We start from the raw sequence: 144179 nt of genomic DNA, 5'->3' as shown, positions 1-144179 counted from the left end.
TGACATATGTTCTAAAGTTTTCATCCTCTTCTCATCAAATTCTAAAAGATGCATCAATCTGATTTGGACCTTGTCAGCATCCTCAACATACCCTCTCATGAATCTCAACACTGGAATCTTGAGATTGAGTAGGAATACTAGTTCCTAGCCATATACTAATAGTTACATGGATGTTCCCAAAGCATTCCTTACCCTGACTTTGTTTGTTCATAATGCATATTTAAATTGGGTATGCCAATCTTTTGGATTTTCTATGAGCAAGTGTTTTATGATGGTAATCAATTTTTTGTTAGTAGACTCTATGATATCCTCCTAATAATAAAATTTAATTATAATAGTCAGATTATAATATAACAAATTTATTAAGAGACTATGATAATTATATTCTAGTATTGATGATACCTTATGTTATTAAGACATGGTAATGATTATTCAATATATATATATATATATATATATATATATATATATATATATATATATATATATATATAAGTTTGATATGAAATAAACAATATTGAATAACATTATCATATTTCATAAACTTAAATATAGCTTACATCAACTTAAATTACCATTATAATATTAATATAGAAATTAATTCAATTAAACTAAGGTTCATGTCCTTCCATAAAGGGGCAATAGCAAGTTCAGGACCATACATATAACAAGAATGGTTAAGATATTGAAAAAGGAGGGGGAGGAGATGGGAACCAAGTTGGTTATTTACATAGGGAAGCTAATCAAGCATACATGAATTACAAACATCCAAGTCATCCCATGGAATAGAAGAGAAACAAAGCAAGTACTTTTGTTTATATTAAAGAAGCAATCCGCAATCAGAACACGGATGTGAGAAAATGCTCAAACCATCGAATAAGGTTTCCAATCAGAAATAAATAAAATATGTGTGTGTGTTCATCATTACAATTATCAAGAGAGAATATTCAAAAAATAACAAACTCATCTAATAAACCCAGACAGTGTGACAAGAAACAGTGCAGAGGGATAGAAGACAAGCGTAGAGATGTCAAATAGGAGGGCCTAAACCAAAGCAATAGATTGGAATAAAGAACAAAAGTAGAACAAGAAACTCAATCCATCATATGTAGATACAAAGACAAGGAGTATATAGCATAATTACCACATCGAATGAAACAAAAAGGAGATAGTCAGTTGGTCACCTTGTCAAATAGATGTATGAGTTACTAACATATTATAGTCATATCTTACATTGAAAGAGGATAGTAAATACAATCGCAATCAAAAACTCACTTCATGGTTATAGAGGATGAGATATAGTTATCCATTATGAAGGGCCAAACACCTGTGAATCAAATGGAACAACATGTTTGGTCAAGTACGGAGGGAGTAATAAATAGAGATGTGAACATTCATACATGGACATAAAGTTTTCATACTTTTTCATAAAGTAGAGAACAAAGGAGTAACTTGGTTGCTATAAAGTATTGTCTTCCATTCAATTCATACATTTTAAGATTACATCTAATATAGAGACATGACTACGATGATGGAATATAAGGGAAGATGATATTCTATATTAGCATTCCATAATGTAACAAACACTGAAAAAGGTGTAGGATTAACTATAAGGGAACTCATCATAAAGAATATTTTATGCAAGTAATTGTGGAGAAAAGTTTCATATTAATTTGAATCATATAAATTTTAAGGGGGACATCTCAGTCGTAAAAGTAAGAAACATAATTTTATTGCAGAACTATATCATGGGACTGCTGATAGAGATAGGTAGAGGATAAAGTAATTGTGAATATATTGTAGTATAAAGAAAACTAGAGGTATATCCAATTTATTATTTATAAATCATAAATTAATATAATAGAGAAATAATCAATCAAAATTGATAATCATACATATGATGAGAAATTGATAGTTCTTATAGAGATCAAAGGCTTGGTAGAGGGCATTTGGTTGAATGTTGAGATTCTTGAAGGATGACTCAAAGTCTAGAGGTCATTCTTAATAGAATGTCAAATTTCTAAGTCAGAGTCCAAAAAGAGATTTGTAGAGAATCTCTTAGAGATAATACATATATTATAGTGGTCAAACATATGCATATGTTAGAGATAAGAGACTTGGTTAGAGTTGGGATCTCTACCAAGTAATGTACCAAAGATTCCAAAGAGGCCTAAGGAAGACACTTTTTCTATGATAATTACCTAATTGAGATGTAGTTCTCACTAGAGGGTTAGGTAGTTTGAGAAGGGTCTCTTTTGAAGGATTAGGAGGGTTAGTAAGGGATAGTTTTTAGATATATATTTAGCTAGTTTAATATTTATAACATGTTTTTTTGGAATTTAAATATATATTTTCCATGTTGTACTAATGGTTTGTTACAAGTTTAATCTTTTATTAGTCAATTCAAAAATGGGGGAATTATAGACTCGGCCACTATTCCCTTGGGGATAATAATTGGATGATAATTTGATTATGACTTGATTGTCCAATGCCCATTGAGTAAGGAAAATCAATGTAAAGGATAACCCATTATCACACACCAAGAAGAATGGCATTCCAAACCTAGTCACAATATGCTCTTCGAGGAATTTAGTGTCCACTTTTGTTGTAGAATTTCTAAAAGTTTCAGCTTCAGCCCACCGGGTGTAATAATCTATAGTTGTTAGGATGACCATATTTCCTATTGATGATGGTGGGTTTAAAATACAATAAAATCTATCCCCCACCTAGCAGAGGGGTGTACCTTAAATACTAGTTACAATGGCATAGTTGGGTTTCCTTCTCTGTTGGCATTTGTTTGGAAGATGTGATAGGAATGTACAAGTTCAATTGTATCTTTGAAAATTGTAGGCCAAAAATATCCTAATCTCAAAATGTGATGGGTCTTAGCCTCCACTAATCCATGTCCAGTACCATACTTGACATGATATTGTTCTAGTACTTCTCTTTCTTCTTTTCATCCTAAACATTTCAAATAAATACCTACATAGTTTTTCTTTTAGAGTTTTCTATCTTAAAGTATGTAGGATTTACATTTCATTTTTTGTCCTCTGCATTGGGAACTATTCATCCATTGAGGATATTGATTTTGCAAGAGGTAGTATATAATATCTTCCTACTAGACATATGTGATTATTCCTTCATTAGTGTCTACTTGAGACACTATAATTTGTTCTTCATTATTAGCTATCATCTTGGTTAGTTCTTGTCCTCTCACTAGCTCCATTGGTTGAATTTCAAAATCAAACTCATATAATATAGCCATCCATTTCTCTCTTCTTTCCCCTAACTCATTTTACATCAGCAATGATTTGACTGCAGGATCCAACACAATAGCATATATTTTACTCTTGAGTATGTAGTGGCAAAAATTCTTGATTGCCTTTATCAGGGAAAATGATTATTTGTCAAGATTGGGATAGTTTAATTTGGCATTCTTCAGTGGGAAACTCATAAATGCAATAGGTCTCTCATCTTATTTATCCTTCTTTTGTGTGAAGATAACTACACATGAGTTTTTTGAAGAAAAAATATATATATTTCAAAAGGAAAATCGTAATTAGGACTTACGAGTATTGGGGTGGTGAAAATGGCTACTCTAATATCTTCAAAATATTTCTTGACTTCAAGAACTCAATCAATTTTTGCTCCTTTCTTTAGTAAATCACTGAGGGGGCAAACTAACTCAGCAAACTCGCTAACAATATTACATACAAAATTAATCTTCTCAAAGAAAGATTTAAGCTCTTTGCGATTATGGGGAGGCGATAACTTCATAATTGCTTCTATAATTTTAGGATCAATTGAAATACCTACTTTAGAAATGATGTGACCTACTAGTTTTCCTTTGGTAACTCTAAATGAATATTTCTTAGGGTTAAGAGATATATCATATTTCTAGAATCAGTTGAAAACTTGTTTCAAATCAGCGATATGAGTACTCCTCTCTTTTGAAAAAATTATTAGGGAATCCATATAGATAACTATATGTTTATTTATCAATCCCTTGAATGCCTTGTCCATTTCTCTTTGAAATGTAGCTCCTGTGTTGATTAATCCAAAGGGCATCCTTCTACATGTAAATGTTCCCCATTTTGTTATGAATGTGGTCTTTAATGTATCTTCCTCGTCTACCATTACTTCGTTATATCCTGATTATCGATCTAGAAAAGACATCATCTTAGACCCATTTACAATATGTAATACTTTGTCTAATGAAGGCAAAGGGTAATTATATTTTTGGGATGCCTGATTCAAATTTTGAAAGTCTACACAAACGAAAATCTCTCCAATCTTTTTCCACACTAGTACCAAGTTGGCAACCCATGTATAATGTTAGATAGTAATGATAATCTTGGCATCAAGCAACTTTTGGACCTCTTTCATTATCAATGGTTCAATGATGGGGTTTACTAGTCTCTATCTTTGATGAAAAGGCTTAGCGCTAGGTTTCAATGGAATATCAAGAATGATGATGTCAAGATCATATGTCTTGAGCTCTTCATAACTCCATGCGATGACATCTTTGTACTTTGTGAGTAGTTGGAGAGTACTTTCTCATTCCTAGGAATTACATGCCTTCCCAATTCTCACCAACTTAGGGTCATCTTTTGTGCCTAGATTATAAGATTCACATTCTTCGATTCCCTTTTCTTTAATGGTTCTCTTTCTACATGCTAACTTGTCTTGGTCAAAGATATGTTCTAGCTCCACCAACCCCTTAGGAATAGTATTAGTTTTCAAATTTATGATCTCATCTTCATCTTCTAGTTTATCTTCTTTGGGCTTGTCATCGGGAGTGTCATCAATTTCTTATCCTTTGAGAAAACCATTGCACATAATGAACTCTAAAATATGTTGATCATCTTGGAAGACTTGGAAGTTAGTAATGTTATTTGGAATAGATGGGGCAACCACAAGTTCAACTAAAAATCTTTTCAATTTCATTCTTTCAATGGGTTTTAATGCTCTAGCTAAAATTGCAAGGATGATAGCTACTAGATTTCTTCTTCTTGGAATAGATCTTATGTTTAGGGATTTAAAATCTTCCATCAAGTCCTAAACTCTATTTCAATAAGCAAGTAGTCTTATGTCATTGCAAGAATAGATCAATTTGACTTGTCGAATCACCAATGTAGTCTCCAACTATGAGAGCTTTGACATCCTTTTCTAATGTGAAGAGAAGTGTGTGGATCAAGGCTTCATATTCTACAATATTGTTAGTACACTTGAATTGTAAATGATATGCAACATAAAAAGACCTACCTTTGGGATTAATTATTTCAATACCTTCTTTGACTCCTAATTTTCATTTAGAACCATCAAACTTGAGTGTCCATATTGGTTATTCTTTTGGTTTCCTTGACTTGTGTTTATTTTTTGAAGCTTTTCTTTCACTTCAAATTTGAACAATTGTTTCTTTGAAACCCATTGCATTCTTTCATGTGTTGGGCTTGATGAGTTACTACTATTTACCTTTGATATAGGGACTATCTTCTTCTTTTTTCATCTTTGATTTCCCCAATTAGTTCTATGATTTTATCAATTTATGGTTTAGGTTGAATGACCACTGAGGTCCACCCTTGACCTTTATAAAGTGTCTCCTTCTAAGAACTTTAATCATCCCAGATGGAGGAGAAGATAAAGCTCTCCCATTTGAAGAGGTGACACTATATGTCACATTTAGATCTTATTTAATCTCCTCTTCATTATTCATGACTTCAAATGTGCACGTAGGACTTGAATTACCTTTGGGTATTTCACTTGTGGCTTGACCATTTTTCGAGTGAGTTATCTAAGTTAATACCTAATAAATTGCTTCTTGACAATCTAAGAATCCAAACTCTGAATGGCCCACCTTATGCAACCTCCAAAATCTTGGAAGGAGAAAGATATCTAGATCTACCTCTTCCTCTAAACACTACAAATTGCAACCATTCTAGTGAAATGAGTCACAATTTTTTCTCGTGGGGTAGGATTTAGTGATTCTACATCATGGTTATCTGACTTTTCAATCGATGTTATGTCAAGAGTCATTACCTAATAAGAGCCTAAGTTTGATTGAAGAAATGCTACTTCATTTAGAGAATTGCATTATGTGATCATTGTCTTTAGTTTTGGTTTACTATCTGTTTTAATTTGGTTATTCAATCCCTTCTAAGGATTAAGAACCATCCCCTTAGGCATCAGGTTCATTCTCTACTTAGTAATAGGTTGTATGTTTCTAAAATTTCCACCAAATGTATGTCTATGATATCTTGGATTTGGGGGTCTGTAATCAATTATATGCAAACATCTCTCAACACTTTTTTCAAGTTGAATCACTATTTGATTCATGGATTGTGGGGTGACTCCTAGCTTTTGAGCTATCGAAAGTGGCATGACATTGCAAGAAGCTCCTAAATCTATGAGACAATTGTGAAGATTTCTTCCAAAGATTCTGATAATGAGCAAGAAATGGGGCCCTTCAACCTTATCTTTATATATGGTAGGAATAGCTTCAAAGGTGTTTACCTATGGTGATATTGTCTTCTAAGGGCCTACACCTAGCATTGTCTTTGTATGATCAAGAGTTTTCAATAGTGCTTCTCTTTGACTGGGAGAACTTTGTAGTAATATCATAAATGCAAATATTGGAGCTGGTCCTCTTTAACTCTTCAATGACACTATACATTTTAGTTGACTAGGTGCGATTCTTTTGTATTGTAGGTATATTTCCTTGGTTTTGAATTTGTTGTCCAAAAAAGGGTGGTCTTGCAAGTGCTAGATTATTATTCATTCTTGGATCTAGAGGTGTTGGTTCTAATCCAAGGGGAATTCCATCAGTCATGGGTTCCCTTTAATTTTGTAAATTGTAAGTATTTTGGTTGTCATTCCAAAAAGTGAACATCTCTATTGGCTTAGGGTCTAATTCTTGATTGAATGGAAAGACAAATTCCTCATTAATGATTAGCAATCAGAGCTACAATTTTTGCCTTGACTAAGAATCTAAGAATTTTTGTGGCTAAGCTTCAAAGTTCTAGCCATGGGAAAGTGATTTTGCAAGTGGAGGATGATAATGATATGGAGGATATCTCTAAAGAACCAAACAAGAAGACTAGAGTGAGTACAAAGAAGATGAATGAATGTGCTAACAAGTAAATTGAAGATATCAATAATGTTGCATATAGGACAATACTTCTTGAGCTTGAAGATATGAAGCTCCTCAAGAATATGGCCCAAGTCTCTATTGTAGTGATTGTCTTTTTTCTATTTTATTTTGATTTTTGGTTGTTGTCTTTGTTCTAGTTATTTTCCATATGCTAGATTTTTTTGTCTAGTTTCCATCCTATTGGTCTTTCTATTTCTAGTTTTGTCTATGGGAGCTCCATTTCTATATCTCTTTTTTCTTTAATGTAAAGGGTTGTGGGGTTCACTTCAAAACTTGTTTTTCACATAATAAAAAAACTCACTCCTTGAGATGAGTGTTGATTGGATATTTCAAACTCCACTATTTGAGTGGGATGATGGAAAATATCTTGAAATTAATCAAGAATATCAACTCTTAATCTTGGAGTACAGTACTTTTTAGTTTGGTGTTGTTATAGCCACGAGTCGTTTACCTTCGCTCATTTGGAAGATGGACATAATGTTGATTATAAATAAACCTTGGATAGGAACTAGGTTACTAGTATGACCGAAAAATACATAAGGAGAGAAGATAGTGAAAATAAGTATCAATTAATTCATTCTTCTGCTCATACAACTAGGACTTAACCACATTTATCGAGTGTCTATGATAAACTCTATCCTCATAAGTGTTAAGCACGATGATGACACTTGGCAGGAGTCTATTTAGTATGGGAAGGTTGTGCTTGTTATGGTTGACGGTATGAATTTTTCACACAAAGATGTGCATTGTATGACTTGTGGTAAAGAGAGATGATTATGGAATCCTAGTGCAAATTTAGGACTCCTGGAGGAGTCGATTAGTACATCACATTGTGGTTGCATCATATGGAATGCATTTTTTTTTTCAACTAGCCTAGATCTACAAGGTACTTTTTATTTTGATTGATGCATAGGTGTGGGATGGGTGATTAGTTTGGTACACTATCCTTCAGGAAATAGGAATCCATATCCAACATTATTGCTAGTTTTATTCTTTAGTACTATCAATGATTTGTAATTCTTGTTAGAAGGGCAATGTTGTGGCAGTTGGACATTTGGATATTCCACCTAATATGAGTATGGATCGTGGGGATATTACAAGCAACTAGGAAGGTTGATGTCCTTTTTTTCTTTTGGGACCTAGGAGGAAAATTCACATGGTCAATATTGTTTTAGGGAGTTGGTTGGTATAATGTTGAGCTCCCACTTTTATTTGACCTTAGTAGTGATTGTGATTTTAATTGGAGTGAGGTTCTCAGTTGGACTATGAATATTGCCTCTATGATAGTAACACATGGCAGGTTGATTCATTAGATTGTGCATATGGAGTGATCTAGGACCTTCATGTTAGTATGATTGGTGCAATGTTGTTATAGAGAATTGATGAGCTGCTTCATGATTATAGACATGTTGTTTGTATTCGAGTAGCACATTAGCTTAGTGGAGCAACTTCCTTGAGATTGATATAAGATCCCAGTATTTTGGTCACAATGTGCCAATACAAATTGCTTAAGAGCAAGAAACCATTGGTAAGGGAGGACTAGAATGTTCCATTTTTCTAGGCATTTTTTTTTAATATTTCATTAGCCCTTTTCACCAGGTCTCATTAACTAACAAGGACATTACAGGTATTAGCATGAGATTTGGTCGAAACACTTTTAGATTCAAGCCAATTGGAGATGATACAACTGGGGGTTTACGCTCCTTACTATTTATGATAAGTCAACAAGGGTTCCTCTTTCTACCCTTTTTGTGTAGAACTTGGCAGTTTCTCACTAAAATACTTCCAACAAGCTATTACATATTGTTATTTGAGCCTGATTGATTATCTATTTTAATGTTTGAAGATTAAATTATTTTAATAAAAAAAATTTTAAATTAAAATGAGAAAAATAATAAGTTACTTTATCTTTATAAGGCTATATTATTATCTTAAGTGAAAAATGATAATTATTATAAAAAAATGAAAAGACAAGCAAATGAATATGAAGAATCACCCAGTTGTGCTTAAAAGAAGAGGAAGCTCATTTTCAACATGCTTAGATTTGTGATTTGGTTTCAAATATTGCTTGGTGAGATTTGGGAATATTCAACTTCTATTCAGGATCTTGAGGATAAAAACCTTCAAATTCTACTTGGTAATTCATATGCAAACCCAATTCAACTCTAAGCCAGATTTGAGATGGAATTCACAATGCACCAACAAGTTCTTTCTTAGTATTTCCAATCCTACTTTGTTACTATTTTTTAGATTGGATTTTGGTGTTATGAAGTTATTATATTGTTGGCTAACATTACTAAGGATATTCATATGAACAATTTGCTAATTAATTTTTTTGGCTTTACTGCATAAATTTCTTGTTTATATCTCTGAATTATTTTTCAAGAAAATTGGGGAAAATACTGATGGGATGTTACAATTTCAATCAATCACAAAAAAAATTATCAGATGAGATAAGAAAACTAAAAGAATCGATTATCTAAATGGTTAGTTAAAGTTTTCAAGCAAAACCTAAAGTGTTATGGGTGCCACCAAGTCCACGATTAAAAATTATATTATTTTTTAAAATTGTGCCAACAACATGCACATGCTACAAGATGGTTTGGAGACCTCAAGTAATTAAACTCAAGAAAAACCTAGTTTGAAGACTTGAAAAAGAAAGAGAATGGGCAAGCCTAGTGTGCAAACTGATCAAGTTATGGATTTTGTTGATAAGCATCTCAAATTTCTCAAAGGTGAATAGGGGAAAATTGTAACCCTAGATCCCTTACTATTTTACGCCCAGTTATATAGAAATTTTCTTGACTTTGTTTTAGTCTTCTTCATCATCTCAACTAGCCTCTTCTTACTTGTCTTCTATTATGATTGTTCTATCACTAAAGGGACCAGATCCTTCCAAATCCCCTCTTTTTTACTCTATTAAAAAAATGAAGCTAATTCTTGTGTGGAATGTGTACTTATGTCATGCCCAAAAGTAGGACAAAAACACACCACAAAATGTGCACAAGGATCTGGCACTGCAAGGATAAGTACGCTCGTAAGGGATCTCTTGAGCTCATGGAAGCTCTCTCACACTTTTATGTCCACTCATACTTCTTCCCCTTTCTCTGAAGGGATGTGATAGGGTGTACCAATCTAGAGAATCTTGCAATGCAGTGTCTATAATATCTTGCTAACCCCATGAAACTCCTCACCTCAGTGACACTAATGGGTGTTGGCCAATCCATAATGGCCCAAATCTTTGATCGATCTACTAAGATCCCATAGCCCAATATAACATGTCCCAAATAGAGTATCTTAGGTCTGCAGAACGCACACTTTGACAAGTTGCCAAATAATTGGTTCTCTCTCAACCTCAGCAAACTCTATCCTGGGTGCTCCACATGCTCCTCATCACAAGAATATATCAAAATGTCATCTAGGAACAGGACCACAAACTTATCTAAGAAGGTATGAAATAGTCCATTCATGAGACTCATAAATACGGTTGGAGCATTCATGAGGTCAAATGGTACCATAGTGAACTCGTAATGACCATACCTCATATGAAATGAAGTCTTGTGGATATCACTCTCCAAAATCCTCAACTGATGATGTCCTAACTTTAGATCCATCTTGGAGAATACTTGGGCACCCTATAACTGATCAAAGAGATCATCAATCTTGGGAAGTGGGTATTGGTTCTTAATGGCTACTTTTCTCAACTCTTGATAATCAATGCACAACCTAAGTGATCCATCCTTCTTCATGAAGATCACTAGTGCACCCCAATGTGACACACTAGGCCGAATGTGCCCTTTCTCCAAGATTTCCTCCAACTGGGCCTTGGGCTCACTAAGCTCATAGGTGGTCATCCTATATGGTGATCTCGATATTGGCTCAGCTCCTAGTACAAGGTTTATGTGGAAATCCACTACTCTAGGTGGAGGCATACCAGGGAACTCTAGAGGGAAAACATCTGCAAACTCTTATAGGATAGAAAAATCATCGAAGGATGGCTCTCCCTTAGTATCGTCCTCTCTATCACTAATGGTGATAGCAAAAGGTTTACATCCTTTTCGCATGCACTACCTAAGCTGCATAGCATAAATCATACGAAGAGATACGAGTCTCTACACCTTAGAGATTACCCTAGGAGTCCCACACTCATCCACCTTTCCTCCATATCATGTGCTTCCCTAAGCATCCCTTGTGTGTCCCAAGGGGAATGTACAAGATGGAGACCTTGGAGCACACACCATCTTCTTGGGTTGTGCTAGGTGTACTAGGAGACCCACTTGCCAGGTGAGATGTCAACCTAGGCTAGTGCAGGTTAAGATAGTTAATTGAGATTAGTACTATTTAGCATATTATAATTAAAGTTTAGTATGTTGTAAATGAAGTGTAGTTAGTAATTAGTTTATTTAATTTTGAGTTAGTGGAATTTTTAGTAGCATGTATTAAGTGGGTTGCATAGTAATTTTATATTTTAGCAAATGGGATAGTTAATCAGTAACGTTATGTGATGAGTTGTTAGGCACTTTGCATTAAGGTGATCATAGTAGTTAGGATAGTTGTTTAAGTAATTAGAATATGTTAGTATTGTTATTTTCGTTTCTCTGTTTTTTAGTTTGGTCTTGATAAATTATTTTCAATAGGGGCTTAAGGTAGGATATGATTTTTAGATTATATTATGGTAATGTTTATTTTGCCTAGGTTGAATAATTAAAATATTTAATTATAAGTTGAAGTTGGATAAGGCATATTAATTTAAGTTATGTTTTTAAAGGCACTATTGAAAAAGATCTCATGACATGTCTTACTAATCTATGCATTAATATTAATAAAATCTTTAAAAAAAGAATTTTGCTAGACTTTTTTTTTTTGCCAATTTAGGCTTAAAATTTAATGTTGTATAAATCTTTTGCACAATTGATCACTTTTATCCATAGATAAACCTTTTGATTTATGATCCTTATTGAATTATTATAATCTTATGAATATGCCTTCTCGCATATATCTATTTGGATATAATTGGAAACAATGTTTTTCAAACAAATATATAAACTACTTTAATAAGTAGTATATAGAAATAATAATAAATCCCCTTTCTTTATGTGATATATAGCTATTTCATTCTCTAAATTTTTAACTTGACAACATATTAGTAGAGTTGTAATCTAGTTTACAAGCATCTTAATGTTATGAAAAAGAAAGAGAAAGAGAACCCTTATGTGATCAATATTTAGATGAGAATTTGAATTTTGTAAGCATTACCTTGTAAGACTATGCATTATTTTAATTGTAGTATATGTTAGTTTTCCCTCAACGTTAAAATCAAATAATTTTGTATGTCTTGCTTGAATCTTAAATCATGCAATTATTATAAACCACAACTACGAATGTTTATTTTAATAGAAAAAAAATTAAAATAGCTTTTTTAATTATTTTTGGTTTATGACTATATTTTAGTTGTTCCATTCTTTTACAATATTATTTGATGACATCTAGGAAATCTATTTGTAAAAGAGTGTTTGGTAGTTTTTGATACCATGACTCTAATTAAATATTCATATGACTAAATTGTTATATGTGTATATATTGAAATTTATTATTTTAACTTTTAATAAAATTACATTATTTAAGTGGAAATAAGAAATCATGATTTTTTTAATCATTAAAAAAATTATGATATTTGATTAGAACTCATGCAATTAAATTGATTTACATTAAAATGATCCAAGTTTGTTAAAGGACTTATCACTTGGTAGATGAGTAGGTAGTTAATGCATTTTAAATTCTTGCCTTAATTGGAGAAAAACATAAAAATAAACAAAGAATGATTTCATATTATTTTTAAAATTGGATTAATACTTGAATAGACTATTGGCAAAAATGTCCAGTAGTCCCATCGGGATTCATGACAAAGGCTTAATGCCTCATGAATACTATAAGTTGAGTGATTGTATCATACACTAACATATCAATCTTTTGGTGAAACGGTAACTCCTCTCTAACAAGTGGCATTAGATATTGGTCACAAGCTCAAATCCTCGAGCCCTCTGGTAACCCTAAGGAGGAGATTGTTGGCAAAAATGTTCAATGCTCCCCTTAGGATTTGTGACAAGGGCTTAATCATCTCTTATGCACTATAAGTTGAGTGGTTGTCTCAGGCACTAACAACTCAATCTTTTGGCCTATGAGACACTAATAGATTGGTCTTTTGGCCTGTCAGGCACTAACAGATCTGTCTTTTGGTGCAAAGACAACTCTGATCTAACACATACCTCATATTCTGAACCTGTCCAATGTATTATTTTAGCTACAATTATAGCTAGTAGAGCTTTTCACATTGTGCACAAATTTTGAGGTTCATACACAATTGTAGTTGCATTCGCCAATAGCATCAATAACCTTCAAAGTATGATTCATATGGTATCATACAATTTTAAGAAAATGAAAATGGAAAAAATAAACAATTTCTTCACCAAATTCAATTTAAGTGGGAAAAAATTGTTTGGTTTGAAGACCAATCCTAAATAATAGTCTAGTAAGGAAGTTTAAATTCAATTTCAATAATACCCACCATTTTAGATTTTGTTGTTAAAACCTACTAGTGTCTTTTATGAACATGTTAGTTCTTAGTGCTATTTGAAATGCAATACGTGATATATAGAGTGATTGATTTTATTAGATAGTAATGATTACTTACAATGATTATATTTCATGTGGTCTTGGTTAATGATTAGAGTTATTTTTATCAAGTTATACTGCATTCTTTCAAATGATGTTTACTATTATATTCATGATGAGGAGATTCATATGTTAGAATATTTTGTTATTTAAACTCTTAACTTACTAGGTTTACTTACCCCATACTTGCATGTGTATGGAGTGCATGTATGTTCCATATTTTTTATTGATTTGCTTGATATGGTTGAGGGAAGGAGTTGTATTCACCCACGAGTTTGGATCTACACGATGTACCACTCCATGTCATTGTTTGTTTAGTTAAATATATATTAGTACATGCTCGTTCTTTATATAGGTTTGCAAGTATTGGGTATTGACATCCATGAATTGTCAAGATGAATGTGTCTTGTCGCAATATCTCAATGATAAGAGGGGAGTTTATGTTTAGATCTAAATCCCACTGAACCTAATGTTTTTCCTGAGAAGGAGGACATTTATCTAACTGACTATCCATCCAAACTCATGAGTCTATCCTTGTGTATGTTGTTTGATTTTGGCTTGGTCTTTCTTATGTTGCATTTATGTGGATTGGGTGATGTGTTTTAATTAGTAAATGATTTAACTGTGGAAAATTATTAAAATTTAATTTAATTTAATTATAATGTTATAATATATAGTGATATTTACTAAATTAGAAAATAATTAAATATGTTCATTTCAAAAAAGACTTGAATTGGAGTACTTGATTCTATTAAGGTGTGCACTCTACAACTAGGGCATAAAATACAAGGAGTCCTTCACTATAATAGAAGGCTCCTCTTATTTAATGCAATCTATAGACCTTAATTGTTCCTTTATGGGCACCCTTCCAACAAACAATGGTATTGTTAATCAGAAGGATAAGGCTCAAAGTCCGAAGGAGAAAAGCTTCAGAGACATCGTGGATGGAACGAATCCAACACCAAATGGTGTGTGCTCCTACTAGCATCCCCAAAGAGACTCCATCCAATCCTCAGCCTCAGGGGAGGGAGGTAAGATTTATTGCACCAACTCTATTGTTATCAAATCAAATGCTTCCATGGCCATGTCTATTGACTCCGAGAAAAGAAGACTTAGAAATAATGTAATATTTTTAGTTGATCAAGATGTAAATAATATCCCTTCTAGAAAATACATGAATGACTAGACTCAAAATGTGTGGAATAAGAAATTTGGTTTTCAAATTTCATACTTTAGGCTAACACAAAAAGGGATGTTTCTTGTTTTTGTTTGCAACCCTAAACACCAAGAAGTAGTAGTTTCAAAGTAGTATTGGAGAATTGGGGCTAGTAATTTTAATGCCCTACCTTGGACACCAGGTGCAGTCCTTGAAGGAGTGGTGACCCTTTTATGCCTAAGATGGGTCATCATGGGGAAAATTACCCTACTCTTATGGAACTTCATTCCTCAAGCCATGGCACCAATTAGGAATCTTTTTAGGATTGATCACACCTTGAGTCTTCTTCCTCATATGGATGCTTGCATCCTCATTGCAATTAATCTAGGAGTAGACATTCCTAGAGAATTAGTCGGTTTAACATTTTTTTTTTGCAAGAAGGAAGGACATAGGAGGTTTAATTTCCCTCTTGTAAATCTAAGATTAACCCAAAGATGTTTAAATAGAACCCTAATGTTGATAAGTCAAACCTCTTTGCTCATCCCTTTATAACCTCTAACTAGCAATTAGAAGCAGAGTTTGATGCCTTGCAAGACCAATTTGTGGATAACAATAAGCATGGGGAATATGTACACAGCCCTTAACCCTTGATAATTTGTGGCCTACAAGATATCAATATTGTAAATTTTGGCCTTGACACCCCTCGTCCTAAGCCAAAACACAAAACTCTTAATGTCCAACAACTTTCCCTACAAAATATTAGGAGTTTATCCTCCTCCTCCAAGATGAGGACGAAGTTTGTCTTGTGTGGTATTCTTAGGCTAGAGGGAGAATCTCCATGTGCAGTGAGTGAGGAGAGGAATGGGAAAGGTGTTAAAACCTCTCCACTAGAAGTTTCTCTAGAGTGTGGTGCAAAGGAAATTGGTGGGTCAAACATCAGACCCCCTCAAGATAATGCTAACAACCTAGTATAGTTGTAGGACACATATAAGGGATTGGATAGATTGTCAGATTATGAGCTGACTGTGATCCCTGCTAAACAAAATAAAACTTGTCTGGAGGTACTCCCATTGGTGGAGTGAAATGCCTCCCTTAATATCCCCTTCCCACCCATTGAATCTAATATAGAAAATCCATTTGCAAGCTGGTACAAAGAGGATGAAAGGATGATCATTGATGAAACTCATCGTGGAGAAGGTGAGAATTTTATTTTTCAAAGCTTAGAAAATGAAAAGGAGACCCAAGAAGGGTAGCCTCTCAAATATTGGGGAGGACAAACCGGAAGAGGGTGATAACTTGATAAGGTTCCTAGGAAAAGAGGGAGACCCCCTGACCCTACAAACTTACCTAAGAAAAGTAAGAAACTAAAAAATAGCTTCCTAGTTCTTTTTAGAATTTTAAGTCTTCAGATGACAACCCAAAAGAACTTTTTGAATAATGGAGATTAATTTAGCATCCTAGAATGTGGTGGGACTTGTGTTCCCAAGTAGAAAATATATAATTAAAAGGTTCCTATTGACAAATAAGAAAATATATATTCTTATGTCGTAAGAGCTGAATTCTACTAGAATTAGGTTAGGCATTACCTCAAATGCATCTGGAGAAATGCAAAAGCATTCACTGCATCACATGAGAAAGGGAAGGGAGGAGTAGCCATCCTTGTGGGGTCAAATTGGAATAGTACAGTAGTAGAGTGGGGATCTTCACCCTGAAACAAGGTTGTGCAGATTAAATTCCAATAAAATGAGAAAGAATTTGGGTTATGTAACATCTATGACCCAAATGATTATGAGGAAATAATTGAGCTATGTAATTGGTTGAGTGAGCCTCTCAACATACTATGTATCATGGGAGGAGGCTTTCATATGGTTGTAGTGGCTTGTGACAAGTTACGGCAAAATAGATTTGAGTAGAATGGCAACGGAAACTTTTACTGACATAGAATGACCAACAGATTGAAATTCAGTGAGCCGATGGAGGGAATTAAGGATAAGCATCAGGGGATTTGGTATATTTGGTCCAATTATCAGAAGAATGAAAGAAGGATCTACTGTACAGACTTGACCAGATTTATGCCAACAAAGATCATTTTAGATTTGAAATGGGACCTCGTGGATTTCTAATCACAATGACCCCCTATTCTATGTCAAATCACCACCCATTCTTTCTTGTATCACTTCAATTGGTAAGGTGGAGAAAGCTAAAGGGCATCGTGATAGTTTTTGTCTTAACACCTCCCTTTTAGATGATGAGGATATATTAGTTGTAATTAATATCATTAGGTGGTATAGTAACCAAACATAGGATAATAAATTTGTAATTGAGTCTTGGAAATAGAAAGTGCAATCATGGGAAGCTCTATTTCAAATAATAGGGAAAAAAATTGTGGATAGAAGAAAATTAGATCTAGAATTGCAAAATGAACTCTTTCTAGTTGAGAAGGAGGTGCAAACCAATCCAATAGTAACCCAAATATTGAGAAGGTTTCCCTAACCAAGGATTCTTTGAGAAAAGTACAACATCACAAGATCCAAGTAGCAAGGACTAGAGCTAGATTAAATTGGATTAGTATGGGAGATAGGGGCTCTAAATTTTTCTTTGATATGCTCAAATTTAAGGAAGCTAGGATAAGGATTGACTCGATCAGAGTAGATGATATAATCCAAGCCTTTGCAAAAATTTATGAAGGTTTATTCACCTCAGAAGACCTAGGAAACAATATGCAAGTTGCCAGGGGTAAGGCTGCTAGTTTGATTTCCAAGAAGCTTAGCAAAGCTACTGTCCTAGAGCTAGATAAGGCTATCTCAAAAGAAGAAATTATAAGAGCTATTCAAAGCATTAATAGTGACAAAGAGCCTAGTCTTTATTGACTACCCATTAAATTCTATAAGCATAATAGCAGTTGGATTGTTAAGGAACTCCTAAAAATATATAAAGGGGCCATCTCAAGAGGATCTCAAGGAGCAAACATGAATGTCAGAGTGATCAAGTTGATTCCAAAAGAACAGGATAGAAGGAAGATTAAAAACTAGAGGCCTATAACCCTCCTCAATGTGTCTTACAAATTCCTAGCAAAAATCCTAGCTTGCAAGCTAGAGGACATACTCCCAAAGATTATTAGCAAAACCCAAACTAGATTTGTTAAGGGGAGGTATATAGTGAAGAATTTGATAACATGATGGGAGGCACTATATTGGTCTAAAGAGTCCAACCAACAAGCCAATATACTACTACTAGACTATGAGAAATCTTATGATAGGATTGAGTGGGGATATATAAGAATGATGATGAACCAACTTGGCTTTTTGGGGTTTCTTTTATAACTTGGTTCAAACACTATTGAGAGATGTGAATGCCATTGTGGAAATCAATGGATCCAGAACCCTTAGGCAAGGTTGCCCATTAGCACCTGTCCTATTTTTTTGATCGTGGTTGATGCTCTTGGCTACATTCTTAAGGATAATACCCTATCTCCAAGAGTGAAAGGAAACTCTCCCAAATGGAGAAGGTAGTCTCCAATGTCTAATTTGTTGATCATACAAAAATCAATCTTATATTGGATCAAGAGAATATTCAAAGCCTAATGAAGAAATTATAATAGTTTTGTACAGTCTCAAGAAGTAAGGTCTCAGCACCAAATCCAATTATGGTAGGTTGGCAAGACAACCACTCAATGTGGTACAATCAGCATGGGTTTACCTGGGGAGGACCTAACCACATTGTTAAATACTTAGGTATCGCATTCTTAGTATGCCCAAATCTAGGTGAGATGTGGAATTGGATAAAGAATAAATTTGACAACAAATTTAACAAGTGGAATGTTAGATATTTATCCCTAGCTAGGAAGGTTCAGGTATGCTAGAAGATATTGTACTCATACACTATATACTATGCATTGGCTTGGATGTTCAATCAAAGTCAGACTAATTACTTTCAAAAACTAATACGAGGTTTTTATTGGTCAGATGGAAAAGGAGGCAAGAAACCACATGCAATCAAATGGCAATGGTGCACTATGGATAAAGCAATAAGAGGCTTGGGAGTAAAATACCGAAGGCTACAAGAAATCTCCCTTGCAACTAAGTGGATAGCCAAAGCCACAGAAGGCAGTGAATTGTGGAAAGTATTGATCGAAAATATTATATCAAGAGGGCATCTAGTTAAAGCTACTTATTGAAAAATCTATACATTGTTGATCTTCTATCAAGGAACTTCTCAATCAGAGTTAAGGGACCTAACATTTTCAAATCAATATGGAAATGTTGGGAACCCATGAAGGCATACATCAAGGACACTAGAGTATTTAGTAGAGGTAATAAAATATTTGGAGAATTGTCTATATGGTGGAACTTAAAACATGGAGGTTTCACTAATGCAAACTTGCTCAACAAAGAAATGAGACTCCTTAGGGATCAACACATTTAAAGATATTCTTGAGGGAGGAGCCATAATTAGTTGTGATATCTTGTCCTCTGGATTCAATATGCCTGCTACTCTAAAAAGAGCATATGATATGATCTTCCTAGGACTACTTATGATGTAGATAACAAAGTCTCGGCCTTGTCTTGGAGAGATGGTACTCCCTTCCCTAGCACTAAAACAAGAATTGTGTATAACTTCTATCCTCTAGACAATCATCTGTGAACATCTTAATCATTCTCGAAAATGCACTTGTGATCCCAAAGAAAGGGAAACCATTTTCCTTGACCTGTGGCATAAACTAGTAGAACCAAAAAAGTAGTGTTTCTTTTTTAGATTCCTATTGCATAAATTATGAATTGGTAAACCAAACGGAAATTAACATATGTTCTTGTTATAGGATGCCTAAAATCTTGTTCCACATTTTTTCAGTGCATTTTCGCAAAGGAAGTTTGGGAACTATTTGGTTTCAACCTTGGGTAGAATCTTGATATTGTTAATGTCGTTGAAGGGAAAATCTTGAGCATAAACAAATAATCGTAATATATTTTGGTCTGTTATTTCAATTGAAATTCAATGACTGGTATTGAAAAATGGAATCATAACATGTTTTCTAGCATTTCTAGAAATCTTATTGAGTCTCTTAGGAGACTCGTATACTCTCATATACTCTAATATATCAATGTAGGTCATATTAGTAATCAAAGTAGAGAGGAAAAAATTCAAAGAACTGCTGCGCGATGGAGTTGTTGTGATGTTAAAGAGGGAAGTCAAGTTTGGGTACATTACAAAAGTTGATCCCCACATGCCATCCACATTTGAGCAGGCTACGGAAGCCACTGGAAGACATGCAAAATGACAAAAGGCCTCATTTGGTTGTAGTCCCAGTAGCGATCATACCACCTGTGCTTGTCACAGTGGTTAATCCGGGACCCCAAGAATAGTCTGCAAATATTTCCAAGGATGTTCTAGATTAGAATATGGTGTTGTCTAGCAACTATATAATGTTTCATGTCTTTTTTATTATTTGTAGTTAAAGAGCTAAAGAGCTCTAGTATGTAAATTTGATCAAAACTAAAAAACTTGTAAAAGATTCTATTTTAGCTCTTATAATTGCAAAGAGTAATATTGTTTATCCTTTATATTCAATATGAAAAAAAAATTGAATTAAAAAGTCTAAATATGAGAGTTGAAAAAGTACTCAATTCTTTGTTGTAATTTCTGGGCAGATTGTGTTACAATTTTTTGCATCAACGTTTCGAATCACACTCTATGATCCATCATGAGGATGAGAGCTAAAGGAATAATGTGGTAAGATTGCAGACCTAGTGTGGATAAAAGGGGGAAGGAAAGGGGGGTGAGTGCACAACAATCGAGAAGAGTCGAGAAGAGTTTGAGGTTCAACAATAAGGTAAATAAGGGGAAGGAGAACAAGTAGAGGGAGAAAATATATTAAAATGATATATCTAAATATGAGAAGACATAAGCAAGAAATAAGTAATAAGAAATGATATATTAAAAAGTACTCAATTATTAAAGAAAGTGATGTTTTATCCATAATTATTTAATTAATAATAATAAATTTAGAGTTGCACATAAATAGTGAGTTATAAATATTATTATCAATTAAAATAATAATTATGTTAATTAAAAATATTTTGCATAAATAATTAAAGTGAAAAAAGAAAATAAAGTAATATTTAATTAATAAAGTGCTTTAAGTGTGTGTCAAATAATTGATAAGTTAAATTATTTATTATTTAATTAAGTTCAATTGCTTTTTATAAAATTAAAAAGATTAGAAAACCCTAGGGAGGGTTAAGTTTTTTTTATTAGAGATTTTTGGGTCATTTGAATGCACACATATTTTGGAGAGAAAATTGATGGATCAAAAAGCTTAGGAGTATTTTGGATCATAGGAATTAGTTAGATTGTTCAAGAATTCAACTATTGGTAATGAGGTAAAGTTTAAGAAACTATTGTAGAATGTTATTTGAAATGACTATCAACCTTATGTCTACCAAATTGCTTGAAAATAGATTTTTAAATATTGTTGAATTGATTTGTGAAACCATGAATGAAGATGCGCAATATATTGAGAAAGAAATTTAATGGTGAATTTTGTATTACCTTGAGAATCTAAGATAATAACTTTAATTCCATGCTTCTATTAAAAAAGACATTGTTAAATTTAACAAACGTGGTAAACTTTGCTTCAAAAGTTTAGAGATACATGTTAAATGTATTTGAAATACTAAGTTGTTAAAGAGAATCTTGCAAATAAAATTTAACAAATGAAAAATGGCACCTCGAAAAAATTCTACCATTAGAGTCCAAAAAAATTTATGAATTTTTCAAATAAAGATATATATTCTTCCCTTTTTTTTTTATTAATTTAGTTGTTAAAATCTATTAGAAAACAAAAATAAGGTTGGAAAATATGTTTCTTAAAATTAATTTTCCAATAAGATTGTGCTAGAAAAAAAATTGTGTGAACAAATATATTCATATATGTGAAAATAATATTTGTATGTTTCTTTTTAAGTAAAAAATAAAATATATTTTCTAGAATTATTTATTTAAAAAATTCAATTAATTAATTATTAATTCTTAAAATTAAAAAATAATAGTTATTTATTAATTTGAAAAATCAAATAAATAAATATTACTTATTTTTCTTATAAGTGAGTTTTAATATTAATGCTTTTATTTATAACAGTAGGTCTAGCTAAACTATTGTTTGGATATTATATTATTATAAGTTTATCATAAGTTTACATATATAATTATAATTTAGCTATATTTTTAGAAAAGTTATAGTAGAGTTCACTATATAATCATTTAGTTATTATTATTTGATAATATAAATAAATTTATAAATAATTTAATTATAATTACAATTTAAGTTTGAGTCCTTTATAATTAAATTATGAAATGAAAGAAAATCAAATATTAATGTTGGACTTAAATAGAAATCAAATTAATATATTCTAAAAATGAAATTGATATCAATATTTGATCTAGCAATTAATATATTTATGTTATTAGTTTTGTGATCTATGATGTATTGATCATTTAAATTAATGACATGATAATATTAAATGGCATGTTATATACACAGAGATTTATCTTTTCAATATCTTTTCATTCTAATTAACTATATTGACATGGAAATTTATATGCACATATCTCTAGTCAAATTAGATGTTAGTAAACACTTATATGTTATATACATCTCAAATTAATTTTGTGTTTTGTATTTTGGATGTATTTATTGTTTTGATTAAGTAAAAACAGGTTTTGAAAGGCCCTGAAACCTTGTACAAAGAGACAAGAAAGATATAACAATGAAAGATCTTAATACAAATGTGGAACACTGTCCGGCAAGCTAGAGGGACATACCATAGTTCCCAACAAGAGGGCTACAATACTAGCCAACAAAAAACAAAGGACCATCAAGATTTACATTTTGGTCCAGTCTTTTGGGAAAGTAAAGGCATATCAAATGAAAGTTTGGAGGATTTGACTTTTTTTCTTTTAATTGATGTTTATCCATCCTCCACCTTTTCAGTAGCCATCTGCCAATCCAGAGAAAAACCTAAAGAACCAAGGCAAACCACAAAAGTATCCATAGGGGGGAGAGGGGTAGCACCACTGCTAACCCCCAAAACCCTTGCAGAAGAAACATGGACCTCAATACCCATAACAACAAGATAAAAGACAATTGAATTAGTCCGAGTATTTATTCTTCTATTTGGTACTTGTTCATATAAAAATTATACCAGCTTTAGAAGTGGTACACTAGAGGCTTTGGATTTTGTTGTCTATGTGAGGTGTACTTTCAATATTTTTTCAATGTTGACTTGGTCATGATTATTCTACCCAACCAAATTTCTTTGGCTCTTTATTTTGTGAACTCTTTCAAAGAATGTTTTATGATGTTATGATTTGAGGACCAACATGTATTTATGAGATTTTGATTTCAAGACCAATATGAGTTCCAATTATAGGCAAGAGCCTTGAACACAACGATAACTTGTGAGCCTCTCATGTGGGAGGTCTTGGGTTCAAATTCGCTTAACACATAAAAATAATTAATTATAATAAATAACAATAATTAATCTAGACTTCGACCATTTACCGATCAAATAAAAAATATGAGTTCCAGTTATCATTCTATGGAATTAAATTTGATTATCATCCATTTTATAATTTTTTGATATCTATTATGATATGTGAATTTAGGAGAGGTTGTATTGGTACATCCAAAGAAGTGGCTTACAATACAGATCTTAGGCCCAAGTAGTAAATGCTAGGGTAACCTATTATAAATTTGGTAATAAGTGATAATATAGTAATTATAATTTGGAAAGAATTGTTAGAAGAAAATAAATTAAATTAAATAGTGATATTGTCTCACTCATGCTTTCAATGTTTGTACAAGCTATGGATGGGAGTCGAAGATACCCAATGAGAGGTATGACTAGTATTTGTCTTCTTCATGAGAGGGTATTCTAGTTTTGCATGGGTCACATTGAGGGCCTATGGTCTAGAGTGACCAATCAAAAGTAACTTAGTGCTTGAGGATCTGGGGTCTAGTGAGAGACTAGTATCGGATAACTCGGAGAATTTGACAATGTGATGACGCTCCTAAATATGTAGCCTAAGTCTCCTCCATAGATTTTGCATTTGCCTCTAGTAAGCATTCCTTATTGTTAGGTGTTATTTATTATCAGTCGTTGGTACTTATTAATGAATGACATTTATCTATTTGTTACTATTCCTTTGGTGATTGGTATTTGATTTGGAAGTTGATATTCTTGCAGTAGTTGTTCTTCAATGGTTTTGGTACTTGATTTGGAGTTGGTATCTATTTGTTAACTTTAGTGTGTAGTTTTGGTTTTAGTTTGTTGTTGTTTTGACATTTGTTATTTTTTCTTAAGCTATATGATAGTACATGTGAGATAGTGGGAGCTTTCAAGACCCCTTGTCTAGAAATGGTTTTGAGATTTGATATTTGTTTGTGGATCATACGTCATCTCCCCAGCACGGTGTGAATGGGTCTGATTAAGTTACCACGAGGTCAAGATGTAATGATTATCTTAATATTATGGTCCCCCATAGATTTGCACCAGTGTTAGATGATCCATTGTTGTAGTACCATTTTCATTCTTATCTCTTAGAGACATTCTCTACATTCAGTTGATGTATCTATGTTTTCATGTGTCATGTATTGATATCTTGGGGTACTTATGAGATGATCTATTGTAAATAACTTATTGTTACATACCTTGTGACATGTCAAATGGACGTATATTTAGATGTACTTCATTGTATCAATTGTACTCATGTATTCATCATGAGATTATCTTGTAGATATTTCATTATAGTTGTGGACATTACGCTTTAGATTAAATCTAATTAATAATATTTATTCAAATGTAATTCAATGTGAAGGAACTCTTGAGAATTGGAAACTATAATTGCATTGCTTATGTGTATAAGATGTGTGTTATATTGCTTCCGCATTGTTATGATGTTGCATAAAGTTTTAAAGTAAAAAAAAAAATGTTTCCTAACATAATAAGTTAATTTCTCTTGGGTTCCCTAGTGGGACATTATAATTTCATTTCATGTTTCAGAGTTTCCACTTTACAGTAACATGCAACAATTTGAGAGTAGAGTCCAACACAATCCTAAGCATGCCATGTCCCATTTTCTTATTGAGACATTCACAAAAGTTAAAAATTTGGAGCTACAAGAATAATAAGGTTATTAACAAGTCAAAAATGTCCATAATTTTACAAATATAAACATAAAAAGAATTTTTATATTAATAAACAAAAGCTCACTATACATAATGAGTTATTTATTCTAAATGTTTTTGGATTTGATTATGTGGTTTCTTACATCAACGTTTCAAATCACACTCAATGATATGTCGCCAAGATGAATGATGACATTTTATCATCCATCGTGTTCTCTATCATTCATGTTAATGATGGAGCACAGAGTTTGATCTGAAACGTCGATGCAAAAAACTACACAATCAAATCCAAAAACATTCAAAATAAAATTATGGATTGTGGAAATTTACTTTATATGATGAGTTCTTATTACGATGTTAATAAAAAAAGAAAAATATTAAAATTATGCTATAATTAGAAGCCAAAAAAAAGCTAATTAAGATGCCAAAAAAATGCTATAATTAAGAGGCCATAACAATCACCATGAAGGGAAAGTTTTCGATGGTCAAGTTGTGGTATTATTCAATTAGTCACCCATATTCAAGTCCTCACTGGGCTGCTGCACTGACGGGCTTTAAGCTCTCACTAGACCATTAGGTGCCATATTAATAATTTTCTCCAGCTAGTACCCAATTATGTCAAGAATTTAAATAACTTTTGTTTTCTTTTTGTTAAAAGAGAGAACTGTTTACAAATGCGAGAATATAGGAAAATCTAATTGTTAAACAAAGAAAAAACATTGTAATCATCAAGATATAATCACATGCTAAAAAGCTCAATGGATGAATAGGAACTAGCTCTAAAGCATGGATCAATAAATGTGAGAATAGCTAGTGATACCCAAAACCATATCTCCACTTACAAGCTACTAGATTTTAAATGCAAATAAAAGTGATGACAATCCCAATTCTAAGTGATAAATCCATCATTAAAGAAAACATATTATACTAAAGACATGCCAAGCATAGTGACAAAGGACAGGATGGTAAATTGGTAAATTTGCCTCCATCATAAAATTGCAGAGCAAAAAGAAATATTAATTAAGAAAAAAAATATATACACCTATTTATTTTCAAAAACATATATGTATTTTTTATTTAAGAAGCATACAAGAAAGATTAAAGACATGGCCAAAAGGACAAGTTTCAAAATTGACAACTTAGCAAAGACACAACTTTGCCTATAGAGGATTCTAAAATTAAAATAAAATAAAAATCCAAATATAATGATTACGTTAACCTTATACATGACAAACATACAAAGTTGATTAGATCACCAAGGCTAAAAGGAAAATAGTATACATTATTCTGATTTGCATCACAATAATAAATATCTCTATGAAATTATAAGTATGCTCATCACAAGTATAGCACACATAGAGAATGTACAACACACATGTTTTTTAAGAAGACTTTATTGGCTATTATTCGTATAGAATGATTTTCGTTGTTGCAAATCTTGCAACAATATTGTTCATATCCTTCCCATGCATGCAAAATCAACAACTTCCAACTAGGGAGTCCACAACTATTTGCACCTCTTTATGTTGGCATGTTGTTCTTGATTAAATTAATTTTTCACATGGTCTTTTGTATGGGTGGCTTCCTTTTTTAGCTAGTATATCGATCAACATACAATCCAAGAGTTTCATAAACCAACAACTTTTTTCGGAACAAGTGTGAGTTCAAAATCACACTTCTGGTTTCGACACTAGTTCTAGAACTCAAGGTAAAGTCCAACATCAAGATTGGAACATTGATTAGAAAACAATCTAGGGGTTTCAAAATCTAATAGCTCTTCTAGAACAAGTCCGAGGTCAAAACACACATAGGACCCCAACACTAGTTCCAAAACTGGAGGTGAGTCTGACATCAAGAATGGAACAAGGATCTTAAAATGCAGTGTAAAAACTCAAAGAGAAAAATCTGATCTATTGGGGTGTTTCGAGTTTGACAAGTAGTTCAAGAACCTTTGTCGAAACCTAACACTCAAAATGGAACAACAAAAAGAAATGAATAAAGTGTGATACCAAGTAAAAAGATAATTCTTGAACTAGTGTCAAAACCTTACAGCAATTCTTGAACTAGTGTCAAAGCCCAACTACAATTCTTGAACTAGCATTGATACCAACCAACTACTCTTGAACTTCCTCTATAAAGCTCAAAAGGAAGTGAATCTTAATTTTTGGTATTCTATTCTAATAAATATTATTCACTCTTCATTTTAAATTCTATATTGTGGGAAATGGGGGAGGGCGAGTGGGTCTAGTGACCCTTGGGTTCTCATGAAAGTTGTATAAAATGGTTTTCAAAGGGAGAAGAACAACTTTTTGGATTGCATTCTTCTTTGTTGAATTTGTTATCCTTGAAATAGGTTCCCAGTACTGTACTTTATACACTAGGTATTGTACTTTGAATCCATTATTCAATTTAGTAGTATCAAAGCCAAGTTAGCTCTTATCTGCACCATGGCACGCAGTCAACTTACCAATGGTTTGGGTGGAAAACAAGGGATCCTTTGAATTACCTACCTTCAAGATGCACACAATCGCAAATGGTGAGACAATAGACTTATGGATTGGAAAAATTATTTAAAACATTGATTGGAAGAAGTGTTCAACAACTAATGCAAAGAAATGATGGAGCAAGTTTCTCAAATGCTTAAAAATCAAGTCACAAACAAGCACCACAAACTCAACATTTGGCAAACACACCCCATTCAAAGTGCAAGTGAATTATGATAATCCATCATTTCAAGGGAAAATTGACGCAAATGTTGTTGATTATTGGTTATCCAAGTTAGAATGGTAATTTCTCTATTAAACATTTCTCAAATGGAGAAAAAATTACCTTTGCCCTCGTCAAAGCTGAAAATCGTTTTAAACTGGCATGGAAAGTTAAATTGACATCCAAGGAAGATGATATAGACTTGATGGCAAACCTACATGTGGAGAATTCATGGAGCACATAAAAGAGGACTACTACCCTAAGGATACCTATGAACAAAAATATATGTGATGAAAATTGCTCCCCCAGAAGACAAACCAATCAGTTCAGGAGAATACCAACAAATATAATGTTCGCTTAGCAAAAGTTGGCATCGAAAACCCATAGAAATATCGAGTTTTGAAATATCGGAGTGGACTTCATTGACATATCCACATGGACTTCCCAAAAAAAGAAACATTATCTAGTGCTTTCAAGTATCCTTCAAACATTGAGGAAAAAATCAATAAGAAAAGGAAAGAGGGATAATTTTATGAGCAACAAATTAAAATATAAAAGTAGTAAATCTGCAAGGAAACAAATAGTCAAAGAGTCATTTTCCAATTCACCAACAAATGAGATATGGGGTGTGAAGAAGACACATGATACAAGGATGTGCGAAGGTCATAAAAGTGCCTCCCACAACACTTAAGATTGCATAACTACTAAAAATCTAATGATGGAGACATGTGAAGATGTTGTTAAGCCTCAAATAACAAATTCTTGCAAATGAAAAGACAATGAACACATCGTTAAGGCTGAATCATATGCCATTGCAAAAAAATTGCCCCGCAAGGATGAGGTGAGATTGTTCCATTCACAGATGTGGGTTGAAGAGAAGGCTTTGCACTTTATAGTTGATTGTGGTAGCCAAAAGAATTATATTTTTGCTGAGATTGTGACAAGATTGAATTTGAAGACAACACTCCCACAACCCTACTCTATGCAATGGGTAAGCCAAGGGCGAGATATTCAAGTGAATATTTAACGATGAGCTAATTTGTGATGTCGCTCCTTGATGTTTGTGATGTCTTCTTAGGGTAGCCATATAGGTATCATTGTCACGTTGTCTATATGAATCTAGGCCACACAGTGTGACAATCAAACTTGGTGAACAAAAGCATCTGATACCAAAGATAAGTCCTCCACAATCTACATCTCTAATTAGTACAAAGCAATGTAGAAGATTGATTGTCCACATTGGAAGATGTGTTGATGATGATTCGTCTGGAGGAAGAAAAAACAATTGTGTAACTCACGTGCCACAGTGACCACAACAAAAAAACAAAAAATCAATGGATCAAATTTTGACAAAACATCAAAATGTATTTGAGTTGCCAACTGGGGCACACCATCATACTACTAAGTCAAGCGTTCTTTAGACATAATATCAAGCACACCTTTGCTTAATGAGCCAATGTATAGGAGTTCAACACTAGAAAATGATGAAATCAACAAACAGATACAAGAATAAATTCAGGAAGGACATATTCATCCAAGTGCATCACCATGTTGAAGTTCAATTGTTCTTGCCAAAAAAGAGGATGGAACATGGAGACTTACTAATGGGCATTGAACAAAATCACTGAAAAATAGGTATGCTATTCCTTGGATAGATGATCTTTTGGACCAGCTTAGAAGGGCCAACTGTTTCACCAAAATTGACTTGAAACCTAGGTAACATCAAGTACCAAAAGATCCAACAGATGTGTGGAAGACTGTTTTTTAATCTAAGGAAGGATTGTTTGAATGGTTGGCGATGCCTTTTGGCCTAATGAATGCTAATGAAATATTTACTCAAGTCATTCGCTGATTCTTTTGTAGTTGTAATATGTACAACAGTACATCTGGATGACATACAAATCATTAACGAAACTTGGGAGGAGCATCTGCAACATGTGGAACTCCGAACAATCAAGAGCATGGACTCATGCAAACAACGAAAAGTGCTTATTTGGTGTGCAGGGTATTAAATATTTGGGATACATTACTGACAATGAGTTTTTTCCTGTCACTCCTGAGAAGATATAAGTGATTAAAGCCTTCTCCAAGAAACCTCACAGAGCTACGTAGCTCCCTAGAGCTGGCAATTTTTTACTAGACTTTTATTTGAGTTTTCACATTTGGCTTGGTCTTTAAATCAGTCACTGCGAGGAGCCCGAGTAAAATTCAAGTGGACAAGCACTCCACAAGAAGCATTAGAGGAATTAAAACAAGGTTATGCTCTGCGCCAGTTTTATCTCTTCCAAACTTACAAGTCTTTTGAAATACAAACTAATGCATCAGAATATGCTCTTGGAGCAGTCCGTACAAGAGTGAAAAAATTTGTGATATTCCTCTTATGTAAATTCTTAGGAATCAGGGAATGTCAACTCACAAAATCACTTGCAAGAAATTTCTTTCCAAACCAGATCCAAAAAATCATTTGCAAACTATTGACGAAAATTGACATATGAGGATGATAGATTATGATCTATTTTATAAATGATCATCTTTTGGATATAGAATTAATGCCACTTATAATATGATGACTTCATCAGTATAAGGTATACCATTTGTGAATGATTATCTTGATACTCTTAGTCATTGTATGTTACTCAAGAAATTCAGATCTGCAATAAAGTGGATGATAATTGCACTTTGGAGTTAAAATTCTGCTATTTCTGATATACCAATGTGAAGCATGCTACAGATCTCCTTCTGAACGCTTGTACATGTTTCTCATATATCAATAGAGGATATTCTGGAAGTCATCTCAGTACTGTTTACGGCTGTTGCTATTGATACTCCCTAGAGCTTTTGAGATTTGAAAAAGTAAAATATATCTAATCCAAATTGATTAAGTAAAGAGGTGATCCCATTCTTGGCTCTGTTGAGACTCCTAGAGAGCTCCAGCTATGGTGTGTATATGTAAGAACCAATCCGGATGTCTCCCTGATTAATAATAGCTATTAGGTATTCTATAACTTGCTGTTTCTGGTCTGTAGCAATTGTATTTGTGTGTGAATGCCTAAGAGGCTTCTGCTTAGTTTGATGATTGATCAATCCAAGTATGGATATGAATTAAGAAATAGAAAATGCTCCCCCAGCAGATCCAAGTAGGATTAACAAGAAATAAGCTTTTCAATGATCATTATACTCCGTTATGTCTGATACCAGCAGTGCTGTGGTCTTTAAACTTGAGGTTAGAACCATACCTTGTCTTCGGCATAGATGCCTCTTTCTTGATTCTTCTATGTTTGATGATTTCCAATGATGTGAGATTGAGTGCCATTTTATATCCTTCAAATGGACAAGTTATATTCAAAAGACATGTTGCATGCCTTTTCATTAATGTTAATCATATCTTTTCCACTTACATAGAAAATTGCTGGTTTGCATTAATATAATGTGTGTAAAAAAATTTCATGGCTCCCACTTCCACTTCTCCTGCTCCTAATTCCGCTACCACTCTTGCCTGCACTGCTCTTGCCGGGATTCAATCTTCCATTTCTCCGGCCCCATTTTCTCTGGCAGATAATGGGAATGATGTTCGCTCTCCGGCTGCGACGGTGGATGCTCTCCATCCCTCTACTACGGCTAGGGTTGCTGCGGCTGCTGCTCCTATGGCTCCAGCTGTTGAGGCTCACCGTTCCCCTACGGCTCAGTTTCGCATTGCTGTGGGGAGATCTGCTATCTCTTATGCTGATGTGGCTGCCTTTGAGGCAGTATTGGGGGTCCTGCTGTGATGTCGGGGCTCTGTTCGACTATGCCTGTCTCTATAAGTAACCCGCTTGTGCTTCATCTAGATTCAGAAATTGTTGATGAGATTTCCACATATGTGGAGGACTACTCTTTTTCAGCTGCTATTTTTCACTTTAGGGGATTTTGGCCCTCTCTGTCAGATCTGGATGCTTGGATTTCCAAATATTGGGAACCTATCATTTCGGATTTAATTCAGATTTACCTTGTGGCAAGGGGCTTTTTTATTATGAAATTTGCAAATTCTGAAGATAGAAATTCCATCCTATGTTGTGGTTTCTCTTAGGAAGAGAGGTTCCCCCTGATGGCCAAACCTTGGTATACGGATTTTGACTCAATGTCTGAATCCTTTAATAAGATTCCTCTTTGGGTAAGGTTGCTGAATCTTCCCCTTCACTTTTGGCTAGATTCAGTCCTAGAGACTGTGAGGGAGGCCATTGGGGACTTCTTGTTGGTTGATTCAGCATCTTCCAATGTGTATAGGACAACATATGCTTGCATTCTTGTGGAGATTGATGTCTCCAAGGGGCTCCCTAAAATGATTAAGTTGGCCTCTCCTAATGGTTCTTGAATTCAGCTTCTTGATTATGAGGGTATTCCCTTTAGATGCAGGAAATGCCATAAGACCAGCCATCTCACTGCGCGATGCTCCCCTGATAAGGTAAGATCGAAGAAATCACCATCTTGGTGGTTGGGGGTTTCGAATTATCACTACACAGTTCAAAAGGCATCCACAGTTGTCGATGGGTTGGATAGCTCTTCTCAAAATGATCTTTCTTTGGTAGAGGATTATGTTGCTGTCTCTGATGATTCAAAATGCTGTCCCTATGGCTGTGACCAAGAATGTTGCAATTGTCCCTTCATCTTCTATTGAAACTGTTGATTCGAATGTTGTCCCTCTAGCTGCTCTGTTTCAGAACAGTGCTGCTGTCCCTTCTTATGCTGCTGTCCAGAACACGGGTGTTGGTGTTGTTTCAGCTATTTTATCTCCTGCAGCGAGGATGTTGAGGGTTGGTTGTGGGGTTGAATGCCCTGATTGGCAAAAGGCTACTGGCAAGGTGGAGGATGGATGGACATTAGTAAAAAGAAAAAAAGTCAAGTCCTCCAAACCTTCGTTTGATATGTCTTTACGCTCTCAAAAGACGGGACCGAAATGTAAATCTTGATGGTCGGTATTGTATAAGGTTTCGGGTCCTTTCAAAACCTGTTGCTCGCCTGCTCTTTTTGAGGCTGTCCCTTTTTGTATGGCTCTCCTGGCCTTCTTTGGCCCGTTGTTTCTTTGTTGTTTCTTTTGGTTCAAGACTTAATGTCTTTTTCTTTTGTAAACCAATGGGTTTCAGGCACCTGTTAAGACCTGTTTTACTTAATCAAAAACCTTGTGCTTCTAAATAACCACTTGGTAAGTCTTCTAAGTTGCTAATATCGACAACCTTTAATTATGTTAAATGGTAATAATAATATCAATTGTGTATCACTCAGTCAGTTTCCCAAATATGCTTCTTAATATCATAATCGCTGTCATATGGCAATATCAAAATTCAACGTCTTTTGCTAAGGTTTAGATTTTAACCTTATTGCACATCTGAAGTATTACTTCCCAGTGAGAGATTGATAGATTCCTCAGCAATATCCGTATGCTTGGGTCTGTCAGTGGCTTGAGCATATTGTTATCTTTTGGGAGTGCTCAAGATTTTATAGGCAGCTGACGCAGTGCAAGGCAGGAGAATCCCCAAAGGAGATGTCCTAGCCCCCAGCGATACAACCACACAGCGGAAATACAACAGCAAGAACTAACAATGCAAGATTTGCTACCAAATCAAAACTCTTTATTTATATAAAATACTGTTACATGCAATGTGTCGGGCTGTAAGGCCTTCCCAGTTACGGCCAGATACAAAGCAGGTAATAGTAATAGTTCTGCAAGATCCAAATCAAACCCTAGCTAGTCCAGATCCACACTCTGGTAGAAACCCCCTAAGGAAGATCTCAAATTGTGCTCGCAAGCCCAACAAGCAATCTCCTTGTTTTCCAAGCCGCAGCTACTAGCCCTTCTCAAACTCAAATCCAAGATCCAAGTATAGATTGCCTCACATTCGGCGCTCTGTCCATACATTCACATCTCCATCACAATCCTGCTGTAAACTGCCTCACATTTGACGCTCTGTCCACAAACTCAGGAAAACTCGCTCCTCAACTACTCTCCACTCCTCCACGATGGATGAATAATGCCTAAAGACTTTCCCACAACTCCTACTTATACCAATCTAAGCCACAGGTCGGCCCAGAACACAAATTAAATACAAATACATAAATTAAATGCCAAAGTCGGCCTCCTACAATAATTAAATTCCCAAAATCGATGTCTTAGTAAAATTGCAATATCTCCTAGCTCCGAATGAATTAGAACTCGAGCTTCGAACCGTAGTTAGATATCTAGGCCATCTTCCATCCCTGAAATTTTCAAGCTCTAACTCATTACAAAAAATTAATTACACAACTTGCAACAGGGACCAAATTTCCAGACCCTAAACCCTAAACTCTAAACCTTTGAGCCTCCTCCCATGAACTCCAAAGTAGTCACTGAGCAAAACCAAGATGCTCCTGCATCAGCAGCCCCCATGCCTTATATTGCAATTCAGTAATATATCAATAAACATGTAATTGCAGAATTGTTGACATGGAGAACTCATACATGTGTGGAAGGTTGTTGAATCCATTGAGTTGACAATTGTTATATGCTCATACAATTCTCCAGAATTGCTATTGGCTCTATTCTCATCACTCATGTCTATTAATGTTTGAAATATTAATCATGCCATATCTGGACACTGGAAAATTGAAACTTCCTCATAATTCATTATTGCTCGATATCATCTTCCTTCAATGCTTGGTGTCTATATTTGTCTTTTGATATATCATTATTTATTATTTATTATTCATTTACTGTTTATTTTATTATTATTATTGCTTGTTATTTTTATTATAAATTATTATTATTTATTAAAATCCATACTGAAGAAGGGGACATCACACTTTTTCTCCTACAGTTCATAGGTATACACCTATGACAGAGAGTTATATGCCATTGTTCAAGCGTGTAAGCAATGGAGACATTGTATTTTGGGCAAGAAAACTGTCATTCACACATATCACAAGCCTCTTCAATTTTTGCAAACACAGGGAAAATTGCAAAATGGTAGAGATCAAATATGGTCATCCTATCTTCAACAAATTCATCTTAACATCCACCATAAAAAAAGGAAGCACTAACAAAGTAACAGATCGTTTAAGCAGGCCTCCAATCACAGCTATTAGTATGGTGCTAGAATCATGTGGTCACCAAACAGAAAATTGGGCTCATTTATATGGTAATGATAATAAATTTTCTGATATTTACAACCAAATTGTGGAAGGGAAACATGTTAATCTTTTCTATTTGCAAGATGGAATGCTCTGCCACCTTGGCCAGTTTTGTGTGCCTGATGCAGAATGCAAGAAGTTGATATGGGAAGCTCATTACAGCAAGGTTGCAGGTCACTTTGGAATGGGTAAGACTACTGCTATACTTCAAATATATTTTTATTGGCCAACGATGAAGCATGATGTAATTTCATATATTCATGCTTGTACAGCATGTGCTATTGCAGAACCTGTGTATCATAAGTTAGGTTTATATTTACCTCTTCCTGTTCCAGATAAACCATGGCAATTAGTTTCTATGGATTTTATGTCTAGTCTTCCTACCAACAGACAAAGGCATGATGTGCGTATGTTGTGGTGGATAGATTTTCAAAACAATGGCAATAATGGTGGCCTGCAAAAGAGGAATTTCTGCAGAAGACACTGCAAAGTTGTCCTTTGAGCATGTTTGGATTTGTTTTGGTCTCCCACAGCATTATTTCAAATAGAAATATCAGATTTCTCAGCAAGTTCTGGTCTTTGTCATGGGCCAACATGGACACAAAATTGGCAAAGTCTACTGTATTCCATCCTCAAACAAATGGCCAGATTGAGATAGTCAAGACTCAATAGGATGATCTTCCATATTCTAAAAATGTGTCTTTCAAAACATACCCACACATGAGATGAAAGGCTTCCTTACATTCAACATAGCTACAATGGGGCAATTCACAGTTCGATAGGCCACCGCCCATTTGAAGTTTGCCTTGGTTACCAACCATTGGCACCTGGGAATGTCGCTATACCAATCATTCAAACTGATTTGATACCATGTGTGGATGAGGAGAAAGACAAAGTAATGAGATTTATTGATAAAATTCATCACCTATAGCAACAGGTTCATGAAATCTCAGAACACACCAATAAGAAATATAAGGAGAGGCAAGATGATCATCAGACTCCTCACCATTTTCAAGTTGGGGATAAGGTGTGGTTTCACATTTAGAAGGAGAGATTGCAAGAGCCCCACAGGAAGTTCCGTCCGCTTCGTTATGGTCCACATAAGATCACAAACAAGTTGGTGAAAATGCATTTGAATTCAACTTGTCCCCATTTCTGGGTATTCATCCAGTCTTCAATGTAGAACTGCTAAGGCCTTATTTCTCTCCATTATTAGATATTGCACATTTTGCTAAGCACATTAGTAATACATAATTGAATGTTGTTGCTCCACTAAAAAGTGATCAGATCACGGAAGATACTGTGAAGAGCTTGAAGAAGAAGAAATTCATTTTATCAAGTGGTTCAGGTTGGACAACTAAGCTCATCAAGGTAAGTGGCTGGCTGCAGAGTGTGGATGCAACGGGGCTCATTGTCTCTCAAGGGGGGAGAAGTGATCAGAAAACAATAAAGAAGTTTCAATACCTGACAGCATGTTTGGAACAAGTCTGAGTTCAAAATCACAGTTTGGAATCCAATGCTAGTTCCAAAACTGGAGGCAGAGTCCAACATCAAGAATAGAAAATTGATCAGAAAATACACGGAACCCGACAGCTCTTTCAGAATACAAGTTCAAAATCACACTTTGGATACCAACACTAGTTTCCAAACTGGAGAGGAGTCCAACATCAAGAATGGAAGAAAGATCTTAAAACTCATTGTCAGAACCCAATGAGAGATTCTGAACTCTCTATTGGGACGTTTCGGATTCAACAAGCAGTTCAAGAACCTTTGTTGGAACCCACTCGAAATGGAACAATGGAAAGAAAAGAAAAGAATAAGTGCGATGTGGAGTAAAACGCTAGTTCTTGAACAATTGTCGGAGCTTGACAGAAGTCCTTGAACTCATGTTGGAGACAGAAACTCTTGAACTTCCTCTATAAAGCTTAAAGGGAAGTGAATCCTGGTTTTTGGTTTTACTTTTATATTGTAATAAATATTATCGACTGTTCGTCTCAAATTCTATAAGGGATTCTGATGACCCTTGAGGTCTCATGAATATTGTATAAACTGAATTTTTAAGGGAATGAAATTACTATTTTGGATTGAGTACTTCTTTGCTGAATTTGTTTTCTCAAAACAGTTTCACAATACTGCAGGTTATATACCAGGTATTGTACTCCGAATCCATAATTCAGATCATAATACATATATAGTCTATGAATGTTAGTTTATGTAGGCTCTCCGCAATTTAGTATGCGAGAGTAATTGTGCCTTAGGTCTAGTTGGTGCTCTAATCTCTTTGGGTTATAGTGCATGTATGTCTCCGTCTGTCTTTCACAGGCTTTGATCTTTGTATAGTCTTTACCTTGTGTGTATTGCCAGGTATGCAGCCCTGTAGTAGAATCTCATGTTATAATCTTTTTTTTGAAATTCCAACAATTAACACAGGTGAGTAAAGGAATATATTAGATGAAAGCATACAACATTTAAAGATTAAACCCCAAATAGAAGGAGCTTTATAGAGGGAAAATACTTTTTTCTCACTAGCATATATGAATGAGTATAAATAGCATTAGTGTGATGAATAACAGTTTGCTATCCTAAGCAATTAGAACTCCCAAGACTATTTTTATCCATTTTCTACTCAGACAAAAATGTACAAGTCTTATTGTAGATTAGCTCCAGTATATGATAGAGGTTTAAAATACAACAAAATCCAGTTTGACTGCTAGTTTCAATTCAATATATAAATTAGAAGACAAATAACATAGGGAAAGCAATATTGAAACCTGTAGGATCTCTGCTTTCACTTTGTTAGAGAGAACAGAAATGATCTTTTTGATTTCAAATACAGATGCTTTAGAAGTCTCCACCATCATAATCTTGAGAATAGTGTCTATCATGATGTAACAGAAAACTATGATGGTGTCTAAATTTTCCAAAATGAAACACTTATTACAAGACATTATCTAAGAAAAAGAGGTTTCAAGAATAGGAAAGTGGGAAGGTTGAAATGAATCCATTAACTTAATTATTGCATGGCACCTTATCTTATCACCATATATAACAACAATAGCTAACAGTAATACATCAAAATAAAGCTGGGAAACCTGGCATAACAAATGTCAATGTAGAGCAACATTTTCTTCAATCCAAATAAAACAATGTCACAATCTTACGCTGATTCTTAGCCTCTTCACATGTCTCAAGAAGAAGCCTACTGTCATGAAAAGCAAAGCATATTACTTGCTGGACATGTGAAATAATATCCATGTTACACAACCTGTCAAAGCAATGCCCATTAAGTAACATATTAAACCTACCAAGAAGGTGCAAATGCCTAGCAAAAATTACAGAAAAATCCTTAGAAATTAAAAAGTCCGCTAACTGCAAATTAAAACCCAGAATGTGCCAGAGATATATCGTATAGCACATAAAGACTACCTATTCATTTTATCAATGATGCATAGCACAAAATGTTTGCCACCCAATGAAAGCTATTAAGAAAACTTGAATGCTAACCTGCTTGCTTCAATCAAGGGCAAATGATCGTTATAAGGCTTTTCGAAAACATTTTTCACCTGCACATATTATACAGAAAAAATTTCATAGACAACTTTTTGGATGGCAAGGGGATACCAGCATTTCAAAATAAAATCCATCTTTCAGAATACTTTGATATTAACAAGTCTCATCAAAGAAAGTAAAATTCATTTAGCTTTCAAGATTTCCTTCTTATAAGATCAACTTAATCTATGCTTTGTGCAAAGGAATCATGTACTTTGAACTTGTATTGCACATTTCAAATGACCATTCAGTACTAGAACAATTGCAGTTCGTTATTTTCTCTCACCGACACAGTGAAGGTTCTTGTGAGTGCATACCTGCATATGCAATGCAGAAAATCAAAGGTGGCTTTGAAATTGGACGACCTCTGCAATCACATATGGAAATACTGGTTGCACTGCAAATCAGATACCACCAGAAGCTTCCTCCACAAATTCTCAAATAGCATGTATGGACAGCCGGATATTGTCATGTTCCCTTTTTAGCAACATAATTTTAACAGGAGATTTGCCTATCATCGACTCTCGTAGGCAAATGATTATGGGAAGAGGGTCATTTTTGTCTTCTGATAATTACAATTTTGTTCTCGAAGAATAATAATTAAGTAAGTGGGGCCTACTCGTTCTAATATTAAATTAAGGTTGTACTCTAACTTTATAAAGTTATTTATTTAATTTTATAAAGTTTAATAAAGTACATCATAAAAGATGATTCCGGAAAACTTCCAGTAACTTCTCAGCGAAGTGAATAAATAGAGGACATAAGGTTTTCATTTGGACAGGGCAGTTTGAGAATTCTACTTCTAATCCAGTTGGAGCAATTTGTAGTCATTTGGGTTTGCAAATTCTCAGATTATCTTTGGGAACGATAACTCCCATTGATAGGCAATTTTGAGGGTGTGGAATATCACCTGAATTATTGCAAAAAACAGGAGGGCATCACTGTCATCTCATAAAGGCGGAAATCTGTGGTCTAAGGCAGAGTTAGACAATCTTGCATTTTGATTATCTATCCATGAATCATGGAAGAACTAGGTAAATTTTCGGGCCAGAGCTAGATTGGGGCCGGAACGTATGTATGTGGGCCGGCAGCATATTCGGATCTCATTTCTGACCATGCCAGGACACTGCTCGTCAGTTGCTAACTAAGTGCAGACCGCGGAAGAGAATATTACCTCAAGGAGGCTTTATCACACGAGCAATACGACTACATATCCCTTGTTCAGACGCTGGCATCAGAACTCTGGCAAATCGTCGGCCAGTCTCATAGCATCAAATCGTGGGCGGATTAAATTTAATGTCACCAACCTTCAAATCGCGAGAGTTAGGGGTTTCATCCGTGAACAGCTTAGCTAGCCGAATCTTTGGTGGTTGGCAGAATCGATTGTTATAATCAAACCGCAGCAGGAGGTATTGATCGCGACGCAAGGCAAGATATACATCAGATTCCGTAGGCGCCTGTCATAGTATTTTCACTCTCCTGCGTGTAACTGGTTTGCGGGTCCGAGGGTTAAGACGGGAGGTCGAAGATTGGCCGAGGTTTGCATTCGTTTCTTGCAAAGGGGCAAAGTGAAAATCGGGCAAGACACACAACGAACAGGCCCACGATTTAATAACCACGCCTATATAAAACAAAGGACGGATCATAGACAGAATCAATAATGTCGGGTAGGCAAGGATTTTTTTCGCGGGTTCTAGCGTCGGCAGCTGCAATCTACGTCTTGGAATCTCCATAGCAGAACTCAAACATTTCCACTGTCGGCTCCACGCAAGATGGCACTTATATTCATCCAGGTTCCAAACTGATCATCATATGTTTGTCAATGCTGATAAATAATGAAAATATTATAGACTGTTGATTATATGCAGTTGCTGAGATTCGGATAGCACATTTACCCGAAGTATTAATTTTTTTCTTTTCCTAGTGTAATAGCATTAGTAGTTAGCGAGGGTTATTTCAGATATAGGATTGCAGTAGAAGTACTGATGTGGTATTTTCAGGCCCCATGAAAGCAAGCTAGAGAACAGGGAGTATCTAGGCCACGATTGAGCAAATTTGGTTGGTGTCTCAGATCTAACACTTGGTTTTCATCAAGACATCCATGCAAAATGGAAGTCAACTCTGTGAAGGAAAAATAAACACAAGAATCTCTCTTGCTATAGGTTATAAAAACAGTAGCTGTTGAAGAATAATACCACTCATTGCACACCTCTGCTCAGATTTGGGGCATTTAGTCACAGGGCTATGATCTGCCTCCTAATACTTGTTTAACTGCCAAGAGAGTCTAAGAAATTATGACTAGCTTGTGATTGTAGAGGCAGGCAGTCAAGTGTCAGTCTCAGTGCCTCCATACTGAAAAATTATAATATATGATTTATTTATTACTTGCCTTTTTCTAGGACAATCCTGACGGTCGGGTTTGGGTTTTCAAGCGAAAAAGGAAAAATGAGACTAGTCCTGAAAATTATCAAAACGGTTTTCTGCCACTGAATGAAAGAGAACTTAGATTCTATATAAGTTACCACTGCCCGAAATGTTTTGCCGAGACAAAGGTAACCAAAGACAAACTATACTCAATAGTCTTCGTCTGCTCATTTTTAGAAGAAAAAAGTGTGGATACATGTCATTACATCAAGTACTGCAACTCATCACAACAAAACTGAAGTCAAACTATACCATGATAACTATGAGTCTCAGACCTCCAAGACATTGCCAAACTTTTCTTTTTTATCAGCATGGAAATATGTGGTTCTCTGCGCATGTCCTATATAAATCACTAACAATTTGAATGGTAAAACCATCAGGGTGTAATATGTAGATCGTGAATGCAGTCTTCATGTCTTTCAACCTTGTCACATGCTACAGAAGGAGCAACCTAGTCTGAAGCCTCTGCTTCTAATCAACTTCTGACTCCCCTGCTGGCACAGTAGTCAGCTACATCCTTTTGCCCAGGAAACTGAGAAGTAATATCACTCTGTAATATCCAAATTTTTTTAAGTAAACACCAGTTAAAATCATCATTAAGGGATACCACATTGTGCATATCCAAAGTCCCGTACAATTTCTTTCACTGACAAATAAAACAAATTTCAGAGACTGTCTTTGAGCTGGGCCCCATAAAACTAAGTTTGCACAGCTCAAAAACTACCATTTAATAACAAATTAGAAAGACATCACCACAAATGTGAATAAGCTAGTTTGACTGCCTAAACATGTCATTTGTATAATGCTTCCAATCATATGATGCCATCATAAATTCTGATTAAAGATTCCTCCCACATGGTACATGAAAGACAAAAAAAAATCAACTTATGGCATCCAACCACACCTTCAAATAGATATTGGTGTGATTTCCTAGGCATATGACTATTAGAAAGGCCAGGGTTGCCGTTGCACCAAAAGATCGACATGTCAATGCTCGATACAACCAATAGTCTTATAGAACCATAGGAGACAGTTAAGCCATGTCATGAATCCTGCAAGGGACACCAGCCCACTGCCAATAATCCCCCTACCAGCGTCACTCGCCATGGCCTGCAAGATTCGAACTTGTGACCAAACTCTGATACCAATTGTTAGAAAGGCCAGAGTTGTCATTGCACCAAAATATCGACCTATCAAAGCCCAATACAACCAATAGTCTTATAGAACCATAGGAGGCAGTTAAGCCATGTCACAAATCTTGCAAGGGACATTGGCCCACTGCCAACAATGACCTCATTAAAACTGTATTACAGCTTCATACTTGGGTGCAAGTCTCAGTTGAAGACATTTTATTTTTCTAACTTGACATCAACCAACTCTATAAATACAGATTCAACTTCTAGGCAAAAAAAGATCCCACGGAACAAACTCTACCTAATATTTTCCATTCCTATTCTCAAAATTAAAAATTAAAAGATCCAGGGCTCACACCCACAAGGCTTCCAAAACTATCTTTTTCCCACCCAAGGGACATGATGAGGAATCAACTTCCAAGGACCATGGTCAAGCCATAGTAAAGTCCAATTTTACGATGAAAGGCTCGTTGATGTGAGTTTTGTTCCACTTTAACATGCCAAATCAAACACTCAATGTTTCGGAGTGAAACACCAAATATTCAATTCTTTGTTGATATAAGCCTTAAACTCGTCTCTCATGCTAAGCTTGCAAGGTATGATTATGAAATGACTTCAACGTTCCATCTCTTGTGGACACTTACTCATCTGAAATGATGTGATTTGTTGGATCACTAAGGGGAATTATGCTAGTTCATTCAAGACTTGCATCTACTTGCACTTCTAAAGATTTAGCTTCATAATGTGCAACGAAAATATGCTTTGAGAAGTTTTTCTTGCTACTCGTACTACTACTCATGAATGCAAGGATGTAAGAATGAACTTGAACTCTACTAGATGTAACTTAGTTAGCAACTCGACCCACCTAGTGTAGGCTTCTAAGGAATACTCAAATGGTTTTCAAATCAATATCTCCTCTTCAATCCCAATAAATAGATGCAAACTAAAGACTCAATACCAATTGAAGTTAAGTACTTTCATTCAATGGCTAACCACACAAGGCACACTTACAATCAACAAGAGGGCCCAAATTTGTTCAAGTCAAGCAAGTGAATGTCATGTCCCCTTTTTAGCGACATAACTTTAACAGGGGATTTGCCTATCATCGACTCTCGTAGGCAAATGATTATGGGAAGAGGGTCATTTTTGTCTTCCGATAATTACAATTTTGCTCTCGAAGAATAATAATTGAGTAAGTGGGGCCTACTCGTTCTAATATTAAATTAAAGTTGTACTCTAACTTTATAAAGTTATTTATTTAATTTTATAAAGTTTAAGTATGAAGTACATCATAAAAGATGATTCCGGAAAACTTCCAGAAACTTCTCAGCGAAGTGAATAAATAGAGGACATAAGGCTCCCATTTGGAACCAGCGGTTTTGTGGATTCGATTTCTCTTTAATTGGAGCAATTTGTAGTCATTGGTCTGCAAATTTCCAATAGGTCTTCGGGAACGAAAACTCCCTTAGATCTGCATAACTGAGGAGGTGAAATATCCCCCGAAGGGTTGCACGTTGGAGGTGGCACGGCAATCATTTCATCAGGGCTCAATTCGTGGCCATAGGCCAATTCTGAAAGATACATGCATTGAAGACAGGCAACAGTGAAGAATTTGGTCAAGGGCAACATCCGAATAGAAGAAATTTGAGTTGATATCCAGCTGCGACAAGAGGACAAATTCGATATCTTATTTGACAGATCCACGTTCAAATACACCCTTGTCAAAAATTGGCGAGCTGAAGGCACAGCCATTTTTGCTTGCGACAAGGTGTTTAACAGGAGGAGATCATTCGAAATCAATATCGGGTCTGAGGAGCGGCAGTCACTACGCACTTCGTGGGACTGTACAGGAATATCCGCAGCCGAATGTGACATTGGAAGATAGGAGACCAAGGCGCGATCTTCCCAGATACCAGACGGATTCCGCTCTAACCGTCGAACTCCAACCACGGGTCGTAAATCATATCCCCAATAACATCGTCAGTCTGGATGAGGGCAGAATCGGGACTCAGCTGGTGTGATCCGAGTAGTAACATAGCATACCTATCGGACGACAACAGAACGAATAGCAGATCTGGCAGGCTCGGATTTGGCAGTGACTCCGCAGCTAACCGGAAGGAGTAAGGTTTTACTGCTCACGCAAGGAGCTTCCTTGGGTTTTTCCTTTAATATCACTCTATTTGTAGCTTGAACAAATATATATGCATTGTCACTGTTATTTCTCTAATAACCATTAATTTTGAAGGAAGATTCGAAATATTGCATTTGAAATTTTCCAACAATTGTGCACCCAGTGTTTTACAAATTTGTCATGGTTCAATTTGGTATTTCAATAGCTTTCAGTCAAAGGGCATAATAGTGGTATCAGAGCTTGATTGCTAATTGTTTGACGAAATGTCAAACCCTTGAAGTTTTAGTATTCTGGTGTTTAAGAAGCAAACATCCTGTCGGGGTTATTTCAGTGGTATCAGAGCAGTAGTCCTGCCATCCTGATTGGGTAGGAGTATTTTTATGCAACCATATTCCCAGTATTATATTCGCAAGAGAACCATATTTAAGGACAGAGATATGGGTGAAAGACAAACACAGAGTCCACCAAGATTTTCCAGAGTCGATGATGATGAAACCAGAGAGTTTTACAGAATCATGACTACCGAACAACAAGAAATAGCTCAGACACTACAGGCTTTGACTACCATAATGGAAAGAGTTGTTCAGCCCAGGATTCAGGATCAAGGAAGAGGTACATCTGATCACGATGATAGGAGTGTGGCAGGATCACAAGGTGCTCCTAGGCGCAGATCATGGACAGCAAATAGGCCTACTCGTCCCACCTTCCTAAGGGAAGAGGCTCAGGAAATGGGAGAAGACGATGTACCGGAAGATTTCCAGGATGATCTCAGGGCTGCTACTGCAGAATGGCAGGCATTACCCCCGCATGTGCGTGAACTATTGAACTTTGATCGCTATTTAAACCAAAGGAGAGAACATATGAGGAGCAACCGCCAAAATAGGAAGCCTAGAGGAGGTTATGATAGTGAGTTACAGCGAGCTGTTAGCAAACTCACTTTACCATTTTTCGATGGTAGTGGTCAGATGACAGCGCAAGCTTGGATTCATAAGTTGGACACCTTTCTAGCGTTAAGGCCTATGTCTGAAATAGATGCCATCAGGTATGCCACCTTGCATCTGGAAGGCGCAGCTCATGATTGGTGGTCACATGGAATGGTTACTTTGCAGCACAATCAGGTAACATCGTACCAGGACTTTGTGGATAGATTGGTTGAACGTTTTGATAAGAAGGATCCAGAAATTTATTTTCGCGACCTTGCTCAGTTAAGACAGTTTGGCAATTTAGAGGTTTATATTAGTGAATTTCAAAGGTTGTCAGTCATGGTACCAGATGTGTCGGAAAGGAGGTTAGTTATCTTATTTACAGAAGGATTGTCTGAACCTCTCAAGGGATGGATTAAGGCATTTGACCCGCCAACACTGCAGGAAGCCATGAGGAAAGCACGGAGTATGGAGCTTACAGCACCCTCTAGCAGGTTCACTTCCAGGAGTACTACCTCTTTCAGAGACAATAAGAAGTTTGATAAGAATAAAGGGAAGAGCATTGAAACCAAAGGAAAATCTACTACACCCCTGGATGCAGAAGCATTAAACGACTTGCGCAGGAAGAAATTATGCTTCTATTGCAAAGGTCCATATAACAGGGATCATGATTGTCCTTTGAGACCTAAAGGAAAAGCCAATAGGGTTATGTGGGCATATTATGAAGGATCAGATTCCGACAGTGCAGCAAAAGAGGATGATCACAGTAGTTCAAAGTCTGAGGAAGAAACAGGGAATTCAGAGCAAAAAGAGGAACCTGAATTGCATCTACAGCAGGGGCGTTTGTCTAGCATTCAGCAGGAAGGATCTTTTAGATTACGTGGTGTTCTAGCAGGACAGAAGGTGATCACATTGGTTGATACAGGAGCTACACATAATTTCATCGATGCACGATTGGACGAGCGCCGTGGTATTAAGACAGAAGAATTTGAAGGTCTTCGAGTACAGGTTGCTGATGGTTACACTCTTAAGTGTAACAGGATGGTTAGAGATATGCCTTTACGCCTAAATAATTATGAGTTCAAGGTAGATTACCATGTGGTCAATATGGGCGACTTGGATATCGTTTTGGGAATGACATGGTTATGTTTATTAGGTGAGGTCACTTTTCGACTCCAGGACATGGAGATCAAGTTTGAAGTGAATGGGAAACAGCATGTGTTGAGAGCTATCCGGAATAGCGACATCCGAACAATTTCTCTCAGACGATTAGAAAGATTGGTCAGACATGAGGAAATTGAATGGGCAGCCATGTGTACTCTCATGCCTACACAGGAGGAACAACAAAAAACAGAATATCATCCTGAGATACGAACATTGAGGGAAAAATATAGTAAGGTATTTAGTGATATTCCACCTGGTACACCACCTGATAGAGGGATTGAGCACATCATCGAACTAGAAGAAGGTGCTAAACCAGCCATGATCACTCCATACAGGCATCCAAAAAGGCTCAAAGATGAAATAGAAAAAACCATCAAGGAGCTTCTGGCGATGGGACACATCAGACCTAGTAAGTCTCCTTTTGCTTCTTCAGTAGTCTTGGTTAAAAAGAAAGATGGTTCGTTGCGGATGTGTATAGATTACAGGATGCTGAATAAAAAAACCATTAAGAATAGATATCCTATTCCACGGATTGATGAGCTAATAGATGAACTGCATGGGGCATGCTACTTTAGTAAGATTGATTTGAGATCAGGTTACCACCAGATTAGAGTCAGAGAACAGGACATTGAGAAGACTGCATTCAGGTGTCACTGTGGGCATTTTGAGTTTGTAGTAATGCCATTCGGATTGACCGATGCACCAGCTACTTTCCAGTCCACCATGAATAAGGTCTTCCATCATCAGCTGAGAAAATTCGTGTTGGTATTCTTTGATGATATCTTGGTATACAGTCGAACATGGCATGAGCACATGGCGCATCTAGAAACAGTATTGAAGACCTTGCAAGAAGAGTCCTTGTATGCCAAAGAGTCCAAATGCGATTTGGGAATGACTGAGTTGTTATACTTAGGTCATATTATCAGTAGAGAAGGAGTACGGATGGATCCTGATAAGATTCGTGCTATTGTGGAGTGGCCTACTCCTGAGAACCTAACTCAGTTAAGAGGATTCCTTGGTTTATGTGGCCTCTACCGCAGATTTGTTTGCGGATATTCACGACACGCGGCTCCTATAACAGATTTGCTTAAAAAGGGAGCTTTCGTTTGGACAGCAAAGGCACAGGCTTGTTTTGACAGATTCAAGGAGATCATGACTTCATGTCCGGTACTAGCACTGCCTGATTTCTCGAAACCATTTGAACTTCAGTGTGATGCCTCAGGAGATGGTATTGGGGCTGTTTTGATGCAGGATAAACACCCAATTGCATATGAAAGCAGGAAACTCCGTGGGCCAGAGAGATCATTCAGCATTTACGACAAGGAGATGTTAGCTATCATGCATGCATTAGCTAAGTTCAGGCAGTACTTAGTAGGTGGCAAATTTTGCATAAAAACTGACTACAACAGTTTAAGACATTTCCTTGGGCAAAGGGATCTCAATGATAGGCAGCAGAAATGGGTCAGTAAGTTACAGGCATATGACTTTGATATATCTTATGTTAAGGGCACGCAGAATGTGGTAGCGGATGCCTTGTCACGCAGACCACATCTTAGTTCGATGATTGAGATCTCTGAGGACTGGAAGCATTTGATTATTGCAGAATATGCTAGAGACTCATGGGCATCTGGGATAATTGACGGGACAATTGTTGATACCAGGTATACACTTGTGGATGAGTTGATTGTTTACAAGAATAGGATATTTTTAGTCCCAAGATCGAAGGTGAAGCAATTTATTATGCGGGCTCTTCATGATTCACCTATAGCTGGTCACCCCGGATACTTTAAAACTTATAGACAGGTCCGAGAACGGTTTACATGGAAAGGACTCAAGAAGGATGTTTTGCAGTATGTTCGTGAGTGTTCTATTTGTCAACAGAATAAACAGGAGCACACCTTTCCAGTAGGACTTCTATAGCCACTTCCCATTCCGCGTCAGAAGTGGGAATGCATATCCATGGATTTCATTACCGGGTTGCCCAAGGCTCAGGGTCGTGATTGCATTTATGTGGTGGTAGATAGACTAACGAAATATGCTCATATCTTTCCCATCACCACTACTTATACTGCAGCACAGGTAGCCGAGGTATTCTTCAGAGAGGTTTTCAGGTTACATGGGATACCCCGCAGTGTTGTCAGTGACAGGGATAGTAGATTCTTGAGTCAATTTTGGCGAGAGGTGTTCCGATTATGTGGCACTGAACTCACACCCAGTACCAGTTCTCATCCGCAAACCGATGGACAGACAGAGATAGTAAACAAATGGGTGGAAGGCTACTTGAGGAATTATGTGGCTGATCAGCAGAAGGCTTGGGTAAGATGGATTTATTTGTGTGAGTATTGCTATAACACAACTTTCCACATGTCTATCCAAATGACACCTTTTCGAGCATTATATGGCTATGATCCACCGACTTTCATCGACCTGTTAATGGGTGATGTTCGGGTTCCACGTGCCGGGGATTTGATGCAAGAATGTAAAGACATTATTAGCTCTCTATGGGATAACATTGCTCGGGCACAGAATCAATATAAACAGTATGCAGATCAAAAGAGAACTGAGAGAAGTTTTGTGGTAGGTGACATGGTTTACTTAATGCTTCAGCCATTTCGACAATCTACTCTCAAAAAGAGTGGGTCAGAGAAGCTTAAGCCCAGGTATTATGGACCTTTCAGGATCATCAGGCGAATAGGGGAATCGGCTTATGAGCTTGAGCTTCCAGCAGACAGCAAAGTATATAATGTGTTTCATGTATCACGCCTCAAAAGGGCGTTGGGACAGAACGTGATACCTTCTGCAGTATTACCTCCCTTGGATGATGAAGGGAAATTGATCCTAGTGCCGGAATTCATTTTAGAAAGCAGAGAAAAACAGCTCCGCAGAAGAGTAATCAGAGAATATTTGGTTAAATGGAAGGATCTACCAGTCGAAGATGCTACTTGGGAGAATGAGACAATTTTGCAGCATCCAGCTTTGAGATTGCTTGAGGGCAAGCAATTTCAGGAAGGGCGGACTGTCATGTCCCCTTTTTAGCGACATAACTTTAACAGGGGATTTGCCTATCATCGACTCTCGTAGGCAAATGATTATGGGAAGAGGGTCATTTTTGTCTTCCGATAATTACAATTTTGCTCTCGAAGAATAATAATTGAGTAAGTGGGGCCTACTCGTTCTAATATTAAATTAAAGTTGTACTCTAACTTTATAAAGTTATTTATTTAATTTTATAAAGTTTAAGTATGAAGTACATCATAAAAGATGATTCCGGAAAACTTCCAGAAACTTCTCAGCGAAGTGAATAAATAGAGGACATAAGGCTCCCATTTGGAACAAGCGGTTTTGTGGATTCGATTTCTCTTTAATTGGAGCAATTTGTAGTCATTGGTCTGCAAATTTCCAATAGGTCTTCGGGAACGAAAACTCCCTTAAATCTGCATAACTGAGGAGGTGAAATATCCCCCGAAGGGTTGCACGTTGGAGGTGGCACGGCAGTCATTTCATCAGGGCTAAATTCGTGGCCATAGGCCAATTCTGAAAGATACATGCATTGAAGACAGGCAACAGTGAAGAATTTGGTCAAGGGCAACATCCGAATAGAAGAAATTTGAGTTGATATCCAGCTGCGACAGGAGGACAAATTCGATATCTTATTTGACAGATCCACGTTCAAATACACCCTTGTCAAAAATTGGCGGGCTGAAGGCACAGCCATTTTTGCTTGCGACAAGGCGTTTAACAGGAGGAGATCATTCGAAATCAATATCGGGTCTGAGGAGCGGCAGTCACTACGCACTTCGTGGGACTGTACAGGAATATCCGCAGCCGAAAGCGACATTGGAAGATAGGAGACCAGGGCGCGATCTTCCCAGATACCAGACGGATTCCGCTCTAACCGTCGAACTCCAACCACGGGTCGTAAATCATATCCCCAATAACATCGTCAGTCTGGATGAGGGCAGAATCGGGACTCAGCTGGTGTGATCCGAGTAGTAAAATAGCATACCTATCGGACGACAGCAGAACGAATAGCAGATCTGGCAGGCTCGGATTTGGCAGTGACTCCGCAGCTAACCGGAAGGAGTAAGGTTTTACTGCTCACGCAAGGAGCTTCCTTGGGTTTTTCCTTTAATATCACTCTATTTGTAGCTTGAACAAATATATATGCATTGTCACTGTTATTTCTCTAATAACCATTAATTTTGAAGGAAGATTCGAAATATTGCATTTGAAATTTTCCAACAATTGTGCACCCAGTGTTTTACAAATTTGTCATGGTTCAGTTTGGTATTTCAATAGCTTTCAGTCAAAGGACATAATAGTGGTATCAGAGCTTGATTGCTAATTGTTTGACAAAATGTCAAACCCTTGAAGTTTTAGTATTCTGGTGTTTAAGAAGCAAACATCCTGTCGGGGTTATTTCAATGAACATCCACAATTATTGTCATTCAACCAAACTAAATTAGTTAAAGAAAATTCTATTCTAACAACTTGAAATGAAATATAATCTAAAAGAGGGAAGTAGATCAACATGCAAACTTGATCACAACAATTCACCATGCAAGACAGAACAATGAAAAATTGGCATTTTATTAACAATTCTCAAACAACCTCCTCTAAAATCAAGAGGGGTAGGGTTCATAAAGGAGCCCCAATTACAATGAATGGCCAAGATTGATTTGAAATGATGCCCCGAATTTAAACCATTACAGACGCTGACTAGGGCAACCAAAAGTAGCCAATAGAAGTAAAGCACCACAAAACGAGCCAATGAGAAAAGTTAATAACTTGAGGACCAATAGGAAGCAAGGAAGTTGCCTGCTAATCACACAAATCATCATCCAAGATGTAGACTCCTTTCTCCTCCCTTTTAGCAAAATGTATAAACTTAAGTAAAATTGCTCTATGTTCTTCCATGCCAATACTAGGAAGGTTTCCATGTTGTATCTTCATAACTTTCAACTTCTACATGCAAGCGTCCAATGTGTCATCTCAATCCGAAGTGTGCCACTATAAATCATTCATAAGAATAGAGGAATTCATTCAAGTTACTCTTTTCAAGAGAGTCTATATCTGTGGAATAAATTGATTCCATGCTTGCCTTCAGCTCAACTAAATCCAACTTGCAAGAAGCATCAATTTCAAGACTAAACAACTCTTCGATCGTAACAAGGACCCTTGAACATATCCCCAAGATAGGACCCTCAATGTTTAACATTGTGTGTGCGCATGCTCATATATAGTCCTTTGGTAACCAATGAGAGATACCAATGGCCAAAGTCATATGCATTCCCTCTATCAATAACTCCCTCCTGAATCAGGATCAATGTGGGTATAGTCCTTAATGCCTTAAGACAAGGAATAACCTTATATTTGATGGGTTGAAACTCCTTCCATATCCCATCCAATCCTTACATTTTATCTATAAGTATTGTAGTCCTTTCGTGTGCTTGAACCATCTTAGTAAGAAATGTCTATGCCCATTTTTTGATTTCCTTTGCCTATTCCTTCACCATGCTACCAACACCAGGTGAATTCTAGGGAATGGGGCATATGGAACAAGTGTAGTGCTCTAACGCTTTAATGAAATCACTTATTTGTCTATGATCTCCATCATTAAGTTCTCCATTTCTAACTCATCTCTTTCCTTTGTCAGCTTCTTTAACCTTTCCTCAATAGTATCCACATTGTCTCTCAATTCATGAGATTCCCATTCCTCAATTGTAGACCCTAAATCAAATGAGGACAATGGATAATCGTTAGGAGTAATCTCCTCTTCATTCTTGTCACAAATGGGAATAGCCAAATCATAGTGCAAGATCCTAACTCATCCATGTTAATCCTACGAACTTTCTAAGTTGGCTTAGGTTCCTTTTCCCTTCCAATCCTGCTCAAAAATTTATCAATGTCATCTATTGGGATAACCTCTTCTAGCCTTCTCCTTTTCTTCATGCTCTCCTTTAGCCATTCAAGAACCTTGGATAGATCCATAACATCATCCATTTGATCATTTTCATCAAATCCATTCAACGTTGAAATTATCTCATCTTCCATCTCTTGAGTCTAGGATCAGGGTGTCTCATGTCATCACCCAAATTGACTACTGTTGTGAGGCTCTCACACCATCACCCCAAAATTTTTGGGGACCTCCTTTTTCTTGATCGCCTTGGCAAATTTTTGAGTTGTCCAAAAATTTTGATTCGATTTTTGAAAATTTTAAGTGAGAGGACACCTTCAGGCCAAATGGGGAAAGGTTTAGCTTATTTTCATCTGGTTCCAACTAGATTTTCCAAAACAACCAATTTCATCCTAGGCCGAGCAAAATTTTAAGACACAACATTTGGCAAGATAAATTTGTAAATTTGTACTCAGACGTTTTCTTTTGAAAATTTGGATATAACTATGTAAATTTGAATATTTTTCAAATGGGAAATTTTGTTAGATTTGAGTTTTGGAAAATCTTAAATTTTTCTCTAGTGAAAAAATTAATTTTGTAGAGATGAAATCAAATTGCAAAATTAATTTTAGACTCTAGAAATGATTTTATTTTTGTTTAAAAAAAAAAAAATGGCTTAGTAAAATCGATTTGAATTGAATTGCAAAAATTGGCATTAAATGGATTGAATTTGCCTTGAAAATTTTTAAGCCTTTAATAAAATTGGTAATTTAATATTGAAAAAATGGCTTTTGGCTAGCCAAAATCCGATTTTAATGACATATTAATTACTAAATCGTCATTAAATGGAAACATTTAGCATCTCCAAGGCATTATTTACTTTCTTTTTGCAATTTTGTTCTAATTGGCAATTTTTAAAAGTAAATTTCATCTTGGCAAAGTTAATTTTGGGCTAAGCATTTAATTGGGGGCCATATCTTGTATTTTAATTTATTTATTTTTTGCTCCCAGGGTCCCAGTCGGCCAGCTAGGGAGGATGAGCAAGTAGAGTATAAGAGGAAACCCTTTCCTCTCATTTCCTCATTCCTCACTCCTCCTCTTTGGTGGTTAAGCGATTTTTGGCTAAGGGCAGATTTCTTCTTCCTTGGACGATTTTTGCAAGAGCAGATTTCTTCTTCCTTGGACAATTTTGCAAGGGCAGATTGGTATTTTCCTTGGATGATTTTTTTGCAAGAGCAGATCTGCACTCTTCTTGCTTGGCGAATTTTGTGGAAGGCAAATTTTGTGGAAACTGAAATTTGTGGAAGATAAAATTCTGATTTTCAAGAGGGGCTGTGATTTTCTCCTAGAGGGAGGGCCTCAAGATTTGCAAAGGGTTTGAAATTCTCGAAGTCTGATCCTAAATTCCAAAAAGAAGATCAGGCTATTGGTAAAAGTAATTTCAAATCATTTAGAATTAAAAGGGGTCCTTAAGTAGATTTCTCTCTTTCGTTCTTGTCTAGATATTGTCTCCCTTGGTTCTTCTTGCACTCATTGTCCACCACTTTACCATCCCGTAATAGATTGATGAGATGGAGGATGGCAATGCAAGAAAGAATCCTAAGGGAACAAACACTAAGAAAGACGAAGAGGATATGATGCCCAAAACAACTTTCTTCTCGAAAATGAGGTGAATAACAGATCCGGCTATTGGTAGAGGTGACTTTTAATCATTTAGACTTGAAAGGGGTTGAATAACAGATCCGGCTATTGGTAGAGGTGACTTTTAATCATTTAGAGTTGAAAAGGGTCCTTAAGCTGACTTCCTTCTTTCGTTCTTGTCTAGATATTGTCTCTCTTGGTTCTTCTTGCATTCATTGTCCACCACTTTACCATCCTGTAATAGGGCAACTAAATGGAGGATGGTAGTGCAAGCAAGAATCTTAAGGGAACAAATACCAGGAAAGACAAAGAGGATATGATGCCCAAAACAACTTTCTTCTCAAAAATGAAGCGAATAACCAATACTAATGTCAATACAGTAAACATGATATAGGTAAAGGCCAGACTAAAGGAAGGACAATCCCCTTTGGCAAAGAAGATATACAGAAGGCAGTTGCACATCACAACCCAAGCATCTATACTTCCATTACAACCATGATGAGCGACATTGGAGTGGCGCTTGATTTTGAAGACATTAGAGAGGAAGATATCAATGAGACGAGACTCAGATCGAGATTGGATGAGCTAGGAAGGGTTGCCATCAAGAAGAAACAGTTGAACACCCTTTCCTCCCTAAATGCTTTCATTGGATTCGCAAAAGAATATGAGAAGGAACATGAGAAGACGCTACAAGCAGCAAGCAGCATGGTGAAATCAGCTGAACTCGAGATGAAGTATACACCTTGTCCTCCTATAGAGGAAGTCAACGAAAGGCTAGCTAGGTTCATTGCCTTAGCTAAAAGAACGAAAGAAAAGGGGAGAGTCATATTAGAAGATCATTTAACGTAAGCCCAAGTGGCAATTTCTCTTTCTTCTAGAATAGGACAAGTGTCTATTTCTGATTGGCTGCCATTTTGGTGCCTTCTCATTGGTTGCCACTTTTAGAATTTTTTCATTGGTCCATTGACGAGGTGGCGTCTTCTCATTGGCTGATGGTGTGGCAACTCTAATTAGGGTTTCTAGGATTCAATCTGGATCATCGGTTTTACTTTCGATCTTTACCGTCGATTGTAATTTTGGCCTCTATAAAAGGCCATTTGCTCTCATTTGTAATGGTCAGAGAAAATTGTTGCATAAGATAATGCCAAAATCACTTTCTCATTGTTGTGACTTGCATGGTGATTAAGAGCCTTTGGTATTATTGCATGGTTTCTACTTCCAAATAGTTAGAGTAACATTTGTGAGAGAGTTATGTTGGAGGATTGTTGCCAAGATACTATCAAAATTGTTCTCTATTCATTGTTGTGACTTGCATGGTGGATATACATGATCATTATGGTGTGTTGCATGGTTCTTCTCATCTCTCAAATTAAAGTAGGATTTCATTTCATGTTGTTAGAGTATAAGTAGATGGTTAATTGTATGGTGATGTTAGTGAATGTTTGATAGGGATCAATACTAGACCACTAGCATCCTAGCGGCTTGTTGGGAAGCCTTGTGTGGCAAACTAGTTTATTTTTCCTTTGAATCATTGCATCTGTGAAGGTGGGGCCACTGGTTAGCTTTCATTAGATTCAATCCTTGTCCATTTGCTAACCTTTCCATTCATAGGAGTAGGAGTAGAATACCATGTAGTTGGGCAGTCAAATTTCACTCTACGAAAGTTAGGAAGGTAGGAGTCATTAGAACCATTTTTGCTTCCTCCTCACGCAATCAACATTATCTAGCGCTACATCCTCCACCATCAACATCACCTGACACTCATACAAAATCATCACCATCTCACCAAAAACCCAAGTCATCCTTGAATTAATAGCGTAAGGCCACCTACGTGATTACCAGCAAATCACATTGATAAAACTGAGCGAGTATCCACAAGAGTAAGGAACATTGGAGTTATTCTCATATCCCATGAGCAATAACTTTTCAACAGAGAAATTGTATGTTTGATACTCCGTATCAAATATTCAATTACTAATATGTTATGTAAGTGATACAAAACTCGCATCAACAACTACCAACTGTATTATAGAGGAGGATGGCAATATCTTTGTATCTCATACTAAATGTGTGGATGAGGTTGTCTCCTGACTATCTTGAGGTAGAATCTTTTTATCTCCACCCTGTACTAAATCATCATGTATAATTTGTCCCTTTATCTCCTAGTTGATGAAAAACTAGGAATAGTAGGTGTAGTGGGCTTGTGTCCTTGGCTCCCAAATTCCCTATTGATGGTCATGTCACATAATGCTTGTGATATACCTGTCACATTACCTCCTTCCTTTGAAGCTTGTCTTGCATCCTAAATGCATAATTCTGAAGCGATGATAGTCCCTTCATGACCTTTGGAAGAAGAATTCTTGTTCTACATCTTTGCATGGGTGAAGGTAACACCTTGTTTCATCAACCTCCTCACTAGTTTATCAAGCCATGCCCTCAATTTATCCATCACCCCTCTCATCAAGGCACTTAAATTTGGAATTTTCTCTTTTGTGAACAGTTAGGCAGCTCAATTGACTTGCTCTTCGCATACCCATAACCAAGATGAACTATGTTCACATCATCCCTAATCTAGTTAGGAATAGGGACATATTCACATCTTCTCATGACATCCACTTTCATCCTAGAGCACATTTTCCTCATTACAGCCTCTTCATCCACTTTCATCCATTTTGTTTGTAGGATACTTAAGAAGCTAGTATGGTTATGGGGAAAATCCCTAGCTCCTAATATAGGTGAAAGTAGGGAATTGGATATACTGTTTCCATACTCCTCGATCAATGCAATGACATCCTTGGATAAACTTCTGCATATTTCTTCCTTAAGTGTATAAGTGATGTTCATGGTGAAGATGTCATTTGATCCTCCTGTAACTTGCCTTCTCGTGTACTTGCAACTCTAGATAATAGTCAAATACTTTAAACTGATCCTTGTCATTCCCAATCACGCCCTTCCATATGAGGTGTGGATGCTTATATTCCTCGCTATTAGGTAAATTACATACGAACTCATATAGAACTGCTTTGTTTTCCTTAAGTTTCTCAATTGTGTATCTATGTTGTCACTTATCATTCTTGCCCAATCCATCACTAACTTCCATGTGACTATCTCTTCTATGAAGTAGAACATCCAAGTGTCAAAGAAGACCCCTTGGAGCATCCCCATAACTCTGTTTAACAGAAAGATTAAGTCACTATACTCATCCTTGGAATCCTCCCTCACTAGCTTTTTTGGTAACTTCAAATAGTGCTTCCTTGGCTCACTAATCCAATTCTTGTTAATAATGTCCATACAACAATCTGGTTTCCCTTCATATAATGATTTGACTTGCTCTTTGGTCTTGGTCTGCACCTTAGGATTATATAGAATTGCAAATGTTTCTCATTTCTTCCCCGTTCAAAAATGCAAACACCTTTCCTTTAGCCCCATGTCATGGACCTCCATTATTGTACTTGTTTTTCTACTATTCAAATAAACATGAATTTACTTGTTTAGTTAATCTATTATTTATCAATATACTGTAAATGTCAATCAAGTGAATATTAAAATAATGTTTATATTATTATTGATAATGTTAACAATTAATTACATTAATAAAACATGCATTTGTTAAACATTAATGATCATTAGTCTTAATTAATAAATTATTCTTAATTAGCAAGTTAGCTAATTGATGATTAACGAAACTAACAAATTAACATCATACACAAATTTTAAGACCAAGGCACTATTAATCATGCCATGGGTCACCAAGAAAGGGCATGTCCCTCGTCTTAAATAACATAAATAATCACCATGAATGCAACTCAAAGGCATCGGACTATTGAGTGAAGAAAAAAATGGCACGTGAAGATTAGACAAGGCGGGTACAAGGCATTAGAGTGGAGGATAAACCTGCCACTTCAATTCGCACCTGGCTGAGTGACTGCATGAAAGGTACAGCAGGCCCACCTTGGTAAGTGAAGCATGTGATCCCACCTTATAACAGAGGAATGTGTTTACTAACACATGTATGCTAATATGTGAACGACTATTATTTTGAATTGATGAAACTTAGTTAATACATTTTATAATTCTAAAACGATGCAACTTGAGGCTAGAGTGTCAAACAGACCAGAAAAAAGAAATCACAGTAACAATATTATTTTGAATTGATGAAACTTAGTTAATACATTTATAATTCTAAAATGATGTGACTTGAGGCTAGAGTGTCAAACAGACCAGAAAAAAGAAATCACAGTAACAAAGGGATGGGGAAGATTTTTAAAAAAATATTACTGAAACATGACCATTATAGAAGTCTCCAAATTGAACAATTATGGAATATACAAAATCTTGCAAAATGATACTTAATCAATTTCTATAGTCTAAGTTGGGTTAATTGAGAATACTTTGCTTTGAATTTAAAGTGCATATCAATAAACATCAAGGTCCCTCAAAACCATTACAATCTCATGCATCAGGATAATCCTCCCAACTTTTCAAGTAATTGCAATCAAGTCACCAAGTTTGTGTCTAGGTTCAAATTCAATTTAGATATACTTTGGAGAAAATTGTTAACTAATAAATCTCATGAAAAATATGATTAAATTCAAATAATATAAATCTACATTTTTATTTTTATTTTGGACTGTAGGAATCAGGTATATCACCCCCTATAAACTGCAATATGTCTGATAAACTTTTTAACATGACCAGTGAAGCTAGCGCAGCACATTCTCAAGTACCATGTGGGCTGGGAGGAAACTAGACCTCATGACCTTGTCCTTTACCACAAGAAGCTCTTGCCAATCATGCTAGGCCCCCAACCCAATCTTCAATTTTTTGTTTTTATACAAAAAAATGATTTAATTGTATGAAATTTAAAGATATTGTATTATACTAAATCTTAAACCGTTACATTTTAGTATACTATATTAAATTTAAAATATTAAACTGAAATAATTTAGAAATACTACAATTTATATAAATTTAAAAATTGTTATGAATAATTAAATATATTATAAATATTTATAAAGCTAATATATTAAATATTATGAATTATAAAAATTATTGACTTTCCATTGTTAAATTCAAACCTAAAAATTTAGATTTGAAAAAACATAACAAAAAATTCAAAATAAAGACCAACTACACAATGTTAAAATATTTGTGTCTTTTGTAAATCTAACTCTATTTCCCTTGTTGATAATGGTCGGTTGATCCAAAGCACGTTTATTCCTTAAATAGTTATCCATGACACAAGGGTGCAAATCAAATGCCAATTGTCAAGTTTCATTCTAAGTCAATCTAGGTTTGTCCTTGTGGCTTCCATATTTCCATCTTCTATGTTTTTATCCCTTCCTGAGTATGTCTTTTCTTCCAACTTCATTCTCCACTCTTGCATTAAAGTTTTAGCATTCTCCATCTTGTCATGCCCTTCACTTGTCGCTTTTCCTATTGTTGTATTTGTCAAACTTCTTCGTCTTGTCATGCTTGTTGCTCAATCCCTAACAATTGTTCTATCTATGGAAGAATATAAAAGAGAAATTATTTTCATTTTGGTTCATCATCTACACTTGATCAACTCCTTTCAAAATTCGTTTTGATCACTATAATGTCCCCGATTTGGTGTTTCACCTGTTTACACATAAATAACAATTCCAATAATAAAATGGCAAGATTAACTTTGTTAGCCATTAATAATTTGAGAAAATAATGTGCATATACATTAGCTAGAGCAAAGGAAATCTTCATATAAATAGTATGACTACTCTAGAACCAGTCACAATATCATCTTGAACGGAACTTTGAGAGGGCACCGGTAAACTGCCCAGCCTAAGCCCGAGAGCATGTCACATTCACATTATGGCAAACTTGCCCACATCCAATGTAATGTCCCCTCTTTAGTTCGACATGGCATTGATCATGGATTTGCCTATTACAGACTCTCGTAGGCAAATGGTGTGGAAAGAGAGTCAATTCTGCGGATCAGATAGTCATATCTTGCTCTTGAAGAAGTGTTAAGAGGTTATATTTTATCATTATGTGATATTGGGGCCCACATGTTATAATTTTAATTTGAGTTGCACTTTTTATTTTATAAAATTACTTTATTATAAAAAAGTGCATTATAATGAGAAATTATAAAGGATGTTTCTAGAAGTTCTAGCAACTTCTTAGAAAAGTGAATAAATAGAGGGCTGGGCCTCTCATTTGGATATGCTTGGATTGGAGAACTCTTCTACTTCTTCATTGTGAAGACATTTGTGGACTTTGGATCTGCAAATTATTCGATCTTTGGGAACGAATCACTCCCTTGGATTGGCGACTTTGAGGGTGTGAAATATCACCTGAATTGTTGCATAATTGGAGTTGGTATTCAGCCATCTCATTGGAGCTTATTGAGAATTCGTTGTTAGGGTTTGTTTTTGGTTGGAATAAGGATTACAGATTTGCCCTATCATTGGAGAAGCATTTGACAAGAGTTTGAAGACAGAATAAGTGCATTTTCAGAATTGGCAAGGCAGGGTTCGGAACCACATAATTGCTCATATCTCCTCAACCCCTTGGAGTTATTTTTTATGGTTTTACAGGGTTACTACCTAACCCTAGGCGCCCATTTTCCTTGCATTTGGGGGTCCCAAAACCCTAATATTATTTTATTTCAGCAGCCGTACAGGTACGGCCTGGTACGGCCCTGCTAGTTTGGGCAGCAGCAGCAAATTAAGGATAGTTTGGGGGTGCGGTTGGAGGTCTTCATCAACGATCTGCAGCAAAACGTGGTGTTCTTCCATAGTTCTTCAAACCAGGTTCTTGCATTCTGAAATATATGTCAATTTTTGGGTAAATTTGCTGTCATACAGTCATTGTAATAATCAGACCAGAATTGGTAATAAAATAATTTCAGAATTTATTGCATTGTAATTGAAATATAGTTCAATGGCTTTATATATATTGTAATTCTGTGATTATATTCTGAAAGTACCAAATCTGAAATTACCATATTCTGAATATTGTTACTATTACACGCCAAGTGTTTGACAAAATTCCTAAGTTCAGTTTGAGGGTTTCTGTGGCCTTTATAGAGAGGGTCATTACATCCAACAAGTGGCAAGAACTATGATAGCCTACCCTATTATGTGTCTAGTGTTCCCGAATGTTTTCAGCTTGAGGGAATTTGGTCAAATAGTTAGTATGCATCTACAAAACTTGATTTAAAATGAAACAAATCATGTCATTACAACAATATTTATCATCTACCTTCCAGATTTTTAAAAGAAACTATTGTCACAAAAGTTTGCACCCTTACCTGAAGTTTGACCTAAAGGCAACCTTGTGAAACATGGAAACAATCTCCAAGCTATGGGACTTGAACTGTGAGATTGAGTCTCCAGAGAAGGTTGGCTTCCTCACTATCAGGATGCACCTGATTACTTCTTTGAAGGAAGAGGGAGGAGGAAATGCATGAAATCAAACTACCTAGTCTAATCTAGAGGGGTGATACACCAAATAGTATGTTCAATCTTATCTCTGCCTAGAACTGCACAATTCATCAATATAATCCCAAAAGACAGAAATTTAATCTTTGCTTTAACTCAACAACCACATGAAGATCATAGACCAACAAAACGCTATAAGGAAGGAGCTTCACTCTATATCATTCAAAGGCAAAATAGATACAACATACAAGTTGAAGAATGGAAGCAATACATTAACAGAAAGTGAGAAGATATTGCACAACACATTAATGGAAGAAAAAGGCACAACAAAGAAGTATATTCATTCAAAGGCAAACAAAATTACAGTAGTAGAGTATGCGATACAGCTGATACGGAATCAAAGGAAGACCGACCCTTGAAAGAGTCACAAAATCTGCCTTTATAGCTTAGGCATAACTGAGAAGACTTCCCCTGAAAACTTAAAACTCAACCACTAAGCTCGAATTGCAGAAGAATAATAATTGCTAATCCCAAAAAAAATTGATCAGATGCACGTCCATATGCAGAAAATTTGATCTTCACGTGCAAATTTGGCCCTAAAGAGACAGAAGTGGTGGCCATAACTGCTCTAACTGGTAGATGGATTACCATGGCGGCGATAGAATGAAATTAATTTATCAGGTATGGAGAACACCAAAAAGGGTTGTTGCAGGCAATCAAGGGATTTGTTCGCCATCAATGAAAACATTCTGATAGTGTTCACAACAGTGCCAAGTCAACTATGTCATCATTCAACAGGATTTAACAGTCAACTTTGCCATGCGGCCTCATATTTTTAAAATTTTCCGCCACCTCACCTGCTTTTCTAACTGCCATTGAAACTATGCGAAGCTACGATGACCTTTTTCACTTGCTGAGCACTCTGCCGCTGCTACTTACTGCTTCCTTCTACTAACCGCTGCAAAACGATGATAACCACTTACTGCTCTCATCGCTACATCACAACCTAAAACATTAACTCTTCTTTTAACGCTACGAAAGTGTGATCAATGGGCTTTTGCGGCTTCACTGCCTTAACCCCGGGTTACCCTTGACTGCGTGCGAGGATGCAAAAACCATTGATCTTGACTATTGCTCTCCATCGCAACTTCACAACTTAGAAACTGGAGTTTACCTGACTGCTTGCGATCATGCGATGGTTCAAAGTTTGGCTGCATGGCAAATAGAACATGTGTCATTTTGTCGCTTTCCCACTTTAGCTATTCTTCGTGCATCTTCGGAAAGTGAGAAAACGATAATCGTCAATCTAAGAAGATCTAACGGTAGAGATTCCATTTCGGGACCTCACTGTACTTTTCTCCTTTGATGCCCCATAAACTCCCGAAATGCCAACACCTGTCCACTATGCAAAGTCACCACCTTCTGGACTTAACTTTAACTGCATGCAAGAATGCAAAAATCATCAGTCGCAGCTTCGCAACTTAAAATCCTTTAAAGCATAACTGACCCGCGATCATGCGATCGACAATGAATCGCTCCCTTGCAACATGAATCTGGGTGTTAGCGCTAACCATTGCGAAGCCACAATGACTGTGAACTTAGCTGCTAATGATTGTTCACATTCTCGCAGCCCCTAAAACAATTAGACCTCAAACTGAAGCAACAATGCCATGGAAGGAACCTCGCACCATCTCAACTTGAAATACTCATAAGCTATTGACATACAATGTGAAGAACTTAAGACTTAGGGATATAAGAGAAAAGAACGTATGACCAAAGTTTTTACGTATCCCTTTTTATGCTTGCATGGCAATTATGAATAATTCATCAGAACATGAGACATGACTATTACCCTGGGTACTTCATGAGGATGGCAACATTGGAACAAAAAAGCGGGGGGGGTGGGGGGTGGGGTGCAAGCGCTAAAATGGTTAACAGAAACCAAAAGACATTATATATATATATTTCATAACTCACAAAATCCAAAATACTTGTTCTCAGACATTTTAGGTTTCCTCATACAGCAATATATCATATTATCATGTATTTACAAGCCTGTTACAAACTGGGAGGGCACGCTATTCAGACTTTACAACAGTAAATGACCACAATACGCAAATCCGGACTCTCTCAGTTATCACAGAAGGCTGCAAGTTGGAATGCCAGAAAATCTGGAGGTGTCTGGTATGCCCACGTGGCAACCCAGCAAGCTCTACAAACTGTATTGACTTAATTATTAACTCCACCTCTTTTCTTCCTAGCTGGATGCTTCACCTGTGACTGGCAAAAGTGCAGACCTGCAAAATGTTTAGGCTCTGGACCCACATTTTTAGTATCTGCAGATAAATGGCTTCTTCCTGGACCCTCTCCCTTATATATCCTCATTCAACCAACAAGGAAAGATAGCTGCCCGGCATAAGATAGATATACAGTGCAAATAGAGCCACATTTGCCCTAACAACAGCTTAATAGAAATCAGACCTGATATAGAAATATCATTCTTCTTTCAGAAATTTAATGGAAGCTTCAGATATGCAATAAAAACTACAGATCTTTCTGGCTGTGTCTTTTAACAGTGAGAACGATGACAGCAATGAAGATGCATGTCCTCAAGGCCCTCTGAAAACACAAATCCAACCAAGTCACCAATATTTTGAATTATACCAGCAGTTCTAGCAGCAGATTAAACTCTCTAAACGATTTCTTCAGTCCCAACCCCTTGCACTCCAAACCCAATCTGGTTGACCACTGGAAATAGATATTAAAATAAATAAACTCACACAATCTTCTGATTTTACCTGGAAGCTCAAGAATGAATTCAAGACCATATCTTTCAATGGCGTTGAGATTGATAACATAGAGGGTATGCATCCTCCAAGCCCTAGAGAGAAAACTCCACTATTCCACCAATTTCTTCAAGATATACAAGCATTCTGGAAAAGAGCTCTTCAATATAGTGCAACTTAGGACGAGTTCTCATCATTTGAGGTGCGAAACAAGTAGATGGATGATACCAAAGGAAGATTAGGAGGAGAGAATATGTTTATTTTGCAACATGAGAGTTGTGGAAACAGAGTGACATTTTATAATGAAATGCCCAGCATACAATGACATCGACTCCGGCTATGGGGATATTCTAGAAGTAGGCAATTTAGGAACTCTTTTTGAGGAATGGAACTAGATAGGGCAGCAAACTTAGTGATCAATATTCCATGTCGAAGAGTAGACTTAAAGAAACAGTTTCAAAATGCCTAAAGTTCTTAGACCCTATTTCGGGGTTGTGTGCTCTTTTTCTAGGTGGTCCCATAGGCTGCTTTGGCCTTGCAAACATTATTAAAATCTTTCATTCATTCATTCAATCTCTTTCATAACACTTTCTAAGAGCTTTTTTCACTCATCTCCACAATGTGCGAAAAACATAATCACTTTTTTTGGCATTTCCTATGATTTCGGGACTTTCCTTTTTCACCTCTATTTTTTTGTGCTTCTTTATCAGCCCCTATTCTATTGTGATTGTTTTTTCTTTGATATTTTCATGCCATATAACATGATTTTCCTTCAATTAAGTCCCCACTAACTTTTAATTATGCTTCCCATGTATAATAAATAAGGGGGGCCATTTAATTAAATATTTCCCACAAACTATAGGCTATGCATTAATAAAGTTAAACAATTAAATTAACTTTATAAAGGACTTTAATAATACATAATAAATGATCCTGTTGATATTGTGCAATTTACCATGCACATAACACTGCACTAGAAGTCCAAATATAGCCATAATAACTTACTATAAATAGTAAGTATGCTCAAAACTACCACAAAACCCTTCAGAATGGTCTACAATTAAAACTACTTAGGCCAAATATCATCAAGATCCCTAAAAGTCTTGGTTAGACCATGGGACACGGAGAAATAGGCTAACGACATCAGAAAACACATGGTATAAAAGGGAACATTACAAGAATGTCCAACTATGACCAATTCCTCCCTTGGAGCATTCCACAAGCAACGAGAATGTCCAACTATGACAGTACCGTCCATTGAAGAAATCAACTCAACTCTTGGCCCACAAGATTAAGAAATATCCAACTATAAGCAATTCCATCCCTTGACGGGATACATCGTCCAACTAAGCCCAAGAGCATGTAACATTCACATTATGGGATCTTGCCCTAATCCCAGAAGCAGCAGGAATGTCCAACTATGATGAATTCACCTCCTTGAGGCAACCAAATTATGTCTTGGCCCACAAGAGTCGGGAATGTCCAACTATGACCAATTCTATCCTCTTGAGGTGGCATACTTAGTTCAGGGGAGACGATAAACTGCATTTCCTTCTTATTTCCTCCAATCCTCCATCATGTCAACCTCTCGTCTTCATGACTAGGGATCCCTTTGGTTCACTTCAACAATTGATCAATGTGGAGATAGTTGGAGAGCTGCAATAAGGTGCCCTTGACTCTCAACCCAAGGCCCAAGGTCAGGACCTTATCCTCCTTCCCCTCATGTGGTCCTTAACTAATGGTCCTCAACCATCATCATGAAGTGGCATTGTGGTTCTTAACCATCTTTACGAGGCACCATACCTAGTGAGGATCTTTCACCATTCCCCTCGCATTCTCTTCCTTCCCTCAACATGACCGATTTATAAATGGATATTCAGATTTAACCATATTGCATATATAATCTTATTTCTACATACCACAGTAATTAAGGGATTATAAATAAGTCATTCTCTCTGTTGTATGATTGCTTCTGCTGAAGGTGTGATTGTTTCCAATGTATGATTGCCTCTGCTATGGGTTGACTGTCTGCTGTAGGATTAATTGTCTCTGCTATCTGTGCATTTCCCTCTGCTTGTGTTCGATATTCTTCTTCAAATAAGTCCCTCCAGACATTGCCTTCAGTCTGCTTCGAATCTGTATAAAGCAACCTTTTAGATTGCTCTCATTTTAGCTTATAGATCTGCTACAAATCACTTTTAGGTCTTCTCATACCCTTCCTTAAGATTTGGTCACATGCCTTCTTAATCCCACAGAGTCTGATTTTTCATAATCTCAGATCTTCTTTATAAGTCTGCTCCTGAATAAAAAGATATCGCAAAGAAAGGATGCCCAAATGAGTCTCAACATACCTCTCTTTATACCTTCCAAGAGGCAATTCTTCACCAAGCAATACAATTTATCAAATCAAGTTAGGCAGTACATATTATATTTAATTTGCATTTAAATACGTCACCAAGGGTCACAACCAGGTCGGTCAGCAATATGAACAAATGTTTATTATATTTTATCCTCGAGATAGGGCACCCATCTCTAGGAGGGTTGGCCCTCTATAGAAAATTACATTTTCTATCTATTTCAACTAATTGAATGCACCATCATATGGAGAAGGGTCAGCTATTATGATAGGATTTATATTCTCCATAAGAAGCCAGCCAAAATAATAGCAATTAGCATTAGTTAATTTTGTTTTACCACTCTTTGAAGTTGCCCCCCTAACCATAGCCCTCCTTAGAAATATTAATTAATGCCATTAAATGAGGGTTGCAATTTTGAGGGAGAGACTGAACCTAGTGATGGTCTCCTAATATATTAAGATAATATCTTATACTTTCTATAATAGTCAACTACTTGTCTGTAGTCCGTCTTTCAGTCTAGATAGGAATGTTTCCTATCCCGTCTCTTTTTTCTTCAGTCCAGATAGGAATGTTTCCTATCGTGTCTCTAGTTTTGTTTCTAATTTCATCTTCAGTCTACGTTGTTTCTTTTAGAAACAACGTCCTTGTAATTCTTTATAAGGAACACATTTGTTCCTCTGTTTATCAATCAATCATCCGGAAATCCGTTAATCTGCCAACTCTTCTTGAATCTTGTAACATAATATGGCGGGGACATAACAGTCACTTGTGTTACAAGCATGGGAATGCTAGTATGAAAACCCTAGTGATCTTAGAGGACAATATCATACAGAGATCATATTTGAGCTTTCATTGAACACAGATTCCAATCACATTGCATTAATCCATTTTACCATTGTTGTTAGTATGAAGTAGTTACCGATATTGTAGAACTACTTGAATAGTATAGAACCATTATTGTAATAAGACAGAGCTCAAGATTCCATTTCTTATTTATTGTTCAATATAGTGAGAAGATCAAGAGAGATTTCTGGCATTTGCTGTTCAAAATGTAACAATTTTGATGATATTGCCGATGCATAGTCGTTTAAAATCTGAGGTATCTAAGACATGATTGAATTTTAGGGCCAACGGAACCGTTGATTAAATGCACGAGTGTTTGTGGAGAGTTAGGAATCAGATTTTTATCATTATTATGGGCAGGGAAATAATAGTGGTACCAAAGCTGCTCATCTTGCCAACCTGTGCATTCAGAGTTCAGCTTTGCATGTTTCAGATTTATGCAGTATAGTTCAGAGCAACCAAATATCACTTGAGGAAAAAGCTGGTAAAAGAAACACTAGTTTTCAATGATCTGTGGGAATCAATGGAGGTCAAAATGGACCAATTATTACTACTGGTGCTACTGAGAAGATCATACTTGATTTAATAAATTTGAAAGCATTTTCTATTAGTCAGTGCTCACGCATATCAGAGACACATTTATATAGACTTTTAAGAACATATTGGGAAATGTGTCCATTAAATGCTAAATACAGGGAAAAAACTATGGCCAAAGTTTTATCGAACTTGTCTAAACACTAGGATTCTGTCAAACTTTGAATTGTTCAAGACATTTGTGCTTTGTACTCAACAACATTTCCCTGTGATTGAGAGTGAATAAACTTGATTTGCTTCAAAAGCAATACGAGAAAGAATAAAGAAAACTCAAGCTCTGTGGCTCTGCCAGATATTCCAATGGGGTATATATTAGTTTCTCTATAAATGGTTGTAAAGAATTGCAGGTAGATAAGTTCAAAGAATAATTGATATTGGCATCTTACCTTAGATAGAAGTTCTTGGCTCTCTGGTGACTGCTTTGTCAAACTTTGGGGTAAAATGACAGTTAATAAATCTGGCTTTTCAGCTCTTAAAGCTCCTCGAATAACAGCTGCATTGGTTCCTGAAGCTCCTGAAGTATAGATGTGATTTTTCTGAAAATTTGGGTGGTAAGATATTTGAAAGCTTTAATAATATTATTTTAAGCATAAGAGAGGCTATTTACAGAGGTAAATATTAAAAGATTTAGATATTTTTAACCTTCTAGATTATAAGAATTTTCTCGGAAATCAATTCAATTCAAGCATTGAACAATGATAGAATATCAATGTCAGAGACAATCAACATGCAAAATTGATTAGAACAGAAAGACAACATACTGTGATAACCATGGCATAGCTTAGAATCTCAATAAGTTGTTGATGCATATAACCCATATTTCTTGTTCCGAAGAAACCTATGGCTCTCGGTCCTTGTTGTTGAATGGCCAATAGCTCCTGTTCACATTGCAATCAATAAAAATATTAAAGTTCCGAGTACAAAGATAAGTGCACGCTATGTTCTTGTCCCTAAGAAAACTATAGGTCAGTTATGGTTCGCCAAGAAACAAAAATGAGAACAGAATGCAAGTATTTTAAATAATAAATTTCAATATCAACTGTAACACAGTAAAAAGACAAACCAAAGCTCCTCTTCCAACTTATCTCTATAGTTAAAAATATTAGGCAAATATTTAATTCTCTATGGCTAGTACCTGAAAAATTAAGTTGTTTGAATTTGAAATGTAAATCCATAAGCTCTATAAAGGCCATTGCAGACAGCTAGTTAAGTTGGAAGATAGATCATTTTGTATGTGGGTGTTCAGAGTTCTCTGAACCAGTTTCTATTAAGAACGAAAAAAATGGCACAAGAATTACGAGTAGCTTCTGAGAGTTATTAATGAAAATGTATTCAATCTATTGTACCATTATAACTGTTTTTAGGTTGTGCAGACTGGGAAACTTCAAGGATTGAAGAGACAGCATGTAGATAGAGGGTTTATTCCTGCCTCAAGTGTCGTTTCCATTAAGCTAAATACAGAGATGGAGGAGGAAATAGACCATAATGTTTCTGTTTTCTCCACTAATGTGTGATCTGTCAGTTCAGGGGTTTTTTGTCTAGCCTCCCTGAGCTGATGCTTGGATCTCACAACATTGAGAGCCTCTCCTTTCTAATATAGTTCATATTCACCCTATCGCTAAGGGTTTTTTATTGCAAAATGTAATGTCCCCCTTTTGGGACATTAGAAAATTTAAAGACATATTCATAAAATATTATAATTGACTTGAACAGCATGGATTAAAATTATAACAAGGTCAATTTAATATTATAAAGTGGGCTAAAAGTGACAAGGAAGGGATAAGACGAAAAGACAGGAAGGGAGTCAAAGAGTCACAACTTTTAAGATTAAAAGGGAGAGAGTCTCATTCATTGGGACATGTTTGTTTTATGATTCAAATTTCAGTTTCTCTCTTACGAGAGTTATTCACAAAGCTTCAACTTTCAGCCAGTGTGAGGACGTAGCCCCCTGTGCCGGCAAACAATCGACGCAAACCCATTGTTCGTGGAGACGTCACCTCAGGTGTCTAGCATGCGCTTATAGGTTCTTCTCTTAGCATTCCAATCTGACTATAAAATTGTGTTTAAGAATTGGGCTTTGAATAATAGTTATTGTATTGCTGTTGCATAATGCAATAACCTGTTTTAAGGTATTTTTATAAGAATCTACTAGTTTCTATTGTTGTTCCGTGATATGTCTTCCTATGTTTAAGTTCTAAATATTATTTTGAGGAAGCACCGGGTAAATATCTATTGGGAATATTTCACAAAACTTGAGAATGTTCAAGACCGAAATTAAATTGTGTGATCATCTATTTGGTTGGGAGGACAATTTTTTGTTAATGGTAAAACCATGGCACTCTGATTTCAACCCTTCTTCCAAATCATTTAATAAGATTCTGATTTGGGTTCGGCTTCCTTATCTCCCCCTTCATCATGTGTCAATTCTCTTTTAGAAAAAGTGGGAGATGCTCTTGGGGATTTTCTGATTGTGGATGATAAATCATCAGATATTCTTCATTCCATCTTTGCCCATATCCTGGTCGATATGGATATTTCTAAAGGGTTGCCTGTTGAGATCTTAATCAATTCTTCAAAGGGAGTTGGGTTCAAAGTAAGATTATAAAGGGATTCCCTTTAGGTGTAGATGATGTTTTAGAACTGGTGATGCAGTAGCTCAATGTAGATTTAGGAAACAGAAAATGGTGATTTTGTGGTGGAAAGATGCTTCAGTTCAGCATATATGAAACTCAAAGAAGCTTCTCCCAGGTGGTTGGGAAGGATTCTCAGTGTCTCATGGCTTCGTCTCCTGCTAATCTAGTTTCCAATGGTGTGGTTGTTGAGGCTAGTGTGCAGATGGTGTTCCTTATGTCGAATCCCCAATTGTGAGAGGGAATGTGCCTCAGGCTGCTATTTCCTGTGATTGTGTTACGACTATCAATTATGGTGGCATTAGTGATATTGTTTCTGTTTATGTTTAGCCCAAAAATAAAGATAAACAACATTAAACAAAATAAGGCACATAAAGGCACAACAATTTATCCTAGGAAAACCATCCAACTTGAGGAGAAAAATCCAGTAGCACCTGAAAATATTTCTTTTATTAAAATAATAAATGTCCAAGTATAATGCTTTCAATTGAATACAACATATCACACAGAGAAATCATAAATATATATATATATATATATATATATATATATAGAGAGAGAGAGAGAGAGAGAATTCTCGTATATTAACCAAAGAGTCTCTTCATTTACCAAATACGAGTCTCTTCATATTTCCAAATGCATGTCTCTTTGCATGTCCTGTGTCTCTTCATATAATAAAATGCCCGCTATTTACTTAGCACACATTGGATGCCACATCTTACTCACTTGATTATAAGAGAGATAAAAGACAAAAATATCATCACAAGTCTCTTCTCTAGCTGTTGACGCAATGCGGAGGCATTATATCAATTTCAACATACAACAATCTAAGAGGTAAAGATCTCTATTGCAGCTATAATCTTCAACACTACATCTTAGCAAGAGAGATATATTTAATATGGCAGGCATAAATAACTGCAACCAAAAACATCAATAACAGATTTTCAGCATAGTTTTTCTCAATAAAACATCAGAGCAGTATTCACCATAGCTACTTCTAGAAGGTGAACCATAAAAGTCATGGAATCACACATATGACTTCCACCATACCAACTCGCAGAGTGTGGAACAAGGGCTTTCACCTTAGACTTCTCCCAAAGAGGAATGCATTTCCAACATGCCTACTTGCAGAGGATGGAACCAGGGCTTTCACCTCAAACTTCTCCAAGAGAAGAATGCATTTTCACTATGCCTACTCGCAAAGGGTGGATCCACCGTCCCTACTCGGAGGGGGTGGATGAGGGATTTCACTTCAGATTTCTCCCAGAGAAGAATGCATTAACAATATGAAAGTTGATCCCAAGTTGACTAAACAGGGAACTTTAGCAATCACACTGCCACATAAGCTTGCAAAGAATTAGACATCTCCCTTTGTCATACAACCTCCCTCTGAATCTGAATAGTCTCCCTTTGTATATCATTTCTTGTATATAATGTTTCTCTTTTAATGAAGATATGTATCATCAATTTAGTCCAGTGACTGCAGGTAGTGTCCTCATGATCATTTCTACAGTCTGCATGACTTTCTAACAATCTCTCATCATCCCATTGCTTCTTGTCCATTCTGCAACTAAGAGAGATTAATAATAATGCATTAAATCAACCTATCTTGAAGAGAAATATAGAGATAATGCTAAAAGCATACACTATTCCGAGTGATATATATATAAAAAAAATCATGATCAAGATTCAAAGGTGTAATCATAGAATAGATATCTCTTTGTAGACTAATCTTCCTCTAAAAGGATCTCAGTAAGCACACAACTATGAACTAAAAGCACAAACAGATAGCTCTCAAATGCACAAGATACACACAAACTCTAGTAGCTGAAGACACCTAATACACAACAATGCAAGCAGTTGATATACACAAGCACCATGGCAGCTCTTCATATTAGACAACCAAACACTTAGCTCCTAATACACAAGAGGTCAAGCAGCTCTCAAATAAACTTATGAACAATTGAACCAGGCAGCTAGATGGAAAGCTCTCAATGAGAATATCATCAAGAAGGCAGACAAGTAGCTCTCGATAAGCATTAAGAAGGCAGACACCCAGCTCTCTAAATGCATGAAAATGCACACCTTCAGCAGCTAATTAATTACCAATAAAGAATGAATCTCACCGTCCATATTCATTGTCCTTTCTGAATCACCCATACACAGCTGAAGAAGCCCTTTATGAATCACCCACACACAGCTGAAGAAGCCAATTTATATGATATTTGCAAATACAAAGAATTGAAACAATGCCAAGAAGCCTCCATCATAATACAGCGGTTATAAACAGAAAGGCTGCCTTAGGAAAATAACCATTGCATATAATAGGGGTATAATGACCATAAAGCATGAAATGTACAATTCCCTTTAAAAATGAACCAACCCAAATAATAACAATTACAGTAACCAATAAATATGAACTGACAGTATCCATACACTTGAACTGTCAACATACAACATGACAAACCAAAAAAAAAATGCCAAGTCATCCAACAAAGAAAAATACCAACATGAAAAGAGGAATATGTGAAAGAAGGCGATAACAAATAGAAACGTCCAAACATGGAGAAGTCGCATGAAGACTCTAGCTGAAAGATGACGGAACTGAAGAGCAATTGAACCAAGATAAACACAGGAGCAGGAAGCATAAACTCAAAGATGAGACTAACTATGATGAACACAACCACAGGAAAATCATTTGACAAAGGTCTTTACTAATTGAAGGTAAATGTAGTGCCTCTCCCATTTGATTCTTGTAAGTTGTCCTGATGGATGCAACCTTGATGATCTTTCTTTGTGATGTGATTGTGCTACGAATATTACATCGTTCTTGCAGTAAGCTTTTACTATTGTGCAAATGAACGATTTAAATAGACTATTTTAATGAAACTAATTAGATGCTTTAATTATGCGATTTCGCATAATTGTTGCTTCGGCTATTATATTGTGCATCTACGTTTGATTGTGTTTGTTTATTGTGTAGGACTTATATCCCTGGCAATGGCACATGGAGTTAGTGATTAGACCTTTCATGTTGAGCCAATCCCGTCCCTGAATGGGCGATGTATCTTTTATTGTTATTTTAATCCTCCAGTAATTGGTAAATCCGGATTCATAATGCATTAGTGATTAGACCTATGAGCGTGTCTATGTATTTAGGATTCCACAATGGTCGCGGAAAAGATTAAATTAATTGATGTTTAATGGGTCAAAGGGAATTTTATATTGACTTAATCTCTGTTTTATTGCCGGCTAATTGGCCGTAGTCAAATTCCATGCAATTGGAATTGCCTGATTTATTTGGGTTAAGGGGCCAGTTGGTTATTAAGTCATTTTAATAACCTGGTTTATAAGTCACTTTGGAAAAGTGTTTATATTGGCAAAAAGAAACTTTATTGTTCACTTTTCACTTTGTTATTTCATGCTTGGAGAGAAATTTGCCAAAACCCTCTTCATGGCATTTTCTTCTATTGCTAGTTGGGTGAGATTGGCTTGGCGGATCATCACGAGGTTGGTCTCACTGGATTCATAGCGGGGAGACCTCATTATGCTAAGCATTTCAACATATTTGGCGGGTCTATTATTTGATAGCATCATTTCTTGTTTTCGCCCTTTTTGCTGCGAGGTAGGGCCTTCTGGTTTTAATGATTCTACTCCGTTTTAGCTTCTGATTCTTGTTGCTAAATGTTAGGGACTGGAGAACTAGTGTTCCGCTCCATTTTTATGCAATTTCATCACCCAGTTGGACAGGTGTGAACATTTGATCTTTTCAACATGAGGGTTTGGGGGTTTTTCCTGCTATTATGCTGTTGGATTTTTGTGAAGTGTCTAGATCCATGATTTTATTTGAAAAGTGTGACGTTGGGTAGGTTTGATCAGTGGGTTTTTTATTCTATCAAATTCCAAGATGTTTTAGTTTTGGGTGTTTTGGCAATATCTCGTTTTGCGTGCCATCGGGGTTTTCGCCCATTTCTTTGTTTGGCTTATTTAGAGATTTGATCTTGTAGCCCTTGCCTTAACGATTAAGATCGTGGAATCAAAATAATTATAGGACATTTTGGAGTATTTTATTTCCCGATCCGAACTCATCTTTCCATAGTGGATTTTCTAGACTTCTGTCTTTTGCCAAAATTTTTGGATTAAGAATCTGAGCCTATTTGGTGAATTTTATTGGACCCTTGTTCTTGTGACCCGATTCTTGAGTTGGGGTTTCAGTTTCGTTGTTATCCGAGAACTATGAGTTTTGGGCTTTTTAGTCTTGCCTCGATTTGCGTGTCGCCCATATTTTGTTGCGATTTTGGCATTTGTCTCCTTGGATGGTGGAAATGGATTGTATTCCATATTTCCCTGCATGTTATGATGTTATTTCATGGACACTAGAAATCTTGTAGAATCCATACTCCCAGTTTTAGGTCGGTTGAGTGAGTTCATGATGTATGGTTTTGTTCCATCATTGAGATTCGTGTACAATCCATACTCCTGGATATAGGCCAGTTGAGTGAGATTGTTATACTTGTTTGATTGTTGCATTTCTCATATCCAACCCTTGCATTGGTTACTTGATTATTTCGTGCAATTGGTTGTGCCCACACACAAGCACGTGCATGTGCATTTGACAAGATCTTGCGAGACCCGAACTCTTGGGTATAGGTTGGTTGAGGGATTGTTCATTTGGGCTTGGATTGGGAACTTGCACTGCCTCTAGGCACTCATCATGTGATGACCATGGGTATGTAGGTTAGACGTGTGGAGTGGCTTCTCTCATATACCCCGGCTCAGAAGTGACCGACAAGGTAACATGAAGAGGTTTTTAACAAGTGATAACCAAAATTAACAAATGGAAAAATAAACTTAATAAAAGGTAAGATTAAAGAACACTTGGCCTCCTACGGGAGTTGATCAAAGGTGTGCCTAGCCTCCTAAGGGAGCTGATCGAAGGCACAGTATCTGGCCTCCTGTGGGAGTTGATCAAAGATACATTCCGAGTTTGGCCTCCAAAGGGAGTTGATCGAAGGCTCGAAGTACTTGTGCTACCCAATGGCAAGTAATGACACTCCACTAGAGTCCCTACATAGTTATCCTTAGTGGGTCTGACCAGTGACCTATTGTACTGCATTATCTTCTAGATCATATAGACTTTTGTATCATGTTCTTGATTGGCATGTGTGTTAGCCATGGGTGATTGTCTTTTATAATTGTGGTTAGGTTAATTATCTCCATGAGCACGGTGGGAGTGGGCCTACAAGTACCACATGGTTGGGAGGCATAGCTACCTGTACCACTACTGGGGACTGGTGTACATAGATGGTATATTTCTAGTTTGAGGCTGGTGCTGGATATTCACTTGGTACTTCAGTGTATTCGGAGTATGTTCTCTTGTGATTTATGCTTTACTTTGGATGCATTGATATCGTGTTTAGATGATGATTAGTATATTACTTGACGCATTCCTTTATCATGATGTTGTATCATATTGCTAGATGAGGTTTCTTACCACTGCTTTGGATTAGTGATGCTATTGGTAGATTAGCATGTTGGATGTACTTATTCTTATGATGTTATTTGTTGGTTATTGGTAAGAATGATCTCATGAAACAACTACAACTATCTTGTTGGCAATTTGAGATTCATGATCGGGGGATGGCTAGGGTCCTTAAGGTCTCATGATGCCATTATGGATGGGAGGGGTTCGGTGGCTCTTGCTTGTGTTTTCTTCTTGAGATAGTTGATTTATGCACATGTATGTTCATTGTGATGTTGCTTTCTGCATGATTACATTAGATGCTATGGATTAGATGTTATGGTAGAGATGTTAGAATTATTCAATCTTTTTTATGCTTTCGACTATTTACTCATCAACTAAAGTGGTTATGGTATTCCCTAGTGTGGAGGTTCCAACTCTATTTCCTTCTATATTGTACGTCAGGGTTTTTTCTTGTAAACCTAGGCGACATTGGTTTAGCATTGGGCAATACTAGAAAAGTATCGCATGGCTATAGGGAGAAATATCGTGCGATACTGGAAAGTATCACACAGCAGTAGCCAATTCTATCCTGTGACATTGGTAAAGTATCGCACAATAGTAGTAAAGTATATCGTGCGATACTTTCCAATATCACACAATAATTATAAGAAGTATCGCGCAATACTAGAAAAGTATCGTCTGGCAATATTTTACGGCACCATACAATACTGGAAAAGTATCGCCTGATTTCTATGTAAAAACCTGCTCTGGCAAACAGCAAGTATTTCCAAACTTGTCGGTTGAGATTCAAAGGGTGTTTTGGATACCCTATTGGGTTGTGCCTCTTCCCAGGTCTTGACAACTCAGAGATTTTGGGTTCCTTGTTTGTTTAACTTCCATAGTTAAATATTGAACGCGTGGTAAGTAGTGACACTTGGAGATCGTTGGTTGCTTGGATTGTTTGGTTAAGTCTTCCATTGCAATCTTTTGATCAGTTGCATGTTGATGTTGTTTGAATCCATGCCTAATACCTTTAAAATTATGTATTCGCTTTTCTTTGTCCTTGTTCCAATGATCTTCGGGCGGGGCATTACACTAAAACTGATCTCTCTCATAGTTACAGAATTCAACACATACAAATTGCCTAAAACATACTCATAGCAATCTGTAACAGATACATAGACTAATAGACAAGAGAGATTCATTTATTGTTGTTATCTAACCTAGCTCTAATGCTATGTTAAAGTTTTGCCCAAAAATAAAGATAAACAACAAAAAACAAAAGAAGAGCAAAAAAACACACATAAAGAGAACAATATGTCCTAGGAAGACCCTCCAACTTGAGAGGGAAAACCCAACCGCACTAGAAAAATATTTCTTTTATTAAAATAATAAATGTCCAAGTACAATGTCTTCAACAAAATACAATACATATCACAATCATATATATATATATATATATATATATATATATATATATATATATATATATATATATTGAATTGAGAGACACTTCATATCATAATGAAGGTCTCTTCATTTACCAAATGCGAGTCTCTTCATATTTCCAAATGCATGTCACATGTCTCTCCATATAATAAAATGTGAAATATTTACTTAGCACACACTGGATGCCACATCATGTTCACATGATTATAAGAAAGATACAAGATGGAATATCATCATAAGTCACTTCTCTAGCTGCTGATGAAATGCAGAGGCATTATCTCAATTTCAACATATAGCAATATCAGAGGTAAAGATCTCTACCGCAGCTATAATCTTCAACAGTTTTGAATGTAGGAAGGATATCTGACATAGCCCCTGAGATGGTAGACATTCTCTCTGCAGGCAATCTATCTCAGGTTGATGGTGGTCCGGCTATTGGTTCGTTGGCTTGGCATGTTGAGGCAGCAAAAGTGGAGGGTTGGACAATTGACAAGAGTAAGAAGGCTAAGACGTCTAAGCCCTCTTTCAACATGACTCTTCATTCCCACAAGGGTAGTGTTAAAGGTAAATCTCGATGGTTCTAGGTTGGGGGTGATTGGGCTGGAGTTGTCTTTACTCTTTCTTTTGGCTGCTTGCTAGCTGTTTTCTTGTAGCTTTGTTTTAGATTGTGGAAGTCTGCTGGTAAAACCCATGTTTTTGGTAATGGGAGCCTTTGAATCGCATCGTTATCTGGTGATGTCAATTTCCAATCTTTTGACAATGTTTTGATTGTGGGTTCCAGATCCATCAAAATCTGATTGTAAAGTGTTTTGAGTCCCTTCAAAACCTCAATTTTATCCTAGTCAGAAACATTGATGACCGTTTTAAATCCATTTATGCCAAAAAGTCAGTCAATGTGAAAAGTCTCAAGGTTACTCTATATTGATAATTATATATGTTTATTTTTCCTTCAGCTGACAGGATTCAGATAAATCAATCCTGTAACGTAATTCAGAATAACAATGTCTTGTGTTGTTTGCTTGTTTTTAAAGTGTCTATAATATACTTTAAAAGACCCTACCAAAGATTATTTTCATTTATCCTGCTGAAACTATTTTAAGTTAGTTTAAACTAATTTAGTAGCCAAATTAAGTTACATTGAATAAAGAAGAGAAATGAAATGACAGATCTCATTAGACTGGAAAGGGCATAGAAACAAAACTAGTCAATGATGATGTTGCTTTTGGATTCGATTGTGTAAGTTTTTTTATCATCGACGTTTCGGATCACACTCTGTGAGCCATCATCAGGATGAGAGAAGGAAGTAAAAAAGTATGCAGACCAGCCAAGCCAAGCAGAATAAAAAGGAGAGAGGGGGAGGAGGAGCACACAACACGAGGCAGAGGAAGAAGGAAATGAAAAGAAAGAAAATTAAAAATTAAGGAAATAGAGAAGAAAAAAGCAAGATAGAAGAAACAAAAGAAAGAGGGAAGAGTATAGAAATATCTGAGAAAAAGAGAGTGTGTATATATATATATAAGTAATTGTATAAATAAATATAATATAACATATGTATATAATATATATATATGTGTGAATTAAGAAATTGTATATATATGTATATATATATATAAGATAACTTGTGCATATATATCCTAATATAATAGTATATGTATGTATAAAATATTTATGCATAATGAATATATATATATATATGAAATAATAAAAATATAAAATAAAAGAAAAATAAAGAATAAAAATAAAAATAAAAAATAAAAATAAAAATATTTATATACATATAGAGGAGCAAATGCAAAAGGTCTCCAAAAACAAGACCAACCCGACACAAGAGAAAATTAAAAATAAAAATAAAAATATTAAAAATAAATAAATTAAATAAATATAAAAATAAAAGAACCATATGTGTATATATATATATATAAAGGAGTGATTGCAATAGGTTTACAAGACCAACTCGAAACAAGAGACAGATGAAAATAAAATGAAAGCAAAAAATAAGAAAATAAAAAACAATAATTATTAAAAAATAATTAATTAATGAATTAATTAATAAAATTAAAAAACTTTTTAAAAAATAATAAAATTAGAAGAACAAAAACATAAAGAAAAGCAAGCCAGACGAGAAAAGAAGCAAACAAGAGACAGAAAAGCAGAGGACGGAAAGGAAGAAGGAAAAACAAAGAATAAACAAGACAAAGAAGAGCCAACGTAGCAAGGACACCAAACCACAGACAGGGAAGGGGGCTATCCACGATGTTGCCGGCAATCGAGTGAGCGGAGCAAAGGTTGCCAAGAGGGGTTCAAGGACCACCCATCATCTCGATTAAGGTTGATGGGATGGTGGCTAATTTCAATGGCTTCTTTGAGCTTTCTCTTGAAATAATTGTTCTCTTTGCATAGGATTTGCGCTTGCTCCAAACAAATGTGATGTTTGGTTGCGACGGAGTGCTCTACTAAGGCAGATTTGTGGACCCTATCATGCATGATGTCTGCACCGTGCTCACGTATCCTGTTACGAAAAGAACGACCAGTTTCTCCAATGTAGGGGGTGCCACATGAGCACACAATCTTGTAGACTCCTGAGTCAAGAAATGAGTCTTTGGAGTCCTTGAGCTACGGGACAAGATTACTTAACTTTGAAAGGGGTTTAAAGGCAACTCGGAGGCCCCTTTTTGTTAAGATTTTGGCCCCTCTTTGTCTACAAAATTGCGACTTTTCTAGTCAATTTTCCTCCAAATCGTGAGTTCCTTGGCTTGTTCCTGGCTCGCGTCTGGTATTTCGCAACACTACCTCTACTTCATCTCGCATCCGCGTTTTCTTTGGCTCATTTGACTGCAAATCGCAAGCCATTTTTTGCAGTCGTTCTTGTCATTCTCGCATGCCTGTATCTGCAAAGAAACACCATTTTCGGTGTTGGCTCCCTCAACTACAGCAACATCTCTGCAAGGAAGCTCCGTTTTTTGGAAAAATCGATTGTTTTCGGCCTGCAATTGCCATTTTTCCTACAACTTTTCCTTCCATGCCCGCTGAATAGAGTTTTGTTCAAAAACCCTAATTTTTTGGCTCAAAAATTTTTTCTGATTACAAATTCTTGGTGGGTTTTTCGAGAGCTCACCTGGGTTGTCAAATTTTTCTGGGTGCCTCAATTTTTGTGCCTCAATTTTCAGGCCAGCGAATCCAAAATCCAACAACATATTGTTTCTAGGTTTTTTGAGCTCTCTTTTGGGTACCCTTTCAATTTTTTTGGGTCTTCCTTTTTTGCCTTGAAGTACATGCCTTCACAAATTTTTCATGTTTTTCACTAAAAAATGTGCTATGGCATCTCTGACTATTATTTTACTAGAGGGCAATTCAAAATTCAATGGTCAAAATTACATCACATGGAAGCAACGGATACTAGCAATCTTTGAATATCAAAATACTGATTAGATTGTTTTGGGTGTTACATAGCGTCCAACTACAATTGGTATTGATCAGGATACATGGGATCTAAATAATCGTGAGGCAATGGTGTTTCTCAAATTATCCGTAGCTGATGATCAGCTCCCTCAGATTCCATCTAGCAAAACAACGGCCGAGATATGGGAGCATCTGAAGAAACTTCATGAGACGTCAGACAAAAGCAAAGCCTTCTTTCTCAAGAACACTCTATTTTCTATTATCATGGATGAATGAAAATCACTCCAAGAACACCTAAATAGGATTCTGGAAATTTGTGATGAGTCGCTTGCCATTGGACGCAAGATGGAGGAAGAGGACATTGTGGTCATAACACTCAAAAGTTTGCCCAAGTCCAATGAGCATTTTATCGAGACTGTCAACATCACTTCTACTAGTGTTGATCTAAAGTTCACAGATCTCTGCACACTTTTGCTTCAGCAAGATGGGTGGAAACAACAATTTGGTAGCAGTTCCAGCTCCACCTCCACAGAGCAAGCCTTTGTTGCTAAATCCTTTCAAAAGGATAAAGGCAAGTCTCAGCAATCTTCTCAGCAAAAGTCTTCTGCTCCAACTTTAGAAGGCTCTAGGAAAAAGAACATCCAATGCAACTATTGCCACAAGTATGGTCACATGAAGGTTGAATGTTGAAAACGCTTAGCTGACCAATCTAAGGAATCATGTTCGCAGCCTAAAGCAAACAGTGCAACACACCCTAAGCAAACAAAATCTATTTTTTAGGCCTTCATGGCTAAAAGACCTTCAGATCATGTGAAGTCATCTGCCTAGTACATTGATTCAGGTGTCTCTTGTCATTTCACCCACCACAAAGACCGATTCAATGACTACCAGCCTTATTTGGATTCTCTTATTTTTGGCGTCGTGGAAGAGTAACACCGTTGTCGGCAAAGGCAATATTCAGATTCAATCTACTGGGAGGAATCTCAATTTCCTCAATTTGTACAACGTTCCAGGGATGGAACTAAAACTACTCTCAATCAGTCAGTTGATGCAACACTCTCCACAGTTAGATGTCACCTTCAGTTCACATCAGTGTACCATCACTAATAGGGCAACTCAGTCTATTGTTGTAGTAGGCTTGAGGATCATGGTCTTTTCCAACTTACTGATTCTGGTGATTCTCGGGACTTAACTATGGCTGCTCGGCAGTCTTCTATTAGCACACTTTGGCATGAACAGTATGGGCACTTAAATGTGCATTATCTCTCTCGTCTTGCTTGGGAAGAGCTTGTCCTCAAATTGCCAGAGTTTCAAACTCAATAGCTTGGAATTTGTGATGCATGCCAAGCTAGGAAGCAACATCACACACCTTTCACCAGTAGCAATTCATGGTGAGCTTCTCAAGTACTTTAGCTTGTTCATTTTGATATCTGCAACCCTATGGCCACTCTTTTTGTTCTTGGGTCCAAGTGTTTTTTGTTGTTTGTTGATGATTTCAGCAGAAATTTGTGGGTATATTTTCTTAAAAAGAAATCAAATGCATTCATTGTATTTCAAAAGCTTAAATCTTTAGTTGTGCTGCCAAGTTCGAGTCTTACCTTTTGAGAGCTTGAAGTCATTGACTGAGGTGACAATGTTTCAAACGAGATGTGTCTAAGTATGTTTTAGGTCACTTCTCATCTTTCCCGAAGTACTCTATTCTCTTTGTTTTCCAAGTCTCCCTTTACATTTCCTTTTCCTAATCTTTCCAAGCGAGTTTCCTATATTTCTGGTGTGCGCGGGGTTTATGTGATTTAGGCATGATTGGGATGTGTTTTGGCGTCCTCCCGATGAGAAGTAAGATCTTCCGCACCTCATTATCTATTATCTTGCTCTAACATTTCATGTCCCACGGATTTTGAGCTTTCGAACTGATTTTCCCCTTGAGTAAGCTACATCAAGTGTAAATCCGAGGCATAAAGCCGTAACAGTGATCGATAGGTCGTGAATATGATTTTGTCAATAGCCAAAGGCCTACTAAGTTGTGGATAGAAGCCAGAGTGACTCTCATTAAAATTTGGGCAAATAAGATCAAGTACTATAAGGGAACACAAAACTATGATTTTTCTACTGCATATTCATGGAAATGAAGTTGTTCAATTCTATTTTCGAAGCTATGTGAACTTGAGCCAAATCTCAAGCCCAATGATCAGATAGTGCGACCACAATGCTGAAAAAAACCATTTAAAGGCTCATAACCAGTAAGGCATGCTCGAGATCTAGCTTTTAGGTCATCAATTTGAAATAAAAGGTTGAATGTTGTTTGTTGCATCTCAGTTCGGGAAATGTTGTTGAGAAAGGAGTTTTCCACCCCAAGGCAATGAAAAAGGTCATTTCTCCGAATGATTCGAGAATAGAAAGTCAAGCCACTCTAAAACACGAATATCTCTCAGAGATGCTCAGTAAATACTTCTGGAGAAGTTAGTGAGGGAAATGTGAACCTGATATAAAGGAAAAGCAATATTAAAAGCCTTAAGCGGAAAGTGGAAGAGCAGAGTGCGCAAGCTAGCCAAATGATTACTCCCTGTGCTACGATTCCAAATAAAAGAAAAATGGGTTTGTGGAAAAGCTAAGTGTCTCTCTCTCTCCCACATGTATTAAGAATATTAAGTATATCTGCATTTCGGATTTTGAAGCGAAATGAGGCACTTCCCATAAAGCTAAAATATTTGTACTGTTAATTGATTTTTATTCATATCACTTTAAGTAAAGTAAGAGTGCTTTAGGGAACTTAGTATTTTATGTGCAAATGAACAAAAAGTTTAAATAGTCGTTACTCATGGAATTAAATGCAAATCCTATTGTTATAGTCGTTGGCCAAACTTAATTTCCTTCGTGTGGCACCAACATTCTAATTCCTAAAGCTATTTCATTGGAATTGCATGTAATTGGTTTCTTCAAGTATATTTAAACAGTTATTTATCGAGAACTGCATCCTATGCAATCATAGCGAATGGCAATTAGAGCTGCTGGTTACGATAAATTAACTAGCTTGGAGAGTGAGTTAAAAGATTTTACAAACACATCCTTCAAATTCTATGATTTGGGTGATCTTCATAGGAGGCTTAATTCTCAACCCATTCACCCAATCACTCAGAAACTTAAAGAGAGTGGATTGGTAGAAGCAACCGGTTTTCCAATGACAATTCATGCACCTAGGAGTGCATAAAGAGATACAACCCCAAAACAAGGCAGATGTTTCTTGACCAATCCATTCGCATATCACTTAACAAGGCGTTGATGCAATCCGCATTTGGAATCCCCGTAACAGAGCAATATTGTGATATCGATTTCGGGTCCACATCCATGTTCAATGATAAGAAAACCCTCAGATGGGAGGACATGTAGAGGACCTAGTTCCAAACTGCCCGCTCAAAGAAGAGCAAAATGCCAAAGACTCTATTTGGCACAAATTTGAAATGAGAGATTGTGGATATCCTCGCACTTCTCCTCAGACAGAAAGGAAAAGAGGAGATTTTGGAGTTCATCAAGCACCACTTCTTCCTAGTACAAGCAATCTATGTTGAGAATATGCAGATCAACTAGGCACATATCATTTGTGATGAGCTCGCCTCGTGGTTGCGGTCAGCCAGAGGAAACGAGCAATTCTACATGTCCTCTTATTTGATCTATGCTTTGGCAACCCACCACTTGTGGCCCAAGCTCCCTAGCATCCCAAATTATGACAGGCGCACCAAAGTCTATGAATTTTACTCGCATCTGCAGTTGCAAAGGAACTACAAGGAGTACGTAGCTATCAATGATGCTTTTACAATGAGGCTATGTCGAGAATTGCAAGGATGCCCAGAAAGGAGATTCTCACCAGAGGCAATATCAGCCATAAGCCAGTTTGGATGTTCATTCATCCAGTTTCCGAGTTTCTCCTATTTGCAAATAGGAGCTTATGATGGATTTCCTAAGAGGTTGTCGAGGTTTCCTGAAGACAGTGCTGTCCTAGTCGAACTGTATCGACAGATACTTGAAGTGAACACCCTCTGTTCCAATGTAAAGAAGATTGTGGCGATTCCATTCCCTATAGTGGTAGGCCCGTATTCATGTGCTTCCAAATCAAATGCTCGAAATTTGGTGAAGAGCTTTGAAAGCAAGATTAAGTTGTTAGACTATGAGGTGCTCCAACCTCAATATGATCCAGTGAATTTTGTAAGGGATCATCTGAAGTTGGGATATGCCTACAGGCATGTCTCGAATATTGAGGACTTCTGATCCAGGTGTCTCAATGAATACCAAACTCGAGAGAGATTTTGGTCAAGGTTAACCATTGATGAAATATAATTGTATAACAATTGTGTTGATGTTTCTAACCTTGCAAATGTGGAGCCTATATGTACCCCACATCTTATGAGAAGATCAAGAGTACACCAATTTTGTCTACCCCACATGCAGATCCAGTCATTGACACCATGGAGGTTCTCATGTAGGGTATAATCAAGAGAACAGACAAATGGGTGGAATAGACCCAAGCAAGGAAGAAGAGGACCAGAAGCACTAGTTCTACGGGTGGAGTATCAACTAGAGGCACCCAATCAGCCACAGCTACAACCACTACAGCCATTACATCAACATCTACAGGGCCATTACAGTCTATTGGCCAAGGTGGAGACCAGCCTCTGGAAAAGAATGTGCCACTCACCCCTACCTGTGGAGCTGGCCCTCTTCCAAACATTAAGAAGCCTGGGGAGCAGGATGATGGTAAAGATCAAGGGAAGGAACAAGGAAAATCAGTGGCCAAGCCATCTTCCCCTGTTCATGTCATCAATTTGGATGGCGATACTAACCCCATGGATGGCCAAGAATAGGAAGCATCTCAGCAAGGGGATACATTAGCTCTTTCGGTAACCAAGGTGGCTGCCTTCCCTATTGTCTCCTAGAGCAAGCCAACTTCATTAATCCTAAGGAAGTTGTTTGACCCCACTGCACTACAATCTGCTATCAATATGCTCTCTACAGAGTCTTGGCTCGAGAAGACCATTAATAGGAAGAAAAGGAGATATGTGGATGCAGCCCCATCAGAGGACTTGATCACACAAGTCACCTCCTCTCAGCCATCCAAGAAGACAAAGAAGCAAAAGACAATTGTTGCACTGGCAACGGATTCAACAACTAGCCACATGCTTGTTGAGATTGTCGAGCCATAGAAAGAGGGAAAATTCCATGAGTTCTCAAAGGATGATCTCCCGATCAAGACAGCTGATCTTGGCATCCCAATTATCGACTCCATGGTAAATGTATGGAAGTCAACTAATGAAAAGATCGAGGAGAAGATAGAAGAGCTCAAAGCAGAGAAGGAGATATTGAAAGCCTCAAACAAGGAGTTAGTGGATTAGATAAAGTCTGCACTTGGAAGCACTTCTTCAAGTCAATTTAACCCAAATACAGAGGAAAACAAGAACTTACTCCTAAAGCTGCAGCAAGAAAGACAATTCCGGCAAGTAGGCCGAGCTTGGGTAGATCAAGTGAAGGCTCAAGGTCCCTCGCTGGTTGAAAACTTGGGAAGCCTAGTATTGGATGCTCACAAGCTCAGGGAAGCTACTTCAAATCATCAAACCATCAAACCATACAGAAGGCAGCAGACAAGCTAACAGAGCAATTGGTCCTTCTACAAGAAGTGATAGACATGAAAACCAATGTGGCCATTGCTCATGGGATTTTGAAGACTGGCAAGGAGTCACTATTCCATTGGAAGCAATCCTTGGAGTTTGTCATAGAAAGCTCCGTGAGATCTGCAAATGAACTCAAGGATGTGCACAACCTAGTGCAAAAGATCATTGAAAAGTTGTTTTAGTATTTGAAGATCTTGCACACAGAGTCCTTCATGTCTACTAATGGCAAGCTGGGGGACATCGAAAGAATGAAATCCAAGTTCTTGGCATTTGTTGACGAAGTCGTTGACTCACTCAACTTCCAACTGTCCATGATCCAGGAATTGTCAGCAACTGACAAAATCATAAAGAGGGAAGTGGAGAAATTCCAGTGAAGGGTGGCCAAAATTGATGAACTGACGAAAATGCATGACTACTGGATGGTCCGAACCGACAATATCCTCATTCCAAGTGTCGAAGAGCTAGATAAAGTAACCGAAGCCATGAAAACTTATAGAGCTAAATCAGTTACTTCTAAGAAGACATGATGTTCTGATGCTTTTCCAGACATTTGCCATTCTTCCTCTCCTCTTACTTTTGGTGCCATTCATGGCATTTTGTCAGTCCATGTAACGAGCAATGATTCATGCTTGTCCTATTTTTAGATTATTTCGTTCAGAGATGCTTTGCAAGGCAATCATCCAATATAACCAGCCATTTTGAGAAGGCCTATAAATGTAATCTTTGAAGAAGTTAATAAGATAGGCAAAATTTACTTTGGGAAAATCACTGTAGCTGGGACTACTGTGTGTGACTCTGAGTTCATTTTAAGTATTGTTGTTCATTTAGTTTAGAATGGCGTATATGGAATGAATGTGTTAATGTTGAAAGTTGAATGAATGTGAATGAACTTGGCTTTATTTCCTTCGTTAAGTAGATTGTATGCCTTACTCTGTTCAACATAAGCATGTCTTTTATTCTCTCTGTTGTTCACTATGCTCTGTGTATTTAGTTTAGTTCATTGCATAAGGAAGCTAGAAACTAGTGTGTGGAGTAGCTGAGGGATAGACAATCAAGGTAATGTCAAAACATTACCTGAATGCGTAATCCGAGAATTACTCATTCCATCATCTCTTCCTTTCTTCCTACTGTTGTAGTTAGTGATGCATGTTTCTTTTCTTGCATCTAGGTTGTTATAGATTGCATTTTGTGAGTTAATCCCCCTTCTTTGCCTAGGTTGTTTAAGGTGTTGAGCAACTTGGTTTTTGCCTCTTCTACTCTCTGGTTAAAAGCATACCCCCAAAACCCGAAAGACAAATTCATTGCAAATCTTGCACTCATAAGGGAGTTGTACCTTTCAATTTAGGGGTCTTTGATAGATTAGTACTTTGACTCATTCTGTTGTTAACTTCTTTGCTTTCCATAAGCCATTTGGCAGTCAAAGAGTCAAGGTATAAACCAAAATATCAAGGAAGACAAACTATTAACCAACAAGTTGAAAAAGACTCTGGGAAATCTATTATTACTCTTAGGTTAGACAATGGGAGGGAACTTTGTTCTAATAAATTCTCTACCTTCTTGGATACCCATGGCATCAAACACCAGTTAACCACACCCCACACACCACAACAAAACGGTGTAGTTGAACATTGGAATAGAACAATCACCGAAATAGCTTGATCCATGCTCGAACACAGACATGTTCCGAAGAAGTTCTAGGCAAAAGCAATTAACACTGCAATTTTTCTTTTGAACCGGTCACCCACGGTGACAATCAAAGGTAAGACTCTGAAAGAGACCTGGTCAGGTCACAAGCCCAAAATCAATCACCCGATGGTTTTTGGCTCTCTTGCTTTTGTTTGGATCCCTGATGCATCACGCACCAAGTTGGATGCCAAGAGTCAGAAACCCATGCTTGCTGGACACAATAGTCTTCACAAAGCCTACCGCTTGATTAACACTAAGACATCTCGTCTCCTGTACAATCATGATGTAGTCTTTGATGAGCAACGAGGGCCATTCATACATGTTTCTCATGTTCCTGATCCAGTAGACCAATCTATGAAGGCTCATGATTTGGGAGTTTGGCTTCCATTAGGTCCCCCTGATGGGAGGGCTCCCGCAGTTCCAATTATACCACTAATCCCTGTACAAACACCTCCAACTTCTCCTACAGGATCACCCAGATTTGTAGATGCTTCACCTGAGTTTGATCCAAATTCTTCTAATGAGGACCCTGACCACTGAGCATCTCCTAATACTGATGTTGGTCATTCTCTTCTCCGACCTAAGTGGTGGGTTAAGACACTAATCTTCATGACGATGAGCTCATTGACGGGAAAACTACTTGAAAAAAGAGCAAACCTACAGAGTCTGTTAACTTTGCTCTCATGGCCAACATTCATAGTGTGTTTGAAGCTCAAACATATTCTGAGGCTAAAAAAATTCCAGAGTGAGAACAAGCCATGACATATGAACACCATAGCCTGCTGAAGAATAACACTTAGGTCCTTTCTGATCTTCCACTGGGGAAGAAACCCATTGGGTACAAATGGGTTTGCAAAATCAAATACAAATCTGATGGTACTTTGGATAAGTACAAAGCTCGTCTAGTTGTAAAGGGCTTTTCTCAATGTCAGGGCATTAATTATAAGGAGACCTTTGCTTGTACTGCAAAGATGAGCACAATCAAATTATTCCCAGCCATGTCAACACAATTTGGCTGGAAGGTCCATCAGATGGACGTCAAGAGTGCTTTCCTGAATGGTGACCTACAAGAAGAGGTCTACAAAATGCAACCTCCTAGTTCCAAGGTTGCTAGAAAAGAACATCAACTTCTCAAATTAGTGAAAGCTCTCTATTGCTTGAAGCAGGCCCCTCAGGCACGATACATGAAAATTGATGAGTACCTCAGTGGTCAAGGCTTCCAGAAGAGTTCTTCAAACTCAACTTTGTACATCAAAACTACTGACAGTGACATCATCCTTCTAGTTATTTATGTAGATGATTTGATCATCACTGGCAGTTCGGCATCTTTGATTCAAAGAATCAACCAAAATATATGTTAGTACTTTGATATGACCGACCTTGGGCTCATGCATTATTGCCTAGGTGTTGAGGTTTAGCAACAGTCTTCTAGCATTTTCATCTCTCTATCCAAATATGCTAGGGCTCTGTTAGACAGATTTTGTATGCAGGATTGCAAGCCTACATCTACACCCATGGAGAAAGGTCTCAAGTTATCAGCCAAGTATGATTCTCCTCTTGTTCATGATACTACATACAGGCAACTAGTAGGCAACCTTATGTGCCTCTTTTCTATAGGTCCAATATCAACTTTGCAGTCAACCACATCTCATGCTTTACAATAGCTCCGGAGGCTAATCATTGGATAGCAACAAAACGTGCGCTTCCTTATGTGAAGGGCACTACAGATTATGGATTTCTTTACTCTCGGAGTTCTAATCCTAGACTCAATGGGTTCACAGATTCCGATTGGGTTGGCTCTATTGACAATAAAAAGCCAACTTCTGAATATGTGTTCAATTTGGGATCCGGTGCTGTCACATGGACCAGTAAGAAGCAGCAAGTTGTTTCTCTCCTCTACAAAGGCTGAATACAAAGGGACAATCAAGGCAAGTTGTGAAATTGTTTGGCTTCATCGGATGCTTGGGTTTGTTTGTTGATAATGAAGGTGTTATCAAATTAGCATGGAATCCAATCTTCCATGAATGAACGAAGGACATGGATGTTCACTGTCACTACATACAACAGCTGATTGAAGACGAGACAATAGACTTGCAATATGTTCCTATAGTGGATCAGACTGCAAACATTCTCACCAAGCCTCTTGGTCCTAATAAGTTTGTCAAATTCAGAGGACAACTTGGTGTTGTGAATAGATTAACCATTAGGGGAGGGTATAAGGATAATGGATAGCTTATATTATTAGTTAATGGTTATCTATTTGTAATCTATTGTAAATATTAGAATGTTTCTAATATTTAGTTAGCCTATAGATAACTATTAGTTTTCTATTAGCTAAAATAGAATGTTTCTATTCTTTATGATCGTTTCCTAAGGAAACATCGTTTCATTCTTTTCTATATATTGACCTCACGGTCTTTGTTAATATCAAGCAAGTATTTTACCAATTACTTCGTAATAGTGTATATTGTTGATAAATTACAACTCATAAGTTGCATTGGCAGTAGCACTAACTTTCAAAAAAATATGATCATAATCTACATTGATTTTTTGAATCTTGGCTGAAATGCCTCGACAATAATAGGATCCGAATCTTTTAGACAATGTACCAATTGGTTAATGCAAAAAAATCAAGACTTCATTTTGCCTAAGTTGCACAGGTACCTCCCCCCCCCCCTCCGGACCACGTACCGGTTCGTGGTTCTGGTCCGATTCGACCTGGGTTCGACCCGGGTTCGTTTTTGGAGGCCTGGTTCGATCTGGTTCGAACCCAAGAGAACCACATATAAAATTTCGGACCAGGGTTCGAACCCAGGAGAACCACATATAAATTTTCCACATTACAGCATGTTTTAATTTAATTTATGTTGATACATCTTGGGTCTGGGTTGGTACGCATTACAATGCCACAGTTTTTTAGTGTTGAGTAATCCCTAGTTGTAAAACACTTTCTATTTGAATCAAAATGCTACTAAATTTGAGACACCCACAAGAGAAGATGCTCAACATGTGGCGACCACCATGACCAATTTCGAGGAATTTCAGGGCCTATTTGAGTAGCAATATGAATTTTTCAAACACTAAACAATAAACAACGTTTTATTGAGAAATGTTGCCCTGCAGAAGAAAGTTACGGTCACATGAATATGGTCAGGTGGGGCAGCTACTTACCACATTGTCTATCACTGTTTGGCTGATTATTTCTCCTCTAGGTATATTAAAAATTGTATTAAAGAATATTGAATCTGGGACGTCTGACTGTGTTATCCAAAGGCCTCCATGAATGGTCTTTTTCCAATTTACTGTTGTTGATCAGTGCTTGGGAGATTGTGCCCAAAGAGATTGAAGAATATTCAGCTGGTCAAAGGGATTTACCTTCTGCAAGCTAGATCTAATTAGTTTTTAACCATGTTCAATCAATTATGTTAATCATAATAAGAGTTTGGTAAATAAATTTATGAAAAGAAGAAATTTTTATTAAAACTTACTGTTGATCTGCATAAACTAATCAGATACAGTTATGAATTTTTTAAATGAAAGGGAAGAGATCTAGTCGTTAGGGGTTCCAATGATCGCTGTGGTTTGCTACTATATTGTTTATGCTGTTTTAAAGTTTTTTGTTGTTCAAATGTGTTTATGCTACTATGCTACATTCTAATTCTAACTCATGCTTCGTATATATATATATATATATATATATATATATATATATATATATATATATATATATATATATATTTTTTTTTTTTTTTTTTTTTTTTTTTTTTAAATTTACATGTTTTTGTACTAACGAACCCAAACAAACCCAAACCCCTTTTCAAAATTTTGTCGAACCAGCGAACCGGTTCTCGAACCCGAACCCGGAACCGAACCGCGAACCGGCAACTTAGCATTTTGCTGGTAACCCTTCCCAAATCAACCTAGGGGAATTGAGGTTATGTGCACACAAGCGGGTCTTGAAAAGCAAAGCAAGAATCAAATGTGTTAGTGAAGAGCTGTAGTTCCTGTGTCATCATCAAACATGGAAACAAATGTTAGCATTCCAAAGTTTCTTACAAGGAAACCTTCTTTAAATCTTAGTTGTTAAATTGATATAAATATTTAATTGCTTGAGTAATATCAGATAAAGTTTTTAATTTGGAAAAAGGAACTACAAGTAGACATTCGTAGAAAGGGAATCCCATAACCATCAGCAAGGTTGTCAATGACATCAAGTTCGACAACCATGCAACCTGACTTCGGTTGAGGATTTACCCACCAGATTACATCATATTTATGAAATCAAGCTCCATTCGAATGATACCAAAAAATTGGTGAAATCCCAAGCCTTTCAATTGCCATGTACTGGATTATTGAATACTTCAATGGCAGTTGGGATTAGCGAAATACCTGCAAATAGTCTAAGTCGGGAATTGGTTTGTACTCGGGTTCCAAGATAGCGGCAACGGCAACACTTGCATCCGCCTGCTTAGGAATATCTGCGCCCGCCTGCTTAGAAATATCTTCATCAGAACTGAGATTCCTTGGCATTGTAGATTCATCCCTTTCTCCTTTGGTTTTCTTCCATTGCATTGACGTGCCCACTGGAGCATAGTTCATAAAACATAGTCCCTGATGATAAGTCATCAGTGAAGACCTAGAGTAAATCAAACAATCGAAAATAAATGCATACGCCCTAAATTTACTATCACGAGAAATCTTACCCTATAAAGCTTGTGGGTGTTTTTTGAAGAACCCTTGAGGAGGAATGAAGGAGAGCTCCTGAGAGGGGGTATTAAACCAGATAAAGGAGAAGATGGGGTTGAGGATGAGGAGGGGCATGCTGTGCACAGACCTGGAGTGATTGGAAGAGGGAGCAGCAGCCTAATAGATGTCATGCTGCCCCCTGTGGAACCAGAAAAACAAAAAAAATTACTCAAAAATATCTCTTTTGTTTATCAATCACGCCCACAAATTGAAGTCTACACTTCATCCACACCCACAAACTTATCTTTCTTTTTCACACCCACAAATCCAGCGATGGTCCCTTCTACCTATATTTCCGGAATGCAGAGAAAGTAGACAGCATGGAGCTGGAGAAGATGAATTTGGGTGGTGTTACTGCCTGCTTAGAAATCACAAATCAGTTGTTTTTCCTCTCGGAATTTATTTCTTAATATTGTAATATAATTATAACTTCGAAAACGTTTGGCATGACATGGGAACCACCAAGTAAGCACTTCAGAGTGTTCTGACTTTAGCGGAATGCTCAATTATTTTTCTTAATTCCGCCTGCCATCCAAATTATGTCTCCTTGTTGGAATATTTGTTGTTTTTGAATATGGAGTATATTCACGAAAGGTGCAACGAATCTCTTTTATAAATTAAATTAATGGAAGGGGATGCTGTTACTCTCTCCTAATAGGTAATATTTTGGGTATTGCTTGATCATATGGTATTTTTAATTAGGGGAAGATATAATAATGATTGGGGTCTAATAACTATTTGTCTAATAATTTCATGTATGTATATTATTTGTTTTCATATTTTTTATTTTATTTTTTAATTTATAAGATTAGTTAATTTATGTACTAATATTAGAGATTTGTGAATTAATATTCGAATATTTGTGCTTTACTATTGAGACATTTGTGCATAAGTACTATGTAATAACCACGGTTTTACCCTTTTGCATATAACAACTCCTTCAATGTGCATCGTACTATGTAATAGCCACAGTTTTACCCTTTTGCATATAACAACTCCTTCAATGTGCATCATTAATACTTAGAAGTTGAAACCTTATATAAGTTGCATACAAAGACAACCAAAAAAAAAACTTTGAAATTCAATATATTAGGTAGGAGATATAAGAACGCGAAGCTAGTTGTAGCCACTACTAGTGTCTTTCTCCTAGCATTTATTGTTAGCCCTCTAAGTGAAAGCCAGTATGCAAGGCATGGTAGGAAAAATCATGCAAAGTAAGAGCAAAATTTCACAATATAAAGTTTTAGAGATTGTATAGAAGAGACCAAATTTGTCAAGTGATCAAATTATGTTCGTAAGGAGAAGTGGACCATCAAGTGAGCTAAAAGAAATCATTGAAGAACAAGTCAAGACACAAATAAGGGAAGAAAAGGACAAACAAAGGCTACAAATATTATATTGAAGTCTTAAGGGACTTTGATGAGAAGAAGAAAACCAACATTCCTAATGAGGCTAATTATTGCCTCTATTTCATGATATTTTTAAACACTTTGTGAATATTTTGTTTCATTTTCATCAGGACATTTGTGAACTTATGTTTACCTAAACCAATGATTAACCTATGGGTAGATAGTATGTCATCTTTTGCTAATATTATATATATGATGCAATATTTCATATAATTATCAGACTGTGTGTTCTTATATTTGAATTTAATTTGATAATGTTTATTTGCAATTATCTCTGCATTATAACTAACCTATTAGCAATGAAGTTGAAGATGATTGCAAGAATTCAAAGATGAACGTTGAAGACAACCAATAGCATTCAAGGAGAAAAGAATGATGAAGTTTAGCCACGATGGAGAAAAATCATAACAGTACCAAAGGACACAATTGCGAGTATGGAGGAGCTATGAAGACTTATTGCATTCTCTACATTTATTACTATGTCAAGCGGTTGTTTAGACTTTATTATTCCTGCCTTGAGTCATTATCTTTTCTTCCTAGCTTGAGTTGTTATTTTCCTTCTTTCTCTCCTACGGATTTATAGCTAGGTTGTTTACTTTTCTGTTTCGGAATAAGCATCGATCTTCTATATATAGGGATCGGACCAAGTGTGTTAGTTTAGTTAGAAGGAGAAAGTTTATGAAAACAAACTATTAACTTTTGCAGTGAGTTGTTTTTACAATTCTATGTATTGTTCCCATGTAATGAATTTATGAAATGTAATGAAATAGTTTTTGGCTTCTATCCTGTGTTAGTAGTTTAGTTGAAGCCAACCAAGGGGGCCCACTTAGGAGGTGGATTAGATTAGAATAGTATAGATTTATTTCCAAGTATTTCTAGTATTGCAAGTAGAAGTTGTAAGTTCCTTCCTATAGCATCACACTTTGTGAATGTTCCTACAGCATCTATGAGAACAGTTATAGTAGATGAACTAAGTTGGAATATATGTTAGCATTTTATTGCATTTCCAGTATTCGTTTCAGTAAAGAATTAAACATGTCAGTTTCCTGCAACAATAGTGTAGGTTCTTTTCCTTGCATTTTACTTTCCTACAGCATAAGCATAATGACTCATTAAGAGACGTAAAGTGCATATTGTGCTGACCATTTCAAGTATACGTCCCTGGGTTGACAAGATTAAATGCACCTTATAGTGAGAAAAATAGTCCTTAGATTGAATACATTATTCCTAAGCATGGCCTGGAGCATGATTATTATACACCTATTGTGAGGTGGACCAATTCCAATAAGGGACTTCCTTATAGCCAACTTGAAGTGGATGGGATGTATCCAACAAGCAAACTATTTTAGAAAGGAGATAGATGGAGGAAGAGATAGGCATGTAAGAGTTATCTTAAAAAAGATAGAGGATAAGAATGTGATTCTCAGGGACTTGACCTCTGCTCAATAGAATGAGCAAAGGAAAGAATGGGAGAAAGTGAAAACAACAAGAAATAAGTGGGAATGGTTGAAGAATAGGAAAGCCCAAAACAACAATCATTTCCAAACAAGAAATATGGAGTAGGGTTCCCACAAGAATGTACTAAATTGGAATTATAGAAGATATCCATGTAGAAGAGGACCCATAACAGAGGAGAAATATATTATCATTTTTATAAAAATATGTTAGTATGATCATGATGGTTATAAAGTCCTAATTATAAGAAAAGTTTTGTTTGGAATGGGTAAAGGACATGAGAGAGTTTGATACTAGTAGTTGAGAAGTGGCATGGAATTATAAAAGTTGAAAAGGTAGGCCCAAATAAATAAAACATATGCCTACAAATAATTGAGAATGAGCTAACATTTAGATTGATTGCCTATTAATTTACTCCAAAAAAATCAAAGATATTTAAGATGATAAATTCAAGCAACAAAGATCCACACACACACACACACAACTAAATGGTAAAGAAAGTGAGGATGCCAACTCTTTTTTATTAAAGGAAGGTGGAGGTCAATATTCAAAAAAAACATAATGGGATGAGAATAGAAGTGTGACATAATTCAAGAGGAAAATTTTATTAGATCTTTGTTGTTCATTTGGCATGGTTATGTGCAATTGCATGATGGATGGATTAATTTTAGGGGATATCATATGCAAAACCTATAATGGTCAAAGTGTTGTGGACTACAAAGTTTCTCCCAAAGTTTTAAATTTAGAAAATTGAAGTTTGATAATGGGGACTAGCATTTTGAGATTAAATATAATCATTCACCTCTTCTTTTTAAGGTAGCCATTTGTTTAATCAACTAGTATAATAAACAAGTTCACCATGTGCAAAAGCAATTCTTTCCCAAGGGTAAAGTTCTTGTGAATAAAAAAATAAAGATTTTTTTAGTTCTCTCAAATAATATTTGCATGGCATGAGAAAATAACACAGAGGATAAAGCAACTAAATGAGATGAATGCTTGTATTCATAATTGTTTGTTAGTTTTACTTATTTATAAGATATTAAGTGTGTGCAAAAAGTACCATCCTAAGAAGGGAAATGTAAACATTGTTCTAGGAAACTTGTGGTAAGAAATTTCTATTTAAGAGATGAATGAATAAGAAAATAAGAAATATGGGAAACTTGGTCCAATTGAAAAAAGAAAAGAACGAAGATGAAAGGAAGGACCTAATCTCTCTTGGAAAACATAACCCCAAAGGTTTTTGGACCTAAAAAGAAGAAATCAATTTGAAAGATTGTTACGGATGACCAATGGTTAGAATATGAAAGTCTCTTTTATGAGCATGTTCACAAGAAATACTCTCCTCTTATTATAAGCATATTAATGAAACTCTTCACAATGGGTGATATCAAACAGAACGTAAAGAATTTAGTGACTCATAAAAGGCAGATAATAGATCAGCTATAGTTTGAATTTTTGAAAAGATGTATTATGACCCTAATCCCTAACATAAAGAATATCTAGTGGTGTCAATTAAGATGGTTTTCTAAAGGAGTGGACAACTTGAGTAGTTATCCCTTTCTTTATAAGTGGCAATATCAATAAATGATCTAACTACACACTATTAAGGTCAATCCTCTCCTTACAAAGATTTTTTAGGAGCGTGATAGAATGTATGATAAGTAGGTAGGCAGAAGAGGAGAGGAAAGCAAAAGGACAAGAAATATTAGGCCAAGGCACTTTACCACTAATCATTGTGTCACCATTAGATACTTAACAATAAAGATTGGAACTCTCAAGGTGATAAAGAACATTATTATTTTATATATGCTTAGCCAAAGAAAGGATCGAAATCCTAGAGTGATGGGTTGTTTAACCCAAGATTGGACATCTCAAGTTGTTCTTATCCAACTCATTTGGACTCATTTAATTTATCAACAAGGGATGTAAACTTGAAATGGTTTTTGCAAAATATATGCATCAAACTTATCTCAACTTAAGAACTACTCTATGAAAATTCAAGTGCTTAAACTACATGAAATTTATGCTAAAGCTGAGAACCAAATCTATTTTAATAAAGCATGAAAATATAGCTGAGAAATACTTCAACTACCTATGTTGTAGGAATAGTCCACTAATTATGTTATTAGTGGTTGCAGGAACAACAGAGTCTACTTTGGTTCTACAAATTGAATATAAATCCTATGCTAAGTAATTAGTTCACTCCCTATGTGGGCTCCCATAGACAAGTGAAGTAAAATAACTCAGAGATGAAAACCTGAAATGATATTTTTATTCATAACAATAAAACGTACATATTGATGAATAACACGATTATATTCAATATTTAAAAACTAAGCAACTTCTTCTTTCTATTGAAAAATGATTGACTAAAACCTAGCATATCTGGAACACAGACTTCCGGTTATTTAAAACACCAAGTAGGAACAGAATTCCTAGATTCAAGACTCATTACTACCGAAACAAATGATGGCATTGATTATTACAATAGGTTCATTAATTCTGGTACCAAATAGAATGGTAATTTAGGAGCTCACAACCCCTGAATTTCCTTCACTCAAAGCTAGTCTATTAACGCGAGCAACCGCTTTGACTCCTGCTTGGTTGAGTTGACTTTGCTTTTATATTTGCAAAATATTATTGCCTCCAAAACAATAACATACATCAAGACTTATTCAATACATGTTATCTAAATTAGTTTACCCTATGTCACATTGGTATAGGAGAACTACCCAACCTAGCTAAGCAAGAAAAAGCATCATTCTCACTATTTTGTAATTAAATGGCATATCTTTTCACAACATATTCATTTTGATCCTAAAAAGTAATTATGCACACATTTGTGTGAAATCATCATAAACATCATGTTCTTGAACATCAAAGTCTTTAGAAAGTTTGCAAATTAAACTGAAAATGAAATGACAAAATAGACCATATTCTGGTCTCATCATTCGCCCCAACTAAAACTTTGACTTGTCCTCAAGAAAACATGAAATTTTTCACCCTCGCAACCATCTTGAAATCTAAGGCAACACTTTTTCCTTTACCCCCTGTAGCAATGTTCCAATAAAAACCTTTACTCTCCTTGTACCTTTCCTATCTGCAAAGCTCTTCTGACATTTCAATTTTCTCTAAATCTTGTTGATTAGCAAGCAATGGGGACAACAATAGTGGAGGCTGAAAAGTTAAAGGAATCCAATCATTTTTTCTTTCTTCCCCCAGCTTGATATACCAAGGTGCTCACCGAATGGCCATGATAAAATTCAGTGGAGAATGAGGTTCCCTCTTTTGCAGTTCTTCACTCAATCCTATGCAACATCATTGATTCGCCTATTTTGCTGAAGGAAGACCTGTTTCTGTCATAACTTTATATTCCTGATAGACTATTTCCTTTAAAGGAGGAATAATCCAAATTTTGAGTTTTGAGTAAGCAATTTTCAACCATTCATAGTACAAAGTTCTGGCATCCTTGGCATCAGGCCTGAGAAAAAGTGGCATCTCATACTCTAATTCCCTATACTGATGGGCCTGGTTTTCCCTGCTAATTTCATTTTGGATCCAAGACATCAATGCCCTAAGTTGAATATCACCCACATAAGGCAAAGGGTTCCAATCTCTGTTATCAATGACTACTAAATTATGTAAAAAGAGTTCACAGAGCAAATTTCTAATGGCTACAGGGGCAGCATGAAAAGCTTGGAAGAATTCATTAGGAGTATTCAATGTTAAACTTTTATGCTACATTACATAGGTCATCTGGTAATTAACGAATTGTTCTTTTAAAAAGAGAACATAAATACGAGAAGGATAGCGATAGGACATTAATTCAGGAATCATGGTAGTGACTTTTGTAAGTTTACCACTTAATTTCTCAATCTCCTCATCCTTCTCAGTCAAATCTTGTGTTTGATCGAAGATGGTTTTTTATAGGCTCTCTCTCTTTGTTTTCCATTCTTCCCTCTCCTGAGTTAACTGGTTAGATAACTATGAAATAATGCTTAACAATGAAACAATGGAACCAAGATGAAAGTAACATGTGTCTCAGGTGAAGGATCAATAGGATCAATTTGTTAGACTATGGATGCTAAAGCATCCAATCCTTGAGAAAGAATTTGTTTAGAAATAGTATTAACTACATCAAAATTTATTCCAACATCTTCTTCATGAAATTTTTCTCTTTGAGGTGGAGGAGAATCTGAAACTCCAATAGATAGACTGTTGTCATTGTCTGAATCTATGGAAATGATGGGTGGCTAGATAGAGGATGTTCTTGCTGTTGTAGGTACATGTTATGCACTTTCACCCTCTTCAATGATGATCTTACCTTTATCAAAAGAAGATGATTGCTCTTTTTCAATAGCTACATTTTCGGACATAGGGGAATGGAAAGACACACCCTCATCGGGTTTTACAGACAATTGGCTCCTTTGAGTTCTAGGCCCAAAGGGCACTTCTGTTGCCTTTGAAGCTATAGGAGGTTCTAGAGATGTTTCCTGTACATTCCCCTTTTCTTCTTATAAACCCTGGGAACTGCAGGAGAGCCAGTATTTGGGGAAATTTTAACTTTCCTTTTACCCTTATTAGATGTTGGTCCCGACTCAGAGGTAGAAGCTATAGGAGTAGAAATTGAGGGTCTTTGTGACCTCCTAGGTCTGGTTGAGGAAGAACCTAGTGTTGGGTTTACAAGATTTTTCTAAGGTTCTCTTTCCTCTTCAACTTGTTCTACAGGTTGCATAACAAGGTTTTGCATTTTGTATTCAATAAAATCATCCCATGATATCCCAAATTGTTCCCTAAGGGATTTTTCTATGATGAGCTTAATAAAATAGTGGTGTGAAACATCCTTCAAGGTCCCTTTTGTACTGCAGCGATTCTTTTTAACAAAATATGATACATAAAATGAGGAACATTCAAAAGGCAGTCATCATGTCTTAGGCAGTTCAAAAATTTGAAATGTGTGGCATGTAAATATGAATGTCTCCCCTCACAAGTAAAATATCTCACAATATAAGTAGCACATTCATTAAATGGTTCTGGTAAAGATGTGCAGATTATACCTTGTTTCTGGTCTATCTGAAGTTGTGGGTCTGTATGCATTGTAAATTGGGCTCTGGCCGAAACTAGGTCTAATGCATCTAAACACTACTCTCTTGTCAATGGTAATTCCATTATATCTACTGCAATTTTGGGTGAAAATGAAACCCTAACTCCTCTAACTATAGCAAAACCATCCCTCAATGTTTGCAAGAATTCTAAGGCAAGCTCCTCATTCCATGTAAACAGTTTGAACATGTAATTTGTCCAACCCCTAGCTTGAAATATTGGTAGGCAAACTGGGTCTCCCAATAATTTCGTATGGTCAGTTGGTTCTCTTCTTAACCAACCACCCCCCATTGTTACTCTGGAGTGATTATAGAAGTAATTTTGAAAATGGAAAAACTAGCAACAAATGAGAAGACAAGTGATAGTACTTGTTTTAAGCAACTGTTGTTTTTAGCATTTAAGATCACTTAATTCTACATTAATTACCTTCGCTGGAACTCTTACTTACCAACTTGCAAAAAGTGTGCAACATAAAGGTGATTGTCACATATTATTCTCTTATCAAGATTTATGGAAAGGACACAATATGTGGCAACACATAAAGAATAGCATAGACATTTAATTGACATTTAGTTATAACATATATATATATATATATATATATATATATATATATATATATATATATATATATATATATATATATATATATATATATATATATATATATATATATATATATATATATATATATATATATATATATATATATATATATATATACACACACACACACCCCTCCCCCCAACTAAATTAGGTAATAGCTCCTGTAATTGCTAGTGACAAAGGTAACTAAAAATAGAACAACACATTAAGAAAAAGTTTAAACTTGAGTATGCATATGGACCTGTTAAGTCATGTTGTCATTTGATACTATCATACAAGTTGAAGGGTGAGGTGAGGTGGAAGACAAGAAAAAGTGGAGTGAGGTGGAATTATTACGGAGAAAATACTTTCACAAAGAAAGTAGTTTATTATGATGAGTGAAATGCTTTTAGAGAGAGGACGACAAATGAGCAGGAAACTCACCTGCAGTTGCTACAGAAATTGTAGGATTAGTAGATGACTAGAATTGTTGTAGGAACTCTTCATGACTAGACAACTTATGGTAGAGTTTTAAGAAGTGTCCATTAATAAGGAGCTTGAAGTGAACAGGATCAATGGTAGAGAGTTGCATTGCACCATTCTCAAACACAGAAATGATTTCGTATGGTCCAAGCCAATGGGTTTGGAATTTTCCCAGATTTTGCTGATAATAAGAATCATATAGGAGGGCCTAGTCTCCAACAGAAAACTTCTTGTCATGGATGAACTTATCATGCCATTTCTTTCGCTACTATTGGATTATCTTTGTATTGTATAGGGTAGATTTACAATATTTATTAAGGGCACTCAACTACAATAACTTGTCTTCTTGAGCCTTTTAAAGATCAACATCTAGCTCTAAAGTAGTTTTTAGAGTCTTGTGTTCAAATTCTATAGGCATGGAAACAGATTTACCATAAAGTAATTCAAATGGGGTAAATCTAGTGGTGCTCTTCCATGTAGTCTTGTAAGCCCAATTTGCTTCAAGAAGCCTGGTAACCTAGTCTTGTTTGTGAATAGCAATTATTTTAGTGAGGATTGCTTATATCTCTTTGTTTGTGATTTTTGTCTGACCATTAGCTTGAGGATGGTATGGGGAAGATGTACCATGATGGATCATGTACTTCTTCATGAGTTCTGCAATCAAGTTTGATGTGAATTGAGCTCCTTGATCCGTGATAATTTCCCTAAGTACTCCAAATTTGGTGAATATGCATTCATATAGAAAATCAGCTACTTTGTGATCTCGTGCATGTGTCATAGCTTGTGCTTCAACCAACTTAGTTGCATAATTAATACATACTAAGATTTGTGATTTGCCATGAGAAGAGGGCTCTATTGGACCAACAAAATCAATACCCATTTGTCAAAAGGTGTGACTACCACCTGTGGCTGCAGGGGCATTTTATCAGTTTTAGTGGGTCTTCCTATGCATTAGCATTGATCACATCACCTTGTATACTTTTTTGCATCTTTGTGGAAAGTAGGTCAGTAGTATCTAGTTGTTAAAATCTTGTAGGTTGTTCTTTTTTCTATAAAATGACCCCCACATGGTTCATCATGGCATGCCCATAGGATATCATAAGTTTCATCTTCCCTTACGCATCGGTGAGTTACATAATTTGGTCCAATGTAGAACATCAATCTGGCTATCCATGAGAAATTGAAACTCTTTTCCACCAAGAGACGGTGTTGCTTGGGTGAAAAGTGTGGTGGTGTTATTCCTGTAGCAAGGTAATTTGCTATATCTGTGAACCATGGGTTATAACTTTCTATTGAAAATAGATGCTCATCAGGAAAGTTGTCATCTTTGGCTATAGGATCATTAGGTACTTGAAGTCATTACAGAAAATCTGCTACTAAATTGGCTTGGCCTAGTTTATCTATTATCTTTACATTAAACTCTTGCATGAGGAGTAGCCAACATGTTAATCTACCAAAGATAATAGGTTTATTCATCAAGTATTTTATAGGAGAGTGGTCAATGTAGACAAAAACCTCATAGCTTGTGATATAATGCCAACATTTATTAAGTGCATACACAACAACAAGCAATTCTTTTTCAGTGGCAGTATAATTCATCTCAGCACCCTACAAATTCTTACTAATATAATAAATGGCATGCTCAACAGTACCTTCTTTTTGTCTGAGAATTGCCCCTAAAGCAGTGTTAGATGCATCAGTATAAATGTGGAAGCGTAGCTTCCAATTAGGTCCTCTAAGAATAGGTGTTGTTGTCAAAACATCCTTCAATTGTTGGAATGTTGCTTTGTAATCTTTTGTCCACTCAAATTCAGCTTGCTTCTTAAGTAGGTTATAAAAAGGAGCAACAAGCTTATTGAAATCTTTGATGAATCTCTTATAGTATCTGGCATGTCCAAGAAAGCTTCTAACATATGTTTGCTTGGTTGGCATTGGTAAATTAGTAATGACAACAATCTTTGTAGGATCCACTTGAATTCCAAAAGAGGAAAGGTAGTGCCCAAGAACAACTCCTTCTTCCATCATGAAATAACACTTCTCACTATTAAGAGAAAGGTTGTATTATTGGCACCTTTTTAATACCTTCTCCAAGTTGGCATGAGCTTGTTGAAATGTGTCACCATAAGTGGTGAAATCATCCATATAGATCTCAACACAATCAACAACTATGTCAAAAAATATGCTAAGTACCGCTTGCTGAAAGGTTGCAAGTGCATTACATAATCCAAATGGTTAGGCAAAGTAAGAAAATGTTCCCCATGGACAAGTGAACATTGTCTTATCCTGATCTTCAGGAGAGATCTAGATTTGATTATAGCCACTGAAACCATCTAGAAATGAGAAATATCTTTTTCCTGCTAAGTTATCTAGTACTTGATCAATGAATGTCCAAGGGAAGTGATCATTTTTAGTGGCTTTATTAATCTTCCTGTAGTCTACACATACTCTCCATTTCCCCCCTTTTTTGGAACAATAACTAAAGGTGACACCCACTGGCTATCAAAAATAGGATAAATAAATCCAACATGAAGAAGTTTTTGTAACTCTACTTTGACTATATCTTTTAATGTTGGGTTTACCCTCCTTTAGGGTTGTCTCACTGGCTTACATTCTGAGTTGATAAATATCCTATGTGTACAAAGACTAGGATCTAAACCCTTCATGTCAGTATAGTCCCATGCAATGGCTTGTTGACTATCTTGCAATAGTTTAATGATACTTGTCATCTGAGATGCAGTAAGTTCATTATTGATATTTAGCTCTTTTCCTGCAACAATCTCTTCTTTCTTTACCTTGTCCATCATTAACATCTCTGCTATTGGTGGAGATTTAATTTCATGGGGTAATAATGTATGGAGGTAATTAGGTGCTACAAAATATTGAGGTGCATCACATTTAGGCAATACAGTTTGCAAGGAGCCAATAGGATTTTTAGAAGTAGACTCCTTAGAATCATACTGATTAGTAAGGATTGCTACCTGTATATCATCTTTTTCCTAGGATACAAAAAGTGGGTTTCTTTTTAGCATTATGAGCTGTTGAACAAAATTAACTTTTGGGGGATCATCACCAAGGTCTAGCCAAGAAACTTGGCCAAGATCTAATTGAGGTTGTGCAAGAGAGTACAAAGTTAACTTTTTAGTGTTGGTACCATCTGATATTGTCATTTTTCTTGATCGACATGCAATGCATGCATCTGCAGTGGTCAACCATGGTCTTCCTAAGATTAATGGATATCCTCCAAGGGTACTTCTCAGTGACAACACAATAAAGTCTGAAGGAAAATCTAAGGAATCAAAGGTTACAATGGTATCTTCTATCATACCATTAGGTTTGATAGTTGAATTGTTTGCTAACTAAAGTATTTTAGGCGTATCCCTTAATCCAATAATACTAAGTCTTAACAAGACTTCTCTGGTCATGACATTAATTGATGCTCCTAAATCAATCAAAACATTCTAAATTTGGATGTAATTTATATGTATGGTAACAATAGGACTTCCTAGATCATAATATTTAGGCATTAGGGTTTTGCTCAACATTAAATCAGAAAGTTGTCCCAACACATGGATAGTAGAGGATCCTTTTTCTTTCTAGCAAACTGCTTGACACATGCTTCCTTTAAAGTTTTATTGTAAAGGGGAATCTCCTTAAGTGCATCCAATAAGGAAATCTATATAGTCATTTGCTTAAGTTGGTCTAGGAGATCAGTTGCTACAGGATTTGGTTTAGATGGAGCTATAGAAAAAAACCTTTGTGGAAATGGAGGAATAGGTGCTTGTATAGATGAGGAAATTGGAACATCAACTAGTTGACTTGCTGGAACATTTTTAGTATCAACAATCTCAGTTATTATAGGTCCTTTAGGTGCAAGCAACTTGGTTCCAGACCTAAGATGAATATCATTGATCTGCAAAGAATAAGCCTGCTACTTATTGTTGGGATTTGGTGTTGGCTGAGCAAGAAGTTATGGTTGCTTCTGTGGGCTAGCATTGGTAGTAGGAGGTGAAGGCATTAGGGATTACTGCTAAGGTGGAGGCATTAAGGCTTGCTGCTGAGGTGATTGGCTAGGCCCCCACTAAGGTGGTTGCTGCCAATTCCCTTAATACAAAGGTTGTTGATTAAGGCCCCACTGAGGATACTAGTTATTTTATTGAAGCCATTGAGAATTCTACTGGGGATACTAAGGTGGTTGATGGTAGGCTTGATTATACTGAGGTTGCTGGTTGGGCCAATTATAGTTCCAATTATGTCCTTGAGGGGTAGAATTTGGGGGAATATTGCCTTGCCACTGATTACTATTATAACCAAAATTATTTAGAGGGTCTTGAGGCATACCTTGTCTCTAAGCCCATGGTCATCTTTGAGCAACATAAATCACTTCTCTTGTATCCTCATCAATTGCTTTGAACTCAGTGGGCACTGGTTGTGCATTCACTATTGCAATGGTCTTGCACATGCAATTCTTCTTCCTTTCTCTATAGCGAGAGCAAAATTTAGTTAGCATAGCATTAGCTTCATCCTTTTTCCTTTGGGCTTGCATGGTATCCAATTGAGTAGTGACATCATTAATGATATCATGCTCGAAGTCAGACAATAGATTAGATAGCTCCATCTCTGATACTCTTGACCCACCATTGGTCTTATGTGGTAGGCTCCTTAGTCCTCTACCTTTCTTCATAGTAGCCCTTGAATAGTTCTAACATATCTCCTTGATGTCATTCCAAGTGTTTTATGTAACATCTCCTCTAGTCATTAGGTCTAGGGCTTCCATGCTTTCTTCTTGCACACCTCTCAGTAAAAGATGCTTTTTAGATTCGTCATTTAGGTTATGTTGTATATATTCACTGCACATTAAGCAAGAATTTGGAAACATAGTCTTCCAAGGTTTCAACCTCCTTTTGTGACATTTTAAAAATGTCACCGCCCCTCATATCTTGACCTCTGTAATATTCTTTATATTTTTGAAGAAACAAATTATTCATTTCAGTCCAATTTGCTATAGCATTTGCACCCAACCTCATGAACCATCCAAGAGCAACCTCCTTCAGAGTAGAGGGAAACAATTTCAACTTATGGGCATTGATTGTGTAGTCATGGCTCCTATAGAGAATGTCAAATTCAAAGAGAAAGGTTTTAGGGTCTTATGTAATAAGGCCAAAGAATTTTGGAAGTGCAGCAATAGGTATGTTCTTCAAATTTTGGTTCCCTTTTTGAGGTGGGATAGAAAAAGGAAAGGTAGGCACAACCATTCCTAGAGGAAGAGGTGGTGCTTGATAGATAACAATGGCTAGTGGATTATCTTGATATTTAGGCTCATCAAAAAGTGCATTCAAGTGGAGTGATTCTTCTGATTCAACGTCAATGTTAGCAAATAGATTTTCAAAGAGTTTGTCTTCGTTGTTCTCTCCTTGGGGTCCATCTAGTTCAAGTTGAAAATCATTGAATGGTTCTTCTTGATTATCATGAGGAAGGAATCTCCCTAAGTGGTCTCTTATTCTAGGCATAACATGCTTCTTTACAACTAAACTCTATTCTACAAGGAATAGAAATACAACTAGAAAGACTAGTTTGAATTAACACCATCCCCAACAACGGTGCCAAAAATGCTTGCCCAAAGAAAGAGATCAAAATCCTACAGCAATGGGCTGCTTAAACCAAGATTGGACATCTCAAGTGGTTCTTTCATTTAAATTATCAACCATGGATGTAAACTTGAAATGGTGTTTGCAAAATGCATGCTTCAAACTTATCTCAACTTAAGAACTACTCTACGGAAATTCAAGTGCTTAAACTATAGAAAATTTATGCTAGAGATGAGAACCAAATCTATTTTAATAAAGCATGAAAATATAGCTGAGAATTAGTTCAACAAACTAAATATAAATCCTATGTTAACTAATTAGTTCACTCCCTATGTGGGCCCCCATAGAGAAGTGAAGTAAAATAACTCAGAGATGAAAACCTAAAATGATATTTTTATTCATAACAATAAAACATACATACTACTGATCAACAAGATTATACTCAGTACTTAAAAAGTCAACAACTTCTTCTTTCTATTGAAAAATGACTGACTAAAACCTAGCACCTTTGGAACACATACTTCCAATTATTTAAAACACAAACTAGGAACAAAATTCCTAGATTCAAGACTCATCAACTACCAAAACAAATGAAGGCATTGATTATTATAATAGGTGCATTAATTTTGGTGCCAAATAAAATAGTAATTTAGGAGCTCACGACCCCTAAATTTCCTCCGCTCAAGGCTGGTCTATTAATGCGAGCAACCACTTTGACTCCTGCTTGGTTGAGTTGACTTTGCTTCTATATATGCAAAATATTAGGACCTCCAAAACAATAACATACATCAAGACTTATTCAAAACATGTTGTCTAAATTAGTTTACCCTATGTCACATTGCTACAGGAGAACTACCCAACCTAGCTAAGGAAGAAAAAGCATCATTCTCACTATTTTGTAATTAAATGACATATCTTTTCATAGCATATTCACTTTGATCCTGAAAAGTAATTATGCAGACATTTGTCTGAAATCATCATAAACATCATGTTCTTGAACATCAAAGTCTTTAGAAAGTTTGCAAAATAAACTAAAAATGGAATGACAAAATAGACCATATTCTAGTCTCATCAATATAGTCAATGAACACCTTTGAAATAGTATCTAGAGGCAAATTATGAACATAATGGAAGAGTAAAGTGTGCTAGATGTGCAAAAAGAAATTATGCTTAGAATATGTGAAAATGTTAGAACTAATATCAACAAAAGAAAAGGAATGTCTTAGTTTTGGTAGCAACATCAATGCTAAGTAGGGAATCCTTATATCCCCAACTTTATTTGGTCTATAGATTGATGACTTGGAAGGTTGGTTAAGTAAAATAAATAAGGAAGGTATCTAGTTGGCAAGATATGTGGTGAAGCTAGTTTAATGTGCTAAATATATTACATTGATTTTTAAAATAGCTCATGTGTTGAAAGAATATTTAAAGGCCTTATGAAAAAAAACGTCATGAGGTGGGGATGCAAGTGAACAACAAGACATGATTTTATCATTAAATAGAAAAGAAAAAGATGACCTTTCTTTTCTAAGGGAACCCATGAGAAGTAATGAAAAAATACAAATATTTTGGGGTTGACTTCTACTATAAGCTTAGTTGGGAGACTTAAAGAACAAAAAAGATATAGAAAGTGTTAAAAGCCTCATAGTTTATTCAAAATAGGTTCAAAGAAGATGAACTTTAGAAATAAAAAAAAACCCTTTTTGTTTGTTGGCCAAACTACTTGTCCTTCAAATAGATATGAAGTTATGAGAAGAAGAATGTGAAAATAAAATTAGAGATTTATAGGGGGAAAAAAAACATAAAAATCTATCACAAGGAATGTCAAAATTAAAACCATGATCCCATATGAAATTCTTTTTCACAAAGAAGGAACCTTTTTGTTGATGGAATTGATGATAACCCAATTAGGAAGTTGTTTGCAAAAGTCTAAAAACATGGATGGCCATTATTGGCCCAACGTAGTGGTGTAGGAGGTATCATATTGTAGGAAGGAAACTTGGATGAACCAAATAACTATTATTATCTATATAAGTGGGACATCAATTCGTTGGAGTGACCTAACTCCAATGAGAAGATAAAAAGTCACATGATAGGAAAATCTAGAACTCTCACATGGATTGAACAGAAAAAAGCACACTACATCAACGAGCTTAAACTAGCTAAGGATAATGGTTAAAAAGTATAAATAGGGACAACTATTAAATGAAAAACGAGGTTTTCATTTGCACAACTTAGGACATGATAACATCATCTTAGGTGTGAAACTAGTAGGTGGAATATACTCAAGGAAATATGGTTCGAAGAAAGAGCTTACATATTCTACAATAAAGGAGTGGTGGATATAGAATGACAATTGAGCATGGTGTTGGGATTAATGGGACATAAATAATAATTACATGCAAATATATCCAATGTCAAAAAATAATAATGCATATAGAAGAGAACTCAAGACACAAAGATTTAACGTGGTTCACCCAATCCCTGGGCTATGTCCATCAAACAACGAGTCAAATATTTTTATTATCTAGTGATTACAACCTAATTATAAGGTGTAATCCCCTACAGGTCAATATCTCCCCAAGATGCTATTATCACATCATACATAATGAAATCCCTAACCGTAAGCCATTTTATACAAGCCTTTTGTCACTTACAAAATTAGTGCTAGATAATTTTGACATGTTAACTTTCAAAAAACCATTGATGAGTCAACCTTGGGAAATTGTTGATGAGTCAACTAAAAAATCCTTAATAAGTCAACCAAAACAAAATAGGTCAATGCCCCAAACCCTAAAGAATTTATGAAAAGTGTATAGTACTTCCTTGATCGGTCACCACATATCAACAATCTCCCACATGGGGACTAATCAGGCTCCACACTAAACCACCTCCCACTTGGATATTGACCTTACAACAATATTGCTACCATGTGAGGCTCCCACTGGATCAAACCACCATGGACTCAACTATTTCATTATTCTATTTAGTCTAGAAGACCAACCGAAGCTAAATAGGAGTTCAACTTCTCTCTTGTCACTACCATTGTAAACATATTTGTTGGGTTATCCTTTCTATGTATCTTGTCCAACTTTAACTATCTATCATCCAAAACTGACCAAATGAAATGATACCACAACTATATGTGTTTTGTCTTTGAATGTAGAGCATAATTATTGGCAAGATGAATGACACTCTAACTGTATACAAATTATTATTCCTTCGTGGATGTCTCAATTCTTATATGAAGAGTTATATCTCCTTGGTTGCCTTTGTAGTAGCAACATACTCTACCTCTCTAGTGGATAAAGCATTCATATTTTATGACCAAGAAATCCAACTCACTGTTGTCTCACCAATAGTAAATATATAATCTGTAGTGGATAAAGTAATCATCTTTAAGATGAATGAAACTCTGACTATATACAAATAATTATTCCTTTGTGGATGTCTCAAATCTTACATGAAGAGTTATATCTCCTTGGTTACCTTTGTAGTAGCAACATCCTCTACCTCTGTAGTGGATAAAGCATTCATCTTTTATGACCAAGAAATCCAACTCACTGTTGTCTCATCAATAGTAAATATATAACCTATTGTACTCTGCCTAGTATCAAGATCCTCAACCAAATCTAAGTCAACATAGCCTAGTAAATCAGTAGCAGAGCCCCCAAAATGTAAATATTTACTGGATGTTCCTCTCAAATATTTGAGAACCCATTTGACAACATTCTAATACTCAATCCCAAGATGACTTGTATGCATGTTAACAACTTCCACTACATGTACAATGTACAGTCTAATACATACCATGACATACATTAAGGTCCCTACAACTGATGCATAAGGTGCCTTGGACATCTTATCCTCCTCTTCTTTTGTCTTCAGACATGTCTCCTTAGTCAATTTCAAGTGACTGGCCAAAGGTGTCCTAACAAATTTGGTATTCTCCATAGAGAAATGTTGCAACACCTTCTTATTATAATTAGTTTAAGATAATGTCAATTTTTCATTCTTCCCATTTCTCCAAATTTTCATACCAAGGATTTGTTTTGTTGCCCCTAAATCCTTCACATCAAATGAATGTGCTAACTGTGGTTTCAATCCTTTAATGTGATTCATGTTAGACCCAACTATAAGCATATCATAAAAAAAAAACATAAAATATGTTCAAATATGTATATGGGAAACAAGATACTAAGAGAGGGGTGAATTAGGATCTTAAAATTTTATCATAAAAATAATATTTTTATTTCATATCCAAATCATTTCATAGATCTTACCAATAAAGTTGTAATACTGAAACATAAATGCAATATATAACACTCATAATAGTTCAACACATAACACAATGATTTGGTTACCCAAAAACACTTCAAGATGAAGGTAAAACTAGGGTGGGGATGAAACCCACAAATCTTCATTGTTGCAACAATAAAGTTAGCCTATTAAGGTTACAATGTTTGACAATAAGATATGATCTACTTGGTGAAAGATCTATCCTATTAAAGACTTAAGAGACTATTAGTTCTCTCCTTATTAAATGATTTTACACTCATAATTAAGGACTCTGTTAGGAGATTTGCGTAGGCCTGTTAGGACCACTTTGTTAAGATATTTGCCCTATCTCAATTACAAAATAATTGATTTAGTACCTGACCCTTGGTATGCTCTTCAAGCTAATCTTAGGTCTCCTCTTTCCTTTAACTCTAATCTAATTCTCCTAATCTGATAAATCTGTTCAGTCCTTCACTGCTCTAATTGCTCTCTGTTGGATCTGTCTCTTTTAACTTCTTCATAGGTGTGTATCTTAATCGCATTCCATCTTCTCTCTCTTTCATACTCATATTAATTATAGGGTTAGAATCCTCCTTAAATAATCTTCTTGTGAATTTGCTAGATCATGATCAACAGTTTAAACTTCATCGTCTTTTGTTATTTACATCCCTTTTTCTGATTGGTTGAATTGTATGCCTAGGGATCATTACCTTTTTGTTAATGATGCATAATCAAAATATGATTTGGCTATAGAGATAACACATATTATAGGAATATTGGCCAAAAATGATTTGCATATGAGTTTGTGCCATTAAAAACTCATATATCAAAATTGAATTACTCGACACATGAATGTTCTGATGCTTGATCATGTATGTTTTTGATTAATTAAAATATGTTTTTTACAAGGGTTCCTAAAACCCACTAGTTAACGACATAAAAAAAACTAACAGTTCGAGCATAGCTACTAAGCAATAGATAAAACAAGCAGCCTAACCTGGCCAACAAACTAAAACAAAATCCAAAAGGCCAAAAGCAAGGGAACAAGCAAAAACCAAGAAGTGTGATCAAGGGATAAGATCTTTAGCTAGCTCCTATTTCTTTAACTCTATATCTTCCTTGGCCTTAGCTTTGTCAATCTTCGAGTGACTATTATCCTGAGAAGCTAACTCTTCCCTTTTTCTCTTTTCCACTCTGCTTTTTGTGCTTAGGCTCTCCTCCTGCAAAGACACCTCCTCCTTAGTCACCCTGGTTCCCTCAATTTTCTTATCCTCCTCACCCTTTATATTTTCCTCCATCATCCTATGCAACTGAATGATGTTATCATTTAGACCTTTAATTATGTTAAGGCTCTAATTAGCCGAGCTATGAAGCGTAGTCTCCACCCTTTCCACCCTTTTTTCAATCTCTAAAACCCTAGCCTCCAATTTACCAATTTTGACATTATCATCCACCCCTTTAGACCTTTCCTATCCTTGCAACTTGAACTTTATTTCCTCAATTTCATGAAATATCCATTTTATGGAGAGAAAATTGTCCATGAGGTTATTTTTGGCATTGTTCAAGAGGCTCATACCCATTTCCCATGCATTGTTGCTAAGAATCACTAGGCTTGGATCAATAAGCTCTTCCAACTGAATTTTTCTATCCCTTCCCTCGAGCACCTCTAGGTTAATATGTTCTTTGAAAACCCCATCTTCATTGTACTATCATGGAAATTCCTCCATACAGATTTTCTTTCCTTTTTGTCTAGAGAAACCATAGTTTTTATGAAGCCCTCTTCCTCCTTCCTCTCTTCTTGAGCTGCAAAAATACTCTCCTTACCTTTTCCATGAGCCCTATCATCTTCATTCTCCCCTCCTCTTTTCCTTTTTGACCGATCTTGCCACCATCCTACTTGCCTGTGCCTTACTAGGTCCTTCCTCTCTCACATTTCCTTTCCTATCTGTGTCCATCCGCTCTTCCTCATCATTATACTCATCCTTTGATTCCTCCTCCTACTTTATCATTTCTCTGAACCTCTCCCTAGCTTCTTTTTGTTCTTCTTACCCATATACTTCATGACTTTCACCACCTCCTCTTCTTCTTCTTCCGAGTGCATACCTACACCATCCTCTATGTTTGATGGGAGGTAGGAGCTCTTTGTTTCCTTAGCAGAAACCACCTTCTGGGCAACAACCCTTCCGTGAGTTTGAGCTTTAAAATTCTCATATAAGAGTAATAAGAAATCCTCATGGAAGGCAGGGTTAGAGTAGAATTTCTTCTTATAGTCCATTATACTCTTATTAGCAGATAAAAATAAATAGTATGGAATGGAAATCTTAGTATCGTACCTGAAATGATTAAGAATAATGAAATGGTGGGTTCAAATCCTATCAAACCTAGTGTCAAGCATAATATAGGAGATAATTTCCCTTATGAAAAACCTCCATAGCTTCTTAATAGATGCAAGCTCATAATAGACATCTGTCTTCACAAGATCCTTCATTTCTTTCAAATCCCTAGCAAAATCCTTCACTACATTCAGGAAAATTTTCTTCTCCCTATAGAATTTAATGCCCTAGTTAGGGGAGTTTATCACCTTGGCAATAACCCCTTCATTGATTTGAAAGTCCACTCCATCTATCTTCTCCTTCCCCTCTCTCCATGTCTTCACCATTAGGTCAATAATCTTCAGGTCCCAGCCGTGAATTTTTTCAATGAAGGACAAGATACCTCCTTCTATCAATTTCTCCCACACATTTGAATGCCTCTTCCACTTCTCAAATTCCCCCTCTAGCTCCCTTCTATGCCTCTCTTCCACCATGTTGTTGCAAATAGAATAACAGAGACTGTACTTTCCAGTCTCCTTGAGCCAAGACCTGGTTTTTCTCCCCAAACCTATACTTGACTCTAACCCCAAAAAAGAAAAATATATAGTAATTACCATCAACCCTTAAGATGGCCCACAAAATGTACCAATAAACCCCCCAATTATGAAGCCTCTGGATTGGCTCGTTCCAACCTCTCAGTACTTTATACATCATATTAACAACATTAACTGATCTGATTAGGATCTAGGACTATTACAGAGGAATGCTTAACATTATTTCATAAAGTAAAATTTCAAAGCGTTAATTAGCAAATTAACACAACTTAAATGCTGAAATGAACAAAGCATAAAAAGGTAATGACTGAAAGAAAGAGAGTAGAGAGACATAAGGCAAAACACGATTGATAACAGAGTTCATCCGCGGGTCAGACTACATCTCCGGGTCCTGCTCCAATAGAGGGACCAATCCGATTTGCTCCAAAATCAATTACAAGTGTTCAAGATCTTCCCTTCAAGCACAATTACAGCATTACTCTCCAATGTGCAGGAATAATCATCAAGTCTCCAAAATCATAATCTCCTTCTCATCACCTGGATGCCTTTCCAAAGCCTACTACCCCCATTTTATACATCAAATTTAGCCAAAAATGGGCTAAAACAATTAACTAACAAAATCCCCCATTTTGGTTACATATTTCAAATTTACCCCTTTTACCATTATTTGGATATGATTTGACACCAAAATTAAGGGTTTGTTTTCAAAAAATACCCCTAATTAAATAAGCTTGGGCGGATTTGTTATGAATAGATAACAACTCTTCCCTTAATATTACATATGCCATAAATAGCCCATTGGTTGGCCTTAATTTTAGGAGGCCAATGGTTAGGAGTTCAACTCCCATTATCTCATTCCTTTAATTCGAATTAAATAGCTATTTTAATTCAAATTTGAATGTTTTCCCTCTCTTTATGATTTCGTGATGTCATGTTGATGTCATCGAAATCCATACTTTTACTGGAATTTGAAACCATCATAACTTTTATATCTGATCTTCGTTCTTGATGAAACAAATGCCATTGGAAAGCTTTTGACGAGCTCTTTCATTTGGAATCCATTGTCAAATACTTTTGAGATGATTATTTTTTCACCCTTTTACGACCTTTGGTCCTAGTTTGACCAAATTTTGACCAGTCATAATTTTTGCACTTGAACTCCAATTTTGATCGTTCAAGTTATGTTGGAGTCAAAATTGTGAACACTTGTAATGATGTTGATTCTTGGAGCATTGGGGACATTTTACTTTTCAGTAATTTTCATCCCCTGGATCAAGCCTCCCCACTGAAGAGCTTTCGAACCTCTGAAAGTTTGGATTACTCAGAAAGAAGGTGAGGGTATAGTTCCCTCACTTTACCAATCTCCATCCATCTTGCCTTGCTTGGATGCATCCCCTTCAATCCCACTCGGAGGTATTCAACTGGTCCTCTTCGTGAAGTTCTGACATTCCTGTCAAGGATGACATCTTGTGGCAATTCTGACATGTACTCTGGTGAAAGGTCATCAACTGATGGAACCTGAACACTGATGTCTTCATCCAAGATCATTGGAGGCTCATACAACTTTAGATTCTCAACATTGACAACTGAGTAAATTTGCATGTATGGAGGAAGATTAAGGCGAAAAGCATTAGTACCGATCTTTTCCAAGATCTCAAAAGGACCATACCTGATAGCTTTGAGCTTCCTTCCTTCACCTTGCATTCTTTCCTAAACTCTGTCACCAACTTGGAATTGGTGATCAATGCGATGCTTATCATGGCAAGCCTTGTATTTTGCTTGGCTCTACTCTAATTGTGCTTCTACTGCCTGATGGATTGCTTGGACCTTCTGGATGAACTTTAAAACCTTTTCTGCATCATGGGATCCATCTACAACATCGTTCTTCCCAAAAGCAAAATCCGTTGGTGTCTTAGGCAAGTAACCAAAGCAAGTCTCAAAAGGAGACCTCTTTGTAGAAGAGTGTGCCGCATGGTTGTAAGAATGTTGCACATAATGAAGACTTTCATCCCACAACTTAGGATGTTTGCTGCAGTAGCCTCTAAGTAGATGCACAATTGTCCTGTTCACTACCTCTGTCTGTCCATCGGTTTGTGGATGGAAGGCTGTACTCTTCTTCAGCTTAGTGTCCATGAGTCCCCACAAAGATGACCAAAATTCCCCTAAGAATCGAGAATCTCGATCTGATACAATAGAAGTGGGTTACCCAAAATGAACCCATACATTTTGAAAGTACAAATGAGCAGTCAGTTCAACAGTAACTTGCTTTTTACAAGGCATTAAAATACACATTTTGCTGAATCGATCAACTACTACATACAAATAATCATGACCCTTCCTAGACATAGGTAAACCTCCCACAAAGTCCATAGACACACTTTCCCATGGACGGGATGGTACAGGTAGTGGTGTGTACAAACCCAATTTCCTATTACTTGGTTTGCTGGTTGCACACATTACACATCCTTTTATATACTTAGTGATAGTTTCCTGCATACGAGGCCAATAACAATATTTCTGCAATTGAGCTAATGTCTTACTTACCCCGAAATGTCCTGCAATCAATGAGGTGTGTGCTTCACGGATTACATGTGCTTGTTCATTTCTAGGAATACATAATTTTCCCAAGTGGTACAACAAATTATCCTGCACATAGTAATCTTTCTCTTCTACATGTTTACCCTGGATTAAAGCTGCATAGATATCCTTAAAGTTCTCATCATTAGCATATTGTTCTTGAAAACTTTCATGAACCATAGAACTATTTTGAAGGATTATCAAAGCATTCTGAATAGGAGGTCTAGACAGCATATCTGCTACTTTGTTATGGGAACCCTTCTTATACTTAATTACCAAATGAAACTGTTGTAGAAAACCCATCCACCTAAAGTGCCTACTTTGTTGCAACTTAGATTGTGAGTGCAAATATTGTAGTGGTTGGTGATAAGTGTGGATTACAGTTTCCTTTCCCATTAAGTAATGTTTCCACTTTTTAACACTCTGAACTAAAGCATAAAGTTCTTTATCATACGTAGGATAGTTACTTACTACTCCTGAAAAAGTTTCAGAGTGGTAGCAGGCTGGTTTACCTCCTTGCATGAGTACAGCTCCCATGGCAAACCCACTCGCATCTGTCTCGATCTCAAATGGTTGATGTAAATCTGGTAAAGCCAGAACTGGTGCAGTGCTCAACTTTTCTTTTAAAGTGTCGAAAACCTTCTGTTGCGGACCTCCCCACTGAAAAGTTGCCTTAGTACTGGTTAATGCATGTAATGGTGATGCAATGTAAGAGAAGTTTGCAATGAACTTCCTCCAGTATTGAACTGCACCTAAGAAACTCCTGACTTCAGTAACTGTACTTGGCTTAGGCCATTTTACAATACATTTGACCTTTGTAGGGTCTACTTTCAATTGACCATTCCCTACGACATAGCCTAAGTACACTAAAGATGTCTTTGCAAATTCGCATTTTGACATCTTTACATAGAGTTTTTCTTTTCTCAGTATATCAAATACTTTCTTTACATGAATTACATGATCATCCCAAGACTTACTGAATACAAGAATATCATCTAAATAGACTATGACAAAATTATCTATAAAGGGATGGAAGGCATCATTCATGACTCTCATAAATGTAGCTGGTGCATTACAAAGCCCAAATGGCATGACCAACCACTCAAAAAGTCCCTGTTTTGTCTTAAAAGCAGTTTTCCAAAGATCACTTTCTGCAATTCTTATTTGATGATATCCACTACGTAAGTCTAGCTTAGTGAAATAGATTGCATGTTTCAACTGATCAAGTAAATCATCAATTCTAGGAAGAGGGTACCTGTTCTTTACCGTTATCTTGTTCAAAGCCCTGTAGTCAATACACATTCTCCAAGTCCCATCTTTCTTTGGAACCAACACAATAGGAGAACCACAAGGAGAAGTACTAGGACGAATAACTCCTTTCTCAACGAGCTCCTGAACTTGCTTTTTGATTTCTTCATTCTGCAAGACTGATAAACGGTACATGCTGATATTAGGAAGTGGTGCATCTTGCTGCAACTGAATCTCATGTTGTATCTCTCTCTTAGGAGGCAATCCTTTTGGTTCCTAAAACAAGTCATCGTAAGCGGAAACAACTTTGACTATTTCAGCCTTATGTTTTGGATTACATCCCTTAAATGCCTCAGATGTTTCATCTTATTTGGCTTTTACAAGCATGAACACAAAATTCTTACTAGAGTTGACTAACCTTTTCATCTGACCAGCATTAACTAGTGCCAGATTAGTCTTAACCTTATGTGCCCGTACAATGTATTCAATCTTGTCTTTAAACAAATGATATTTATTTTCCCCCCTATAAAAGATAGCTTGATGATCAAACAAATAGGGACTCCCAAGTACGAGACCACATATATCTAAAGGGACTACATCAACTTCTACCTCATCTACAAAGTTTGCAGTGATAGCAAATCTTAACTTGCATTGTTTAGTTACCTGTAACTGTGCATCATTGCAAACCCATCCAAGAGGGTATGGTTTTGGATGAGGTGTTGTAGTCAAGTTAAGCTTTTTAACAACTTCCTCAGATATCAAATGAACTTGGGAACTCGTATTGAATAATGTATCAACCTTATTATGCTTGATAACAACTCGAATGTGAAATAATTCATTCCTTTGCTTATCATTCTTAGGAGAAGATTCTTTACTTGTACTTGCACTTATGCTAGAAGAACTTGGAGCTGATGAAAGAGATATACCTTTTCCTTTACCTTGAATCCCGGTAGCAACAATCTTTGTCTCATCTCCAGAGTCAAATCCAAGATCTTGTTGAATTACAGCAACAGTTTTCTGTTTACCCTTGTTTCCACCATATCGCTTTGGCCTCTTTTCAGGATGTAACTTCCAGCACTTAGAATCATCATGCCCTTCTTTCTTGCAATGTGAGCATGTGGGTTTCTCACCCTCTTTCTTTACTGTTGCTATCTTTTTACCCTTTCCTTTTCCTTTGGACTTTTCCTCAGACTTAGATGGCTTTTTATCAGACTTATCTATGAAAGTACCCTTACCCCTTGATTCTAAATGTGTTGCCTGGACACATACTTCATCCAAATTACAAGGATTCAGGACGAGAATAGAATGCCTTAAGTAAGAATGAAGACCACCTATATACTTGAGTAAGGTGTCCTGGGTATACAATGGGACATTTAATGAAATAGCCTTTTTGTGAAATTCATGGGTGTAATCCTGGACAGACTGACCTTTCCCTTGCCTAAAATGTTGCCAGTTCATCATTAACTGTTGCATATGGCCTAGGGGGTAGAATTGCTTTTTTAAAGCAGTAACAAATTCTGACCAAGACAAACTAAACTTACCATGTTGTGAAGTTTCATCCCGAGACCTACTCTCCCACCAAGTTAGGGCTACACCACCTAAACGAAGAGTGGCTAACTAAATTCTGTCAACATCATCTACAAGGTTTTGAACTCTACAGTAGACTTCTACTTGCTGAATCCAATCATCTAGTTTCTCACCATTTAACTCCCCACAATATTTTGGCAAGTCAAATTTTACATCCAACTTGATTCGAGGCTTATGTCCACCCTTAAAAATATTAGAAGACTCAGAATGGGTAGAAGAAGGATAAGAGGGAGAAGAAGGAGAAGATGGAGGTGTCTTTGGTGGATCACGATCAGCTCCTTTCTTTTTCCCTTTGTCCTTTCGAGCTGCACGTCTTTGCATCTTCTCTTCTCTTTCTCGTACCAAAACCTCTACCATTGTTTGCAAATTCTGAAGAGTCTTCTGAATACTCTTATCTTGAGAAGCTTGTCCACCTTCGTCTGCCATTTGTGATGATGGTTTAGTCCTTCATTTTCCAATCTCAGGATTGTATTCCTCAAGCTTTCCTTCGCCTTTCTCAATCCTGGATCTTGTTAACATTCAAATCTGCAATACTAGTCCAACAAAAGCTCTGATACCAAATTTGATCTGATTAGGATCTAGGACTATTACAGAGGAATGCTTAACATTATTTCATAAAGTAAAATTTCAAAGCATTAATTAGCAAATTAACACAACTTAAATGCTGAAATGAACAAAGCATAAAAAGGTAATGACTGAAAGAAAGAGAGTAGAGAGACATAAGGCAAAACACGATTGATAACGGAGTTCATCCGCGGGTCGGACTACATCTCCGGGTCCTGCTCCAATAGAGGGACCAATCCGATTTGCTCCAAAATCAATTACAAGTGTTCAAGATCTTCCCTTCAAGCACAATTACAACATTACTCTCCAATGTGCAGGAATAATCATCAAGTCTCCAAAATCATAATCTCCTTCTCATCACCTGGATGCCTTTCCAAAGCCTACTACCCCCATTTTATACATCAAATTTAGCCAAAAATAGGCTAAAACAATTAACTAACAAAATCCCCCATTTTGGTTACATATTTCGAATTTACCCCTTTTACCATTATTTGGATATGATTTGACACCAAAATTAAGGGTTTTTTTTCAACAAATACCCCTAATTAAATAAGCTTGGGCGGATTTGTTATGAATACATAACAACTCTTCCCTTAATATTACATATGCCATAAATAGCCCATTGGTTGGCTTTAATTTTAGGAGGCCAATGGTTAGGAGTTCAACTCCCATTATCTCATTCCTTTAATTCTAATTAAATAGCTATTTTAATTCGAATTAAATAGCTATTTTAATTCAAATTTGAATGTTTTCCCTCTCTTTATGATTTCGTGATGTCATCGAAATCCATACTTTTACTGGAATTTGAAACCATCATAACTTTTATATCCGATCTCTGTTCTTGATGAAACGAACGCCATTGGAAAGCTTTTGACGAGCTCTTTCATTTGGAATCCATTGTCAAATACTTTTGAGATGATTATTTTTTCACCCTTTTACGACCTTTGGTCCCAGTTTGACCAAATTTTGACCAGTCATAATTTTTGCACTTGAACTCCAATTTTGGATCGTTCAAGTTATGTTGGAGTCAAAATTGTGAACACTTGTAATGATGTTGATTCTTGGAGCATTAGGGACATTTTGCTTTTCAGTAATTTTCATCCCCTGGATCATTAACTACCATAATTACACTTAATGTTTCCCATTTTCCTCTAAACCCTTTCTAGTTCCATAATACTTTTTGCATTCTCTCCACTTGGCCATCTTTGTGACATGTCCCTCCTTACTACCTCATTCACCATCTAGTCAACAACTACGTTACCTTCATGGTACACATGTAACACAAAGACCTTTTCAAAGGAAAGAAAAATATTTTTTGTTTCCTCTATTATATTCTTTATACTCCATGTTGGATGTTGTTCTCCCCTTAGGCATTTAATAATGTTATTAGAGTCCCCCTCTAACCAAAGGCATTTGACCTCAACATCTTTAGCCAATTTTGTAGTTTGAAGAGTAGCACTGGCCTCAACATAACGGTTAGTTTGAAAAACTAGGGGAAAAGTGATTGTCGCAATCCCATACCCTTGACTATTTCTTATCACACCTCCACATCCTGCCTCTCTTGGGTTAACTTTGGTTGCACCATAAAAGTTGGCTTTGTGCCAAACTTCTAGGGGTAAAGACCAAAAACACTCCTTTCTTTTTGTCTAATAATCAATAGTTCTTTCATTATCACCTACAAAAGGGTCAGTTCCTTATATAAACATATAGTTTTCCAAAAGGGCATTTTGAATTTATTCAAACACAATTCTAGCTATTAGGTTAACATCCCTAAAAATCTTGTTATTGTGTTCCTTCCAAATACCCCAACCAAAATGAGGCAAGGCCCATTTGCTTATAGTTTGGAGCCCAGATCCCTTCCAAGAATTTTCCCACTACCTTAAGAAATCTATAGACGAGTTGGGAATAAACCAACTCATCCCAAAAGCTTGACTAAATAGAGACCAAACCTCTCTAGAGCAGGAGTAGTGCATAAATAGATGGTCCACCATCTCAGCCTAGTTTTTGCAAATGACACACCAACTAGGAATAGAATGTCCCCCCTTGCACAATTTGTCAATAGTCAAAATCATGTTTTGGAGTAAAAGCCAGAAAAAAATATTGATTTTTGGGGTAAGATCAAGGTACTAGGCTTTAGCCCATTTTGGTCTCAAATCTTGCTTCATAATAATTTGGTACCCGAAGGCCACCGAATAGGTTCCATTCAAAGTATTCTCCCAAACAAGCTTATCCTGATCCTCATTCACAACCATAGAGAGAAGATTAGTCACAAGGCGTTCAAGGTCCATTGAAATGGAAGATAGATCCCTCCAAACCTAGTCTTGTCTATAATCTAATACAAATTTCCCAAACCTCTGTATGCAAATGCATGCCCATCTCTCAAATTCAAGGATGGTAATAAAAGGCCCTTGAATCAACAAATTATCCGGCCAGAAAAGAATTTCCTCTGCATTCCCAAAACACCATTTTGCCCTACTATTTGTTACATCTCTTGCACTTAGAAATCCATTCCAAAGATTAGATCCTCTTGGAATTGATTCACTAAAAAGCAAGTTTTTGATTGAAGGTCTACAAAGATATTTGTCTTCCATGATGTCCCTCCAATCCCCTTTACTTAAAAAGATTCTCCATATCTATTTAGCTTGGAGGACTTTGTTGAAAGGATGTAGTTTCCTTATCCCCAGACCACCATTCTATTTTGGGAGACACACATTTTCCCAAGCCACTAGGTGTAAATGCTTGTTGCCTTCTTATCCTGACCAAAGAAAGTCCCTCTAGATCTTCTCCATGTGACCCATAAACTTGCTAGGAATCCCAAAGAGACTCAAAGCATAGGTTGGAAGGTTCTGGAGAGTACCTTTAGCCAACTAAATCTTGCTAGGTTGGCTAAGAGTGACCCACTTCCAACCAACCACTTTTTTGTGAAACCTATCTAAAATATTATTCCAAAAAGAATCTAGGAGCCTCAAACCCAAGGGGAGGCCCAAATAGCTTGAAGGAAGACAACCTATATCATAGCCCATAATAGCAACAATATTCCTCTGATGCACAAATGGAGTATTAATGAAGAATACAAAACTCTTGTTCTAGTTGATAAGTTGCCTTGATCCCCTAGAGTAAGAGCTCAAAATATTTTTCATCGCCCTGGCTTCACCAATTGTAGCTTTCTCACCCATTATAGTGTCATCAACAAATTGTTGATGGGAGAAAACTAGGAGGCCTAAAGAAGGTTTAATACTATTCAGAGCACCCAAAATTCTATTAGTAGAAATCATCCTTTCAAGACAGTCAGCCAAAATAATGAAGAGAATGGGGGAGATCAAATCCCCTCATTTGAGACCTCTAAAGGGCTTTAAAAAGGCCAAGGGGGGTCCATTAACCAACACAACCAAGGAGGTAGTAGTCACCAACTGGCCAATAAATTTGATAACCCTAGAATTAAATCCAAAGGCCCTATATTTCCCTTTCACCTTAGACTCTCTCTCAGACTTCTTTTGTGCTTTTCCGACATACCACTCCTTGTCTTCAACTTTCTTACCATTGAGAAATTCAATAGTGTTTGTTGCATCATCTTCATTTTCAAAATTCACAAACCCAAAGCATCTTGACTTTCCTTCTCAATCCCTCATAACTACCACACTTGTAATTGATCCATACTCTCCAAAGCTTCTCCTCAAATCCTCATCAGTGGTTGATTCTCATAGGTTTTTTACAAAAACATTATTAAACTTAACTTTTCCATTTACTTGCTCGCATTCCTACTTTCTCATAAATGGTCCAACAGATATCGCATTCCTACTTTCTCATAAATGGTCCAACAAATGCCACATTCCTACTTTCTCATAAATGGTCCAACAGATACTTGTTTGCCATTTAAAAGCATCCCATTCAGTTTATCTATGGCATTCTATGTTGCATCATCTTGTTCAAACTACACAAATCCATATCCTTTAGATTGCCATGATGCATTTGTTACAATCTTGCAAGAAAGAATAGGTCCAAAATTTGAGAAAGTGTCATGCAACGCCTTGTTGTTTATGGCTTTATCAAGGTTCTTGATAAATATATTTGCCACTCCACTCTTGTGTATGCTAGGATCGCGATGTGAATACATTATTCGAATAGTCTTTCCATTGATATGAGTAAAATGCAGTGCCTCTATAGCCTTGTCAGCATTTTCAATAGAGTCGTAATTAACATAGGTGTAACTAAGAGAAGTCTTGGTAGTGACATCCTTGTAAACACAAACAAAGGTAATAGGAGCAATCTACTAAAAGAGCTCATAAAGTTGACCATCTGTAACATTTGGCTCTAGATCCCCCACGTACAGTGAAGAATTATTGCCCACCTATTGTTGGATTGTACATAGGGCATGGAGTTGGATTTGAACCTATGCCATTCCTCCTTTAGATCCTACCTTTTTTTAAATATGTTTTTTTCTCTTCTTCAAAAATAATAGCAGAACCGCCATCAAAATCTTTAAAAATACACTCTTAAAAGTTATCCAAGAGATGATATCATGAAGAACTCAAGGAGAGGATGGGAAAATGAAGGGAATGGGAATTGTTTTGATATATTTTTGAATTTTTTTCGTTTGTCATTTATGTTGTTACTCGGCTTGTATAAGTTTATTTTCTCGGCTCTCATATCTTCTCAATATGCTCAATCTTCATTATGTTTCATGACTCTTACTATATTCCTTAGCTTGTATATTTTTTGGTCTCTATTGAATGCTCAATAATCATTGTTCTTCTTGGTATAAGTATTGTCTACTCGGCCTTTACTAGATAACTTGGTCATAGTGATGACCTTGTAATCTTGCCTAGTAAATGACTTGCAAATGACTAAGTGTTTGGTCACTAATCAACAACATAGGCTTAGAGATCAACAATCTCCCCCTTTGACATTAGTTTCAAAACCACTTTGTCATGAAATCATATCTTTGAAAATGTATTCTTTTGTTGAGACCAAAATTTGATTCTATGACTAATACCTTTGTCTTCATAACTCCATAACTCTAACTCTAGCTCTGGCTCTAACTCTAACTCTAGCTCTAGCTCTAACTCTAACTCTAACTTCTCGTTTCTTATTACTCCTTCCGTCTTATCAATTTCATCAATTATCCACGTTGTTTTTGTCAGTGATGGCAATTGGGGATATTGGGGTGAGTTGAAACCTATCAAAAAATAATTGATGACTTGCCACAAAATTTGCATAGCCCATGTTCCATATGTCCTGTACCTTTTCCAAAATCTAAAATTGAGTCTCTAGCTTGGTAGCTAGGTCAATAAATCCTGCAATGTCAAAAAAAATTATCTCTATCTTCAAAATATCTCTAGCTACAAAGATGACCTTTTGAATTATCTCTATATGGGGCAAAAGTTGAATTTGAATCAATACCAACTTATGCCTTATCTCTGCATCTTTAGCTATGAGCTCAGCTATTCTTGTCTAATTAAATGTAAGTTCACTAAAGAAAAATGAACTGGAACTTGCATTCTTTCTCAATGAGTGACCATTAGCTTTCATGCTTCCATTTAATAGCTCTAATGAGCATGTAATATATGTTGTAAAGAAATCTATATCACACAATTTTAGATATAAAGAATTATTTGTCTTCAAAACTATTTCTATTTGTGTAATAGATGTAGAAAGCTCAGCTTGTCATTGTACAAGTTCATGTGAGACTTTCTATAATGTTTTATGCTCCATTCTCCTTTCAAACCATTGTAACAATTTCTCATTTGTCTCTATGTCATATGTTTGAATATTGTCAACTACATATACTAGCTGATCCAAAATAGTATGCTGATTATTTACATCTATAATACCAAATGCATCTGTAAAAATGTCTTTGATAGTGTGTAATATTTGTCTTCTCTTATTATCTCTTTTCAATTGTTCTTGTTTTGCTTTTCAACTCAACAAGATTTATAGTTCTTGTATTTCATCTAAGGTAAGGTTATTCAAATCATATGTAGGTAATGTATTTATGTCATTGAGGTCTATTGACTCATCATCATCTTCTTCTACATGAGTAAAACTTGAGATCTTAAGGGTGTATCACTTGATATAGATAGTTGTAATTGCTTGCTTTTCTCACTTGATCTCTCCTTTGGTTGTTGCAGTAGTGTAGATATCACCTATTGTATAAGTATCTCTGGTGTAGGTTTTGCAACCTTTGCACTTGACATTTGAATGAGAGCTTGAGTAGCCTCTTACTTTTTCTGTGTAATTTCATTAACTACCAATTTTGTGCTTGAAACTTTCTCAAAGTTTGCTTCCTTTTTCAAAATTTGCATACAAGTCATTGGTGGCATATATATAATTAATGCCTTACCAAGTTGCTCAGTACTTGTAGCCTCTATAACTAGTGTTACTGTAGCATCATCAGTCTTCTTGGCTTCAAGCATTGGATATTCAATTACCTGTAATAAAATTGGGTTTGTATAGAGTTTGCTTGAGTCGTTCATCAATCCTTGGGTTTCCTCTTCGGTTGGTACATTTAAACTAGATGGAGGGGTGTCAGTGTCATCTTCAATTGTGACAGTGTCCTTTTGTTTATATCCATTGATAAGTTCTTTAATTTATGTTGTCATCTTGGCCACTTCTTGCTTGTATTCTTTGAATTCTATAGCATCTCAACCTTCCCTCACCTCTACAATGGGAGTAAGTACTCCAAATACTTCTTTCTAAACTCTAATATTGGCTTTCTCAACTTTAGGGGCTTTATTCTTCAAAATCTTGTATGCCCTATCCCTTGGCATAAACATTTTAATAGAATATTCAAGGGCTATATACATATGTTTCTTTCCCAAATCTGGCATAACTTGTGCCAATGTTGTTTCTCTTATTTTCTTTTCAATGGTCAATGCCCATTTCCATTTGACATCCACTCTGTTGTTTAATCCTAATAGAACTTTAGGTCCTAATTCCATAGGTGTGAGTCTAAATTTGTTTAGCATATCAATTACAGCTCCTCATGTTTAACTTGACCTTCATCACTCAAAGAATCATATTGTACACTTTTTAGTGCCAAAATACTATCTAATTCTTTTAGGCTTTCACATATTTGATCTATAGTCATTGCAGGGAGTCTCTTTACAACTAGTGGTTTGCTAGTCTCATCAGACTTTGTCTTTTCTTCTTCTTCATCCTCCTCCTATGCAACTATCAACTTCTTGTTTGGTTTGGCTTGCTCATCTGCCTATTTTATCTTCTTTGATGGGCTTCCTCACAGTATCTTAGAACTAGGTTGTGTTGTCCTCTTCTAGTGATGACAAACTTCCCCTTTGGCCTTGGTGGTGTCACCGTTTCTAGCATATCTTTCTAGAGGTCTTCCTTTACCTTAGGTGCAATTATTACAACCTTTCTTTATTTTGTGGCCTTCTACTTTATAATTGCAAGCTCTTTGCCTTTGCCTTTCTTGGCTTCTGAGGGTTGACCTGAGCCTTCTCCTTGTTTTATCTTACTAGCCTTGACAAATTTTCTTTTTCTTTGCTTTCCTACCTTAGGTGTGCTATCTATAGTGGTCAACTCATCAATAATTGTTTCATATGTCCCAAACTGCTTGACACTTGCATCTATGTCTTCTGCCAATAGTGTAATGACTATTGATGATCTATCGTCAACATTTACCTCATAAGGCATGGGGCTTATCCATGCTACCCTAGGTATTATTGCTTATGCATACACAAATTTTGTGTTCATAATGAAACATATTTCATCATAATATCTATCTACAATTGATTTTGGAATCCTCAAACTATTCCTCATTTTAGTTTTGAATTCTTCAAAATAGTTTTTCATGGCTACTTCAAAGTTTTCTCCCAACCTCTTTATTAGGTCATTCAATTGATCTACAACAATCCTATTTTTCTCCCATGCAATCTTTCCAATAGTAGGGAAATAGTTGTGTACATAAAAAAAAATACAAACTAATAGAGAACCAAACTTACAAGATGTGTTCTTAGCTTTTCTTACTACTTCTAGGTTCTTAGTAAGTTTTGTAACTGTAGCTCAACAAGATTGTATACATGATCTTTCTTCACAATTTTGTATCCCAAATCAACTACAACACACAACACATTGTTCAATCTGCTCGATTGATAAAACTTGTGTGCAATCACACGAACAAAAAATCCAATTACTGGATCCCCAATGTTGTCTATTGACATTCCACAACCATTCGACTTTGCCTTGGTTAGGTTTTCAATTTCATTTTGTGTGCCACTCCTTATACTCTTTGGTTGATCCAATGTAGGATACCCAGTTACCCTTTGAATAATTTCCTTGTTGATCTTTATTGGTTTGCCTTCTGACCATGCTTTCATGTCGTGAACTCAACTTATGACAATTTTGATCCATTCATTCTTGAAACTTTAGGAAGATCTAGGGCACGGGTTAGCCCTTTGTCTGTAATAATTTTGAATTCATCTTTCAGAACTCCATTAGTGCATAGCTTGTCATAAGCTACTCTCATTTCAAAATCTCTAATTTCTTACATTGATAACATAATTAGATGTCTTGCACAGTCAAGACTCTGGGTGGAATAGATGACAATGCTCCATCAGAATCAACACGGTTTTCAATATTAACTATGTTTCTAAAATTTGGTGGAGGTCTTTGATCATTCCTAATGATTTGTGTACTACTATCCTTTATTATTTCACTTCGAGATGTCATTGTGAACTAAGGTTTTCAATAAGAATTTTCACAAAATACCTTCAGTAAAGTACCTTACTTGACAATGAGAGTAATACTTACTCCTGTTCTCAAATTTTTGATAACTTGTTGTGATTCCTTGCTTTGGTTGCTAAGATCACTTTTAAATCTTCTTGTGAGCTCTTTGATTAAGTAGGAGAAAAAATGATCGTTCAAATTCAATATATACCTTCAATCTTTTAATTTAGGTCTACAATTAATGTCTTCATACTCAAATAGTTTATAATAGTTGGCTTAGTCTACACTTCAGTTTGGCCAAGGTTATTCACTCGGTCATAACCATTTCAATCAGTCAATATGTAATCTTTCTTGGTTACTCAATCCATACTGCAAGACTTGGTCAATATAGATAGTACCACTGATGCTCGATACTTTCTAAACTTTCATTTCTAATGCATCTCCAATTATGCATATATATCTTTTCATCACTTTAATGTTAGGAACTGATGTAAAAATATAGCTTTTAAGTATACAATTCTTATACACCTCTTTCTTTTAATGAGATGTGGTGTGATCACTAGATCCATGATATTGGGTGATCACAATGTCTTCTACTTTGCTACTTCTAGCTCTTACTACCTCTATCCATGTCTTCTTTCTTTCTAGTTTGTCATTTTAATTGCTTGGTGCTAGTGTAGGTGTCCTGGTTTTGCAGTTCTTATTGATGTGTCCCACTTTAAGACAACTAGAACATACTATCTCACCATTTAGCCATTTCTTGTATTTTCCTTTGAAATGTGTCTTGATGCAATTCTCTGGAATGTGTCCATATTCTCCACAATACTGATAAATATACTATGTGTTATAATCCCAATCTTAGGAGTTTCTTTTCTTTGTTGTATGAGTTTGTTTCTTAGTGACTAGTGTAGCTTCTTCTTAAGTCTACACTCATAAGCTCTATGTCCAAACTTTTTACAATTGTAGAATGACCTTGGAATCTAGATACCTTTTTTATTGAGTCATTGTTCTTTGATCTAAATTCATATGTTTAGTGTCATACTTTCTTACATTTACAACAATTACCACTTGGCTTAGGTTTAGGAGTTTGTTTACCATTTTTTCTTCTACAAATGTTTGTTGTATGTCCAATCTTTCCACAGTAATGACATGTAGCTTTGCCTTTTGATTTTGCATTCCTTTATTCTCCACTCTTGGATTATTCTCCTTCTTCAATAGTTAAAGATTGCTTGTATCCAGGTCCAAAGGTGTCTTTTTCTCTTGGTGACTTCACCATGTCTTCAAAATATTTGATTGCTTCATTTGGTTTATTCATCCTTTCCATGAGTTCATTTTCATACCTTAACTCATTCTTCAATTTCTCATTTTGTAACCTTAGATTTGTGATCTCCAAATCTTTTATGTTTGATTCCTGATTTGCAATTACTAATTAGTTTATCATATCAAGCTAAGTGTTTGTAAGCTTATGAACTTAAAATGATGTTTCTCCAAGTTTGTTAGCTATCTTCTTTTTGTCTTCTTCATCCATTATATTATCTTCTATTTCTTTCTTGTTTTGTTCAATAGCTTTATAGTGTGATAGATTGAATTTCTTGTTCTATCCTGAGATCTTTAGCTTCCTTCACAAGGGCACTATTCTTCTCTAGCAATTCTTTCATTGCTTCATCTTTGTTACTAGTCTTTCCATTGTCCAAAAATCCTTCTATATTGACTTTGTTGTATTGAGTGTCATTAAGTTGTATAGTCATCTTTCTTCTTCTTTTGAAGGATTTTCTCAACTCTTCTTTTGTTGTCTCTAATTCTTGCAACCCAATCTAGATTTCAATTATCTAATTCTTAATGATCTTTCCCATCTTGTACACTTCCATCTCCATGATCTTATACTCTCAAGCTATTAAGCTTCCTTTCAAGAGAACTCAACTCTGATACCAATTGTTGGAATATGTCTATGGGAAACAAGATATTGGGAGGGGGGGGGGGGGGGGGTTGTGAATCAAAGTCTTGAACTTTTTTCACAAAAACAATTCCTTTATTTCATATCCAAATCATTTCATATATCTTATCAATAAAGTTTTAATACTAAAACATGAATGCAATATATCACATCCATAATAGTTCAACACATAACACAATGATTTGGCTACCCAAAAACACTTCAAGATGAAGGTAAAACTGGGATGGGTATGAAACCCACAAATCTTCATTGTTGCAACAATAAAGTTAATATGTTAAGGTTACAATGTTTGACCATAAGATATGATCTACCTGATGAAGGGTCTATCTTGTTAAAGACTTAAGAGACTATTGGGTCTCACCTTGTTAAAGGATTTTATATTCACAATTAAGGAATCTATTAGGAGATTTACATAGGCCAATTAGGACCACTCTATTAAGAGATTTTCCCTATCTCAATTACAAAAAAATTGATTCAACACTTGACCCTTAGTATGCTCTTCAAGCTAATCTTGGGTCTCCTCTTTCATTTATCTTTGATTTGATTCTCCTAATCTAATAAATCTATTCAGTCCTTCACTCCTTTGATTGCTCTTTGTTGGATCTGTCTCTTTAAACTTCTTCACATGTGTGTATCTTGATCACATTCCATCTTTTCACTCTTTCACACTCATACTAATTCTAGGGTTAGAATCCTCCTTAAATAGACTTCTTGTGAAGTACATAGATCTTGATTAATGGTTTAAACTTCATCGTCTTTTGCTGTTTACATCTCTTTTTTGATTTGTTAAATTGTACACCTAGGGATCATTACCTTTTGTTAATGACATGTAATCAAAATTTGATCTGGCTCTACAAATATTAAATATCATAGGAATGTCGGACAAAATAATTTACATACGAGTTTGTGCTATTACAAACTCATATATCAAAACTGTATTACTCGGTACTTGAGTGTTCTGATGCTCGGTCATGTATGTTGTTGCTCAGCTTCTATAAGTCTATTTGCTTGGCTCTCATATCTTCTCAATATGCTTTGTCTTCATTATATTGCTTGACTCTTACTATATTCCCCATATCACATATCTACTCGGTCTCTATTGAATGCTCGGTAATCATTGTTCTGCTTGGTATAAGTATTGTCTACTTGAACTTTACTAGATAACTCAATCGTAGTGATGATCTTGTAATCTTGTCTAGAAAATGACTTGCAAATGAATAATTGTTTGGTCACTAATACAAAACATAGTGATGCAAGGGCACCATCTTCCCCCTCAAATTTCACATTATTTAAAGCTATGGCTCATTTGTTAAGTCATGCAATCATGTTTAGAAAATATAAATTTGTTAAATTGCTTTATAATGATTCAGAAAAGACATTATGTGATGATTGAAATCTTGAATGAAATACAAAGGGATATGGAAATAGAAAAGATCATAAGGAAGTTGAATGGTTTGTAACCATTAAATGGTCTTTAAATAAGACATCTCATAATGTAAAGACAGTAACTGATAGGGATAGAATAGTTGAGAAGAGAGTGAATAGATAGAATTTCCAAATGGCTCTCTGGCTGTTGCCAAAGAGCCATACTTTTGTAATTTTCATATGGTTTATTAAAGGATATATATATATATATATATATATATATATATATATATATATATATATATATATATATAATGGTGTTTCAATTTTGTCAAATCAATATCCTTATTGATTTTTTTGTTAGTTTATCTATGCATTCGGTTTCAAATCTTTGGTGGTAGAACATAATAGTTATTTGTTTAAGGTTTCAAGCTATGGGAGAAGTCGATGCAATAATTATGTGGGACATAACAGGTATTGCATAGGGTGTGAGTTCAAGAATTGAAATAGTTTTTAGGAACCATTATTATCCATTGGCATGGCTTAGATTTGAGAGGAAGAAACTTGATTTGGTGTTTTATGAATGCTTTCGATTGTGAAGAAGGTGGTATAATGGCTATCCATACTCTGTATGGATATTGAGCATGAATTTTGCTAACATGGCAAAAGGAGAGAGCTTGGTTTCTTGTGAAACCCAAATACAACAAAGAGAGACTCAGGTTTGAGGAAGAACCTGATTGCTTCCTAAACATAGGGGTTACGTCACTCATATTTGGGAAGTGGCCACCCCACAACAAAGAAGAGATGATGGTGTAGATAGGGAGACAACCCGTTAATGGAGAAAAGGAAAGGTAGTGGAGAGAATGGACAGATAGGAAGAATAGTAGATAGACGTGGGAGGAGAAGTTAATGTTGCAACAATATGTTTTGGGTGTAATGGACAATGAAAACATGGCAACATTCCTTATTCCTTCTCAAGCATGGATTGACATGAGAAGAGATGGTGGAAATGAATAATAATGAGTTAATGGAAGAGCTCGATAATAGGAGGTTGATGTTATTATATATTCATGGTTGGGTTTTTGTTGATGGTTATGGAGTACGTGGTTTGCGGATTAAAGATCATGGTGTGTAATTGAAAGTAAGGAATGAGATTTAGTATCATAATGTACCTCGAATTGTGTAGACACTCAAAATCGTCCCAAAAGACTATATTAATTTATTTAATATTTCTCTTGACATTATAATTAATTACTTATTGATTAATTATAATTGTCATATTCTTCTACCTATTTAATTAAATTTATTTAATTAAATATGTTCATTTTCGTAAGGTATTTAAATTTAATTTAAATACCTCTAGCCTTAATGTGTTAAATTTATTTAATACATGATCCTCCATAAGTTCCCCTTTTAAATAAATTCTATTTATTTAAAATCCCACCATCTCATTAATTCCTCTAAACCTATGATTAAATTAAATCTTATTTAATTTAATCTTAAACCTAGCCTAAAACCTAGTCTACACCTATCACTTTCATCCTCCTAAGCCTATCCACCATTTAGTCCCACTTAATTACCTTAATCATCTTGCTAAGCCCTTCTAAAGCTTAATTTTGATCTTACCAACAAGTCATGCAAGGCCTTCTTGTAAGCCTTTTTCCTTCCCTTTTCCTTCTTGTGTCTATTTTCGAGAAAATGGGGCAAAACATATTCTTTTTTCACCCCATTTCCTTGAGGGGGCACCCTCCTCCTATGTTATCACTCCTAGGACTCCTACCTTCTTTAGGGCAACCTATATTTTCTTTTCTTTGATATGATGTTGTCTTAACATCACATCAAAGAGGGGAAAAATGTAGATGCTCAAAATCATCCCAAAAGACTATATTAATTTATTTAATATTGCCCTTGACATTATAATTAATTACTTATTTATTAATTATAATTGTCATATTCTTCTACCTATTTAATTAAATTTATTTAATTAAATAGGTTCATTTTCCTAAGGTATTTAAATTTAATTTAAATACCTCCAGCTTTAATGTGTTAAATTTATTTAATACATGATCCTCCATAAGTTCCCTTTTTAAATAAATTCTATTTATTTAAAATCCCACCATCTCATTAATTCCTCTAAACCTATGATTAAATTAAATCTTATTTAATTTAATCTTAAACCTAGTCTACACCTATCACTTTCATCCTCCTAATCCTATCCACCATTTAATCCCACTTAATTACTTTAATCATCTTGCTAAGCCCTTCTTAAGCCTAAGTGTGTGCTCACACATGTGTGAGACCACTCCCTCTTGCAAGCTTTGTCCCTCGCTCTTCTCTCCAAGTTTGCTCACACATGTGAGCAAACTTTTAAATGTTGACCACTTTCATGACTTGCTTATGTGTCTCCTTGTGGCACTATGTGATGCCACATAGATGCCACCTCACCTAGGGTCTCCCTCAAGCCTATAAATAGAGCCCTTGTCTCAAGCATTTTCATCTCCCATAGTTGCATTGTTATCATGCTAGTTTGAGTTTTGAGTCTTCATAGTAGAGCTTTCATAGTGATTTCTAGGTTGCATACTAACTCTTGGTAGCTGGTTTTTAGATTGCATTTGCATTATTAGTCTAATTTGCTTATGCATTTCCATCTCCATTTCACTTGCATGTTGGTGTAGCTTGCATATTAATTTAGTTTCTTTTGTTGCATTTCACATCTCCATCCTTGAATGCCTCCAAACATGGCTTTTTCCATAGCCATTGTTTGAGGTGTTCTTCATTTCATGTAGCATAGGTTCATAGTTTCATCACTCACATTTTCACATTCACCATTCAAGAGATTCAATCACATAGTTGTGTTTGGAAGAGCACACCAAACATACCTCCAATCTTCACACACTGACAAGGCCTCTTATGGGTGCCTTTGTTGAGTTGTCTGAGGTTGCTTAAGGATTTGGTTCGTTGGTTGCTATGAGTTGCAAAACTCAAGCAAGCATTAGTTGGTTCTTTTATTTTGATAAGTACTTGATGCATATGTGATTTAAACTAATGTTCATTTGTTGATTCGTACTCCCAACAGGTCACTTCTTTTAGCATACATTTTGGCATGCCAGGTGGGACCCACATCCTTGTTTTTATCTCAAAAATTTGTCAAGAATTTGCAGTTCGTTGCAAAAAACCTCACATTGTCATATGCATTGAACGCAGTATTGTCTACGTTCTGTCATCTACGTAGACCAGCATCTGCGCATTTCAGTGTCTCCGCATCATTTACTCACACTGCATTTGGGTACTTAGTTTTAGCATCTACATAGGTTACTCTGTCATTTGTGTTGGGGGTGGGTTTTAAAATTCCAAAAATTATTTTGTCGTCTACGTGTAATATCCTATCGTCTTCGATCTTCATATTGTCATCTGTGTTGTGTGCTAAGTGTCCTTTTGTCATGTGCATTTTAGCATCTCTGAGCTTCAACTATCGTCTGTGCCTCACAAACAGTATCATCTGACTACAAACCATACATTGTTGTCTTTTGTCATTTGCATTTTTCAACGTCTCTGAGTTTTGGCGTCTACATTTTGCAGCATCTTAGCATTTTGTTGTCTATGCCTAAGATCTATTGTCTGTGCTTTTTGACAGAGTTGTGCAACTTTGAAACATTATTATGTGCTAACTAGTGCTTTGTACGATTTTTCTAATGATTTTTCATGCAAGGAATTAACCTTAAAAGACTTCAAACAAACTAATAGTGATTTTCATCACTAAGGGAATTTGTAGTGATTTTTATCACTTTAGATTCAAAAGTTAAAGAACTTGTATGGCTTAATCATTTTCATTTGAATGTATGATGCAAATTAATCAGTAAACCCTTAACACACTCTTGAGTGCCTAAAGGAAACTTTTTTTTGAATGCTCACACTTTTGTTGGAATGCATGTTTAGGGTATAAAACATTTGGACTTGGTGCTTAAAAAGAACTCACACTCTCTTGAATGCCTTAAGGGACAATGGACATGTATGCATAGGGTAGCAAATATTTGGATTTGGTGCTTAAAAAGAATTCATACCCTCTTGAATGCCTAAAGGATAATTGACATGTATGCCTCGACTAGAAAATATTTGAAATTGGTGCTTAAAATGAACTCACACACTCTTGAATGTCGTAAAGGAAATTGATTTCATTTTCAGCAATTTGCTTATGTTCACGAGCGATTTACTTTCTTGTTGATGAATCCACGCTCTTATTTATGTTAACAATGATTTCAAGTTGGAAAGAACATTGTATGCTTTAAACACATGTGTCTTCAAGTATAGTACAAAACCTAAAGCTTCATTGGGAAAAAACAAGTGTCTTTTAAATCTTGAGGCCACTTACGTATTCTCTCCCCTCATGCCTTTGGGTGATCTTAGGTGTACAAGAAATAAGTGGTCTTATTTTTATCTTTTTAGGAGGCCTGCTTTGAGATTTCATCACCCCTTGGGACGACCTCAACTCCAGTGTTCTAGCAAAGTATAAGAATCGAGAGGTGAATCAAAAGACACCTCTTGGAAGAAAAATCTTGTCACTCTTGGCTAAGCCCCAAATAACTTTATACCTTTGGGAAGTGAGAGAGGAGATTTGGGTTATAGTCTCCTCTTGACTGTGTGGCATTATTTTCTTTCATCTACAGATTTGGGGTTCACGTACTTTGTGTATATCGAGGACACGCCTAGTTGAGCTTGTATATCCTAGTCAAAGCCTTATATGATTGTTGGTGTGTTCTACATGCTTGAATGTTCAAAAAACCTCCCCATTTGAAGGGGACATGCCATCTAAACTTTTGTTGTATATATTTCATTGTATGCTTTGCATGTTATGTTTCAAAAAATCCAAAAAAATCTTAAAAGTTCAAAAAATCAAAAAAAATAAAAAACAACAAAAAAACAAGTCTTGGTTTGAGTCCTCTTAGTCAAGCTGTCCACATCAATTCCACGTCACTTATTCTTTCCATCCAATTCATTACCCTCGTATATCTCTTGTCTTCATCCTTCAAACCATTCCTTGAAGTCTTAATCATCTCTATTTGTCCAACTCATTTCCTCGTCTTCCTAATCATTCAATCTAATTCCTAATCGTCATCTAGTCATGGTGCATACTCCATGTCACACTTCAATTCCCTCATCCAATGCTTCATAATCATCATCCTTCTAATCCAATTCCTTGTCAAATTTAGTCATTTCTAATCAATTCTTAATTCAATCCATTTACATCTTCATCCATAATCAATCTTTCTAATTTCATTCACGTCTTCTTGTAATTTAGTTTTTCATCAAATCTTCTACTTTGGACATAGGAGCATTATCATAAACATTGGACTTTAATTCAAATCCAATATTAACTTGTTTGTAATATCATAGGGTTTTTATCAAATCAAATCAAACCCTCATCCAATCAATATCAATATCAAGTCAAATCAAATCATATCATATCAAATCAAATCAAATCAAATCCAATCAATATCAAGTCCAATCCAATTCAAATCAAGTCAACGCAAAGTCCAAAATTTCTCCTAGTCCCAAGTTCATATTCCATCCATCATCAAATCTTTCATCACTCTTAGTCTAAAATCTATGGATAAGAATTGGCTTAATCAAATGGTTGATGATCTTCAACAATAATCTGGAGTTACACCTCCCTTTCAACCTACATATCAAATCAATCCTCATAACTTCATATCCAATTCTAATCCATCTCACATTTTCTATTCTTCTACCTTTGACAAGGGAAATCCACCTCATTATCCTTCACACACATGTGATTCCATTCATAGCCCACATAATGCTTCAAGCAGAAATGCCATGGCCAAAGAAATTGAAGAACTAAAGAATTCTATCTTGAGCCTAGCAAATCAGCTAGAAAAAGTCCACCTTCCATGCCATATCTCCTCCTCCCCCATGTTTCGAAGACCATAGTCCTCATGTCCCATCCAACCCAAATCCTCCATGCAATTCCCCATACTTTGAGCTTGATGTCAAAAACCATCATCCTGATCCCCTACCCATAACTCCACCTTCACACAATCCTAATCCTCTAAAAACATCATCCCCACCTCATAATTGGTTTTTCTCATGCAATTTCTTGGCTAAGTGTAAAATTCAAAATGAAGTGATCCAATCACCCAAAGTCATACCCCCAATTCCATCTCAAGACCTTCCTCCAAAGCATGTCATTATAGACTCCTCTTCTCCTCTAGATCTGAGCATTTCTCCATCCCATCGTTTCCTTATCCCTCAAGATCCATTTATCCCTCCTTGTCTGCCTCATGATCCCCTTCCTAATCAAGATCAAGACATTCCATTTACCACACACATTACCGATTCTTCTCCATCTCAAGAGTTAGCATCTGTATATCCTCTGCTTCATGAAGAGATTCCTTCCACTCCATCCACTAATACTCCTCCATGTCAAGATCAAATCACTCCATCTCATGATTGTATTCCATCTCATGATCCACTCATTTCACTACATGATCCTCTTTTAAGTCAAGATCAAAGAACCCCTTCACTTGCTTTTCATGATCCCACTCCATCTCAAAATCCTATTATCCCTCATAATCCCCATTGTGATCCTAATCCTCCACATGATCCTATCACACCTATCCAATCCACTTATGAACCCCATATACATGGACTCGCATCTTGTGTTGAAAATGATAAGTATCCCATTGAAGAAATAATGTCTCAAGATGTTGGTATGCCTTCCACTCCTTCGAAATCCAAAATTCCTCCATCCAAACCTAAAGCTTCCCCTCATTCATCTTCCAAGTCCATTTTGGGCCCTTATATCCATATTCCCATTCCTTCCTCACTTCCATCCATTTTAGGTCGCTATGTTCCAAAGCCAAGCCTTTCATCCCTTCCATTTTGGGTCCTTACATACATCCATACACCATATCAAATTCTTTCACTTCATCCCCTCATATACCTACTAAAGATCAAAAAAGGCACACATCCTTGAATTTCTTACAATGTTCACCATCCATATGCTTTCCATCCCATTTTTCTTCATACACCCCTCCCATAGCCAATGGAAGCAAATTGGATGCCAAAGAAATAGAGAAGAAAGTCAAAAATCCACAAAAGCCCAAGGATCAACATGTCCTCTCTAAATGACATGTTCAAGAAAGTTAAATTATGATCCAAAGCAAAAACAAAAGGCCACAAAGGCTAAAAATAAAAAATGCAAAAATTTTGTGGATCCCAAAGCTACTTAATGTAGCAATGAATCTCAAAGAAAGATTCAAAATGACATCCAATTCTGCTCATCCAAAGGCTTCCCTCATGCAGAAATCATCTAAGCTTCCATTTTCCAAATCCATTTTGGGTCCTTATATACCCAAATCCACCATCCTACATCCATCGTCTCCTTCATCCATTTTGGGTCCCTATATCCCAAAATCCAAACTTTCTCTTACATATCCTCCACAATTTCCTCCTTTCCATCTCCCTTCAAGGTGAGTGCCAATGACGATCTCTCCACCTCCATCCACTCACTCACAAGTCTTTCACCCTAGCATCCATCAACCATGTCTTCCTCCCACCCACTCCACCCCCTTAATCCAAACTTTTTCACAGGTCATTGTTCTCCATTTCCCAATCCACTTTATCCTCCATTCACTATCCTACCAACATCTATGACCAACTAGTACAAATTCCTTGAAAATAAGAAAGAAAGAGAAATAAATATCAAGGATACCATCCATGTATCTAGATGCTTGAGTCCTCCCTTTCTATCCAATGTCTTCCAATTCCACTTATCCATCTATTCACTTTTCCTCTTCCGCTTGCACTCTACACTGGGGGCAAGCTCTATCCATACCACTCTTCCTTACATATCTTCCACACTTCCATCTACCACTTATCATCCTTTTACATCTTTGATCTAGACTATCCTATTCCTTCCATCCATATGCTCACTTTCCATATCCCTTGTGCATTATCCATACATTATCCTCTATACTTCCATAATCCTTTCATATATTTGATCTTGACATTCTATCCATGTTTTGCATCCCATAGTCCTTGGCATGTTCATTTCCTCTATCCTCCATCCATATGCCTACATACTTCCATCCTTCTTTCATATGTCATTGATCTTGGTTATCCCATCCATTTCATCCACTTCATATCCACATTTCATCCCTATCCTTCATATCATATTCATACCCTCCCTCCCATATCCCATATTCATTCCCCTTTCATGCCCATGCTCGTGATCCATACTAGAGGTACAACAACAAAATGTTCATACATGCTTTGGAAGAACACATGCCTTCCATTCCTCCATAAAATAGCCTTCATATCATAATTTCCATTTCCACACATCCTTTCCCACCATATTTCCTTCCATTTTCCTATCCTTGGTATGGGGCATTGGAACTCCTTTGAAACATGGTCCTTGGTTCCCCATTGTCTGATACCATATCCTTTGGTCCCCCATATTCCTTTCACCATTCCTTCCACCCATTTATTATTCCTCCATTCAAATATCTTCACCCTTCCCATCCATTTACCTTTCCTTGGTTATCCCTTGTCATTGGTTCTAAGCTATTCCACCTTCCACCAATTTTTACTTCTTCCAATTCATTTATCCTCTAATCTAATAATATTCCCTTCTAATCATTTCATTCAAATCATTTCCATAATCAATTCCTTCATTTTCCCATCTCTTTACATATACCTTGATCAAATTTCTAGTCTTCCATTAAACACACTTTCCTCTAGAACATTTATCACTTTCTCTCTCACATTCCCCTTCCATTCCAGTTCAATTCATCCATTATCTTATCATATCTTATCCAAATTCTTCTATTTATCTTATGACATTGAGCTTCACCCCATCAAACTAAGCTTATCAAATAGTGATTGCAAACAAACTTATACAAATTCACACTAAGACTAAATGATTCAAGAACCTTGTTCCTTTCACACAATTGCCAATGAACAATCAAAAACATTTCAATACGATTTCAATCAAACAATCAATTTTTGCCTTACAGGAGGAATCCTTCCTACACAGGCTCAACAAATTTCACTATCAGAATCAAGTTCATGGCAAGAATTATGGACTGAATGACTACTTGGTCATAAGGTCTTTTGTTGATTTTATCTTTGTGTGTCAGTGATAGCCTCCCCATGTGTGCCTCAATCTTCAATATCTTGGTATCCTTTGAGTGGCTTAACCTGATTACACGTGCCAGTTTGTGATATGATCTATTTTCATGATTCTTTAGCACATCTCTGTTAGTTTTCAAGTTATGGTTATGCATTGCTCATTGGAGGCAACGGGTTATCACACTTTCCACCAAGATCTCTAAGAAGACTTTGGGTGTGCCAAGACCTCTCCAATTTGTATATGTCATTTGTTCCATCATGACTCTGAAACCTACATCTATTGTGTTGAGAGTCTAGTCCACACAAAGGAATCTTGTCATCTATGCTACTATAGCATTTGATGCATAACCCCTCTTGCAATATCAAACTAGGGTATGCTCTCCCATATGAACACAATTGAATCTCATGCATTCATGTAGTTAAGATGCATTTAGATTAATCATTATCCAATTCACCTTGCTTCATTTCAATCTTACCAACAAGTCATGCAAGGCCTTCTTGTAAGCCTTTTTCCTTCCCTTTTCCTTCTTATGTCTATTTTTGAGAAAATGGGGCAAAACATATTCTTTTTTCACCCCATTTCCTTGAGGGGGCACCCTCCTCCTATGTTGTCACTCCTAGGACTCCTACCTTCTCTAGGGCAACCTATATTTTCTTTTCTTTGATATGATGTTGTCCCGACATCACATCAAAGAGGGGCAAAATGTAGATGCTCAAAATCATCCCAATAGACTATATTAATTTATTTAATATTGCCCTTGACATTATAATTAATTACTTATTGATTAATTATAATTGTCATATTCTTCAACTATTTAATTAAATATGTTCATTTTCGTAAGGTATTTTAATTTAATTTAAATACCTCTAGCCTTAATGTGTTAAATTTATTTAATACATGATCCTCCATAAGTTCCCCTTTTAAATAAATTCTATTTATTTAAAATCCCACCATCTCATTAATTCCTCTAAACCTATGATTAAATTAAATCTTGTTTAATTTAATCTTAAACCTAGCCTAAAACCTAGTCTACACCTATCACTTTCATCCTCCTAAGCCTATCCACCATTTAGTCCCACTTAATTACCTTAATCATCTTGCTAAGCCCTTCTAAAGCTTAAGTGTGTGCTCACACATGTGTGAGACCACTCCCTCTTGCAAGCTTTGTCCCCCACTCTTCTCTTCAAGTTTGCTCACACATGTGTGAGCAAACTTTGAAATGTTGACCACTTGCATGACTTGCTTATATGTCTTCTTGTGGCACTATGTGATGCCACATAGATGCCACCTCACCTAAGGTCTAACTCAAGCCTATAAATAGAGCCCTTGTCTCAAGCATTTTCATCTCCCATAGTTGCATTGTTATCATGCTAGTTTGAGTTTTGAGTCTTCATAGTAGAGCTTTCATAGTGATTTCTAGGTTGCATACTAACTCTTGGTAGTTGGATTTTAGATTGTATTTGCATTATTAGTCTAGTTTGCATATGCATTTGCATCTCCATTTCACTTGCATGTTGGTGTAGCTTGGCTATTAATTTAGTTTCTTTTGTTGCATTTCACATCTCCATCCTTGAATGCCTCCAAACATGGCTTTTTCCATAGCCATTGTTTGAGGTGTTCTTCATTTCATGTAGCATAGGTTCATAGTTTCATCACTCACATTTGCACATTCACTATTCAAGAGATTCAATCACATAGTTGTGTTTGGGAGAGTACACCAAACATACCTCTAATCTTAACACACCAACAAGGCCTCTCATGGGTGCCTTTGTTGAGCTGTTTGAGGTTGCTTGAGGATTTGGTTTGTTGGTTATTGTGAGTTGCAAAACTCAAGCAAGCATTAGTTAGTTCTTTTATTTTGATAAGTACTTGATGCATATGTGATTTAAACTAATGTTCATTTGTTGATTCATACTCCCAATAGGTCACTTCTTTTAGCATACAAATTGTTATAGAATGGTGAGTCTTATTCAATGGTGATCATGGAGTTGCAGATGTAGATTGATGCCATTATAGTGTTAAGATTGACATCATTTTTATTGTCTTTAGTTGAATATGAAAAAATTGAGAGCCTCTAATCAAAGTTTGTAAAGATTGATAGAAGAATATGTAGATTTGTTGATTGGAATGGTTTGCCTTGCATCATATAGGCTTAGATATCAATAAAAATAATGTAGTTGTTATCACTCAACCTCTTAAAATGAACACAATGGTTAGAATGACATTGAGTATAACCATGCTCATTCATTAAGCTATCAAATTTAAGACACCATTGCCAAGGTGCTTGTTTCAAGCCAAATAAACTTTTCTTCAATGTGCACACTATGTTCTCCTTACCTTTGATCTCAAATCCTCATGGTTGTTCCATATATGTCTCTTCATCC

The 144179-nt window shown here is 36.1% G+C and overlaps 1 protein-coding gene and 1 pseudogene across 4 annotated transcripts; both read right to left on the bottom strand.

Moving 5' to 3' along the window:
- Window positions 1-37064: 37064 nt before the first annotated feature.
- Window positions 37065-93300, bottom strand: LOC149567334 (uncharacterized). 4 transcript variants are annotated; one of them, XM_089820506.1, is made up of 8 exons: window positions 93139-93300; window positions 92864-93045; window positions 92550-92771; window positions 68634-68750; window positions 68259-68408; window positions 38515-38573; window positions 38172-38275; window positions 37065-37384 (listed from the first exon to the last, which is right to left on the bottom strand). In XM_089820506.1, exons 2-8 carry the CDS (start codon window positions 93035-93037, stop codon window positions 37221-37223), a joined length of 990 nt encoding a protein of 329 aa, XP_089676632.1. In that variant the 5' UTR covers window positions 93038-93045; window positions 93139-93300; the 3' UTR covers window positions 37065-37220. The 4 variants fall into 4 exon arrangements, with proteins under 4 accessions (XP_089676632.1, XP_089676631.1, XP_089676633.1 ...); XM_089820505.1 differs by having other exon boundaries at window positions 92864-93300; XM_089820507.1 differs by having other exon boundaries at window positions 38172-38212; window positions 92864-93300.
- Window positions 93122-124760, bottom strand: LOC149567333 (polyadenylate-binding protein 2 pseudogene; annotated as a pseudogene).
- Between the last annotated feature and the right edge of the window lie 19419 nt (window positions 124761-144179).

The sequence above is a fragment of the Cupressus sempervirens genome, chromosome 3 (assembly GCF_028749045.1).
Source record: "Cupressus sempervirens isolate cs-2001-9-10 chromosome 3, ASM2874904v1, whole genome shotgun sequence".
Taxonomy (NCBI): domain Eukaryota; kingdom Viridiplantae; phylum Streptophyta; class Pinopsida; order Cupressales; family Cupressaceae; genus Cupressus; species Cupressus sempervirens.
The sequence above is the reverse complement of the archived record's forward strand: the minus strand, read 5'-3'. Positions and strand labels throughout refer to the sequence as shown.

What these genes read in the sequence shown, in the direction of transcription:
- LOC149567334 (XM_089820505.1), bottom strand. Translation starts at nt 93,037, where the DNA reads ATGACATCTATTAGGCTGCTGCTCCCTCTTCCAATCACTCCAGGTCTG. An exon ending in ACACCCACAAGCTTTATAGG is followed by an intron (nt 92,772 to 92,863) that starts GTAAGATTTCTC and finishes ACTTATCATCAG; the next exon opens with GGACTATGTTTTATGAACTA. An exon ending in GCTATGCCATGGTTATCACA is followed by an intron (nt 68,409 to 68,633) that starts GTATGTTGTCTT and finishes CCAAATTTTCAG; the next exon opens with AAAAATCACATCTATACTTC.